This window comes from Takifugu rubripes, chromosome 19, assembly GCF_901000725.2.
Source record: "Takifugu rubripes chromosome 19, fTakRub1.2, whole genome shotgun sequence".
Taxonomy (NCBI): domain Eukaryota; kingdom Metazoa; phylum Chordata; class Actinopteri; order Tetraodontiformes; family Tetraodontidae; genus Takifugu; species Takifugu rubripes.
Window position 1 is genome coordinate 506,741 of NC_042303.1, and position 140,000 is coordinate 646,740.

The following is a 140,000-nucleotide window of genomic DNA, read 5'->3' on the forward strand; positions in this document are numbered from 1 at the left end:
CTGATCAGGTGTTCCACCCACTACCGATGGTGGATTACCGGTCCTTCTGATCAGGTGTTCCACCACCCACTACCGATGGTGGATTACGGTCCTTCTGATCAGGTGTTCCACCCACTACCGATGGTGGATACCGGTCCTTCTGATCAGGTGTTCCACCCACTACCGATGGTGGATTACCGGTCCTTCTGATCAGGTGTTCCACCCACTAGAGGTGGAGGGATTAGGTGATCAGGTGGAACTACCGATGGTGGATTACTGGTCCTTCTGATCAGGTGTTCCACCCACTACCGATGGGGATTACTGGTCCTTCTGATCAGGTGTTCCACCCACTACCGATGGTGGATTACTGGTCCTTCTGATCAGGTGTTCCACCCACTACCGATGGTGGATTACTGGTCCTTCTGATCAGGTGTTCCACCCACTACCGATGGTGGATTACTGGTCCTTCTGATCAGGTGTTCCACCCACTACCGATGGTGGATTACTGGTCCTTCTGATCAGGTGTTCCACCCACTACCGATGGTGGATTACTGGTCCTTCTGATCAGGTGTTCCACCCACTACCGATGGTGGATTACCGGTCCTTCTGATCAGGTGTTCCACCCACTACCGATGGTGGATTACCGGTCCTTCTGATCAGGTGTTCCACCCACTACCGATGGTGGATTACCGGTCCTTCTGATCAGGTGTTCCACCCACTACCGAGGTGGGGAGAAGGTGTTCCACCCACTACCGATGGTGGATTACCGGTCCTTCTGATCAGGTGTTCCACCCACTACCGATGGTGGATTACCGGTCCTTCTGATCAGGTGTTCCACCCACTACCGATGGTGGATTACCGGTCCTTCTGATCAGGTGTTCCACCCACTACCGATGGTGGATTACTGGTCCTTCAGGTGTTCTAGTTTGGGTACTACAGCAACAATGTCCCAAAAAGACACCGATCAAGGTTCTTCAGTGGCTTCATGCAAAAGAAACGATCAACTGAAGTCAATCACAGGTCAACAACAACTTCAGATCACTTTATCACTTCAGATGAGCTTCTCCCTTTATCATACAGCCAGCAACACACACACACACACACACACACACACACACACACACACACACACACACACACACACAGAGTAATGCTCATGTAGGCATCAGTTGTTGAGAACAATAGAAGCAGCACTGCTAATGTCCTTTGTTCCTGATCACATCCTCTCCAATCCATATGACACTTTGTGTGTGTGTGTGTGTGTATGTGTGTGTGAGTGTGTGTGTGTGTGTGAGTGTGTGTGTAGTGTGTGTGTGAGTGTGTGTGTGTTGAACTCTCTGTCACTGCAGAATAAACACAGAACGATACGGATGTTTTATTACACTGCGGCTCATGAGTCAGAAGGTCCTGGAAGAACAAGAGAGTAGTTGTTATGTCAAAGTTTAAGAGAATACATCATCATTTTTTAGAGCTGTTCCCAGTTATTTTTAATCTCCATTATCAGGAAAAGACCCTCTGGCCTGATATTATTGATTGCAGGGAGATCAGTGTTGAATTGGGATCATTGTTCTGGTTGGGATCTAAGAGCCCTTCTTCGGTCACCTGAGAGCTGAAGGCTGGAAGCACCAGGCTGACTCACATGAAGCAGCAGATCTGCAAACACACAAGATCTAATGGATCTAATGGATCTAATGATCCCTTGCAGACCCCAGCAGGGAAACGCAGCTCATACCATCCTCTAGAGGAACAATTTAAAGACAACCTTCTTTCAGAAAACATTAGAACACCATCCAAAAAAACCCGCAACAAGCGCAGGTGAAACCGGATCCTGTGGGCTGGGCTGGACTCTGGGTGTGTCCCTGTGAGATGGCAGCTGGTTTAGAGGATAATGTTGAAGGAAATCTTATTGTTATGCTCCTGAGTTTCTGTTCATTGTCCTGTGTGTTATTGTCAGGTTCCATGATCCCTGGATTATCTCATTTTCCCATGTTGCACCTGTACTCTGTGTTGTGTTGCACAATTTCCGCTGAACAGGCACGACCACGCGTCAGGACCCCTGGTCACCTCTACCTCCAGGCCATGTGCTTTTGGCCTTCATTTCTTTTCTTTTTTCCAAAGTCTATACAGGTGTTTCCTAAACTTCATCTATATCCCATCCGGGAGTCGTAGTATTTACAGGGACCCAGGTCTCCCCTGAGTCTTTGAACCTTTTCCTCTACGATCGTGTGGAGATTTGGTTGCTTCTCTTGGACCGGCGCCTTCGCCAGATCTCAATCCAATAGATCCCCTTCGAAATGTGGAGCTGGAGATTTGCAACATAGATGTGCAGCCAACAAATCAGCAGAAACTGTATTTCAAGCACCTCGATGAATCTATATAGTGAAGAATTAAGGCAGTTTCTGAAGGCAAAAAAGGGTCCAACCCTTTTGCTAGCGAGGCGGACCTAATAAAGTGGCACGTGTAGCATAACTCGCTTCGAAAAAGCAAATTAAATTACGGTATATCAAGGATGCAGGAGGAGGAGCTGAGCTGATATGAAGTAAAGAAATTTGAAGGTGCGGTGGATGGTCAGGCTGGAAACATGACTGTGCTGGAAATAATCTTCCAGAAACTTTGTCCTGTATGCAGAAGACTGTTCCTTATCGGAGCAGAAGGCAGCGGAGGCGGACGGGGTGCAAACAAAGGGATGTCGGTGAGTAAACACACCTACAGAGCCAGTGAACAAGTAGGCTCCCGGTCGGAACTCCACAGTTGTAGGTTTATTGCTTTAACCTGAAGCCTATCGGGTTTTCCCTCTGAGCGCACGCACTCATTCATGTGTTGGTGACTAACAGACACACCCTCGATGCTCGTTTGTATAACAGTTGGAACATTTGCCAAACCAAATACGCCAACATGCTGATTCCCATGAGTGGGATTCTCGCGTGTGTGCGTGTGTCTGTGTGTGAACTGTCAAAAATGCAATTAAAAAATCAAAGGTGGTGAAGAAAAGAATGTTGGCAGTTTCCGTCCTTGGTGGGAGAATCGTGTCAAACTGTAAAAAGTGACGACTAGGACTTGGTATAGGTGGAAGGTTGCTTTTTTCAGGACTCTGAGGGCTGCAATGTTCTGTGTGGGATGGGACGTGGTCCCATAGTGAGTGACTTCCCCTACGGTTCGAGGCGAGTGATACACTGACCAGGAAGAGCCATGGTCCACCTCCTCAGAGGTGACCTCTTTAGCGAGCAACCAGGATTGGACGTTGCGGTTGAAGGTTTTCCTTCCTACCTGTCAATGAAGAAAGAAAACGGTAAGGAAAGGATTGGTCCCGACCAGGCTAGGGTTGAGGAGTCCCCTAAAGTAAGTGCCAACTTTTGATTGCCAGGGGTCACTCACCCCCAGGATCATCTGCGTTCTGTTTCTGAGAGAGTGTTTCGAGCACTCTTGCATCAGCTGCATCCGCCTTCTTGAATGGCCCATTTGGATCCGTCTGAAGAACGGGTGGGGCGGAATGCCTGTAGGTGTCGAGATGCTGCCTCTGCATGAACACACACCGTGCCTTGGAGGAGGCTGGGGAGGAGGTACATTTCCTGTAACCCCTCTATAGAAATCACTAAAGCCTTCACATATTTGCACCCCCTCCTGGAGATGGGTGTGGACTAATCTCTCAGTGCCTAAATCCAGCTGTGGGCTGGCCTTTAATTCGGGCGTAAGTGCCAGTTTTGCTTATCAAAGGAGTTCACGTTTTACAAACAGTTGCAGATTGTTGCGGAAGCTGAGGTCCAATCGATTGTTGCCTCACCCACAGTTGCCGGGATTATTAGATGGCCACCACAGTTGTGAAGGGCTGGAGAGCTTTGAAGCCACAGCTTTGCCACAGAATGGTAGTTTAGCAATTAAGCCGTACCCCCCCCCCCCCCAACAAAATAAACTAACAAACATCATCTGGATAAATGACAGCCAGACAAAGGAACACAAAGCCTGGGAGTGCCTTCATTCCCTTACCACAGGAGTTGAACGGATGACTTTGTCAGCAAGGAGAAGTAGCTTAAGAGAAAAAATGTTGCTAAGGGGGTTTTGTCTAGTTAATCTTTATTTACCCAGGGTAGGTTGCTGAGGGGAGCACATTCTGTTCTGCTACTGTTCCTTCTGTTTTATTTTACATAAAACCGATGCATATACAGAGCACAAGTGTTGCCTACACAGCGTCAGAACGCATGTAGGGTCAGAGTAGAGGCCCCACCAGGGCCTTCCACCACCTGCAAGGGTCAACTTTAGAGGAAGAGACATGCATCCTCCACCTGGCCGGCGGACTGGCACACGGCTCAGTTAGCACGAAACAGTATTGTTGGGGATTTGTTGTTGCTGTATCTTGCCGTGGCGCTGCTGAACAGCGACCTCTGATGGGGCTGGGCTTCCTCTTCCTGAAGAGTCAAACCCATGTGGAACAAGTGGAGTTTTGAGTTGGTTCTTTGGAGGGGTCAACACTGGGGGTCACGTTCTCAGGTTTGGAAGAGAGAGAGAGCATCAATATAGAGCAACAGATACACGTCCTGCCAGACACAGGGCCACAAACAGACTGACAGGAATTTGGAGCAGAATAAGTGCATTCATGCGGTTTTAATACAAAGTTCTCTTCCAATGCCTGCCAAATGTCAGATTTATGTTTTTTAAAATCATGTTCTTCCTTGCGCCCTCAAAGAACTGTCGAGCTTTTCCTGCTGCAACCAGCCCCAAGTCCTCACTTAGGGTGCTTACAGCTGTAAACATCAGATGAACTTAATAGCAATCCGAGATTTACCGTTAGCTGTGAGCAACCCTGACAAACGCAATTCCTCAAGAACATGGACTCTTCCACTCGCTTGTTAATCAGCTCTTAATGACTCACCTTACGCTTCACTAAGATTGAAAACTCAAAATTGCATAAAAGATTAGAAAGACGATAGAAGGATGTGTGGTTTGGAGTGAGAATGCTCATGACAGGAGGCTTCTTCAAAAACAGGAAGTCTCTAAAGACTTTCATAAACCACATCATGTAGCAACAACTGTGAACACAACAGCGGGTGTGTGTGTGTGTGTGTGTATCATAACGTGTGTGTATATCATCTTAATACAGCTAATTGGGTCTCGTTAATGCGCGACAGGCTCTTCTGTGTGCTCACACACAGGGAACTATTGGAAAAGAGCTCCTGTATCAGGGCTCATTATTGGGAGACACACCCGAACCACCTGCTCACTCCTTCGCTCTCTCCTTCCCTGAGGGACGGACGCATGGACGGACGCATGGACGGATGCATGGACGGACGCATGGACGGAGGGACGCATGGACGGACCGACGGACGCATGGACGGAGGGACGCATGGACGGACGCATGGACGGACGGACGCATGGACGGACGCATGGACGCATGGACGCACGCATGGACGCACGCATGGACGGACGGACGCATGGACGGATGCATGGACGGACACATGGACGGACGCATGGACGCATGGACGCACGCATGGACGGACCGACGGACGCATGGACGGACACATGGACGGACGCATGGATGCATGGACGGACGCATGGACGGACGCATGGACGCACGCATGGACGGATGCATGGACGGACCGACGGACGCATGGACGCATGGACGGACGCACGCATGGACGGATGGACGCATGGACGGATGGTTGATCTTTGGCCATTTAGCTCAAGGACCCTTCAGTCTGTCTGTCTGTCTGCCGGTCCGGTAAAAGGTCAAACGTTGGTTCCATCCATCCCCATCCATCCATCCATCATCCATCCATCCATCCACCATCCATCCACCACCATCCATCCATCCATCCATCCATCCATCATCCATCCATCCATCCACCATCCATCCATCCATCCATCCCCATCCATCCATCCATCCATCCATCCATCCACCATCCATCCATCCATCCATCCACCATCCATCCATCCATCCATCCATCCATCCATCCATCCATCCACCATCATCCATCCACCCACCCACATCCATCCATCCACCATCCACCCATCATCCATCCATCCATCCACCATCCACCATCCATCCATCCATCCACCCATCATCCATCCATCCACCCATCATCCATCCATCCATCCATCCATCCATCCACTCACCCATCCATCCATCCATCCATCATCCATCCATCCAACCACCCACCCACCCATCCATCCACCCATCATCCACCCATCCACCCATCATCCATCCATCCATCCATCCACCCACCCATCATCCATCCATCCATCCATCCATCCATCCATCCACCCATCATCCATCATCCCCCATCATCCATCCATCCATCCATCCACCCCCCATCATCCATCCATCATCCACCATCCACCCACCCATCCATCCATCCATCCATCCACCCTCCATCCATCCATCCACCCACCCACCCATCCATCATCCATCCATCCCCCATCCATCCACCCACCCATCATCCATCCTCCACCCCCCCACCCATCCATCCATCCACCCATCCACCCACCCATCTCCATCCATCCATCCATCCACCTCCATCCCCCACCCACCCATCCATCCATCATCCATCCCCACCATCCACCCACCCATCCATCCATCCATCCATCCACCCATCCATCCACCCACCCACCCATCCATCCATCCATCCACCCACCCATCCACCCACCCATCCATCATCCATCCACCCACCCATCATCCATCCACCCACCCATCCATCCATCCATCCATCCACCCACCCATCCATCCCCCACCCATCATCCACCCACCCACCCATCCATCATCCATCCATCCACCCACCCATCCATCCATCCATCCATCCACCACCCATCCACCCACCCATCCATCATCCATCCACCCACCATCATCCATCCACCCACCCATCCATCCATCATCCATCCATCCACCCACCCATCCACCCACCCACCATCCATCCATCCATCCATCCATCCATCCATCCACCCACCCATCCATCCACCCACCCACCCATCCATCCACCCATCATCCACCCATCCACCCATCCATCCACCCACCCACCACCCATCATCCATCCATCCATCCATCCACCCACCCATCCACCCATCCACCCATCATCCACCCATCCATCCACCCATCCACCCACCCATCCATCCATCCACCCATCCACCCATCATCCACCCATCCACCCACCCACCCATCCATCATCCATCCATCCACCCACCCATCATCCATCCACCCACCATCATCCACCCACCCACCCATCCATCCATCCATCCATCCATCCACCCACCCATCCATCCACCTCCACCCATCCACCATCACCATCCATCCACCCACCCATCATCCATCCATCCATCCATCCACCCATCCATCCATCCACCCACCCACCCATCCATCCACCCACCCATCCACCCATCCATCCATCCATCCACCCACCCATCCACCCACCCACCCATTCATCCATCCACCCATCCATCCACCACCCATCCATCCATCACCTTCATTAGCAGCTCCAGTCCTCCTGTATCCTTTGTGTTAGCACAGATGTTATGATGAACACTCAGCAAACACTGTGAGTGTAAATATGAAGAAATATGACAGAAACAACTCAGCCTTTAATCCCTTTGATATCATGTAGCCTGTTAGCTACTGAGGAAGGTCAAGTCCTTATCTACCCAAGAGAGTGTTTATTGAATATAGGTATATAGGTACGCACACACACACACACACACACACACACACACACACACACACACACACACACACACACACACACAGCTACTGGCCCATGAGCTCATCAGATAATGAAGCTTGGTCAGGTGACTGAGGCTGTTTCTTTTAAAGAAACATACCGACGTGTTATGTACAGTTACACCCACACGCACGCGCGCGCGTGTGTGTGTTTGTGTGTGTGAGTGTGTGTGTGTGTGGGTGGGTGAGTCGTTCCTGGAAGTTTGTGCCGTTGCCTCTCAGTATTGACTTTAGCTGTGTTTGTTTTCTGTGTGTTAGCGTCACTCTCTCCTTCTTCTGTGTATGAATGAGCAGCTGCACTCTGGGAACCAGTGTCACGTCTGCAGGTGCACGGTTGACAAGTCGTGCTCGTGAACTCTCTTTTGCTCTTTCGCAACATGCAAATACTCCTATTTGCACAGAGCCTGATAATCCTGCACATGAAGCCTGGCACAGGTTCCTGTTCACAGGGCGGCATGATGAAATGGAACAACACGTCCCACCTCGGGTGTCACCTGTATGTATTGGCCAGGTTCTTCTCATGCTCCGCTAATCAACGCTAACCTCAAGTCCAGACCTGCACACCTGTGATCCGTGTTCCTAGGGGGGGTTGGGGGGTCGTAACATCACCCCCTCCTGCTGCTGTTACCCTCTGTTGCCCTGCCTGTCTCAACACACCCAGGAGGTTGCCTGGGTGACACTGGGAGGGTGGTGTAACCCTCATGAGGGCAGCTTAGCGGGGCTTCCAATATCTCTGGTAGTGCCACTTTAGGAGTTTCATCTACTCTAATCTACTTCACTCGTTAGCTCCTTCAGTTTGGGTGATGTTCTGGGTTCTAGAGGGACTCTGACCTTTGATCTTCCAAAGATCATAAAGACAACTTCTATAAGTGAGCTTTTATTGCCCCTAGAGATGCACAGAACATAGAGAGGGCAATAAAATGTCAGCATATCTCTGTGCAGCTCTCGCCAAAGACCCCCTTCAGCAGAGACACACACAGACCTTAGACTTCCTATAACTGCTATTGATCCGATATGTGTGGAATGAGCTGCTTGGTGGAGGCCTGCACCCCCCCAGTGTGGAGGAGAACCCAGCCATTAACCTCCCATGGAGCTGTTATTACACGCCATTAAAAAAGCTGTTCTTTGTTGTCTGAGAGGTGCTAATGAAATCCCGAGGGGTCTCAGATTTGCATCAACACTCAACACTCAGGTTCAGGCGTTACCCTACCCCAGCGAGGGCCCCCAGCCAGGGCCCTTAGAGAGGGCCCCCAGCCAGGTCCTGAGCAACCTGAGGCCCGTGGCTCTCACCACAACAGGACCGTTTCCCTACATTTCTTCCATATCCAACACCAGCAGCTCATCCTGGATGTCCATAAGCCAGCTTTCATGCCTTAACTTTGTTTTCTGTGTGACGCCCATATGTCTGATTCTCGTGAAGGCACCACAGGTGTGCTGATGCACCCTGGGAAGTGGAGTTTGTTTCATGCAGCCACCCAGGGCGGATCCCGTTCACCCATTGGTTTATAGTCACGTGTTAATGGCAGAAGGTGAGTTTGATGTTTAAGATAACTGCTAAAGTTGATCTTGTTTTTGTTAAAATGCTGCCAGAAGCTGATTCATGTGTTTATGATCATCCAAGTCATTTTGATTTAGAGATGAGTAGAGTGGATTTTCCTCTGGTTATTTGGTAACTTTTTTGACAGGATCTTTTTTTTTTTTGGCTTGCATTTTAGACTACAATTCAATTAATCACTTTCAACTGGGAATCTGTAGCTTATCCTGCTCTTTCATTGGAATCCTCCAGTCCCTGAAGGCAACACTCTTTCACTGTGGACTAATGAGTTTTCCCCACCAGTCACTCACAAATGGTGCCGTTTAACAGCGCAGATATCCTCAACGCGTCTGGTGAAGTTCGCTAACGTCTCCTTCTCTCTGCCACTCCGTCTCCAGGGTAACCCGGTGCCCGGGTTCCTCCGATGCTGAGGATCCTTCAGAAATGTCTCCTTTTTCACAGTTACCTGTTGGTGTAATTCCAACAACCTCCACAGTCGGGATCACCTCTGCACAAGGGTTGGTCATCCTGTCAGAGGTCCGTCTCTGTCAACCCTGCCTTCAGGACCCGTCCGAACCTGCCCCACAGTCCACATCATGAGTGTCAGCAATCCGGCACCTGAACTCTGACCCCTGCAGCATCTCCCCACAGCCTCCCCATGGCTGAGCGGCACCCTGCAGGCGCCACTTTAAATACGCAGACCTCAGACACAGTAATAATGCAGGTTACATAACAGGTTGCTTTATGATCGGAACCCTTTGGCTTTCATCTTTGGAAGATCAAAGTCCTTTTGGAATCTGGAACGCTACCCAAATTTAATCAGCTCTTCCTTGGCCCATTACCAATGTTTGCTAGAGCTGTCATTCAGATGTGTTCATGGTGTTTGGAGTTGTTTTGCAGAGGGACAGGCTAAAAACAGGAAATCCAAAGGACATTTCTTTGGTATTTTAAAGATTCTTTTCAAATTAAAATCCCAACTCAGGGGCTCTGCTGAAAGAAACGTCGGATCAGCGTGAAAAAGCAAACGGACCGTTGAGTCGAACGTTCCTCTTCAACTTGTTTTATGGCGTTTAATGCCAGAATTCCCCCGATGCTGAGGAATTTCACATTCTTGAGCGGAAGATTTGCATTCTATTTGCACCCTGCCTGGCCTGGCCTGTCCTGGAGGCAGCTTCCTGCAGAAGCTGAATGGAGCAGACCCAGTGGATAGGCTCTAGCGCCCAGGGGCTTGTTTGAGGTGACGAGTGGCCCCGACCCCACTCGTCTGAGAGCCAACCATGAGATCAATGGCCGACTGACGGGGCAGTCCTTAAACATGTGACAGCTTCGTGTTCTGTAGGACAGGAGGGTTGGTCCCATCTACGGATTTAAGAGGAATAAGGAGCGAAAAAAAAATCCAGAGAAGTTTATCAGTTTAACGGCCCCTTGAGCAAGAGCGAAAGCAGCCCAGTCAAAAACCTGATAGGGCCCAACTGTTGCAGGTGCCGCCTGAACATGTCCGGCGGTTAGCCAGATAGAAAGAACCCAAACTGGGGATTGCTCAAGAAGTTTGGTGTCGAAGCGTCTCCTCGCCAGAGGCGAAATATTTGAATGGCATTTGCATGGAGTCCACCTGAGGGCAGATGAATGGGTTTTGCATGTGAGCTATGTGGCAACAGAACGTTCCTGTCAGGGCAGAGCTTATCTCTGCTGCCGCTGCCGCTGCTTATCTAACTGTCACTGTTGACCGGAGGGGGCGAGTGGGAGTGGGTTTCTGTTTACACTGGCTTCTTTTCAGTTAAACCAGTTCACAATCAGATTAGAAATAGTGTTCATCCACTGAGCTCCGGGGATTCTTCAGCGCAGCGGAATAGCCCACGTGCTAACGCTCTACACACACACACACACACACACACATTTCGACATGAATGAAGTTAAAACCAAACAGCTTCCTGCTGCAACAAGCCGAATGTGTTTGCGAAAATTCTCAACAAAACCAAGATGTTTGTTTCTCTTAGCGCTCCGACTCGTGAAAGGGTCGCTCTGAAAACCGCCGCCGATGGCCTGGGACCCATACGCCGCGTGGCCTTTTGTTTTATTTGGCCTTTTGTTTGGCGCTTTCCGCTGAAAATGCCTTTATTACAGATAGCGGTGTGTCGCCCCGCACAGGCGCACGTGCTAGCCCCTAGCTCGCCCACACGGGCCTCACACATATATGTCCACCAGCACACTCAGGGGGAAACATCTGTGTTGCTGCCGCTTGTGTTGTGTCATTAGGGTGAGTTTTGTTGTGTTCTGTCACGGCCCCGGGTCTCCTCTCCACCCCCCCCCGGTCCAGTGGGAGGCCTGGCCTTTAAAAGGAGGAGTTCTGGCCCGGCCCAGGGAGTCAGCGAAGGGTTGTGGTGCAGATCCATCATGATCTTACTGAAGTTTTTTAGTAAATATACTGTTTTAGTGTTCTTCAACATCATTTTGGACTTTAAAAGTCAGAGTGTCTTTCAGAGAGTCAGACCCGTTTGCTGCTAGCGTGAATGAATGTGATGTTTTTGTTCCCCAAGTTTAAGTTGTGTGAAATCTGAAATGCTATACCATGAACAACAAACTGTATCTTCTGATTCTTTTAAGATTCATGCCTTCATGCCAGACCGGAAAGTAACGTGTAGCCGTGTGCACACCTCCCATAGCATGGTAGCTAATGTGTGAACAGCGCTCAAACACTTTCTACTCATGGTTAAGCTATTCCACCGGTGTTCTCAGCTCCTCCCCGTGTTTAGCTTGATATTTCTTCAGGTACTGGGGGTGTGATGTGGGGGTTTTGTTCTTGTTCAGTGTTGCGGCGTTCCAGTAAAACCAAACGGAAAGACTTCAAAATCAAGCAATTTCTGAGACAACTCTGAAACCAGAGGTGAATCAGAAAAAAATCCCCTGCTATGCTCTGTGGGTCCCGGGGAGGGGTTTCTCTCTCTGTGTGTGTGTGTGTGTGTGTGTGTGTGTGTGTGTGTGTGAAACTCAGCAAAGCTGCCCCAAACATCAACCCCAGAGGAATATGCAGATGAGGCTGTAGGTGTTCTGAATCACATTAGAACTACCAGAGGAATGAACCATCAACCTTCTTTTTTCTATTCCTTCCATTCCAAAATGGTGCGTTTTGTCGAGAAAGAGGAAGTAGACCACCCCAGCGTGTGTGTGTGTGTGTGTGTGTGTGTGTGTGTGTGTGCGTGTGTGTGTGTGTGTGTGTGTGTGTGTGTGTGTGTGTGTGTGTGTGTGTGTGCGTGTGTGTGTGTGTGTGTGTGTGTGCGTGTGTGCACAAGTGGCTGATTAGTCTGATGAAGTGGTGGGAATAAACCAGCTGTCCTCACTTCATGAAAATGTAAATGGCATCAAATCTTTTGTTTTGCGGCTGAGATAAAAGAATGAAAATGAAAGAACGACAGGAAGGATTTGTTTTAAGGGGATTTGGAGGATTACGTTTTATTTCTATACATTTCGCCTCCAACTGCTTCTGTGCGTCCAGGGAAAGGGCGGGAAGGGTTACACACACACCAGCAGGGCTACACACACACCAGCAGGGCTACACACACACCAGCAGGGTTACACACACACCAGCAGGGCTACACACACACCAGCAGGGCTACACACACACCAGCAGGGCTACACACACACCAGCAGGGCTACACACACACCAGCAGCGTTACACACACACCAGCAGGGCTACACACACACCAGCAGCGTTACACACACACCAGCAGGGCTACACACACACCAGCAGCGTTACACACACACCAGCAGGGCTACACACACACCAGCAGGGCTACACACACACCAGCAGGGCTACACACACACCAGCAGCGTTACACACACACCAGCAGGGCTACACACACACCAGCAGGGCTACACACACACCAGCAGGGCTACACACACACCAGCAGCGCTACACACACACCAGCAGGGCTACACACACACCAGCAGGTCTACACACACACCAGCAGGGCTACACACACACCAGCAGGGCTACACACACACCAGCAGGGCTACACACACACCAGCAGCGTTACACACACACCAGCAGGGCTACACACACACCAGCAGCGTTACACACACACCAGCAGGGCTACACACACACCAGCAGCGCTACACACACACCAGCAGGGCTACACACACACCAGCAGCGTTACACACACCAGCAGGGCTTAACACACACCAGCAGGGCTACACACACACCCAGCAGGGCTACACACACACCAGCAGGGCTACACACACACCAGCAGGGCTACACACACACCAGCAGGGCTACACACACACCAGCAGGGCTACACACACACCAGCAGCGTTACACACACACCAGCAGGGCTACACACACACCAGCAGCGCTACACACACACCAGCAGGGCTACACACACACCAGCAGGGCTACACACCAGCAGGGCTACACACACACCACCCAGCAGGGCTACACACCAGCAGGGGTTACACACACACCAGCAGGGTTACACACCAGCAGGGCTACACACACACCAGCAGGGCTACACACCAGCAGGGCTACACACACACCAGCAGGGCTACACACCAGCAGGGTTACACACACACCAGCAGGGTTACACACCAGCAGGGTTACACACACACCAGCAGGGTTACACACACACCAGCAGCGTTACACACACACCAGCAGGGCTACACACACACCAGCAGGGTTACACACACACCAGCAGCGTTACACACACACCAGCAGGGCTACACACACCCCGGCAGGGCTACACACACCCCGGCAGGGCTACACACACCCCGGCAGGGCTACACACACCCCGGCAGGGCTACACACACCCCGGCAGGGCTACACACACACCAGCAGGGCTACACACACACCAGCAGGGCTACACACACACCAGCAGCGTTACACACACCCCGGCAGGGCTACACACACCCCGGCAGGGCTACACACACCCCGGCAGGGCTACACACACACCAGCAGGGCTACACACACACCAGCAGGGTTACACACACACCAGCAGCGTTACACACACACCAGCAGGGCTACACACACACCAGCAGGGTTACACACACACCAGCAGGGTTACACACACACCAGCAGGGCTACACACACACCAGCAGGGCTACACACACACCAGCAGGGCTACACACACACCAGCAGGGTTACACACACACCAGCAGGGCTACACACACACCAGCAGGGCTACACACACACCAGCAGGGTTACACACACACCAGCAGGGTTACACACACACCAGCAGGGTTACACACACACCAGCAGGGTTACACACACACCAGCAGGGCTACACACACACCGGCAGCGTTACACACACACCAGCAGGGCTACACACACACCAGCAGGGTTACACACACACCGGCAGGGTTACACACACACCAGCAGGGTTACACACACACCAGCAGGGTTACACACACACCGGCAGCGTTACACACACACCAGCAGGGCTACACACACACCGGCAGGGCTACACACACACCAGCAGGGTTACACACCAGCAGGGCTACACACACACCGGCAGCGTTACACACACACCAGCAGGGTTACACACCAGCAGGGCTACACACACACCAGCAGGGCTACACACACACCAGCAGCGTTACACACACCCCGGCAGGGTTACACACACACCAGCAGGGTTACACACACACCAGCAGGGCTACACACACACCGGCAGGGCTACACACACACCAGCAGGGTTACACACACCCCGGCAGGGTTACACACACACCAGCAGGGCTACACACACCCCGGCAGGGTTACACACACACCAGCAGGGCTACACACACACCGGCAGGGCTACACACACACCGGCAGGGCTACACACACACCAGCAGGGTTACACACACCCCGGCAGGGCTACACACACACCAGCAGCGTTACACACACCCCGGCAGGGTTACACACACACCAGCAGGGCTACACACACACCAGCAGGGTTACACACACACCAGCAGCGTTACACACACACCAGCAGGGCTACACACACACCGGCAGCGTTACACACACCCCGGCAGGGTTACACACACCCCGGCAGGGTTACACACACACCGGCAGGGCTACACACACACCAGCAGCGTTACACACACACCAGCAGGGCTACACACACACCGGCAGGGCTACACACACACCGGCAGGGCTACACACACACCAGCAGGGCTACACACACACCAGCAGGGCTACACACACACCAGCAGGGTTACACACACCCCGGCAGCGTTACACACACACCGGCAGGGCTACACACACACCGGCAGCGTTACACACACACCAGCAGGGTTACACACACACCAGCAGGGTTACACACACACCAGCAGGGTTACACACACACCAGCAGGGCTACACACCGGCAGCGTTACACACCTGCAGAGTTACACACCAGCAGGGTTACACACCTGCAGCGTTACACACCAGCAGAGTTACACACCGGCAGGGTTACACACCGGCAGAGTTACACACCGGCAGAGTTACACACCTGCAGGGTTACACACCAGCAGGGTTACACACCGGCAGGGTTACACACCGGCAGGGTTACACACCTGCAGGGTTACACACCGGCAGGGTTACACACCAGCAGGGTTACACACCGGCAGGGTTACACACCAGCAGGGTTACACACCAGCAGAGTTACACACCAGCAGGGTTACACACCGGCAGGGTTACACACCGGCAGAGTTACACACCAGCAGGGTTACACACCGGCAGGGTTACACACCGGCAGGGTTACACACCTGCAGGGTTACACACCAGCAGGGTTACACACCAGCAGGGTTACACACCAGCAGAGTTACACACCAGCAGGGTTACACACCAGCAGGGTTACACACCAGCAGAGTTACACACCGGCAGGGTTACACACCGGCAGAGTTACACACCGGCAGAGTTACACACCTGCAGGGTTACACACCAGCAGGGTTACACACCTGCAGGGTTACACACCAGCAGGGTTACACACCGGCAGGGTTACACACCAGCAGGGTTACACACCAGCAGAGTTACACACCAGCAGGGTTACACACCAGCAGGGTTACACACCTGCAGGGTTACACACCGGCAGGGTTACACACCGGCAGGGTTACACACCGGCAGGGTTACACACCGGCAGGGTTACACACCCCGGCAGGGTTACACACACACCAGCAGGGCTACACACACCCCGGCAGGGTTACACACACACCAGCAGGGCTACACACACACCGGCAGGGCTACACACGCACCGGCAGGGCTACACACACACCAGCAGGGTTACACACACCCCGGCAGGGCTACACACACACCAGCAGCGTTACACACACCCCGGCAGGGTTACACACACACCAGCAGGGCTACACACACACCAGCAGGGTTACACACACACCAGCAGCGTTACACACACACCAGCAGGGCTACACACACACCGGCAGCGTTACACACACCCCGGCAGGGTTACACACACACCGGCAGGGCTACACACACACCAGCAGCGTTACACACACACCAGCAGGGCTACACACACACCGGCAGGGCTACACACACACCGGCAGGGCTACACACACACCAGCAGGGCTACACACACACCAGCAGGGCTACACACACACCAGCAGGGTTACACACACCCCGGCAGCGTTACACACACACCGGCAGGGCTACACACACACCGGCAGCGTTACACACACACCGGCAGGGTTACACACACACCAGCAGGGTTACACACCGGCAGCGTTACACACCTGCAGAGTTACACACCAGCAGAGTTACACACCGGCAGGGTTACACACCGGCAGAGTTACACACCGGCAGAGTTACACACCTGCAGGGTTACACACCTGCAGGGTTACACACCGGCAGGGTTACACACCAGCAGGGTTACACACCTGCAGGGTTACACACCAGCAGGGTTACACACCGGCAGGGTTACACACCAGCAGGGTTACACACCAGCAGAGTTACACGCCAGCAGGGTTACACACCGGCAGGGTTACACACCGGCAGAGTTACACACCGGCAGGGTTACACACCGGCAGGGTTACACACCGGCAGGGTTACACACCGGCAGGGTTACACACCGGCAGGGTTACACACCGGCAGCGTTACACACCGGCAGGGTTACACACCGGCAGGGTTACACACCGGCAGGGTTACACACCAGCAGGGTTACACACCAGCAGGGTTACACACCAGCAGGGTTACACACCAGCAGGGTTACACACCGGCAGGGTTACACACCGGCAGGGTTACACACCTGCAGGGTTACACACCGGCAGGGTTACACACCGGCAGGGTTACACACCGGCAGGGTTACACACCTGCAGGGTTACACACCAGCAGGGTTACACACCAGCAGGGTTACACACCAGCAGGGTTACACACCAGCAGGGTTACACACCAGCAGGGTTACACACCTCTGGGCAGCACGGACATTGGTGCTGATGGTTTGTGGGAATTTCAAACACTAGTGGAATAAAGACAGATTCTTAGTAGCAATAAGCTGTCAGAACTGAACTGAAACACACACACACACACACACACACACACACACACACACACACACCTCTTCCTGTCTTAAATGACTGAACCAGCACAGTTCCGTCACCGCAGGTTCGGTTGATTCATTCGTGTGGTGGAGGTTATTAGTAACCAATCAGCTCCTCCTGCTGAGCCCACACGCTCCTCCTGACCGCAGCAGCCGGTAAAAACAGTCACCAAGATGCTGCTCACATCACACACACCCAACAAGTGCAACACACTCATGAAGATCAGGAGTGGGGGTTTGATGCTGCTGCAGGCGGCGCTAGAGAGCACGCGGGCAGCGCCTCAAACCCTCTGCATTACAGAACAGGACGGCCCTCGTGCGTTCACTCCCCTGGTGAACACACGAGGGCCGAGCCAGCGCTGCAGTGACGGGGAGCCCAGCTCCAGGCCCAGGCCCAGGCCCAGGCCCAGCTCCAGGCCCAGGCCCAGCTCCAGGCCCAGGCCCAGCTCCAGGCCCAGGCCCAGCTCCAGGCCCAGCTCCAGCTCCAGCTCCAGGCCCAGGCCCAGCTCCAGGCCCAGCTCCAGGCCCAGGCCCAGGCCCCAGCTCCAGGCCCAGGCCCAGGCCCAGGCCCAGGCCCAGGCCCAGGCCCAGGCCCAGCTCCAGGTCCAGCTCCAGGCCCAGCTCCAGGCCCAGCTCCAGCTCCAGGCCCAGCTCCAGGTCCAGCTCCAGGCCCAGGCCCAGGCCCAGGCCCAGGCCCAGCTCCAGGCCCAGCTCCAGGCCCAGGCCCAGGCCCAGGCCCAGCTCCAGGCCCAGGCCCAGCTCCAGGCCCAGGCCCAGCTCCAGCTCCAGCTCCAGGCCCAGCTCCAGGCCCAGCTCCAGGCCCAGGCCCAGGCCCAGGCCCAGGCCCAGGCCCAGCTCCAGCTCCAGCTCCAGGCCCAGCTCCAGGCCCAGCTCCAGGCCCAGCTCCAGGCCCAGGCCCAGCTCCAGGCCCAGCTCCAGGCCCAGGCCCAGGCCCAGCTCCAGCTCCAGCTCCAGCTCCAGGCCCAGCTCCAGGCCCAGCTCCAGGCCCAGCTCCAGGCCCAGGCCCAGCTCCAGGCCCAGCTCCAGGCCCAGCTCCAGGCCCAGGCCCAGCTCCAGGCCCAGGCCCAGCTCCAGGTCCAGGTCCAGGCCCAGGCCCAGGCCCAGGCCCAGCTCCAGGCCCAGGCCCAGCTCCAGGCCCAGGCCCAGCTCCAGGTCGCCAGCAGCTGTGAGTCCAGCTGTGAGTCCAGCTAATGCAGCCACAGACAAGAGAGGCCTCACATTAGGTGTCAGGGCCCCTGAGTTATTGCCCACATCTGTCACCCATGGACGCAGTTGGTGGTTCCACAGCAAAGCCCCCAGACCAGAGCAGAGGAGAGCTGATTCATTAGGTTAGACCTAGGTTGGTCTCATTAGGGTCAGGGTCAGGGTCAGGGTTAGGGTCAGCGTTAGGGTCAGGGTTAGGGTTGGGTTAGGGTTAGGGTTCAGGGTCAGGGTCAGGGTTAGGGTCAGGGTTAGGGTCAGGGTTAGGGTTAGGGTTTGGGTTAGGGTTAGGGTTAGGGTTAGGGTCAGGGTTAGAGGGTTAGGGTCAGGGTCAGGGTTAGGGTCAGGGTCAGGGTTAGGGTTGGGTTAGGGTTAGGGTTAGGGTCAGGGTTAGAGGGTTCGGGTCAGGGTCAGGGTCAGGGTTAGGGTCAGGGTCAGGGTCAGGGTTAGGGTTAGAGGGTTAGGGTCAGGGGCAGGGTTAGGGTCAGGGTCAGGGTCAGGGTTAGGGTCAGGGTCAGGGTTAGGGTCAGGGTCAGGGTTAGGGTTAGAGGGTTAGGGTCAGGGTTAGGGTCAGGGTTAGAGGGTCAGGGTTAGGGTCAGGGTCAGGGTTAGGGTCAGGGTCAGGGTTAGGGTCAGGGTCAGGGTTAGAGGGTTAGGGTCAGGGTCAGGGTTAGGGTCAGGGTTAGGGTCAGGGTCAGGGTCAGGGTCAGGGTTAGAGGGTTAGGGTCAGGGTCAGGGTTAGGGTCAGGGTTAGGGTCAGGGTCAGGGTCAGGGTCAGGGTTAGGGTCAGGGTTAGGGTCAGGGTCAGGGTCAGGGTTAGAGGGTTAGGGTCATGGTCAGGGTTAGGGTCAGGGTCAGGGTCAGGGTCAGGGTTAGGGTCAGGGTCAGGGTCAGTGTCAGGGTTAGGGTCAGGGTCAGGGTCAGGGTTAGGGTTAGGGTCAGGGTCAGGGTCAGGGTTAGGGTCAGGGTCAGGGTCAGGGTCAGGGTCAGTGTCAGGGTTAGGGTCAGGGTCAGGGTCAGGGTCAGGGTTAGGGTTAGGGTCAGGGTTAGGGTCAGGGTCAGGGTCAGGGTCAGGGTCAGGGTCAGGGTCAGGGTTAGGGTCAGGGTCAGGGTCAGGGTCAGGGTCAGGGTTAGGGTCAGGGTCAGGGTCAGGGTTATGATCCGTCATGATCATGAGCAGCACGAGCTAGCGCTGATGAAACTATGACCACCGAGCTTCTGGCCTGACCAGAGGAGCTCCAGCAGAGCTCTGACGTCATGGCTGCTCTCTGAGAAGCCTTTCTCTCTTCCCATTTCCCAGGATCTGTTGTTTCCCTCTGAGGGAAACCAGTTGGCCTCCACGTGGCCCCGCTTGGGCTCCTCTGCAGCTGATTGGCTGAGGACAGAGAAGCCTCAGGAACCATTGGCTCAGGCTGCTGGGTGGTGGGTGTTCCCCCGTGTGTGTGTGTGTGTGTGTGTGTGTGACTGCTCAACAGGTGCTCTCCTCAACTTCATAACTGAAGGTCCACTCATCAGAACGTATGCTGAGATGTCCGGCGGCTCAATTCATCAGCAAGATAAATAAACATTTTAAATCTCCTTGTCCAGGTTGGAGTCCGCTGAAGGGTGTTTCCCTCTCTCCTTTCTTCACATGAAGTGAATGGCGACAGCAGAACATCGATGAGGAGATTCAAACCTGGAGAGTCGATCCCGGAGAGTTGCAGTGACGAGCGTGCACGGGTTTAAACGGGTGACGGGAGGTGGACTCCAGCCACGTGGGGACGTGAGGACAACAGGAACTCTCCTGTTGTCAGAGAGCAGCAGGAGGACTGGAACCAGGAGGAGGAGGAGCCCCCCCCCAGCTCTATTGTCCCCCCTCAGAATGGAGCGCATTTGATCATCTTCAAAACTACTGATTAACAGTCAGGACTATTTCAAGGTCTGACTTCAACCCCCCCACCCCCCCCACCCCCACACACACACACACCCCATACACACACACACACCCCATACACACACACACACCCCACACACACACACACCACCACTTTCTTGTTCTATACCAACTCCAGACAGATTAGAATGGGCAGGCAGCAGTATGTGGGGGGTGGGGGGGTGGGGGGGGGGGGGGAGCAGCTGGATACATACAGAGAAAATGTGGCTTCTTCTTGGAAAGAGAAGTAGAGCACATGTTGTGCACGTGTGTGCGTATGATGGATATGTAAAGAAATATACGCTCCCCATGGTAGGAAGACATTTAAACTACCCCCCCCCCCCCCCATAAATATATAAAGAAGCCACACTACCGAAACACGATGTTGAATAATGTGTAATCATTTTTCCAGTCATGGAAATGTCAAGTCACACCAGGACGGATTCCAGGAGTTTTCCAGGAAAAAGTCCTTGAGATCTGTTGGGGGATTTAGAGGAGACCAGAACCACGGCAGAGCTCCTCACTGACCCGCCTTCAGGATAATTAACACAAAAAAGACGTGATATTTGGTGAATGTTTATTCAAGATAGCAGAGATGCAGAGTGTGTGTGTGTGTGTGTGTGTGTGTGTGGCTCCTTCAGAACTTCTCCTTCAGAAATCTCGGAGTCACTTTGGACAGCGGGTTAAAACGTGATGAGCAGACCGGCTCTGTCTACCGGCCACAATCAGCCCCCCCTCCCAAGCCGGGAGGACCCTGAGGAGCAAATCCAGGCGTCTGGACCCCAACGCTGTTGGTCTTTTTAAGAAGAAGACGCAGCTGGCTCGTTCTGGTGCTCCGGCAAGGACCCGCAGGGTTCAGCCAGCTCTTTCATGGTCTAGGGTTAGTGTGTGACGACGCCATGAGCCTGGGAACCTTTAGGGGTCCGGAGCTATCTCGATTGCTAACTGATGGAGCGCTGGGGTGGATGGAAAGTGTTGGGGGGCTTTACAGTACAAGTCTGCTGCAGGTGGGAGGAGAACAAACACCCTTAAAGGCTCGCTTCAATGGCATTTAATTACCTCTGTTGCCTACAGACGCTTCTGGGTAATTGGACCTGGAACTAAGCTTCTCCTCAATCCTCTGCAAAGCCTTGTGATCAATACCCTCTTTGTTTGTCACCTCAATAAAATGATTAATGCAGATTTCCACGGTTTTCCACAGGAGACAGTGGGCAACTGCAACTGTTGCAGAGTACTTAACAGAAACGGGATCTCCACAGGGGGGGCTGGGGTCAAAGGTCGGGGCTGTGCAGCTGAATAGACTGTTGTAGAATGAACAGGAAGACCTTTGGTCTGTGGAGGACTTAAGATCATTAGCTGTGACCTCCTGCGTTCTCTACACTTAATTCACCCTTTCACCCTAAATCTCCCATCTCACCCTCTGACCTCTCAGACTGGATTAGGTCCAGAGACAGACTGGATTCAGGACTCTTCAGAGCCCGTGGAGGTACTTTACTAGAAGTTGTCATTCCAGCAGATGTGGAGAACATTGATTAGGGTCCAGCAGAAGCCTCTGTGGGCGGCTACATGGTGCCATCGGAACACCGTTGGTCCGTAACAGCAGTCTTCTTCTCTCCTGCTCCCGTGGAGGGAAACATCCAAAGTGCCGTGGGGACACGATCACCTGTAGCTTTGGGAGACCTCTGGTTGTCCAGCACAGCTTGTCTGGATGTTGAGGAGTAAACCTGTAAACACGAAGCAAAGTGGAACGTCTTTTTCCAGGATTTGCTCATTTATGGATATTGGTGATACATCTCCTCATTGGAGGCTCCCTTTGGGAACTGGATCCAAGCATGTGCAGGAATCCCTGGTGCTGATCAAAGGTCATTAGGAATGTTGACTCTTCTACAGAGGACTGCCCCAAACTTCTGTTATCTGTAGTCAGCAGCTGAAATAACACAGATATGCGCCTTTAAGGTGGCAGTAATCAGACCACGGCTAAACCATCACTTATTCCTGATACATTAGCAAATTAGCATCCCTTTATCTCAGAAATTCTTGAGAAGGTGATTGTGACTCTTCTACCTTCACAGACGTTCCCTCCTATGCTACAGTCAGTGGTGGCACTCCACAGGGTTATGTACTTGGACCAACACACTTTACATGGTTTGCTTAGCAAATCTCATTTCAGAACGCGCCACTGACTTTCATCGCTATGCCGATGACACCCAGTTGTACCTTTCTATGAACCAGAGCAAAGCAAGCAAGCAGTCATACCTCCAAACTAAAGGTATTGGTCCCAAGAGCTCAGGAACTACCCCACGACCTGGAGTAGCTATCGATTAATCACACTTATCTAGCAGTTGTCGAGCACTACTGTCTTAATTTGTGATGCATATTGAGTCAACATGATGCGGAAACAATAATCCATGATGCCTAATTCATTTCTTAGTCAGGTCTAGGCTTCAGCGTTGTCCGGATGTTGGAATAATTCTGGGAAGCTTCCATCTGATCCAAAGTTCTGCAGCCAAAGTGCTGGGAGGAATCAGCAGGAGAGATCAGACTCCCCCCATATTGGTTTCTCTTCCCTGGCTGCCCATAAAACCCAGACTTCCAATCACTTCTCTAACCCTCTTGACCTATGAGGACCTCAGAGTTGAAGTTTCCACAACGTAGCTTCTGTTTTAGCACACAGAAGCTACTTCCTGAAGCACACACTGCAAGAAGTCATATGTACATCTGTCAATTCCATTCATCTTCCTGTCAAACATAAAGATCTCGTGTGTGTGTGTGTGTGTGTGTGTGTGTGTGTGTGTGTGTGTGTGTGTTAGCGAGCGAGACAGAGGTAACATTGTAAGCCCACACCTGTTGCGCAGACGTTAGCCTGTAAAGCTGATATCTACTGTGTCGATCTGTCCTTCCGAGCAGCGATGTTTGTCAGAGCAGGTGTCATCAGGCGAACATGTTTAAAAATCTTTAAGGCGCTCTAAGAAACGGTTGACCGTTGACTTCAGTGCCAACACGTGTGCACATGCATGTTTCGCCCTCCACAATGTGTCGATCAAATGCGTCAAATCTGTCTGTGTGTGAGCTGCAGCTGAATGTTAAAACGGAGGCGAACCACAGGCCTTGATGCTAATCGTGCTAATAACAGGAAATGTTGCTAAAAATGTTAATAAATATGAGGCCAACCACACAGGAAACATTGTTCTTTACTGTTCTGACCTGAAACTGTGGATTTGCCTGCATGTTGAAAAGGTTCCTAAGATAAAATGAGATTACCAGTAGAATTGGTCACATTGAATCAGCCTTTTATGGATAATAAATAATACTACAGTTAGCTCTTGATTCGTTGGTGTCAGAAGCTGCTTTTGTCCATTACGTATGCAGACAGCGTGACCAAATGACTTGAAACCTGGCATGACTGGAAGTATTGCACTGTAAAAAGGGTGGCAGCAGGCACCTTGATGGCCTGGTATCAACAGGATCTGATCATTTGGGGTTTGTTGGTTCCAACCGGGCCTGATTCAACCCACTTCTGCTGCCCTTAGAACCGTCCCTTCTCCACACTGACACTCTTCCTAGACCTACGTTAGGGTTAGGGTCCACTTACCTCTCCTCTCAGGTGACCCTCCAGCAGCCAGACACCACCTGGGCTCTCCGTCCAAATGAGGCACACTACTGTACAACACTTGTGTCTTCATCTAAAGTTGACATTTGCAGCAGGGATTGAAAGGCAGTCTGAGCCTCGTGCCCAGCACCAGCACCAGGACCAGGACCAGGACCAGGACCAGCAGCAGCACCAGCAGCAGCACCAGCGTATCGATGCAGGCGGAGAGGCTTCAAGGAGAAGGGCGTCATTTAACGGCAAAGGAGGTCAGTGTTGAACTGTGAATCACAGACTTTATATAGCACCATGTTTAACAACTTGTCTGCCTCTTTGAGAAGAATATGGAAACTATAGGTGTGAACATGCGCACACACACACACACACACACACACACACACACACACACACACACACTCTCACACACTAGATGCACTTTATGTTACTGACCCAGTACACTGCCAACTTCTTTCCTTCCTTCTTCCTGCTTTATTTCTCAAACACACTTACACCTCCCCCAACACAAACTCACACACACACGCACACACAGCGCTTACACAGGATGCCCACTTTCAGTTCTGTATTAGAATAAAAGAGATTTAGGAAACGTCTTTGTGAAATGTGTGTGGGTGTGTTCTTTGAATTGAGTAAAAATAAAAGTAAACAGCATATGACACAAGCACCTGATGTCAAACATAACTTGACTTTTGCGGTGCTAACATGCACATGTACGTACTTTATGTTACCCTTTTAAGTCTATGTGCAAATGTCAAACATGTAGGAGTCGAGTCCCTCCACACGTTAAAGATTAAACGTATATTGAGCAAAGTTCAGCATGACTAAAGGAAGCTGCCGTTAGCTTAGGCTACTTGCTTAGCATTTGTCTAGATTCATTAAAAGGGCCATTAATCATGATGCTACAAGGAACTAACGTACGTTAACAACTCTCCGCCATCTAGAAAAACACTGCATTTAGTTTAGAAAATCCAAATATGATAATATGAGAGAAACGAATGACCAGCTTTAGTAAGTATTTTATTTCATTGTGTTAGTTTGAGTAAAGTTAAGGAGCTTAAAAAGCCAGAGGTGCAGCACAGCCTCGTGATGTCTACGATGAAATGAAGAAGTCATTGGGACATTTAACTATCGCTCATCCCCCTGGGGTCAGGGGGATTTTTGAGGGTGTTTGCATGTTCTTTCCATGCCCACGTGGGTTCTAGTCTGGCTTCCTCCTAGCGTCAGTAGTGAATGTGAGTGTGAATGGTTGTTTGGTTCTGATATCGCCCCCAGGTCTCACCCGAAGGCTCCAATATCGCCCCCGCATCTCACCCAAGGGCTCCAGCATGACCCCTCTGAGGGAAATGGACTTTCCTTTGAAATGCCATTATTTAATGTCCATTAATTGCAGAATCTAGTGAATGTCATAGGAAATTGTAATGGTGGAAATTACCACCATGTCGTATCCAGGTACCCGATATTTTAGAACCTAGACACGTGTTTTCTCCAGCTGTTCTAGAGGCGTGTCTATAATAACGCTGTACATACATGAGCCAATACACAAATGTTCACAGATAGTCATTATCCTTGTTTTGGTTTGAGTGCTCGTCACACCACCGGGGCCGCCCCAGGGTTTGAGTTCCTCGCTTTGAACCGTGGGTCTCCCCTCATTGGACCTGTGGTCACGGCTCCTGGGGTTAATCAAGCCACATCTGGTGTCATAGCAGCACTGTCCCGTGGTGTCTGGTTCACTTTGTGGTCAGAACCATCTTCACCAGAAAACCAACACCTGGTTTGGGGGAACTTTGTCGATTATTAAAATAATCATGAAAGTGCGCACTTTGTGAAATCCAGGTCAGATGTTTCCAGCTGTTATTATTTTAATATGAAACTAACAAAATTAGGATAGAGGGCCTCCCAGATAATTAATTTGATCAAATAATTGATTGTTTTTTCATATTGTTTTATTTTGAGGAGCTAAAGATGACAAGAAAGGTGCTATATAAATAGAGTCCATTTACAAGTGGGCAGGTTTTATTTGGTTTTAGATGTAGTTCTGTCCATGAACTTCTCCTTTGACTTTCACCTCCCTTCAATTAGTTTCCCAAACTTATTATCAATCAATCAATCAATCAATCAATCAAATCAAGGTAGGGGGAGAGGAGAGGAGAGGAGAGGAGAGGAGAGGAGAGGAGAGGAGAGGAGAGGAGAGGGAAGAGGGGGAGAGGAGAGGAGAGGAAGAGGAAGAGGAGAGGAGAGGAGGTAAAAAGAAAATCCTTTCCAAATCCAGCCTAACCCTAACCCTCTGAAATTTGGACGCAAACAGAAGCAAAAAAACATCAAAGACCTTCTACCTGTGAACTTTGAGTCCAGGTTTCCAAGGAAATAAAAGCAATTATCTTTGTCAAACAAGTTTAACAAAAACACACAGAAAACACACATTGTGACAGAAAAGCAAATGAGCTCTTGGCCTCACTCTGTCTTGGACTGCGTGCATGAGCCGTGCACACACGGCTCAATATCTTGTGTTTATGACTAAGATCTGATATAAGAATCCTGTTTTCATATGAAAGTCACAGACAGCGGTGCGCTAACAGGAAATGCATCGTCAGTGATGGCTGGCAGCCCTCGAGGGAGCGCTTGGCCCAGCACCAGAGCAAAGGGTTCTGGGTAATGTGTTGCAGATGACGGAAATGGAGGGCAGCTGCGTCAGGCTTGATGTGACTCAGCCAGCTGTTGAGTCACATGAGGCTTTCAGATCTCTTAGTGACCACACAGTGACAAGGTGATGACCAGAGGCAGCTGGCACTGTTGCTATTGGCCCACCTAACCCTAACCCCCTAACCCCCTAACCCTAATCCCAACCCTTGGCCCACCTTTTGGCAAGTCCAAGTAAGCTCAAGGTCTGGAGCAATTAGGAGGACCCATCCTGCCAGCTGCACGGAGCGACTTCACCCACCGAATCACATGTTGGTTGAGTGCCCCACGCGAGTGGGGGCATAGGAAGATCCCCATAGAAATCAGCTAATGGGTACTACCAGAGGGTCAAGGCAAAGGGGAACCAGGCACCATCACCCACAGCTACTACCTTCAAATGCAACGGGGGGAAAGTTCCTACTGCCAAAACGGCAGCCATGAATCTGCTTCCCATTAGGCTGGGAAACCTTAAACCCGAGTAGGCAAGTCGATTCTGCTCGCTGTGAAGCGTCTGTGGCGTTTAACACAGTGTGACACCAACGTTTTTTCGCTTTTTTTGGGCAGGTCTGGTTAAACTTTACACCAGAGGAGGGGGTCATGAGAACCTCAGCTGCTGCCCCATATACCTTTGTAGATCCGGACCACAGCAGATGAGGGAGAATTTCCTCAGACAGCTCCGGTGTCACAGGGAAGAAAGACAGAATTGTTCCTGCCACAGCTTCCCAACACATCTGCGCTGTGTGGCAGAAACTCGCTGCAAACTCTTTAAAACTCGAAAAACAACCGGGGGACAATAATTCCATCAAGGTCAGTTACTCCAAAGGTTAGACGGCCAGATGTTGGACTGTTGTTTTCTTACTGTGGCTCAGAGGAGTCATGTTGGGTTTGGGCTGATCGCTGGTAAAACCTTCGCTCTTGCATCATTTCCTGCATATTTAGACAACCCATCAGACTCTGGGATCATGGATCCTTTTCCCTTTCCAGGGCTACTCCAAACCTCCCGGTCGTCCCTCGGTCATCTGTTTCCACTCTCCTTTTCCAGCTCTTTATTTGTCATCGGCTCTTTCCACCGTGATGTGGCGGATCAGAATGAATGAGTCAGAATATCTGGGTCACCGAACCACATCAGACGCAGGCCGCCGGCTACTGTAGGACGGACACACACGCATTTATATACACAATGGGCTTGGCTACAGTTTGTCTTAACTCTGACACTCCACCCAGAATCTAAATGAATCAACAAACAGGCCTTGGGGCAAATAAAAAAAAAACTGTTTAGACTGGATTTATCGAGTATTGCCAACTTCAAAATTTTTAAATAAAAATAGAATGAATATAGATGAAAAGACAACGACCAAGAATGTAAAGGAACCCCTCCCCCTCTCACTCCTTTAACCCCTTTGTGTGTTCTTTTGGTTTTCACGAAGACAATTAAATGAAAACAGATCCTCACCCACGTTGGGCCAAACCTCACCTCTTCACCTGAGCAGCTAATAAACAGTGTTTGTGTTTATCCAGCAGAGCCACTCCCCTCACTCTTTCATAAAACCACAATCCTAATCTCTCTGTCGCTGATGAAAAGGATTTATGGCACCTGAGGTGATCCGATGGCTCTTAGACACGCCCGAGTCACTTCCGCTCGTTCTCCTTGACCTACAATCTAGCTGAGCAGCACACAACTTCTGTGAGTGTAACTCACCAACACACACGTGGTCAAATGATCAAAAACGCCTTTTAACTTTTTCAGAGGTCAACAGGAAGGTCAGGAGCCTCGTTTCAATGCGATTAGAGTTAGAGCAACATATTAAATTAGAAATGATCTGGTCTTCAAATCAAACAAGGCAGAGCCAGATATTTAAAAAAAAAAATCAAACGGGACAATTAACTACGAAGGAAAGGCTCGTAGATCTTTGGTTGTAGAGCACTCGGACACCTGACTGGCACACGGCCACTGGCTCCACATGGACACAAGCGCACATGTGCCGAGCGCAGCACTTTCACCTCCAACCTCACACTCCGAGCTAAAACAGCGTGTTTGGTCAGGAGGAGCCAGTGCCAGGGGGAAATGTCTGCACCGAACAAGAGGGTACAACCAGGAAGAGCTCACCCGGGTGGTTCTCAACATACCAGGAGGTCCCCAACTTCTCCACTGGAAACATTAAAAATGAAGACCGAGGCGTCATTGAGCACCTGTGGGAAACCAGCCTTTCAATTTTATGCTCCTTGAGATCCTCCAAGGTATCAGCAGGGAGATGGCTTTTAGGTTGTGATCTTTTATAGTTTAACAGTATGAAAGTACTTCGCATGAGTTAAGGGAAATATATGAAAATAAAAACAAGAGCATTAGGTTGTGCGATTGGCCTTTAGTCAACTCACGTGCGTCACTTGTCATCTTCACGGTTCTCTGCCGCCCTGAGGAAATGTGTAACTCGGTGGCTTTGTGAGTATGCGCGTAATGTCTGTAGAGTCTCAGTCATCCAGGTCATCGTTATCCAAGGTAGTTTTCTCTGTCAACTGGACTGGGTTTCTTCTCTTGAAGACGTTTCACCTTCTATCCAGAAGGCTTCTTCAGTTCTGAAATCGCTGGGGAGAGAGCTTGAAAATATAGCCCCTGTGGACCATTTGCATGCTAATGATCCGGGTGGTCACCTGAGAGTCGTTAGCAGGGTCGTTCACCTAGTTTTTGTCTGCTGGGTCACATGGTGGTGAGTCACTGGGTCTCCTGGAATGGTGTGAATGTTTGTTTTGCTGTTGGAAGGAGTGGAGGACTGCATTGTATGTGGGTGATAGGAAGTGCCTCAGGCCACCACCTCTGTTTAAGGATGGTTTCTCCAATTTGACATGGATAGCTTCCTTGACACCCCTCTCAAACCAGCGGTTTTTCCCCAGCGAGTTCAGAACTGAAGAAGCCTTCTGGATAGAAGGCGAAACGTCTTCACAGAAGAAACACGTCCACTTGACAAAGAAAGCTACCTTGGATATGCACATAATTGAACAAGAGGCTTCCTGAATCTTAATTCTTTTTTAATTAAACCAATATTTATTTTGAAAAAGTGCTGCTTGTAAAGAACAGTTGTTTAAAATCTCCAAATGAAAAAATAATTTATGATACAGTAACAAAAATATTAACATTTTCTTTAAAAAAAAACCTGTACAATATTTAAAAACCAGAAAAAATATTTTGATTAACCAAAAGTAAGAATGGTGAAGCGGTCAAGTTCAGGGAGGTAGGTTGTATCATGCCATGAAAAAGGTTTCTTGCTGACCTGTAAAAACCTCTTAAACTTTAGAAGCTTTATCGAACCAGGAAGCAGCAAGAATTTCCATAAAAAACCCACAAACCAAAATCTTTTCCTGAACAGAAAACATTTTGAGGCAAAATTGGTTTTACTGAAAAAGAAAAAAGTTAAAAAACCCACAAACACACGCCCATTAATTCTCCTACCACGGTCTGTTCAAGTATTCTCAGACTGGAGGCAGAAATGTTCATAATAAAAATAAGGATAAAATGCATTTAAGCAGACACTTAAAGACAATTAAAAAAGACAGGATAATTTAAAAAAAAAAAGAAAAAAAAAAAGCCAATTTTTACAGATTCACATTCAATTACAAACAGCACATTAATGATAAAATTGGCCATAAGAGTAAAATGACATTCCAATGAATAGATATTTCAAACTTCAGATCCAGCCCAAAGCACAAGTTCAGCAAAAGATGTGATTGAACCAACACCAAGGAAAAAAGGTGCAGAACACCTTCGTTCTTAACGAGAAAACAACCCCCACTGGCTTGAATTGTGGTCAGTAACCCTGATTGATCAGAGTATAAACCATTACAAATGGACTGATTTTACATGACCGATAACCTTGAATGCAGGTGAATTAGAAACGGGGCTGCAGTCGTAATCAGTGAGAGCAACTTGAATGGCATCCGAACAGAATGTACGCGCTAATAAAAACAGCAACCTGTTGTAGGAAGTCTTAAGTCGCTCCTCTATATACATACAAAAGACAATGGAGAAAACTGAAAACAAGAAGCAAGAACAGTCATTTAGATGACACCGTGATGATCGGGGACATGCAGCTCTTGCTGCCTTTTAGCTGGTCTGTTGCAGCAACATGCAGAGTTCAGCCACCTCAATAGCTCGAATGCTATTTGATTTGGCAGCCGTAGACCTTTAATCCATGTTTGTACAGTTATGATGGGTAATTTAACCAGTGACGTGGGTGGCCTGGTGAACCAAACTGGGGTTGAGGGTTCTAAACACCTCTGCTGCCCAAAGGGCACCATGGCACAGGCCGAGGTCAAACACGACTGGAACAACACAGGAAAACTCAATGCGAGAACTTCAAAAGGAACGTCGCGTGCCGACAACACCCTCTGCAATTTTTAACTACCAGGTTGAGGCTTTTGGTTATTTGATCCAACAGGTCGTTCGTTGTCATTTGGTTTGTAGGAATCGTGGTTTTCGATGGACATTCAGCCCAAAGACTCAGTTCTGAGGCAGTGTTTGTTTTGTGTCAGTCCAGGATAAGTCCAACAATCCAGAAAGTCATTGAAATGTCAAATTTTGCAGTTGTCCCACATGGCAACTCTTCGTATGCTCTCCCAACCTCGTTACACGCCGAGTCCTGCTTTATCCACCCTCTCGGAACCCATATTTTCTTTATAAGACCTAAAAGTTCCTTGCAAATGTCCCCTGGTCCATCAAGAGCGCAGCTGCTCTAGTCTGGCTTTCAGGTCCTGTTGTTTCACTCGGAGTTTGTTCCTTTTAGTTTCCAGTATGTGAGCCTTGTCCTCCAGGCCATAGATGTAGTCGCGCGCCTTCTTCAGTATCACCACTTTGGAAGCCTTGTCGTTGTGACACAGCTCTGGCACGATGTCGCGGAGACGGGTGAAGCAGTTCTTGAGTTCGTTGCGCCGTTGTCGCTCCATCACATTGTGCGTACGCCGACGTTCCTCCTCATCCTCGGTTTCCATAGAAGAGTGGTGATGGAATCGCGACGACAACGCGGCCGAGCTGCGCACAGAAGCGGAGAAGCGCGATGAGCTGTCGCCCCCCCTTGGCCGTTTGCTGCACACGTTTGACGGAGGGGGCGACGCCGGACGGGGCGCGGCATAGTTGTGCTGCAGCTGGATCTCAATGTTGTGACGCTCCAGAGCTCGCTGCTCCTCTTCCAGCTTTTGCCGATGGACGCGCAGGTCGGCCGCGGAGGGAAGCGGGCAGGGACTCGAGGGGCAGCGCACCACCGTCACCACATCAATTTCTTCCTCTGTAGGGGAGTAGGGGAGTTAGACAGCTTTTCTTTTTTAAACATAACAAAATATCCTCCCTGTCAATGTGCAAATGCTCTGGCCACGCCCTCTTCCTTCAAACCTGATCCTGCAGACCTGTCAGTCAAGTTAATATCCCACCCACAGTTCAAGAACGGTGAGAGGCCGCGGCACCTTGCAAGCATGCAGGCGGTGTACAGATAAGCCGAGTGCAAAGAACAATTTGGGCTAGGTGCCACTAAACATTAACAGTGGATTATCAATTAAAATGCCAGTGAAGCAGTTGTGAGAAAGGAGTGTTCCCACAAATATGTAACCACGATGGGACCAGCATGACAAAGAACCTGCAGATTTGAACATTATACAAGCAAAGACTGAGAATTAAACTTAAACTCACCAGAGTCACTGGATGAGTACGTGGACAGCTCGCCACCAGTTGATCCATAGTCCGACGTAGCCTCGCTGGGCTGCTCCTGGGTGTTCATCAGACTTTGACAGTCCAGCATGGAGTCAGCCATCCCCTCAAAGATGCCGGTGTTCATTTCAGGTAATAGTGGGCTGGAGCCAAGCACCAGCTTCTCTTCCAGAGTTCTGTCACCTGCCAGGCACTGCCACAGGCATTCCTCACTGCTGTCCTCCTCAGGGGAGCAGGGGTCACTGAGCTCATCCTTCTCTTTCCCCTCCGGCTGGAAGAAGTCACAGGTCCAGTTGAGCTGCATGTCTTGGTCTTCCAATAAAATGTTGGAGACGTAGCTCAGTTGGTCCTCTTTTGATAAAGGATTGCTGCCAGCAGCCCCAGCCTTCATTGGGGGGGACTGTGGGGGTGTTGGCAGTGACTGGAAGTCCATTAAACTCATAGACTCGTAGATCTCGTCATCAAAGAACAGTGGCTCAGAAAAAAGCCAATTTTGCGATTGACTAAAGTTTTGCAACATGTTGAAGAATCTAGAGAGAATTAAAAAAAAAAAAAACAGAACAAATTTAGTGAATGAAAAAAAGATGGTGCAGCTAAAGTGACAAAAGAAGTTAACACGTTCCAAAGTCTTTCCCGCAAGGGAGACACTTATATTCGCCAGGACAAGCAAAGTTTGCGAGTCTCTAGATGAGACCCCGACCAGAAGCTCGTCACCCCTGAACCGAGTCTGCGCCGCCTGGCTGCCTGTAAATCACCGTCCTTCCTACCCCCCGCTCTTCCTCCTGCCCCCTCATGACATCACAGAACAGCTGGGAAACATGGTGAGCAAGTCAGCACCTCTTCATGGCCTCAGCCTTCATCACCAAAAAGTGAATGGGGGTGCGGCGAGACCGCCTCGCCTGTCCCGCAAGCAGCGCTTAGAAGAACTTAAATCTTTTTACTCGCTTATTATTATTATTTTTATTATTTATTTTTTTTTACAATAACCAGCAACGAAATGTACAAAATAAGAAATATATTATTTGCTAACAACTAAAGAAGCACATGCATGAATGAGAGCTCTAGCGCGGGGCAACAATGGAGCACACAGGCTGATCAACTCCACTGCTGACTAGTCCTAAAGACTCAACCAGCCAAGACTAGTACCTGCGGAGACACTGTCCCCGCTCAACACAAGAGACACTAAAATAAAACACACTATAGTCACAAAGTGCATCCTTCACTCTTACGTAGAGGAAGGGGGGCATCGAAAACATGCCCTCACCACCGGGGGCTTTGAACCCGCTGGAGCTCAACTCCATTAAAGCCCTGCCGGGGTTGAGCAACACCAGAAGCACACGTGAAACCGGCATTCCTGGATGTCAACGAGGACAAGCCCACGCAGAAAGCACAATGACCACCAGAAGAACGGGGACAGACTTCCCCCTCAAAGAGAGTTACATTTACTCCAAGGTGTGAAAGTTAAACACGATTTTCCGTCATGCCTTACCTTAGATCCTCCCTCCAGAGGACGGGGGCTTCAAAATAAGGCAAAGCGCGGAAATATCAAGAAGAGGGGACGAAGGCTTCCGATGGATGGAAGAAAGTGTTGTTATCTGCTGTCATACAAGCGTCTATCTAAAAACGCCAAGCAAAGAATCATGATGTATAATCCAGCAGGGCTGCCTCCTCGCTGCTGCGCAATCCATGCACGAAGTAGGTGTGGCCGTCGCTCTTATATGGCTGCCGTCGGCGTGCGCGTCCGCGGCGGAGAAAACCGCGCCAAAACTACTGAACCGTCACCCGGCATCGGCGAACATCAGCCAAATGACTTTTAAACGCCGTCCATCGCCCCTTTGCCAAAACGAGCGGGCGGGAAATAACGAGTAACGGCGGGCATTGCTAATTTTGCTTCGCGATTGGGTCTATTTCTCGATCGGCGGAGTGATACCACAGTGGGCCGAGATTCCAGGAAAATTGTGGCGGGTAAAAGTTGGGACACAGCGCACGTGGACTCGCGAGGAGATGCCGGGTGTCTCACTGCCTGTCTGTCGCGTCGGTTAAAGCAAAACGACGTGGGAGGGATTTAAACATTTTTGGTTATGATGAAACGACTGTACTTCTATTTTATACACATTATGGACGAGTGTAATAGATAGATAGATAGATAGATAGATAGATAGATAGATAGATAGATAGATAGATAGATAGATAGATAGATAGATAGATAGATAGATGGATGGATGGATGGATGGATGGATAGACGGTGTGTTTGTGTGCATCGGGACTTTGTGTTTAATAATAGTAACTGTGGAGAGAATCCCCAAAGACTAATGTGAAAAGGTCCTCATGTACGCGCATTAGCAGCAGAAATCCTAGAAAGATGAATGAAGGCACTCCTTGATCCCCGCCGCACATTCCTCCGTCCGTCCGTCCGTCCGTCCCTTCCTTTCTCTTTCTGCATTGCACGTTACGTAACGGCCGGCGATTCGTCGAGACACGTGCAGGGGCGGGGGCCAATCGTAGCTCGCGGGGTCTTGGATTCACGTGAGTTCCCAGCAAGGCATCCTGTAACCGGAGCCCGGGGTCTCCATACCAAAGGGTTTGCGTCCACTTACATCATGCTGCTGCTTTCTTTAATATTTGACCATCGCAGTGTTCATTTGTTCAAAAATAAGGGAAGCAGCCGGTTGGTTGTTCTTCCTTATCTACAGATTACTTAATGTTAAGCAAGTTTAATAAAAGAATGAACTCCACCACCTTTGCAAAAGCTGCATTGAGACGGTTTTTTTTAAATAAATTAAAAAAGAAAAGAAAAAAAAACGTTTTAAAAGCATCATTCTTGTATTTTGGTCTACAGTTACAAACCAGTCCACAAAACACCAAAAAGATTAAAAAACAGAGAGCAGACTGGGCAACGCTGAGTTTTAGTCAGCATCCGGTCGGCGACACATGAGGACAGTGGGGTCTTTCAGCACTAGCTGTCTAACCACACAAAGAAAGAAGGAGAGCAGGGGAATTTGGAGCAGAATAACTGGGTTAATGTGCCACCTACAGGCCAACTGGCAGAGTGACTGCCTGGCCTGGTGTCGGTGCTGAATACTAAAGCTTCTGGCTGACTCACTGTTAAATCCTGACTCAATCATTCATTCTGTCGTCCCAAAGCTCTCTTCTTGGTCTCATTAAAGTGAAATACTAAGGTTGTAGTATTTGTCATAGGTATTTACAATTGAGGCCCAGGATTATGTTTCTAAGATAAAGAGATGCTCTGGTTTCCTCCCATTTCATGGAATCTTTGCCTCACCTAAGAACCCAGTGTCATTCATAGATTTATAAGTTCCAGAATATGTCATTTAATACTTTCCACATGTTACAGATTTAATGGTCACTGAAAAATATATTTACCGTCTTTCATAAGTTTTTAGTTGTAGATGAGCTGCTATTGATAGTAGTACAGTAAAAAATATTCACATCCTTAGGGTTAGGGTTAGGGTTAAATAAATAAATGTTCTTCCCAACCATAGCAAGGACTGAAGCTACAGTGCTTTCACTCTGGTTCTCCCAAAATAATAAATCTGTTATAAACACAAGAAACCCCAAACACAAAACAGCTGGAAGACCCAGCAGCTGGGTATTAAATGGTTTAAGTGGTTTCAGGGTGTGTTCTTCATGGTCTTTAATGGACACATCCATTTGTCTTACTTTACTTAACCAGCTGCTGCAAGAGGGAGGAAATGCCTGGAGCATTCTTCTAGGACCGGCCCTCATGTGGTGCATGTGTGTGTGTGTGTGTGTGTGTGTGTGTGGTGCCTGGTAGTAGTCATCAAAGGGAGTTACCACAGAGCTTTGCCAGGAACACATAATAGCACATCCTGTTGCACTTTCTCCTGCTGTGTGCCAGTGTGTGTGTGTGTGTGTATGTGTGTGTGTGTGCCAGCGTGTGTGTGTGGTGATTTGCCAGGTTATTGACATGACATCACTGATGTGTCAGAAAACTTAAACCTGCCATTTTTATAAGCCCACAACAGTGACGGTGTGTATTTCTGTATTCTACCGACTAAATAGTAAGGAGACACCCTGGTCTAACAAGGAGGTGCAGATGTTTCTGAGCTGTGTGGTAGACTAGATGGAGCTGCAGGTGAGAGCAGAAACAGGCTCACCGGGAGGTCTCTCATGGGCGTTCAGAGGAACCAGCAATCACCTAAGAACACTCAAGGAACAAAAAGGGACAAACTACAAGTTTTTATCCAAAGGACAAGTGTTTCAATCAAATTGATGCCCTTCCCGCTGTGGTAAACCATATATTGTAGCATGATTTCTAGCTCTTCTGTTAAGATTATGATGATAAAAGAGTCAACATTGCACCAGGCTTCGGACCGCCTCCTTATGAAGACCCTGCCTACTGGGCTGGCTACGGTTCCCAGGGAGAGAACTTGCATTGAGGAACTGGAGGTTATTGATCAGCCTCGTTTGCTGACCCTTTTTGTTGGCCACATCCTCCACTTCCGCTCTCAGAAGAGACTTGGCCCCCCACCGGAACAGGAAGCTGCTTACACTGAGCTTGTAGAGCCACAGGAAGTGGAATGTATTTGTATTTGAGACGTTAACAGTGCGGTTATACCAAAATTCACACATTTAATTATCGCTTCCTCAAAGACGTGACCTTAGGATGTAAGAGAAGGACGCGTAATCTAAAGGTTGATGGTCATCAGTTGAAACAAACACTGGACCCCTTCAGACCCCTCAAGACCCCTTCAGACCCCTTAAGACCTCTTTAGACCCCTCCAGACCCCTTCAGACCCCTCAAGACCCCTCAAGACCCCTCTAGACCCCTTCAGACCCCTTCAGACCCCTTAATACCTCTTCAGACCTCTTCAGACCCCTCCAGACCCCTTCAGACCCCTCAAGACCCCTTCAGACCCCTTCAGACCCCTCCAGACCCCTTCAAACCCCTCAAGACCCCTTCAGACCCCTTCAGACCCCTGCAGACCCCTCCACACCCCTCAAGACCCCTTCAGACCCCTGCAGACCCCTCCGCACCCCTTCAGACCCCTCCACACCCCTTCAGACCCCTCCAGACCCCTCCAAACCCCCCGAGACCCCTCAAGACCCCTCAAGACCCCTCCAGACCCCTCCAGACCCCTTCAGACCCCTTTAGACTCCTCCAGACCCCTCCAGACCCCCGAGACCCCTCCAGACCCCTTCAGACCCCTCCAGACCCCTTCAGACCCCTCCAGACCCCTCAAGACCCCTCCAGACCCCTCCAGACCCCCCCCCAGACCCCCCCAGACCCCTCCAGACCCCCCCCCCAGACCCCTTCAGACCCCCCCAGACCCCCCAGACCCCTCCAGACCCCCCCCAGAACCCTTCAGAACTCTTCAGGCTTGTTTGTTGTACAGCCTTGAGCTCTAAATGGAGCTGGTGCATTGTTGGACCATGACTGCAGCTGTAAACCAAGCCAACGTTATTCACAACAACCTCGAGTGACTTCATCTGTTAATAGATGGCGTGTGTGTGTGTGTGTGTGTGTGTGTGTGTGTGTGTGTGTTGTTGCAGATAACAGTGGAGATGAACAGCATCCTTCTGTTCTCCACTGATAGTTGGCCTTGATTCATTTATCAGTCGCGGGTCTCATGACAAACAAGGCACACACACACACACACACACACACACACACACACACACACACACAAACTGTGACAACGTGGTTAAAATGGAGGAAAGGACAGCAAGCGGACTGAACTCGTGCACGTGAGTCTCCAGCACATCTGCTCATTCATGTCTCTGGACCAGGACGGAGCAGGAAGAGGCCTCTCCACCGCCACATTCTCTCTTCCTCTTTCTGCTCGACCACAGAGCAGCTAGAACACTGACGCTTCACGTTTAAACACACACACACACACAACTCTACACTCTTTGTCCCCGCAGAGACGAGCAGGTCGGGTCAGAGGTCACGGGTCGGAGGTCACGGGTGCAGCGGCAGGTCTCTCGTCTTGGCGTCGTCAGCGACTAGCTTCACCTCGCGTCCCTTCTGTGTAACTCTTCCGTGTGTGTTGTGCGTTGAAGAACACACACCGTCTCTGTTAAACCCCCGCAGATTCCTCCACGCCACACATCACGTGTTGGCTCTTTCTGCTCCTTCGCCACGTTATTCTGGGTCAAAGCCGGCAGGAAATTCAAATTTCCCAGTTCCGGGAACCTTTAGTTCCAGTTTGAGTGTGTGTGTGTGTGTGTGTGTGTTTGCCTGAATGTGGCCAAAGAACCAAGAATTGTGTTACAGTCTGTCATTATTGTAGCAATGTGGAATCATAACTATCATTATTATGAAATCATTTATATTGTTCTGTTGTTCTGTTATATTGTGTGTGTGTGTGTGTGTGTGTGTGTGTGTGTGTGTGTGTGTGTGTTCCTCTCTCCCTCTGAGTAAACGCTGCTGCTACAGGCTGCTGCTTCCAGCCAATGAGCCGAGCGAGCAGCCGGCAGGGAACCAATCAGGCGGCCGGACGGACGGGAGCCCTCACATGTGAGCAACATGTGGACGGTGGGGGAGAACAGGGCGTCAGCTGAGGCCCCACCACAGTCTGGAGCTGGCAGGGTCCCGGCGTTCCTGAAGTTCCCTGAAACTGAAACTGTGGATGTTCTAGGAACATAAGGAATGAGGCCGAGGAGGGGGGAGTGGGATATCAAGGTTGTTGTGGTGGAGCGGTGCTTCCAGAGGACTTTATATTTAGGACAGGAAAAAAGAGCGGAGGGAAACGGCAGCGAGGAGCCGTCTGTGCTGACAGAGCCAGGTTGGGATCCAACCTGAGCCACGGACGCCACGTCTGTGCTGACAGAGCCAGGTTGGGATCCAACCTGAGCCACGGACGCCACGTCTGTGCTGACAGAGCCAGGTTGGGATCCAACCTGAGCCACCGACGCCACGTCTGTGCTGACAGAGCCAGGTTGGGATCCAACCTGAGCCACCGACGCCACGTCTGTGCTGACAGAGCCAGGTTGGGATCCAACCTGAGCCACCGACGCCACGTCTGTGCTGAAAGAGCCAGGTTGGGATCCAACCTGAGCCACGGACGCCACGTCTGTGCTGACAGAGCCAGGTTGGGATCCAACCTGAGCCACCGACGCCACGTCTGTGCTGAAAGAGCCAGGTTGGGATCCAGGATCGTGGGTTTGACACATGTGGTCTGGAATGTCCTTGTAAATGTAGCTATTTATCCAAAGACCGTTGATACCACCAATGCCCCTCTACTACTACGGTCACTGTCACACACACACACACACACACACACACACACACACACACACACACACACACACACACTCGATGGCACCCACCCCAAGAACCTGCTGACCCCTGTCTGAAGCCTGAGGAATCAATTCCAACATCTGTATCTCCTCAAGATTCCATTATGTCCAAGAGGGCCTGAGTAGAGCCGAGCAGTCGGAGGGATGAGGAGTTGCCACCTCCCTCACATTCCAGAGCCGCCAGCGTGCACGCTCAAGAATAAATGTGCTACTATGTCACTGCGAGGGTGCGATCCGTGCGATCCGGCTGAGTGTGTCAGCTCGGAGAAACCTGGCACCGGTCCTGCTCACAGAGGAAGGCCGGGGGGGGGGGGGCAGAACCCGGAGCGGTCCGGCTTCTGTCTGGACTTGGGTGAGCGTTGCCCAGAGGTTAACGTACAGGTGATCCCTTCCACCAGTCTGGTCACCTCTTCACGGACATGCACGGAAAACCGTGAGCAGGGAAGGGAAGCACCAGCTTCCTGCTCAGACCACATCAGTCCGGACTCTGACACGTGGCAGAAGCCTTCGCAGGGAGGCAGAACCCGCCTAGCCCCGAATCAGGCAGATTCCGATTCACCGGAAGCTTCTTCTGTGGTGCTACAGGTGCACCACAGCGGGAAGAGGCGTATCCCAATCCAGCCCCTTCCATGAAAAGAACATTTTGATGGAATTATTTGTGTTTTTCTCAGGAATCCTGGCTGGATTAAGGTAGCATTGTGGGGACGCGTTAGCGTGCGTTCCCACCCTGTCAGCTAACGCTACTGGACACTTTCCCGTATTTACTTCTCGGTGGAATGTTTTCAGGTGAGGGGGAGTTTCAGGAATGTGGCCAGCGGAGAGCCTCCCTTCCGGATCCTCGAGTCCAGATGAGCAGCGCCGCCCCCCGGCTGATCCCCCCCAGCACACGGCAGCCTGTCACAACTGACGTGGCATCCACGCGGCACGTGCGGAGCACGGAAAAAACAGGAGGAGGAATTCCAGGGGGTGGGTCGTATGGAAGGTTCCTCCTCTGACTCAACATTTGGAACACATCGACACCAGAACGTACACATACAGAAAGTTGACACTTGCTTTTCCGTTTACAAGCGTGCCGCTGTGAACCCTCGACTGGGGTCCGTTACTGGGATCTGGAGCTCCTCCGGGGCTCCTGCCGACAGCACTGGGAAGAGTTCTCATTCTCCACCTCTCTCACACCCAGCAAGGCAGCACAGGTGTGTCGGTGCTGCCCGTCCCTCTGTCAGGGTCATGGGTGAGGGGATGACCCCCGAGCCGGGGCGGGGGGGGGGTCATCTGAGACGCTCCTCGTGGTTGTGGACCGGAGGAGGAGGCTTGAGTTCCCAGGGAAAACCCAGTAAGAACCTTCTTACCAGGAGATAGCTGGGGTGGTTCCATCTGGACCCCGGTTCTGGAGGGTGCGGATCCATTGGTTTGATCCAGGCGGGAGTTGGTCCAATGTTGTACCAGTGTTCAGGAGTCAAAACAAACATGTTTAAGCCATGTGGAATTTGCCAGCGCACCGGCAAATTCCACATTTTTGTGATTCATTTGCTCTGAGGAAGTGGCTCAACCCCCCCTGAGTCAGGCTGATTCAACAGCAGACGGATGCCCAGAGATCTTTTTTGGTGCGCCTGGAATGTCCCGTTTTCCTAAATAAACTTGATTCAGACGGCCGGGTGACTCAAATTCAGCTGCTCCGACATAATCGTCCCCGTTTCCTGTCTGAATTCACTGCACGCTGGCGCTGATGGTGTTGGTATTAAAGGAAGGTTCTGTTGGTTGATCACACACAAAATCGGTCTTAACTCAGATCCCATGGAAGAGGAAAGTACGGGTCCGGGAACGTTGCCAGATTCCGTAGAGCATCAACTTTGCTGTGGAATTGTAACCTCTGGGTTGAAACGCACGACAAGACATTCACAAAGGTGGATCAGGTGACACTCACAACCCAGGTGACCGGGTCATTTTTAGGATTTATTGGCATCAGTTCGCCACAAGAGGGCAGAAGAGATCTTGGATTCACGTTAGGGGGCCTCGGATTTGGAGAATCAGCATCCTGCTCCGTGCTGAGGCCCCACTATGGAGATCAGGGTGGAAAACACACACTCACACACACACAGAGGCTCAAGTCCGGGCTCTTGAGGTGTAAAGGGTGGCAGCGCCCCCCAGTGGCGACACGTATTAAAGCAACGAGACAGATCAAACCAGTTTAATTGATGTTTATTTTTGTGTTTATGAACAATCAAAATATAAATACATCTCTCACACACAGACACAGGTGCATTCACACACAGACGCTTCTGACCGAGATGTTAAAAAGTCATTAAGAAACTCTCAGATTGGCTTGCAGCCACCAAAGTGTTTGGGTGCTACAGGACCTGTGAAGCATCGCAGCGGCACCGGCGTGGGTCCAGGAGACGCTGTAGGCGTCTGCTCCGAGGCAGCGTGGCCTCCCGGGCCCTGATGCTGAAGCTCACACCTCCAGGTAGAAACACACTGACAGAAGCTCCCAGCTGACACGGACAGAAGGAAAACCATCACATCCCATAAACACATTAGTTGAGGCGCCTCACGAGAGGTCGGCGACCTGCAAACAACCTTGTAAAAAGCCGGACTGAAAACCCAAAAGACCCTAAAGGGAATCTGTCAGCAAACATGGCCGTCCTGGAAAAGGACTTGTTATAATAACCATCGGATGAGTCTCCAGCTACTGTCAGGTAAAAGCCTGGTGCACAGCAACCAGCTCCAGGCTCATCTGGACCCCCAGGATTCAGCGTCGCCTCCATCTCCTCCTTCATTCAACCACCTGCTCCGGAGTCCACTGGCTCGGTAAAATCTGAGCTCCGGGTGCGACCAGAACAGAACTCAGCAGCCTGTGGGAGGCACACCGGCCACAGAGCTCCCTCCCTCCACACAAACTCCAGGGAGAGGAAGAGGAAAAAGAGGGAAAGACGAGTGTGTGACATCAGTCCAGAGGCCAGGCGGAGACCCCCGGAGGAAAAAACCCTGCATCCATTCATCCCCATCCCTCCATCATTAATCAACCCTCAGAAATGGCTTCAATAATCCCCCTCACCCAGAAATCCACTCGTTATTATTCAGGAGCAGCTGTAAACCCAATGCTATACTGGCGTGACCATGTGAGCGCCTCCCGATCCGCCCCAAAAGCCCCCTGGAGGCCTCCAGCCCGCTCCTTGTCGTGGGGAGTGCTTGGCTCTGGACTGTAAACGGTCTCCAGGAGCAGGAGCTTGGAAACAAAAAGTCTGTATTCGATTGAGATTCATTCCTTTTGGCAACATATATTCATCAAAAAGGGTCCAGAAGTTCCTCCCCAGTGTTTGTAGACAACAGAGAAGCAGAGGAAGCAACACCCTGATTAAAACCTGTCTGTCTCCCAGTGGGGCAGCAGACGGCCCTCCTCTGTGCGCCCGCGCTGTGGCCGCTCTTCCAGCATGGGACGCCCGGCCTCCTGGTGCCGGGCTCTGTTAGGAAGCCTTGCCCAGCTCGATCTTCTTCTGGATGACTCTGGCCGAGTGGTAGATGAGCGAGTCGATCAGGCCGGCCACTGCGCGACAACACCACGTTAGCGCCGCTGCGTGCAGTTTCACGGGGCCGCGGGCGACACTCACCTGTGAAAACACCTCCGATGATGGCACAGACCCCCGTTAAGAAGTGCGTGAATGACCTGGGCAAAGACAGACACAGGAATTCAGGCCTATTCTACGTAAAAGTCACTAATTTAGCCGTTCGGCTCTGCGATGTCGGGATTCTCTGTCTTTGTCTCTCACCTGTGTTTCTCTGTGAATTTAACCATCATAGGCGACAACTCATACAAGACAAACACCCCCGGCAGCCCCTGGTCCCCTATCAGACCGTTGGCCACTTTCTCGTGCCTGGTCACTGAAAACTGGTTTGTTTTTAACACCTGCAACAGAGACGATAAAGTTGTAGGCAGATTTGAGTTAAGCGGTCAGATCGGGGTGGATGAAGGGCATTTAGGCTCACCTCTCCGTCCGTCTTCACATAGATGGTGGGGACGATTTTCACGAAATACTGGTACATCATCGATGCTGTGGGAGAGAAATTCGTTAGCGTGCAGTTCCGACGCCGTCCGCTGGGGGCAGCGCTCCCGGGCGCCTGCAGTCCGTCTCCCCTCTTTCCTCCAGCTTCCTCTATTTCCGGTAACCGGCCATGAATGTTTGCTAGTCGCACGTAGATTTAAACGCAGCCGCACTAAAATACACGACAAGTGTTTCCACCGAGAGGATTTACCCGACATTTACCCGATCCCTGACACGGTAAGATCGCGAAGGCCTCGGTTTATGCTAATGTCTCCGACGAAAGCCTGCGGTTATCTGTCAAGGTCTCAAGTTTTGCTCTTTGCTTACGGAGGTCGCTTATTTAAATGCTTAAACTATCGATGCGTAATACACAGCGAAGGTTAAATGGTGGCCAAAGGTGGCGACAGAGGCGCTTCGTAGCTTTAGGCTAACTTAGCTTTGGACGTAATTAAGGCTCACGTGCGTACGGTCAGTGGTTAATGACGTCAGAGGTTGGTCAGGCGAATATAAAACCTGGTTAGTCCGTGATTGGGAGATAAACAGGGCAATGGAAAACCAGTCCGTGGATGCTCAGTACAAGTGTACACGTTAGGTGCACGGTCGCTAATAAAGCCACTTTTTAACCACAAATATCACGAGTATGGAGAAGATCCTAAAAACACTGGAGCTACCCCAGTACCTTTGTGGTAGAAGTGTAAAGAAAGAGGCTCATTGGCCACAAAACAAAGCAACCAGCACTTGAATGTGGAAAAGTGAAGAGATATCGACGGTCAACGCGTCCATCTTGTGTTAATCTTGAGGATTGCCATGGCAACGCGATACTGTATCAGCTATCTGACGTCCTTCCTGTGCTTTGATGCTTTGATCCCCAGATGCCTGTCGCTGTGGGTCCCTACGGACAGACCCAGCCCAGCTGTTTTGACCGGGTCAAGATGGGCTTCATGATGGGGTTTGCAGTGGGGATGGCTGCAGGAGCCATGTTCGGCACCTTCTCCTGTCTGAGGTACGGACCCGTCCAGCTGTCGCGTCCCAACACCATCCTAGTGGAATCGGATCATTTGATCCAACGCTGAAACCTTCTGCTTGCAGGATCGGCATGCGAGGCAGAGAACTGATGGGGGGAGTCGGGAAAACCATGATGCAGAGCGGGGGCACGTTCGGTACTTTCATGGCCATCGGCATGGGCATCCGCTGCTGAGAAACGAGCGCCCCTCATGGAGCTGCAGACACACGGGACTCTGGCCAGCGCTACAGCTAATGTGCTGTCGCACCATCTCCCAACAGGCTAGCTTTGGCAATAAAGTCACATTACCCCAGCATTTGCTTTCTGGTTTGTATGCTAGAAATAAGGAATGCACTGCTCATACCACCTGCACCAAATTGGGATAATAATGTGTGTGTGTGTGGGGGTGTGTGTGTGGGTGTGTGGCGCCACAGCCGACAGGACCCAGGCTGACCTTGTGGTGCTGTGATGTTGGTGTCATCCAGCGGGTTGATGAGTCCTGGGTAATCTTGGCCAAAGGACAGGTGTCTTATCAGATGGGTCATGTTGATCTGCAGAAGGAACAAGGGCAGCCGTCAGCTCCTCCGCTCACCTTCAATCACCACCGTCCATTTTTCCAGCGTAAAGAGGCGTCACTCACGTTGTCCAAGCCAAAGCTCTGCAGGTCGTGAACTGCAACCAAAACATGCCGCGTTAGCTTTGGACATCAGACGGTTTCTGCAGTTCTACTGTAAAACCTGCTACTTCCTCCCCGGTAACGACACAAACATGACGGGGACGTCGTTCACACCTCTGGGTCATCAGCCTGTTCAGTCCGGAAGCAACGGTGAGATCAGGACAGGCATCAGCTGGGGGGGGGCACAGACCCCTCATCTAACCTGGCTGTCTGGGTCCTTGAGCCTTTTCTCAGAGGCAGCTGGGGGAACTGCAGCTCCTCCAGCCAGTAGGGGGCAGTGTCGCCGAGCAAAGGGAGCAGCTCCCACCAGATGTGGAGGGGTCACAGAAGGGGAGCAGCTCCCACCAGATGTGGAGGGGGCACAGAAGGGGAGCAGCTCCCACCAGATGTGGAGGGGGCACAGAAGGGGAGCAGCTCCCACCAGATGTGGAGGGGGCACAGGAGGGGGCACAGGAGGGGAGCAGCTCCCACCAGATGTGGAGGGGGCACAGAAGGGAGCAGCTCCCACCAGATGTGGAGGGGCACAGGAGGGGGCAGCTCCCACCAGATGTGGAGGGGTCACAGAAGGAAGCAGCTCCCACCAGATGTGGAGGGGGCACAGGAGGGGAGCAGCTCCCACCAGATGTAGAGGGGGCACAGGAGGGGAGCAGCTCCCACCAGATGTGGAGGGGGCACAGAAGGGAGCAGCTCCCACCAGATGTGGAGGGGGCACAGAAAGGGAGCAGCTCCCACCAGATGTGGAGGGGTCAGAGCTTCACTCTGAGCAGAGTCTGCAGACCTGCTGCTGCTGCAACGTCCTCCTCCAGCATGTCAGTGAGAGGGAGGTACATCTAGATGATGAAGGGACAGCAACCAGGCCCCCCAGGAACCGGATGAACCTCTGCGGTCACGTCAGGCAGAGGATCCCCCAGACGAGATCCAGAGCTGGGATTTGGATCAGTAGCAGTTTATACTTGGCTAAAGTCCACTTGATCCAGCTCCATGAAGCCGTGGCTCCAACTTTTAACCCCCTTGTTCTTTTAGAAAACAAGAACCTTCCTGAAGTTGTGCCTAAACCAGGCAAACATACCATAATCTACTACTAGTTTATTATGAGCCTCAGGTTTTAATATCCAGCACAGGTAAACCATGCAGACTAACCCTGTTAATGAAAGGTGTAAATATAAGCTTGGCATAGTCCTAATCTGCCAGCTGAGCCAGAAAACCTTAAACAACTCGATTTGTTGGACGTCGACCCCTAAAACCCTCAATCACAAAGGACTGTGCGCTGACACCTAACAGATGTGTGAGGTCAGAGGTCAGGAGGCCTGTACAGATGAGGGTGAAGCATCAGCGCTGGTGTGTAACGTCATGCAGGGCCACAGTCACTGCTGTCAGCCACAGGTACGCTAGCAGGTAAAGCTGCAAATAAAGGTGCACTTACTTTCCACAGCGTGCACTGCAGAAAGAAGAGAGGCGAGCCACGGGGGTGATGCATGTGGTAGACAAGAAGAGACTGCACGTCAGCAACAGGCCCGCGCTACGCTACGCTACGCTATGCTACGCTACGCTACGCTACGCTCCGCTCCGTCAGCCGGGGCTCGCGCCTTCAAACCGTCACCTGACTGCTCAGAAGGTGCTGGTCACCCCGGAGCCCTGAACCCTCCACAGTGACGCTCGTCTCTGGTTTCTGCTGCTGGTGTGTGACATCAGCATAGAACACACCAGAGCAGAGGAGCAAAGCCACCGCTGCAGCGCCTGGCTGCAGTCCGCACCTTTCCCCTGTTGGACCCAAGGCTAATGTGGTCCTGGGTTTCAGGAAACCTCAGTAAACCTCAGGTGCTGTTAGCCAGGATTGGCTGGACTGAACTGAGCCAGCTGCTGCCGCCGCGGTTCCTTTGCTCCTCCGGGTCCACACCAAGACGAGACACAGGCGGGGAATCCATGCAACACAAAGGGAAGGCGGAGGAGGTCGAGCTCGTCTGGTGGTGTTGATGTTTGTAGGGGCAGAGAAGCGGGTAATGAACAATACCAGACAATACAGGACAAAACGGGGAATATTTGGAGGATTTCAGACACGTCCCGCTTATTTTCTGTAGCATTTTGGCTTCTAAAAACACTCTCAACATAAAAAAATTAAAGTAATCTTTTAAAAATATGATATATGCACACATTTGACCTGTTAATAGGGCAAAGAGGTGAATATAGTTGGCGTTTTCAGGCGTTTTCCATGGCGATGCAGCTAAATCCCTTCTGGGGATCCCATAAAGAGAGATGTGTTTCAACGAGGCAGGAAAAGTGGCTCTTACCGTGCACGTGAGACTGCTGGAAACTTTTCCCTGGAGCAAAGTGAAAATTTCCTGCCACCTAAGGAAGAGAAGGCAGATCCAGAAGATCAAACAACAGGAACCATTGAACAGAAACAGCTCAACGGATGATTTGGGGGGGTTTTCAGGACTCCAGACAATAAGACAAAGCGTCTGCCTCCACCTTGTTGACCTCCAGGACGCCGTAGACCTGGCAGCCTTCGTTCTTCTGCTCCTGCATCTTCTGGGTGAAGCCCTCCCTCTTACACTGCTCAATAGTGTCGGCGTTTTTGAAGGCCCAGCCTCGCCGCCGGTACGCCTCGCGCACGTCGTCGCAGGAGTTGCAGCACCTGCAGAGGAACAAACGGGTTATATCAGGGTTCCTTTCTAGTCCTGATGACGACTCACGAGTGGATTTAACCGCCCCAGCTGTGACACATGTCGGCCTTCGGCCTGGTTTAGACACGGAACCTTCTCCTTATTTGATCACCAGCTAAGTGCTGCCTGCTCATGCTGAGGTCTGCGTCTCTCATCACTACAGTGGGACCTCTACTTACGAATTTAATTCATACCAGAAGTTGTTTCCTAACCTGAAAATTACGTAAGTAGAGATGCGTTTCCATGTAAATGCCCTAATCCGTTCCAAGCCCCCAAAAATTCGGACACAATTTTTTTTATAAATCATTAAAATGCATCAAAACATGTAACAAATACATGTTACAATTAGATTAGCGCACAATAAATGTAGGAATTCAGTGCAGGGCTTCTCCAGGAACAAAATGAACTTTATTACAGGCTAATCTTACATTAGCCATCATTAGCAACGAACGTTAACACTTGTGGTAACACCGCCATCTAATGGACAAACATACAAACACCCACAATAAATAAAAGTGAAACGAAGGCGACGCTGGGATGCACACAAACTTGTACAGATTGACGTCCCTCCTAGCCAATGGGATGACAGGAAGATGCTAGGCGATAGCCAATGGCAGAGCAGCTACCAGCACGTTTGCGTTCGCTAAACTCCGCGAGCTGCGAGTAGCAGCGGTAGCGTATTTTTGACCTTCGTATCCTGAAATTTCCTTCGTAACAAGAGGAAATATTTTCCCGTTGAGACGCTTCGTAACCTGAAAAATTCGCATGTAGAGACATTTGTAAGTAGAGGTCCCAGTGTAGGTGCACCGGACCAGCTGGTGCCGGTCCTGCTGGTCAGGTCCATTCTCTCCTGACTTTTAGGGCAGACTTCTGACCTCTTAGAGGTTTCCATTATCTGGGGCCTACACACAAGATATGAGATGGGATGGCACAGTTGGTTCAGGTACCACGGCGACTTCTGTTCCAGTGGACCGGCTGACCGCCTGATTTCTTCTGACTGTACTTCTGATTCCTTTGAGCTGCAGTAAATACGAGGCGAACGTCTGGTTGACTCTGGTCAACACCTGCTACAATAGGAGCCGTGCAACCAGAGGTTTTCTGCTCAGCTTTTTTAACCCTAAACCCCAAAGTTGGCACCTTTGTGGGGGGGGGGGTTCCATTCCACTTGTTTTTAAATACTAGAATCTACGTCTCAAATCAATCAAACCAAAGCAAAAACTGCTGCCAAACAAGAGGAAGGAGGACAGAGGGACACGTTTCAAGCATCTTATGAGAAATCCTGAATGAAAATGAGAAGAAAAAACAGTAGAAAACGATGCTGACTTGTTGTTTGTGTTGCTATTAACCTCTTTAACGCCATTTCAGAGACTCGGTAACAGAATCAGAAAGAATCGGCACCTGCCGGCGCCCATGGCGCCGGGCCAGGGGAGCGCTGCTGTCTTACTTGAGGTCGTCCGTCTCTGCCCCGTAGCAGCTCTCACATCTCTCTGGGTCCAGCGTACTGGGATCAAATACGGGGACATCGTCCTCTCCACCCAGTTCTGCACCAGAAACACACATCAACCACAATTATGGGATGGCTAACCCAATAACCCAGCTCAGGACTTAACGTCCCATCAGCCTTGGTCCCCATGGCCACTAGTCTAAAGTTCTCTGCTCCTACTGTGGATCCATCTAACCTGAGGAACATCCACGCCTTCATCTTCTCCAGTTTAGACGATGGCGACTCTCATGACTTTTAAAGCGTCGGTGGCCGGCGGTGGCGAAACGCCACCATGTTCCTCGATCTTCTCAGAATTCTACCATCTGTGCCCGTTTTTTAGCAGCCGATCTTTCTTGAATATTTCCTGAGGTTTGGTTACCTGAAGCGTTCACAGCTAACAAGCTCTGGCCTTCAAAATAAAAGCATCGGAGCTGTGTGGCATCGCGCCTGAAGCAGATGTTCTTTAGGAGGTCGGTTTTACGCTACGCTCGGGATATTCACCGTGTTTCTCTGCTTCGGTGCTCACAGGTTGGAGGTTTTTATCCAGCCGCTGCTTGAAAAGGTTGTGCTCGACATCCAGCTGCTGCTCACCGGCCACGTCCATGGCGTCGATGCTCAGATCTGAAACGGCAGCGGAAAGAGTCACGACAGACGTTGCCGAGCGCGGGTGCTGGCTCTCAGCAACGGCGGCGCTACGCACAGACACACGGCATGTGTGGGAAGACAATGTTGATGTTGATCTTCAGTTTGTCTCCCCGGGACGTGTCGACGTACAGCTCAGGATGAACCTGCGAGCAGCAGACGCACATATTTAGTAGACATTATTAACGCCACAGTTAGAGCACTAAAAAATGTTCACAACTTCAAGAATCTGTCGATATCAGGCCTCATGGCCCTGAAGAAATGTGGGCCTAGGCAGGAGCTCACCTCCTTGGTGAGATAATACTGCAGCTCAGAAACAAACAGGATCAGCATGAGGACGCCGCTGATGATGGTCACTGCAGACACACACCACAAACAGTCACAAAAATCATCTTCTGGGAGAAAATACAGGACTTTTCCAGGATTGTTGTTCAATGGGCACGCTGGGAAAGCACCGAACATCTATGACACGCGTGCAACCAACACGATTTATATTATATTACATAAAAATCGCAGACAGCGACAGTTTCACATGAATGGATTTCATCTCTTCCACAACTAAACCACTTGCAAATATTCAAGATTTGATCCAATGGGAGGTTGGCTGTGGGCTCACGCCTTTATGCTACATCATGAATAGTCAATAATATGCATTTCTCCTCATTTTAAAGGGAAATGATCGTCACTGTCTTTGGAGTTTGTTCTCAACTTCATTCCTGTATCAGAAAATCACCAGCAAATATTTCCCTGATGGACCTTTCCAACCCCCCAAGTCAAAATAGCTGTAGCATTAACCCTTTAATTAACCCATTAATTATCGGGTTGGCATGTTTTTAGATTAGTTTCTGGAACAGAAATGCCTCCAAACCACTGCTTGTGCTGCACTAACAGGTTTAGCAACAGGTAACCCTGCTTTTGAAAATCAAATGGATCATTTTGGTGATGGTTCAGAGTTGTGTTTTACACCACAAGCCTGTAATTTGACCCATTTTGGCAGTTTGGAGACAGCATTGCCTCGGTTAGCCTGGTGGCTAGCCTGAGCGGCTAACGGGCTGTGGAATGAATAGCTGCGGCTCGCCGCCACATTTAAGTCTCTCACCGGTCGCACCGCCCCATGTCTTCACCCTAAAATCCTCCAGAGTTTTGGGATAAGCGTCAAACTGTTTCAGTTTGCTAAAAGTATCCATGTCGTGAGGCAGAAGCGAAATACACCGATACAAACCAAACCGAACTCCGGATTCCGGCACGACTGACACGCACCGATCGCTCACATTCACTTCCGGGTCACGCTCAGCCAATCAGCACCGGCCGCGTAATTTATCGTATTTCCCTTTTTATTTACTTTACGTTCCTTTTTATTCATGTTATATGGCTTCGAGCGGAGTAGGAGACCTGTTTTGAATTGATTGATCAATTATTTTCGCCCTTCTTCATTTATTTAAACTTTGTTCTGCCTCGGTGGTCGAGCACTCATGTCTGCATGTGTTGTTTTCACAAGAATCACATCTAAATCCTAATTTTTCTCTAATTTTGCCACGATGAGAGCATATTTACATTATATTCTTAGCATATACCCAAACCATGAGGAGGAAACGGGGTATAGTTCTGGAACAACATAGTAGAATCACGATATTAGTACGAAAATAGATTTAAATTTGGACTAAAATGATATAGTGACGCAAGAAAATGGGCATTCAATTTATTATTGCCTCAGAAATGATTTCAGCTTATTTAACCTGGCGAGCTGGGGCACAGAAAACAATCTGCTGCTCAACACAGTGAACACAGAGAATTGTGTTTGCTTTTTTCTATACGTTTCTGATTTCTGTTACAGTTAGTTTAGAAGCTAGCGATAGCATAATTTTTAGTAAGAGTAAAAACGATAAGTAGTCAGTTATACTTGCTAGTCTCCTAGCAAGTGTAGTAACGATAAGTAGTCAGTTATACTTGCTAGTCTCCTAGCAAGTGTAGTAACGATAAGTAGTCAGTTGACCCTCCCTTGACATGATTGTTCTTTAATTAAATTCAATCTGCTCCGTCATTGCTCCGTCCACACCTGCATCATGGAGTCCATCCTGACCTCCAGCACCATCTGGTACGCTGGTGATTGAGTCCATCCTCACCTCCATCTGGTACGCTGGTGATGGAGTCCATCCTCACCTCCATCAGGTACGCTGGTGATGGAGTCCATCCTGACCTCCAGCACCATCTGGTACGCTGGTGATGGAGTCCATCCTCACCTCCATCTGGTACGCTGGTGATGGAGTCCATCCTCACCTCCATCACCATCAGGTACGCTGGTGATGGAGTCCATCCTCACCTCCATCACCATCTGGTACGCTGGTGATGGAGTCCATCCTCACCTCCAGCACCATCTGGTACGCTGGTGATGGAGTCCATCCTCACCTCCATCAGGTACGCTGGTGATGGAGTCCATCCTCACCTCCATCAGGTACGCTGGTGATGGAGTCCATCCTCACCTCCATCAGGTACGCTGGTGATGGAGTCCATCCTCACCTCCATCACCATCTGGTACGCTGGTGATGGAGTCCATCCTCACCTCCAGCACCATCTGGTACGCTGGTGATGGAGTCCATCCTCACCTCCATCAGGTACGCTGGTGATGGAGTCCATCCTCACCTCCATCTGGTACGCTGGTGATTGAGTCCATCCTCACCTCCATCTGGTACGCTGGTGATTGAGTCCATCCTCACCTCCATCTGGTACGCTGGTGATGGAGTCCATCCTCACCTCCATCAGGTACGCTGGTGATGGAGTCCATCCTCACCTCCAGCACCATCAGGTACGCTGGTGATTGAGTCCATCCTCACCTCCAGCACCATCAGGTACGCTGGTGATGGAGTCCATCCTCACCTCCATCAGGTACGCTGGTGATGGAGTCCATCCTCACCTCCAGCACCATCAGGTACGCTGGTGATTGAGTCCATCCTCACCTCCAGCACCATCAGGTACGCTGGTGATGGAGTCCATCCTCACCTCCATCAGGTACGCTGGTGATGGAGTCCATCCTCACCTCCAGCACCATCAGGTACGCTGGTGATTGAGTCCATCCTCACCTCCAGCACCATCAGGTACGCTGGTGATGGAGTCCATCCTCACCTCCATCAGGTACGCTGGTGATGGAGTCCATCCTCACCTCCAGCACCATCTGGTACGCTGGTGATGGAGTCCATCCTCACCTCCAGCACCATCAGGTACGCTGGTGATTGAGTCCATCCTCACCTCCATCAGGTACGCTGGTGATGGAGTCCATCCTCACCTCCATCAGGTACGCTGGTGATGGAGTCCATCCTCACCTCCATCAGGTACGCTGGTGATGGAGTCCATCCTCACCTCCAGCACCATCAGGTACGCTGGTGATGGAGTCCATCCTCACCTCCATCAGGTACGCTGGTGATGGAGTCCATCCTCACCTCCATCTGGTACGCTGGTGATGGAGTCCATCCTCACCTCCATCAGGTACGCTGGTGATGGAGTCCATCCTCACCTCCAGCACCATCAGGTACGCTGGTGATGGAGTCCATCCTCACCTCCATCAGGTACGCTGGTGATGGAGTCCATCCTCACCTCCATCAGGTACGCTGGTGATGGAGTCCATCCTCACCTCCAGCACCATCAGGTACGCTGGTGATGGAGTCCATCCTCACCTCCATCTGGTACGCTGGTGATGGAGTCCATCCTCACCTCCATCTGGTACGCTGGTGATGGAGTCCATCCTCACCTGCCCCCGCCCCTCCCTGAGTAAGAGACTCTATGGGCCGCTGCAGTATAGCAGCCCTCTCCTCCACCGCACCACCATCACCCTACACAAGACACTTTCCCTTCCTTAAATATGCTTAGTGCTTATTGTATTGTAAATATGCTTATTTTTTCCTTATCTTTATTCTTATTTTACTGTATTACTGTCATTTTGTCAGCGCTGCACACAACAAACACCGAGTCAAATTTCTTGTATGTGTAAAAACATACTTGGCAATAAAGTTCTTCCTTATCCTGATTTAGGATCATTTTATTCGAATTATTCAGATTTCCAATTCAGGCAAAACTTGCAATTTTACAGCTCTGCATTAATAAAAACATGCTGGTTACCATAGAGATGGTTTTTTGTAGACTTTTTCTCCCCTCCAACCACTTATTGTAGACATTTTCTTTATATTTTTAAAACATTGAAGTCAGACCACTGTATTTAGAGACCAAAAGAATCAGAAAAATCCAGACATGTTTACAACAATATTGGACGTAAGACTGTTAGTTTAGTGGAACACGTGATCTATCTTTAACAGTGACAGGCTTGGCTTGATGTGACCTCAACTCGATGAGCAAAGCAACAGAAGAGGAAAAGCTTCCTTGCTTGTGCAGAGTAAAGAAGAATGGAGACTCCAGGACACAGACGTATCTCACTGGGCTGGCAGATGCTCCACGTCCTCCTGCCTGACCACAGGTGTATCTCACCGGGCTGTCAGACGCTCCACGTCCTCCTGCCTGACCACAGGCGTATCTCACTGGGCTGTCAGACGCTCCACGTCCTCATGCCTGACCACAGGCGTATCTCACTGGGCTGTCAGACGCTCCACGTCCTCCTGCCTGACCACAGGTGTATCTCACTGGGCTGTCAGACGCTCCACGTCCTCCTGCCTGAGCACAGACGTATCTCATTGGGCTGTCAGACGCTCCACGTCCTCCTGCCTGACCACAGGCGTATCTCACTGGGCTGTCAGACGCTCCACGTCCTCCTGCCTGACCACAGGCGTATCTCACTGGGCTGTCAGACGCTCCACGTCCTCCTGCCTGACCACAGGCGTATCTCACCGGGCTGTCAGACGCTCCACGTCCTCCTGCCTGACCACAGGTGTATCTCACCGGGCTGTCAGACGCTCCACGTCCTCATGCCTGACCACAGGTGTATCTCACCGGGCTGTCAGACGCTCCACGTCCTCATGCCTGACCACAGGCGTATCTCACCGGGCTGTCAGACGCTCCACGTCCTCCTGCCTGACCGCAGGCGTATCTCACCGGGCTGTCAGACGCTCCACGTCCTCCTGCCTGACCGCAGACGTATCTCACTGGGCTGTCAGACGCTCCACGTCCTCATGCCTGACCACAGGCGTATCTCACCGGGCTGTCAGACGCTCCACGTCCTCCTGCCTGACCGCAGACGTATCTCACTGGGCTGTCAGACGCTCCACGTCCTCCTGCCTGACCGCAGGTGTATCTCACTGGGCTGTCAGACGCTCCACGTCCTCCTGCCTGTCCGCAGGCGTATCTCTCTGGGCTGTCAGACGCTCCACGTCCTCATGCCTGACCACAGGCGTATCTCACTGGGCTGTCAGATGCTCCACGTCCTCCTGCCTGTCCGCAGGTGTATCTCACTGGGCTGTCAGACGCTCCACGTCCTCCTGCCTGACCACAGGCGTATCTCTCTGGGCTGTCAGACGCTCCACGTCCTCCTGCCTGACCGCAGGTGTATCTCACTGGGCTGTCAGACGCTCCACGTCCTCCTGCCTGACCGCAGGTGTATCTCACTGGGCTGTCAGACGCTCCACGTCCTCCTGCCTGTCCGCAGGCGTATCTCTCTGGGCTGTCAGACGCTCCACGTCCTCATGCCTGACCACAGGCGTATCTCACTGGGCTGTCAGACGCTCCACGTCCTCCTGCCTGTCCGCAGGTGTATCTCACTGGGCTGTCAGACGCTCCACGTCCTCCTGCCTGACCACAGGCGTATCTCTCTGGGCTGTCAGACGCTCCACGTCCTCCTGCCTGTCCGCAGGTGTATCTCTCTGGGCTGTCAGACGCTCCACGTCCTCCTGCCTGACCACAGGCGTATCTCACTGGGCTGTCAGACGCTCCACGTCCTCCTGCCTGACCACAGGTGTATCTCACTGGGCTGTCAGACGCTCCACGTCCTCCTGCCTGAGCACAGACGTATCTCATTGGGCTGTCAGACGCTCCACGTCCTCCTGCCTGACCACAGGCGTATCTCACTGGGCTGTCAGACGCTCCACGTCCTCCTGCCTGACCACAGGCGTATCTCACTGGGCTGTCAGACGCTCCACGTCCTCCTGCCTGACCACAGGCGTATCTCTCTGGGCTGTCAGACGCTCCACGTCCTCCTGCCTGACCACAGGCGTATCTCACTGGGCTGTCAGACGCTCCACGTCCTCCTGCCTGACCACAGGTGTATCTCACTGGGCTGTCAGACGCTTCACGTCCTCCTGCCTGACCACAGGTGTATCTCACTGGGCTGTCAGACGCTTCACGTCCTCCTGCCTGACCACAGGTGTATCTCTCTGGGCTGTCAGACGCTCCACGTCCTCATGCCTGACCACAGGCGTATCTCACTGGGCTGTCAGACGCTCCACGTCCTCATGCCTGACCACAGCTGTATCTCACTGGGCTGTCAGACGCTCCACGTCCTCCTGCCTGACCACAGGTGTATCTCTCTGGGCTGTCAGACGCTCCACGTCCTCCTGCCTGACCACAGGTGTATCTCACTGGGCTGTCAGACGCTCCACGTCCTCATGCCTGACCACAGGTGTATCTCTCTGGGCTGTCAGACGCTCCACGTCCTCCTGCCTGACCACAGGTGTATCTCACTGGGCTGTCAGACGCTTCACGTCCTCCTGCCTGACCACAGGTGTATCTCACTGGGCTGTCAGACGCTCCACGTCCTCCTGCCTGACCACAGGTGTATCTCTCTGGGCTGTCAGACGCTCCACGTCCTCCTGCCTGACCACAGGTGTATCTCTCTGGGCTGTCAGACGCTTCACGTCCTCCTGCCTGACCACAGGTGTATCTCACTTGGCTGTCAGACGCTCCACGTCCTCCTGCCTGACCACAGGTGTATCTCTCTGGGCTGTCAGACGCTTCACGTCCTCCTGCCTGACCACAGGTGTATCTCACTTGGCTGTCAGACGCTTCACGTCCTCCGGCCTGACCACAGGTGTATCTCTCTGGGCTGTCAGACGCTTCACGTCCTCCTGCCTGACCACCGCAGACTGAATTAGCTGCAAACTGCTTTCTCTGAACGATCGGCGAAACTTGGCCCGTCGATTCTGAAACCAGATCTGCCAGAGCAGAAACCCAGAGTTTATGTGTGATTAGGAAGGGTTCCGGCTCTATGCTCAGATGGGTTATGTGGGACCCAGGAGTGTGTGTGTGTGTGTGTGTGTGTGTGTGTGTGTGTGTTACCTGTATCCTGTCCTCTTCCAGGTCCAGCTTTTTTGCCAGGTGTTCCCTCAGCCTGATCCCAGGATAACTGTTTACTTGGAATACTGACTCCAGCAGATTCACCTGAAGAAGAAGAAGAGGAGGAGGAGGGGGGAGGGTTGGGAGGAGGAGTAGCAGGAGAAGCAGGAGGGGAGGATGAAGAGGAGGAGGGGGAGGAGGAGGGGGACGACGAAGAGGAGGAGGAGAGGCAGGGGGAGGAGGAGGGGGAGGAGGAGGGGGACGACGAAGAGGAGGAGGAGAGGCAGGGGGAGGAGGAGGAGGAGGAGGAGGAGAGGCAGGGGGAGGAGGAGGGGGAGGAGGGGGAGAGGCAGGGGGAGGAGGAGGACGAGAGGCAGGGGGAGGGGAGGAGGAGGAGGAGGAGGGGGAGAGGCAGGGGGAGGAGGAGGAGGAGGGGGAGGGTTGGCTGTGAGGTCTGGCTGATTGATGGGTCCCCGTAGGTTAACCTGCTTGATGGACTGGTCACCTGGCACCTGGTGAAGGCGGTCCGTGGTCTCCGTCCCAGGCACCATGGTAAACGTGGCGCCGGTTCCCTCTGTGGAGAGCACGAGCTGTTGCCGCTCTGCTTCTCTGCGGCCATCGCTGCATTCAGAGGAAATACGCAGCAATTTCACAAATTCTGACACCCTAAAATCTGCCCTGTCCACCCTCGACCTGGGCCGCAGCGTCCCCCAAACTGAAACATGGAATATGGAAACATTTCCCATTTTCCAGTGACTCCCCCCCCCTCTATAAAGGACTATAAAATAACTGTAGAAACAAGACAACATAACAACAGAAACAAATCGCCTCGATAAAAGTACCTTTCGTCTGGCCCGTCCAAGGTCGGTGGAACTGGCTGTGGTCTCCGGGTCCCTCCAGGGGCCCGCGGACAGGGCCGGGTCCCATCCTAGCCTCAACACACCAGTCCAGAGGTGGGATTCTGCTGCCAGCTAACGCTACGCAGAGCTGCTGTAAAGCTAAATTGATAGTTTGCCCTGATGAGAAGCCACTGGGGTGCAGCCTCCTGGCTGCTGGTTTAAATGGGAGCAGAGGATTTAGTCTGCCAGCCAATTAGAATTAGGAGGCGTCTCTTCCATGGGAATGAGATCCCCTGAGGCTTCATGAGGGACGCATCTGCATTGAGTTCAGAAAAGAAAAGAAAAACAAGGTTTTTCTTTGTTTGTTTGTTTCCCAGTCTTGACGTTTTGTCCCGACTGGCTGAGCTTCAGGTGAAGCATCGTGAAACCAGCAGGAAGATCCTCTTAGAACTTCCACAAAAGTGGCGCAACCACAAAACATAACGGCCCATTTTCTCCGTGGCCGACGGAGAATCTGACCCAAACAGATTCTCTGATTTCCAAATCCCACGACTAATAATACAGTATTATTAATACTACGATGGGAACCATTAACGGCATTAGCCTAATGATTATGCTAATGCCCTAATCTGTGTGTTGTGATGCTGATGAATCTGAATGCAGGCTGGGGAGGAAAAGGCCTTTCAGAACCGGATTAAGTCCTAATGAAGCAGCTTTAAACCCACAGCACCCTTATTTATTTAACACACACACACACACACGCACACACACACACTCACACCTTAGTCCATGTCCATGGAGGTCCCCTCTTCTTAACCGCTTCACCCCTCTCGGGGTCACGGGGCCGGTCCCCCCTTGGATGGGTCCACCAGTTCATGGCAGGGCCCTAAATATGCATGTTTGGGCTTTGGTACCTTGCTCAAGGGTACCTTGGCGGTGCCGTGACACCTTCGGTGTTATTGTCTGCCCTGGGGCTGGAACCAGGAACCCTGCACTTCCCAGCCTAGTTACCAAAATGAGACGTCCCAAGGCCTCATAGAGGCTCCATGAAATCAAAAATAATACAATTTGCGTAACCCAAACCCAGCTGTCTTCACAGGTTTATCGAAAAGTGTCTCAAATAAGGTGGGACAAGAGGTGGTCGTCTGGAAGGTCTCATGGTTAATCCTGATTTCTTTCTGTGGGTGTTTTCTGAAAGAAGCAGCTTGTCACACGCTTGGTTTTCAATAATTTATTTTGTATAGTACAACACACTCGAGAGTGGAAGGGGAGGATGGACCGATACACGTGGACGTACGAATCTCCGAGGAGGAGCCATGTCCTGGTACTGGCGTGGTTGAGCTGCTGCCAGAAGGTGAGTGCTCTGCCAGAAAATGGCCCCGCCTTGATCCCGACACCCCCGTAACTAAAAGCTCTCCGTGCGTGTAAAGCAGAAAGATGCGTCGGTTGGTAAAAGTTTGTATTGTGATTTGACAGCAGTGTGGGGTCGCTGGGTCAGACCCTCTCTGGCCGGCCTTTAACTCTGGCTGTGTTGTGTTGCGTTCTCTTTACTTTGGAGGCCTGTAGGCAATTTTCCTGCTCTTCAGCACCGACCACCGGTGCCTCTTCATGTAGTAGATCAGCGGGGTGAGGACGGCGGTGCCGATCAACAACTGCCAACACAAGAAGACAGACCATCAGCTCAACGTCTCCCACTTTACACCCCAACAGCCGGCGGCCTGGGGATCCTGCTCATGTACCTTCAGTCCCATGCGCTTGCGTTGGTCATGCTCTGGCTCAGCGGCCCATCTCAGGAAGGTGCACACATCCTTGGCTACTTGACTCATAGTAGCAGGAGTTCCTGTAGCAACAAGGTCACAAAATCCATTAGTGCAAGACATCCGAGCTCAACACACAACCCGGGTTCAGGTGGGTAGAGGTGGGTTCAGGTGGGTAGAGGTGGGTTCAGGGGTTACAGGTGGGTAGAGGTGGGTTCAGGGGGTTACAGGTGGGTAGAGGTGGGTTCAGGTGGGTTCAGGGTTACAGGTGGGTAGAGGGGGGTTACAGGTGGGTAGAGGTGGGTTCAGGTGGGTAGAGGGGGGTTCAGGGGTTACAGGTGGGTAGAGGTGGGTTCAGGGGGTTACAGGTGGGTAGAGGTAGGTACAGGTGGGTAGAGGTGGGTACAAGTGGATTCAGGTGGGTACAGGTGGGTTCAGGGGGTTACAGGTGGGTAGAGGTAGGTAAAGGTGGGTAGAGGGGGGTTCAGGGGGTTACAGGTGGGTAGAGGGGGGTTCAGGGGTTACAGGTGGGTAGAGGTGGGTTCAGGGGGTTACAGGTGGGTAGAGGTAGGTAAAGGTGGGTAGAGGGGGGTTCAGGGGGTTACAGGTGGGTAGAGGGGGGTTCAGGGGGTTACAGGTGGGTAGAGGGGGGTTCAGGGGTTACAGGTGGGTAGAGGGGGGGTTCAGGTGGTTACAGGTGGGTAGAGGTGGGTTCAGGTGGGTAGAGGTGGGTTCAGGGGGTTACAGGTGGGTAGAGGTGGGTTCAGGTGGGTAGAGGGGGGTTCAGGGGTTACAGGTGGGTAGAGGGGGGTTACAGGTGGGTAGAGGTGGGTTCAGGGGGTTACAGGTGGGTAGAGGTAGGTACAGGTGGGTAGAGGTGGGTACAAGTGGATTCAGGTGGGTACAGGTGGGTTCAGGGGGTTACAGGTGGGTAGAGGTAGGTAAAGGTGGGTAGAGGGGGGTTCAGGGGGTTACAGGTGGGTAGAGGGGGGTTCAGGGGGTTACAGGTGGGTAGAGGTGGGTTCAGGTGGATAGAGGTGGGTTCAGGGGTTACAGGTGGGTAGAGGTAGGTACAGGTGGGTAGAGGTGGGTACAAGTGGATTCAGGTGGGTACAAGTGGGTACAGGTGGGTTCAGGGGGTTACAGGTGGGTAGAGGTAGGTACAGGTGGGTAGAGGTGGGGACAGGTGGGTAGAGGTGGGTTCAGGTGGGTAGAGGTGGTTACAGGTGGGTAGAGGTGGGGACAGGTGGGTTCAAGTGGGTAGAGGTGGGTTCAGGTGGGTAGAGGGGGGTTCAGGGGTTACAGGTGGGTAGAGGTAGGTACAGGTGGGTAGAGGTGGGGACAGGTGGGTAGAGGTGGGTTCAGGTGGGTAGAGGTGGTTACAGGTGGGTACAGGTGGGTAGAGGTGGGGACAGGTGGGTTCAAGTGGGTAGAGGTGGGTTCAGGTGGGTAGAGGGGGGTTCAGGGGTTACAGGTGGGTAGAGGTGGGTTCAGGGGGTTACAGGTGGGTAGAGGTAGGTACAGGTGGGTAGAGGTGGGTTCAGGGGGTTACAGGTGGGTAGAGGTAGGTAAAGGTGGGTAGAGGGGGGTTCAGGGGGTTACAGGTGGGTAGAGGGGGGTTCAGGGGGTTACAGGTGGGTAGAGGTGGGTTCAGGTGGATAGAGGTGGGTTCAGGGGTTACAGGTGGATAGAGGTGGGTTCAGGGGTTACAGGTGGGTAGAGGTAGGTACAGGTGGGTACAAGTGGGTACAGGTGGGTTCAGGGGGTTACAGGTGGGTAGAGGTAGGTACAGGTGGGTAGAGGTGGGGACAGGTGGGTAGAGGTGGGTTCAGGGGGTTACAGGTGGGTAGAGGTGGGTAGAGGTGGGTTCAAGTGGGTAGAGGTGGGTTCAGGTGGATAGAGGTGGGTACAAGTGGGTAGAGGTGGGTTCAGGTGGGTGGGTTCAGGTGGGTAGCGGTGGGTACAGGTGGGTAGAGGAGGGTTCAGGTGGGTAGAGGGGGGTTACAGGTGGGTAGAGGTGGGTTCAGGGGTTACGGGTGGGTAGAGGTGGGTTCAGGTGGGTGGGTTCAGGTGGGTAGCGGTGGGTACAGGTGGGTAGAGGAGGGTTCAGGTGGGTAGAGGTGGGTTCAGGTGGGTGGGTTCAGGTGGGTAGCGGTGGGTACAGGTGGGTAGAGGAGGGTTCAGGTGGGTAGAGGTGGGTTCAGGTGGGTAGAGGAGGGTTCAGGTGGGTGGGTTCAGGTGGGTAGAGGAGGGTTCAGGTGGGTAGCGGTGGGTACAGGTGGGCAGAGGGGCATCCAGGGGTTTGTCAACATCCTTCAATTCTGCACCCCACCCACAAATGTAGCCTACCTTATTGACCGCAGCCCAATCGTTCTTTAAAATGCATTTGCATGTAAAGAACATTAGGATTCTTGCCCCCAGTGTACAGAGAACCCTGTGGAACAGGGTCAGCAAATCCAGGTCTCCAGTTCTGGGTTTTAGGTCCTACCAGGTAGGCAACGCTTTCACCGAGGGGAGTGGGACCAGGGAGAACGCTTTGTCGGCCTAGTAGGACACAAATCCCGGCTCGGTGCCTGAGGACTGGATTTGCTCGCCCCTGCTGGAGGTCTGGAGTCGCTGCACCGATTGATATTATGGATGTAGACGACAACGCTGTTCTTAAAGCCTCGGACCTTTGACTCCTGAGCCCAGATTCGCTCGATCACTACAAACACTTTGTAGTTTGTTAACGGCGCTAACGTAAGCTAACCAAGACGAGCTAACAGCTAAGACAAATTCTCACCTAACTGTCATAACCTGATATAAAACGTCCTCAACAGCCCTGATCTGGCTGAGCTGTTATTTAGATCAGATTTCAGGTGTGACGGTACAATTAAAACCATTTGATAAACGACGTCATGTCTAAAATACTGGCGGAGTAAACTTCATCCCTTGGTTGTCATTTTGGAGGATCAAATTTGTCCTGCTCCTCACCGTCATCGAACTCCAGCACTTCATTGTAGATGGGGGGAGCCATGGCGACGGACTGTCCGGGGAAGTAGGGGTTGTAATAGAGCCCCTCTCTCACGGTCACGCCTGCTGGAGGGTCGCAGTATCCCGTCAGAAGGCTGAACACGTAATCCTCCCCTCCGTGTCTGAGGGGGCAGCACAAGCAGGGTGTCACAGGAGGCTCCAAGCACTGGGGTGCTAGGGCTAGGGCTAGGGCTAGGGCTAGGTACCTGGCGTTGACGATGTAACTCAGGTCTGGAGGCAGAGCGCCATTGTTGGCATCCCGGGCAGCTTCTGGGTTGGGGTACGGCTTTGGGAAATAGTCCGACAGCTTTCCCGGCCGAGTGAACATTTCTCCTTTCTCATCTGGACCGTCGACCACCTCGATCTGCACGCACGTGTAACACACATCATCAGAACCCCACAAGAAACCTGCAAATCACTGTGCAGAGAGGATTCGGCAGCAGGACGCTCGGGGGCAAAAGAACGCGTGTCCAACTCGTTCCTACAAGCTTCAGTTCCGCTTCGTGTTTTTGCAGTTAATTGAATAATCACTCACTTTCTTTCTCTAGGATTTTAAAAAAGTCACATATTTGGCGGGATCTGAAATCCTTCTCAGAGCTGATAAAGCACCCGTCTGCCCGGCCTGTAACGGACCCCGCCGAGGCCCCTCTGGGGCCATTGTTGAGGCGGACTGCACGGGAACGGTTGGCTGGAGGTTGGGAACCAGTTCCTAAACATCACCATCTTATTTGCAACCCGATTCCTAATCCCCAGTCTCCTGAACGACCTCACCTCCTCAGCCAGAGTCTTGGCTTCAGCCTCCGTGTGAGACACCCCCACCAGGTTTCTGAAGGCCAGGTAGTCCATACTGTGACAGGATGCGCACACCTGCTTGTACACCTGGTAACCGCGGCGAACACTGCAACAGGTGGGACACATCGTTATTATAAGCACACGTATATACATGGGCACATACACAGAGTTGGCAAATCAAACCTGGCGTGGTCCAGGGAGGACAGAGGTCCAGCGTGGCTCCAGGGGAAACTAGGGGGGTGAAGCTCCAGGTCAGATGCCTTTACAGACTGGTGCACCATCAGTGCCAGGCCTGCCCCACCAGCAGTGACGACACCCAGCGTTGACAGGGCAATCTTCTTGCTCCGAGGCAGGGTGGCAAAGGACATCTTGGCCTGCCCAAGAAGGGAACGAGACAATCATTTCAGCAGGTTTAATTAATTTAAATGATTCAAATTAGCACGGTGATGTCCAAGCAGGTGCCTAAAAATCCCCCCAAAAAAGAGGACATTGGGTGAAGGGACAGTGTCAACCGGTCTATCAGGAGCCGGTCCACCTGAGCGTTTATGGGTCCAGGAAGTCCAGTTGATGGAGGCTTCCTTCGCAGTCAGATGTCCTCCCAGTCCTTGACACAACTTTAGCATGCTACCTACCGAGTTTAAGACCCATATCCTGCACATTTAGGAGGCATTGATGCAAAACGAGCGTTGCCGGATGTCACCATAGTGCATTTGTCCGCTTGGTACCGGCGCTTGTCTGCCAAATGTCCAAGATGTTGCCTTTTTTCTGTCACGACTTTTACACATCATGTGTTAGCCTAGCCGGCTAGCCAGCGAGACACTGAGGTTGCCAGCGAGATTTAGGAATCAAATGTATCCGATAATTTGTTGGAGCTATTCTCCAGAGACAGATTATTCCCAAAATCAAGGTCGCTTTTGTTGGCAACATGCAAAGAAAATTCGGAAGCCGGTTGACCTTGTGTCGCCCCATTCAAAACAACCAGGCTAACGTTAGCACGCTGTCCACACACCCGCACAGCAAAGCAAGCGGCTGCCACGACAGGTCTTTAAGGCTGTAAGAACGGAGACTCAAACGGCGACATACCGTCAGGGTCTTGGTAGTTTTAGATGTGCTCAGAAGAGCTCTGCCGTTTCCCGACAGCACCACGACTCGTAACGCCGCCATCTTGTCGCCAACTCTGAAGGTGCTTCCTTGGACCAGCGAAAAGCGCGCGACTCCGGTACACTCGACTTCCGGTGACACCTTCAAAATAAGACAAGCATTAGCTTAGCTCTCAGTTCAGGTGCCAAAAAAACAAACGTGATAAAGTAAACTACAGTACTTGATATCCGGTCTAAATTTCTAATAAAAAACGCTTTTCTATGTCTCCTTTTAGAATGATAACGCAGAAAACTCGTCTAACTACACATTTTTCTGAAAAACAATTAGAATAGAGAAACGACTCTATTGGTGAATTTGTGAAAATATTTTAAAGTGTTCCAATTGCCGCTTGTCTTTTACCTTTATGTTGAAGTTTACCTTTATATCCGATCTGAAGTCGGATTGTTTTGCAACTTTACACAGCCTTGATTTACGCAACTTTTTTGTCTCTTGTTTTGTAACATATTACAAAAGTTCTTGGAATGTAATTATATATATAACACACTATAATAAATATATATAGCATATTAAATAAATAATAAAATAAATAAATATATATATAATACACACATATACAGAGAGCGAGAGAGAGAGAAATGCTGATCAAACCTGCCCAAGTAACGGCACTGAGACTATTTCAATTCTTATACTTCTGTCCTCCACAAGATGGAAGTAGAACTCCAAAAACGTAAGCACAAAGGCTGTCTTATTGCATATACACGTGTAGCACTCTAAGGCTCTTGGCTGTGGAAGATCTCAGACGGAGACTTCTGTCAGTTTATTCTGCAGATGATCATGGAAATTCCCACACTGACCCTCCCCAACACGCTACACACATATGTCTATACATGTGTGGTAAATCGGTAATGAATCACAGAAAAATGTCATTAAAAAAGAAAATAGGATTTGGGGACATTTCCAAACAGGCACCTGTTTTGCATTCACTAGTAGACTATCGTAGTAGACCATCAACCTCCAGATCAACGCTGGCAAAACCAAGGAGCTGGTGGTGGATCTCCGCAGGCGTAACAACCCCCCGCCTGCACCAGTGAACATCCTGGGAACGGATGTTGACGTGGTGGAGTCCTACAAGTACCTGGGTGTTCACCTGAACAATAACCTGGACTGGACACACAACACAGACGCCCTGGTCAAGAAGGGCAACAGCAGACTGTTCCTGCTCAGGAGGCTGAGGTCTTTTGGAGTGCAGGGACCACTCCTGAGGACTTTCTATGACTCTGTGGTGGGATCAGCCATCTTCTACGGGATAGTCTGCTGGTCCAGTAGCATCACGGACAGGGACAGGAAGAGGATGGACAGACTGGGGAGGAGGGCCAGCTCTGTCCTGGGATGTCCCCTGGACAGGGACAGGAGGAGGATGGACAGACTGGTGAGGAGGGCCAGCTCTGTCCTGGGATGTCCCCTGGACAGGGACAGGAGGAGGATGGACAGACTGGTGAGGAGGGCCAGCTCTGTCCTGGGATGTCCCCTGGACAGGGACAGGAAGAGGATGGACAGACTGGTGAGGAGGGCCAGCTCTGTCCTGGGATGTCCCCTGGACAGGGACAGGGAGAGGATGGACAGACTGGTAAGGAGGGCCAGCTCTGTCCTGGGATGTCCCCTGGACAGGGACAGGAAGAGGATGGACAGACTGGTGAGAAGGGCCAGCTCTGTCCTGGGATGTCCCCTGGACAGGGACAGGAAGAGGATGGACAGACTGGTGAGGAGGGCCAGCTCTGTCCTGGGATGTCCCCTGGACAGGGACAGGGAGAGGATGGACAGACTGGTGAGGAGGGCCAGCTCTGTCCTGGGATGTCCCCTGGACAGGGACAGGAAGAGGATGGACAGACTGGTGAAGAGGGCCAGCTCTGTCCTGGGATGTCCCCTGGACAGGGACAGGGAGAGGATGGACAGACTGGTGAGGAGGGCCAGCTCTGTCCTGGGATGTCCCCTGGACAGGGACAGGAGGAGGATGGACAGACTGGTGAGGAGGGCCAGCTCTGTCCTGGGATGTCCCCTGGACAGGGACAGGAAGAGGATGGACAGACTGGTGAGGAGGGCCAGCTCTGTCCTGGGATGTCCCCTGGACAGGGACAGGAGGAGGATGGACAGACTGGTAAGGAGGGCCAGCTCTGTCCTGGGATGTCCCCTGGACTCAGTGGAGGTGGTGGGAAACGGGAGGATGATGGCTAAGCTGTCCTCCATGTTGGACAACACGTCCCACCCCCTACAGGACACCCTGGCAGCACTGGGCAGCTCCTTCAGTGAGCGGCTGCTCCACCCTCGCTGTGTGAAGGAGAGGTATCGTAGATCTTTCCTGCCGGCTGCTGTCAGACTGCACAATAAACAGAACACCCGCTAACACAATCTGAATATTATATATTCTGATATGTATATTGTATTCACCCTCTGTACCTGTACAGGTACGCAGAGGCCGAGTATCCATTTATCTGGATTATTGTAAATATACATCCTCTTTGTATATTCCATATTCTATTTGATTTTATCTTATTTTTCTCTGCGTGCTGTTGCTGTTGTTGCACTGTAAATTTCCCCATGTGGGACAATAAAGGATCTGAATCTGAATCTGAATCCAGACAGAGTCCAATGGGAGGTGCTGATCTGTGTGTGGGTGTTCTGTGGACCTCGATGCTGAGCTTTGTGTCCATCTTAACTGCACCGTCCAGGAAGGCCAGATGAATGTGACGTAATCATCTGTGGTTGAGAACGCCTTCAGTTCTTTGTTAGAATCTTGACCCAGGTGTCGTCCACATATCTGAACCAGGGGCTTGGACCGGTTCCTGTGAAGGATGTCGGGCTCGGGTTTCAACCTTCTCCCAGTATACTGTAGACTGGCAACTATGGGAGATACTGGTGAGCCCGTTGCACCACCATGGTTCTGCCTGTAGAGGCCTTCTCTGTACTGGAGGTAGTGGGTGTTCAAACACAGGTTCCAGTATGGTGCAGATTTGGGCCGGTGCTAAGTGTTCTGTCTGGAAGGTTCTGTCTGGTGGTTGTGGTCTCTGTTGTCTCGGTGGTGCACGTGACGCGTCCAGTGGACGCAGAGCCCTTTTTTGGATAACTATGACCTGGATGATTGAGACTGGTCTCAGAAAACTGGGGGGATATTCTGACATCCTGCCAAGAAATTGATCAAACTGTCCAGAAACAGAAGTTTATTGGATACGAGCATTGTGAAGCTGCTATCAAAGAATGGCTCCAATGTTGGACTGTTGGACTGACAGGTTATGTACCCCGGTCCTACAAGGTGGCAGTGATTAAGCCGTTGCTTAAAAAACCATCACTGGATCCTGATGTCTTAGCAAATTATAGGCCAATATCCAACCTTCCTTTTATCTCTAAAGTTCTAGAGAAGGTGGTGGTGACTCAGTTACTGGAACACCTGCAGAGGAACAGCCTGTTTGAGATGTTTCAGTCAGGCTTTAGAGCTCATCACAGCACAGAAACAGCACTTCTTAAAGTCACTAATGATCTTCTCATAGCTTCCGATCATGGGCTGGTCTCTATGCTGGTTCTGCTGGACCTCAGTGCTGCTTTTGATCCAGTTGATCACAGCATCCTGTTACAGAGACTGGAACATGTGATTGGGATTAAAGGGACAGCACTAGACTGGTTTAGATCATACTTATCTGATAGATAGCAGTTTGCCCATGTCCATGGAGTTCCCTCCTCATACAGTAGGGTTAGCCATGGAGTTCCTCAAGGTTCTGTACTTGGACCAGTCCTCTTCACCTTGTACATGCTTCCCTTAGGGAACATTATTCGGCAGCATGGGATAAATTTTCATTGTTATGCTGATGACACTCAGCTCTATTTATCCATGAAACCCGAGGAGACAGAGAAGTTAGTGAAGCTCCAGACCTGTCTTAAAGACATAAAGTCCTGGATGTCTTCAAATTTCCTCCTCCTTAACTCAGGAAAAACTGAGGTCATGGTGTTTGGTCCTGAACCTCTCAGAGATAGATTAGATCACATGATCACTCTAGATGGGATCTCATTATCATCTAGTCTCTCTGTGAGGAATCTAGGAGTAACTTTTGAGCAAAATCTCTCCTTCAACTCTCACATTAAATTAGTCTCTAGAAGTGCCTTTTTTCACCTGAGGAACATCACAAAGATCAGGAAGCTACTGACCCACCGTGATGCTGAAAGGTTAGTCCAGCATTTGTTACTTCCAGGCTGGACTATTGTGATTCTTTATTATCAGGGTGTCCAAACAACTCTTTAAGAAGCCTCCAGCTGATCCAAAATGCTGCAGCGAGAGTTCTGACAGGTATTGACCACAGAGGTCACATGATTCCTGTAATGGCGTCTCTTCTTTGGCTGCCCATTACATTTAGAATCATTTTTAAAAGCCTTCTTTTGACCTACAAGGTCCTCAGAGGCCTAGCTCCATCCTACCTGGAGGAGCTAGTGATACCTTACCAGCCCAATAGACAGCGTAGACCTCTGCGTTGAGAGGAGCCAGATGAGGTGGCTTGGGCATCTCGTTAGGATGCCCCCTGGACGCCTCCCTGGTGAGGTGTTCAGGGCATGTCCCTCCAGTAGGAGGCCCCCAGGAAGACCCAGGACACGTTGGAGAGACTATGTCTCTCGACTGGTCTGGGAACGCCTGGGGATCCCCCTGGATGAGCTGGAAGAAGTAGCTGGGGAGAGGGAAGTCTGGGCTTCTCTTCTTAGGCTGCTGCTCCCGCGACCCGACCCCGGAGTAGAGGATGGATGGAAAATCAAGTCAGTTCCTCAACAGGAAGACAGGTTGGAAAGCACCTGTACCAGTCATCTTCTCCATTGTTTTTTGACCCCCCCAAGAAACACTTTGTACAGTCAATACAGCAGCAGTACAACAGGTGATACGTGTCAGAGTTCGGATAAATAACAAGGGGGAAAGCAAACATGAGTTTGGATGAAGAATGAGTGAATATTCTTTATTTCCATTAGCATGACACCCCTCAGGTGGACATTATCTCTGTCAAACACTTTAGATGATTTTGGATCAGTGATCATGTTTATTCTAGGGGGACTGTGCTTGACTAAGACACACACACACACACACACACACACACACACACATACACACAGAGCTAACTGAGTGTATAAAAGGCAGGTGGAGACAGGTGAGCTGTGTTGGATCGCAATAGCTCTCGTGTGTCACTGCCAATCCGCGTGTTCTTTAAATGAAGACTTCAAGTAAACAAATGTCAATTTCAAAATGTATTTAGCAAACAAATGTATTTAGCAAACAAATGTATTTAGCAAACAGATGTATTTAGCAAACAGATGTATTTAGCAAACAGAATCAATTCAAGATACAAATATTACAGAGCTCTGGGCCAGTTCATAACCCTAGCAACAACAGAGTCAATTGTCAGGGCATGAAGTCTGACCACCTAACTATCCCTTGGCCCAGTCTTTTATAGAAAGACGTATGTAATTATTGATGCTAATTCAGTCCAATCCAGTCCTTCTTCTTGGATGACGTCATCTTCTTCTTCCCGCCTCATTTGGTGTTGGTGCAGTCCATCTTCTCCATTATCTTCCCAGATAGCCAGGTCAGAGGTCATTCCTGCCGAGGAACTTTTCAATCACCAGTAAATTCTGCTGTCATGTTTTACGATGGGGGTCTACCACTTTCCTTCTGACTGTCTCCTCCTGGCTCCAACTGTCTAAACAACATTCATGTCAAGGAAGGGTCAACTGACTGCTTATCTTTATTCCACTGATTAAACATTCTACTATTCCTAACTTCTAGAGTGCTTATAACAGAAAACAGAAACATATGGTACAACACATGCTAATAAAATAAAGACAATTCTCTTCAGCTGTGAGAGCAGAGAGCAGCTACTGAAGGTGAGTTCACACACTGGACATCAGTGATGCTGTTTCCCTCTGTGGAGTCAGTCAGTCAGTCAGCCAGTCAGCCAGCCAGCCAGCCAGCCAGCCAGCCAGCCAGTCAGACCTCCAGTCAGCCAGCCAGCCAGCCAGCCAGCCAGCCAGCCAGTCAGACCTCCAGTCAGCCAGCCAGCCAGCCAGCCAGCCAGCCAGCCAGTCAGCCAGCCAGCCAGCCAGCCAGTCAGCCAGCCAGCCAGCCAGCCAGTCAGACCTCCAGTCAGCCAGCCAGCCAGCCAGCCAGCCAGCCAGTCAGCCAGCCAGCCAGCCAGCCACCTGATTCAGCTGTCTGTCAGACCTCCAGTCAGCCACTGGGTAAAGAAAGCTGCCTTTAATCTGCAGTCTAGAAGAATTCAGAGGGATTCAAATGTGCCAGGATGAAGAAAATCTCCCCTCTGAATGTGTTGTGCAGATGAAGCTGAAGGCAGCGATCTTCATCATGTGGAGGGGACAAATGATCATCCAGTTGATGAATCTGGAGAGGCCAGCGGTAAGTCAGAAGCCTCAGAGAGAAAAGTGTCTCTCAGCTCTATTTGCTGCTCGTCAGCAGGGGCAGTAGAAGAGGACCAGGTCAGACAGTTTCCAGGGGACGCACATTTACTTTCTTTTCTCTTTTCATCTGGAGAATGTCCATATATTTGACACAGACAGTCTTTAAATCAGATGATCTCCTGAGACAAAGACAGGAACACAACAACATGATTAAAGGTTTAATCAGAAGCATTTAGAAGCACCTGACTGATGGGTGATACCCTTTTCTTCAGAACTCTGCCCGCCAGTATGTGGATGAAGGTTTTCTCTCCATGACAGCTGTCAAAGGTTTGACTTTACTTCTGTCTTTCAGTTTATTAAGTTCATCTGTTTTGTTCACTCTAACGTGAATATTTGATCCTCTTCCAAACTTCATGTTATCCAGCAGCTGTGTTGTCATGACAACAGAGGACAACACAGCTGAAACAAGTCTTCTATCATCATCATCATCACCAGCAGCAGTTTGATGCCTTCTACCAGTGAATCTATCAAGCTTTGAGACCATAAGGAGATCATTGGATAAAGACCAATGAGGATTCAGGAAAGGAAGGTCAATGAATAACATTTGTCTCATTCTTGATTAACTGATTATAGTTATTACGCAGTGATTCAATTTTTCAATTCAATTCAATCTTTATTTATATGGCACTTTTCATACACTGGGTAGCACAAAGTGCCTCACAAAGGATAAAAACAACAAAGAGAAACAAGAGAATCAAGAAAAAGGACACACACACACACATGCATACACAAAATCAAACACACACACAAACAAGCTGAGACATGGCTGGGCACCGAGACCTGAGGCGAAGGAGGCGCCACCTTTGGAGGCCCACCAGGCCGAGGGAGGTCACGGTCTATGACCACAGGTGGTACCGCCACAAAGACCAGCCCGACCCGGACAGACCGGAGGCTCCACACCAAAGCACAGAGCCCCCTAACCACCCAGGCCAGAGCTGTCCACGGGACAGCACCCCTAGTGGTAGACCGGAAACATCTCCCAGCCTGGCAGGCCCCCATGAGGAAACACCATGAGGAAACACTGGAGCTAAAAACTGAAGGACTGAAACAGTAAATGGGATAAAAGGTATAAAAGCTAAAAACTGAGAATAAGAACTGAGGGAGTAAAACAGTAAAAGTATCAAGTCAAACAAGGATAAGACATAAAAAAGCATGAGAACATAAAAGAAATTAAAAATAATCAGAAAATCAGTTAAAGGCCTGATTAAAAAGGTGTGTCTTGAGCCTCTTTTTAAAAACCTCAGCAGTCTGCAGATGGTTAAAAGGCCGGTGCCGGAGGACCTCAGAGTCCGCGAGGGTTGATAGAATAGAAGCAGGTCTGATAAATAAGTCGGGCCGAGACCATTAAGACATTTAAAAACTAATAAAAGAATTTAAAATCGATCCTGAAACGCACGGGTAGCCAATGCAGCGATTCTAAAACCGGTCCCGAAGAGGAAGCATGTAAAGATTAAAAAGGGTTGGACCTAAAATTGACCCTTGGGGAACGACCACAACCTCCTATCTTTAGTATTGCTGCGCCAACTGCTGGTCTTTTGGGCTGAGGATAACGGTGATCTATATGTAGCTATATGTAGCTATAGCGTCATTGGCCTCCACTCCAGCCACTCCTGGTAGTTCCTCAAAAACACTGAGTTTCTAGTGGAGGCACAATCTGTGGAAGCCAACATAGAAACTTCTGAAGAGCCAAAGTTCTTGCAACAAAAATATAGTCCCCAATTAGCTTGTTTTGTTATCACACGACCCCGTCCCCATTATCTTAAGAGAATATAAAAGAATGAGTGGAGACAGAAGAGAGAATGAGACGTTTTTGGGGCGTGTTGCTCTTGATTTAGTGTTTATTTTTGCAGTAAACTTAAAGGAGGCCTTTACACTTTATGTTTGATTAAATTTAAGCTGATATTCCATTCTTGACATCTTTAAATTTACTGTATTCATGGGAGATTTCTTTGGTCATTTTGCTTCTTTTTATTTCCTATTTCCCACATTTATTCATAGTTTTAATTAGATTGCAATAAATCCTATAACATTGAACAGACTGACTAAAGTCAAATGACCTGTGGTTCCCACCGATAGCCGTCATTCTGATGGGTTTTTGCTGGCTGCAGCTGAAATATTCCAATGCTCCATGTCACAGAGACAGTAAATACTAAACCCTAAAGATTCTGAAGGCATGATGTAAAATAGTAACGTATAATACAGACATTTGAAGAGACAATTAAGAGAATGTTTCCATGCTTCGAGTGGCCGAGGAGCCATTTAGAACTTTATAAAGATGCATTGTGTGATACCAGGAAGTAATTTAACTTCAAGGCAAAGCTGCTTCTGCTTTGTCGACCATCAACTGATCTCCTGAAAGTCCACCAGCGCTTTTTAAAAACTGAATTTCTCATCTATGGAGGGAGTAGACGGCAGATGTTTCCACAGATGCTCTTCACCAGTGGTCAGTGAGTGATGCAGCAGATGAGCGGGAGTTGACTGGCTACAACCAGCCATGACTCAATGTCTCCAGCCCATAGTGTGGATTCTCTACGAGATCAGACAGCAGCTTCACTCCTGAATCCTGCAGCTGGTTCTGTCTCAGGTCCAGAACCCTGAGATGGGAGGGATTGGACCTCAGCGCCGAGGCCAGAGAGTCACAGCTGATCTCTGATAACCTGCAGAGCCTTAATCTAAATAAAGAAGGGAAACTTTTATGAGGTTATAAGTGAAACCAGTATTAATCTGAAAGGTTAATCAAAGGCATGATCTGTAAATATTTAATTTAGTTACAGGTTAAAAAATGATAGTAATATGTAATTACCACAATTCCAACCTCTCAGGTTTGCACTGTTCCAGAGGAGAATCTATATTGTTCTGGCGCTCACTCTTCCCAGGTTCTCCCACCTCTTTCCCTCCCATCTCATCATGGAGATCCATCTCACCTGTGGCTCATCTTTAAAGGCACAACCTGTCTTAGATGACTTCCTGTCTCCCTCACCATCTCCCTCCTCGTTGGCTGGTGTCTACCAGGCACCCTCACCTAGTTTTGTCTAATTTTGGTTACCATCTGTCGGCTTTTTCATTGTCCTTAAATCAATTTATCATGAATAAGTGGTCCGCGTGTGGCCCTCCCTCCTGAAGGAACTGGGCACAACACACACACTCAGAAAGTGTGAGGACCCTCGGATGGAATAATGGACATTTTTGAGAATGGTGTTTACCTCAGAGTTTCCAGTCGGCAGTTTGGAAAGTGGAGAAAACCACAGAGCAGCTTCACCCCTGAATCCTGCAGCTGGTTCCGACTCAGGTCCAGTTCTCTGAGATGGGAGGGATTGGACCTCAGCGCCGAGGCCAGAGAGCCACAGCTGATCTCTGATAAACTGCAGTAGTCTAATCTGAAAAATGCAGGATGACGTTAAACGGTGCAGGTCTGCATGTTATCTGCGTCAGTACTAAACCTACGTTAGTTCTTAGTTGGGTCAGACCTGAATTCACGATATTACAAGGAATTTTTTTAATGTGGTGCATCACAGCAGTGTTGAGAACAGCCTCACTTCACCATCTTAGCAGCTGGTATATAGGTAGAAAAATGAAGACTGACCTGAGCCTCTCCAGTTTACAGTTTGGACTCTCCAGTCCAGAACAGAGCCGCTTCACTCCTGAATCCTGCAACGTGTTGTTGCTCAGGTCCAGAACCCTCAGATGGGAGCGGTTGGACTTCAGAGCTGAGGCCACAGAATCACAGCTGGTCTCTGATAAACTGCAGCCACTTAGTCTAAAATAACAATTATTTTGAGAGAAGACAAATAAAAATCAACATGTACCAGAGCAAAACACAGCTTACAAGCAACAAACCTCTGGTCCTGCACTGGCTTATCTGCCGTATGTTCCTATTTTGGGTTCTTTCAGGGCGGGTGGACAAGATCTCCACCGTATGTAAAGTGTGTGTGGGTCAAAATACCTTCCAGGTTTGTGAGACCACATTTCTCAATAGCTCAACTCTTGTCAGGAGTTGGGCCAAAGCGACCCACTCCTGATAGCTTGTGGGCGATGCTGCAGCGACCCTGCAATCCCTACACTCTCTGGTGAAACCAAATCAAAGGTTTTAGACACTGCTGGATGCTGGAAGGGTGGCTATAGTCTGGACGCATCGTTCCCCTGACTGCACATTTCTCCAACAATGATTGGCAGCTGGTGTCACTTGTTCTCCAGATGAGAGAAGGAAAGAGAGCCACCCCACAGTGTGTTTGATTGCCCCACTGCAAGCTCAATGCTGCCAGAAAACATTGCAGGAGCATCAATTCCCCTCAGGGCATCAACAAGGACCTCAGGAAAAGGTGCAGCTGCCACCTACTAGAGACAAGCACACTGAGCTGAGATTCAAAGCCCTCTCCTCCCAAGAGAAGAGCTTGTTTGTTGGAGGCTCTTCTGGGCGATACCTGGTGCCACAGCTCCAGCTCAGCCCGTCTCTGGAGCTGAGGTGGAGCTGAGCAAGTTTCATGGTTCTCCACCACTTCCTCTCGCTGAGGACCTTCTCAGCTGGTGGTTTCTGCTCCACCTTCCAAGTTGAGCAGGTGATACTTCTGCATTCCTGCCACCAGTGTCTCTGCAGAAAGAGTCTTCTCTACTGTTTTATATTAGACTGTAGAAAATTAGGATTTTTGGTCGATGTCTTAGATGTTGTTGACTAAGAGCAGGTTTTTCTTTAATAACATAGAAAGATTCGATGAGAAGAGCAAATGTATTATTTTATGAGCTACTTCCACTACTATTATATACACATACTTCCATATTGTCTTAGATTGCAAGCTGCATTTATTGCATCGTTCATAGAAAGCCATATTTGTGAGGAGAAAAACTCCAATAAGGTCATTTTCTTTAATGATCATTACAAAAGAAGGAGGCGATGAACAAACAGATTTATCTAAATATTCGTGAAAACTTATGGATGGAAACCTTTTTAAAATGGTTGCATTGTGTAGAATCGGTGTAGAATCAACTTGTTGACTTCTGATTTGGACTCCAATGGAAGTGAGGTGCAACAATTGTGGATGCTGAAAGCTTCAGATCTTCATGAAGGTTTCTGTGGTTGGACTGACCTGCTGCCCCTTTAAGAGGGAGGCAGGTTTGGGCTTCTGGCTGGAATGAAGCCACCTCAGATGAGAATGACTGCAGGCTTTCGGTACCGAGGTTTAACAGGGTGCTCACTTCACACTTGGGCTTTTCTCTTTTTTGGGATGGCTTTTCTCAGGAGAGAAGGGGCATGGCACACTGCAGCAGCTTTCTTTTTGGGGTTTCTAGTTTTCCTTCTGATCTTTAAAAGACAGGAAGAACCATTTTTGATTGGTCTGAATGTTTGGGCGGTTTTGTGGCCAGCCTAAAATAAAACAAGACAAATCTACAACTGATACTTCCTTTCTAGTCATTGATGACCATCCTCACATGGGACAGATTTCCACAACCAATTTAATACTGCAAATCTGTCCTGTGTGGTCTTTTTTCTGAGAACTGTAACACTACGTTTATAACAAAGATCAAACATGTAAACATTTATTGTCTAACTAGTTACACCTGGGAAAGTACTGGATCATCTCTGACTCACCTGAGAGTCTCCAGCTCACAGAGAGGATCCTGGAGAAAACCACAGAGCCGCTTAACTCCTGGATCCTTCAGCTGGTTGTAGCTCAGGTCCAGAACCCTCAGATGGGAGGGATTGGACCTCAGCGCCGAGGCCAGAGAGCCACAGCTGGTCTCTGATAACCTGCAGTCCCACAGCCTGGAAAAGGAATAAATGGGGCAAATAAAAACACATTTCTAAATCTGAAAATGAAGAGAAAAGCAGAAAATGTAAAGAAATTTAGAAAAGACCAACAGAGGCCTCCTGACCTGAGCGTCTCCAGTCTGCAGTTTGGATGCATCATTGCAGAAGACAGGAACTTTACGTCGGCAACTGTCAGGTTTGGGTTTGTGCTTAAGCTCAGCTCCCGTAGATGAGAAGGGTTTGACGTCATTGCTGAGGCCACAACTTCACAATGACTCTTTGAAAGAAAACTACCAGCCAGTCTGTTGTGTATGAAACAAAAATAGTGAGTCAAACTTTGGGATTTCTCATCAACTTATCTGAGAATCTACCTCAACACAAATGTAGCTCATTTCCTGGAAAAGCTAAATTCAACACCGTAGAGCAACAGTTTGAACGACCATCAGATCTGAAATGCAACTGAATTATTCTCAACATTTGTCTTATTTTAGAACAGCTCATAATTACTCAATATTTAAAATGATTGTAGCAAATGGTTTAAAGAAACGTGCATCTTTTTATCTGTCTATCGGCTCTTTGGATATTTTGCATTTCATCCAATTTGTACGATGGTGCGTCAAGTCTTAATTCAGCGATCCGATCGATGACATCAGAGTCTCTGGTTGCATCGATTGCCCTCAGCTTCTGTTCTATCTGCCTGTTTCCCTTCAAATCATTTTCACTGCACCTTTTGTTGCTAGTGATGAAGTTGCCACCTAACGGGTGTGGAAAGGCTCAAACAACTTTGTGGGTCACATAAAGGCTCCAAACGGAACCGCCACAAAGACCTAAAACACCCATTTAAACCAACGAGGCCGGCTGTTTTTACGTTGAACAAATGAAGCAAAATAGTCACGTGTCATTAGTTAAAATGTGTTTTTCTGTCGTTTGAATACGATGTATACAAACAAACAAAAGTGATTTAATGACATGACAGTAATTTCATGATAGTCAGTTAACTTGTGGCTCCTATTATTCCTGCCTTATGTTGGTTTGTCTGGATTGACCTTTGAACTTATATCCAGCCAGTGTTGAACATTTCTGGATGAATTGTTGTTGTTTTTAATTTATGGACGCTGCAATGGAGATAAAGAATTGAAGGAATGACCACTGGAGGGGGTATTGCTGCCTGACATGATCCACTTGCTTGATTTAAACGCTGATGTCCGGCCCTAAAAATCTTTACTTACACGGCCTTCCTGCAGTTCCTCACAGCTGGAATCAGGCGACGTCGTCCCTCATCTGAGGTGTTGTACTGCTGCAGGTTCAGCTCATCCAGAACCTCCTCTGACATCTGCAGCAGGTAGGCCAGAGCTGAACAGTGGATCTCTGACAGTCTCCTCTCTGATTTCTTCCCTGACTTCAGGAACTCTTGGATCTCCTTATGGACTGACTGATCCTTCATCTCCATCAGACAGTGGAAGATGTTGATGCTTCTGTCTGGGGAGATTTCATCACTGTTCACCTTCTTCAGGTTGTTGAGGACCTTCTGGATGGTTTCTGGGTGGCTGTTCCTCTGATCCAACAGTCCACCCAAGATCCTCTGATTGGACTCCAGAGAGAGACCATGAAGGAAGCGAACAAACAAGTCCAGGTGGCCATTTTCACTTTTGAGAGATTTCATTAGTGCTCTCCTGAGGAAGTCATCAAGAGATCTGGCTGGATCGTTATTTGTAAACAACCATGAAAACCAGGAAAAGCGGTTTGGTTTCGAATATTCTAGGAACTGATTTATAACCACTGTGTCTTTCCTGGTGTAACGGTGGAACATGTAGACGGCAGCCAGAAACTCCTGAATGCTCAGATGAACAAAGCAGTAGACTGATTTCTGGAAGATCACACTCTCTCTCTTGAAGATCTCTGTACAAACTCCTGAGTACACCGACACCTCGGAGACGTCCAGTCCACATTGCTTCAGGTCTTCTGAGTAGAACATGATGTTTCCTTTCTCCAGATGTTCAAACGCCAGCCGACCCAACTTCAGAAGGAGTTCTTTGTCAGCCTCAGTCAGTTCCTCTGGTCTCTGCTTTCCTCCATACTTCTGCTTCTTCCTCTTTATCTGAACCATCAGGAAGTGTGAGTAGAGGTCAGTCAGGGTTTGGGGCAGCTCTCCTCTCTGGTCTCTGGTCATCATGTCCTCCAGAACTATAGCAGTGATCCAGCAGAAAACTGGGATCAGACACATGATGTGGAGGCTCCTGGAGGCCTTGATGTGTGAGATGATTCTCTGGGACAGATCTTCATCACTGAACCTCCTCCTGAAGTACTCCTCCTTCTGGGAGTCAGTGAAGCCTCGTACTTCTGTGATCCTGTCGACACACGAGGGAGGAATCTGATGGGCTGCTGCAGGTCTGGAGGTGATCCAGATGAGAGCTGAGGGAAGCAGGTTCCCCTGGATGAGGTTCACCAGGAGCACGCCAACGGACGATACTTGTGTGACATCAGAGATGACCTGATGGTTGTTGAAATCCAGTGAAAATCTGCTTTCATCCAGGCCATCAAAGATGAACAGAAGTTTCCAGACAGTCAGATCTTCTGCTCTGATCTTCTGTAATGTTGGATGGAAAACATGAAGCAGTGAGAGAAGACTGTGCTGCTCATCTCTGATCAAGTTCAGCTCCCTCCATGAGAGCGGAAGCACCAGACTGATGTCTTGGTTCTCCAAACCTTCTGCCCAGTCCAGACTGAACTTCTGCACTGAGAAGGTTTTTCCAACGCCGGCGACACCGTTGGTCAGAACCACTCTGATGTGTCTCTGTTGCTCAGATAAGACTTTGAAGATGTCCTGGCACTTGATTGGAGTGTCCTGGATGTTCTTCTTGGAGGTTCTCTCAAGCTGTCTCACCTCATGTTGTGTGTCCACCTCCTCACTTTGTCCCTCAGTGATGTAGAGCTCAGTGTAGATCTTGTTCAGCAGGGTTCCACTTCCTGCTTCATGAGTTCCTTCAGTCACATGTTCACATCTTCTCTTCAGACTCATCTTATGACCTTCTATCACCTCCTGCAGTTCATCACCCTCTAAAACAAACAATCTTTTAAATCCTTTGACAATTGTCATCTACAGCAGTAACACAGATGTCCTCAACTGGAAAATATTCTGTCATGTTTGAATGATAGAAGCAACAGTCGGGTAATGACCCATCTCACTGTCAGTTTGAAATGTTATGTCTTCTTATGTACACCTATTCTTTTATTTCATTGGGTTTCAATCTAATTTAGTCTATAACAACCATTTCCATGTCTTCCAAGAGTTTGCTTGGACTAAACAGCTGGTAAAAGCTGGATGATATTTAGAAAAACACATCAAACCTTCTCCAAACACATCATACTCAGCAGACCCATTGTCCTGTAAAGGTCACCTGCCTTCAGCTCTTTAACACTTTCCAGAACTAAATGACTAAATGTTGCTAAATACTGTCTAAGCATTTAGGAAGGTCTGAAGAGGGTCCAGGGGTTCCAGTGGAACCAAACAAGAGCTCTCTGGATCTTCTCTTGCACATTGTAAATACACAAGTTGTTCCTTTATTCCGACCCAAAAGTATCTTATAAATACAAATGTACGAGCTTACGTGAGACGCTGTTGTTCAGGTCGGCGGTCTGCAGTTCAGTTCTCCGTTTCTTTTCACCCTCGGGACAGGAGGAATCTCCAATGGAAGCAGACCGTTTCTGACACCTGTCAAAAATGGGAATAGTGGTTATACATGTCTACTGGGCGTTAGCAACGCCTAAGAAAGGCTGCGTTCACTTCTACTTTCAGTTTGCTCTGACAGTTGAAGATTGAATGAACACTGAGCAAAAAATATAAAGTTATTTACGTTCTAACAAGCTCGTTTAGTTGGAGAAAAGTGTATTTGATCTAAGTGTTTAGTGGCTTTTCTTCATTGTGAATTTATGTTAAAAATAAAAGTGCCAAATCAGGAATATAAACTCATAGAATAGAACAAAAGTTCTCCATTTATGCTCCAAATACAGTCGTCTGGTCTCTGAAACTGATCATTAAATAGCACAGAGGTCACGCGTATTCAAAAGCTTATTTCAACCATTTAGAAATGACTGATATTGTTGTCTATGGGTTTATTAGAACCAGGAGCCTTATAAATAGACTTTTTAATGAATTTTCATGACATGTGGTGGAACAGTGTGGCAGAACAAGCTGCACAGACCTGCCATGTCTTACCCATCCGTATCTAAATGGAGAGCTGGAGCACTCTGCAATGATGGATATTGTTGGGAAACTTTAAAATATATGCCTAGGAATTTTTGTGAGATGATGTTAACCCATGTAGGAGAAATGACCAGTTAAAAACAGAAGCAACTTTCAGTTTTAAAAGATTTACCACACTAAAATTAACATGGGAGTTAATGGGAGCGAACACCTGACATGTTGGTGCACCGTTTCATTTTAAGGACCTGATGAATTTCATTTTCCACGATAGTGGAGGCGAATACCCACAAAATGATGTTTTGTATGGTTGTGAAATGTTCTAAGGCAGAGTTATGTGGTTCAGAAAACCTTACTTTAAAGGTGAGCCTCGAGGTCCGATACCGAAGTTGAAAGGTTGGTCTTTGGACATGTAGCTCTTCATGGACACACAGCTGGGCACTGTGGACTCTGCTCTGTCCTCGTCCATCCTGAGGAAACATCAGAAATAGTGATGAGACTGTGATGAAGGTAAATAATCTGTAGAGGTTGGAGTTAAATAATCCCAATTCACTGCATTTTTATCAAACAGGAACATTTCTAATCCATTCTGGATAACAACTGAATCAATAAATCAATGATGTCTCTGTATCATTTTCATGTTTTCAGAGTTTAAGCTGCTTTTTTTAACTGTTCCCTGCAGTGAGAAAAGAACTGGCACCTTTTCCAGCCCCTCATCCTGCAGCACTGAATGTGCTCTAAAGTTCTTTCCAGAGCAAACGTCTCTGCACTTGCAGCAACATGTTGTAGTCATGGATCCGTGAGGAGAACCGGATACAGGAAACGCCCCCACTTTGATCCCAAAACCCAACTGGTGGCCAACGGTGGTCCGGCAACGATGGGGACGCTGGTCCATCGGGCCGACAACACTGGTTTTCCACAGGCCAACATGGTGAAAGGACTGTGCACCGTTTCATTTTAAAGAGCTGATGAATTTCATTTTTCACGATAGTGGAGGCTAATACCCACAAAATGATGTTTTGTATGGTTGTGAAATGTTCTAAGGCAGAGTTCTGTGGTTCAGAAAACCTTACTTTAAAGGTGAGCCTTGAGGTCCAATACCGAAGTTTAAAGGTTGGTCTTTGGACCTGTCGCTCTTCATGGACACACAGCTGGGCACTACGGACTCTGCTCTCTCTTCCTCTTCCATCACACATTCGCTCATTTTTAAATGTGAGTCTAAACGGTGAAGCAGGAACAGTCTGCTGACACAGAAAAGAAGATTAAAGAACATGATTCTCAGCATGAAGACAAGCAGAGGTCTGTCCAATGACGTATTGTCGGCTCATTCACATCAAAATCTATTATATGATGTCACCCTGTACATCATACAGGCCACATATATATTGGAAAAAAGTTTTGGGACATCTTAAAAGTTTACACCATGTTAAATATAAAATAGTTGTGGAAAAAATGTTTCTCCTGGGTGTTTCAAAAGGTGCGGTGGCATTAGACGGACGCACACAAATACAAATTAAATCATTTTTTATCTGGTTATGGTTTACAAGAAAACCTAAATTCTTTCAAGATGTCAGTTCTCAACATTAAATTCAACAAATAAGATGAGAATGCATTCAAAACTAAACAGAAATACGTCATCACATCATCAAAGTGGGTCAAATGCAGCATCATCTTCTGTCATCTCAGACAGGATTCCAAGAAGAGGATCTTCATTTTCAACAACGCACCTTGACATCTCATCATGGCTCGTCTGTCAGATTACAAACAGCTTTTTTTGATCAGGCGCATCATGTTTCTCACCAACACATGATGGTGCTGGAAAAAACATCTGTAGCCTGACCTAGAGGTCAAAACTCTGCATGGCGTGCACAGCTACTAGTTGCAGCTGGTGGTTGTGGCGGAGGAGATCCCAAACATATCTAGCAAGCTTGTTTTGGAGCAGAGCTTGTCCACCACCTCTGACCCCACTCATCACAGAAGTCCCACCATATCCATGGCCAGGTGTGTTGGCAGCATTGGAGCCAGCCTCAGGAAAAAGGTGTGTCAATATCTCAGAAGTGATGATCAAGTTGCCATGACCCAACAGAAGTCAAGCAACCCAACATGCTGAATAGAATAGATGACACACAGCAAAGGGCAAAAAACACCCAATTCTGCTCAGACTGATCTGATCTGACCACATGTACAGGACCAAAAATATCAAAACACCATGGGTTTAGGTTTCCTTTCGTTTTCTTGACTGCTTCATTCAAAACAGAACACATTTCATAAATCCATAATAACAAATTCATATTCCACAAAGAACCAGTTGTTAAAACAATAAAATGGAATGCCTTGATCTCTCCCTCTTTCCATACTCTCCTTTTTTAAATAAAGGATTGATTGTCCCCCTGGTGGAGGGACAAAGAGAGGAGGCTAAAACTGTCGCGTTTGTGTCCCTCTTTCCGTGGATTTTTCCACTAACTGCAAATAATATTGTCGACTTATTGTGAGTATTAAAATGTGCTTCCTCAACCTCTAAAATGTCGGCTCAGGGTTAGCGGAAAACGCAGTTAGAGGAAACACGGTACAAAGTTTGATCATCCGTCACAACATTCCCGTCGACCAGCCGCAATGTGCGTCCGAAACACGCGCACGCTCATTGCGAACACGCAGGTTATTAAGCCGCATCTCGCAGCGGAACATTGATTCGAGACGACAGCAGTGAAAGAACCAAATGCTACCTGAATATTAGAGGTTTTCCATCAGGGCTCGGTCACTCAAGATGGAGCCCGAAGTTGTAAACTTTCCTTTCACTTTCGCTTCTTCTTCCTCTACACGTCACGTGTTTGTGGTTGGATCGCGTCATATTCAGCACAAGCGCCTCTCTTCAGAACAATTTGGTCCACGTTTTAACTGAAATACTGGGAAACAACTGGAGTTCGTCTGACAGATGTTCGTTTTTGGGTGCGGAATCAAACTGGGTCAACTTTTTGATCTATAGGATCCCCTCTGGTCCAAAGTGTCCCTATAGGATATTGACAGTACTGACCTTTTGGGGGCTGCACACACCTCTTAATGGTGACGGCACCAACGGAGCTGATCCAGTTGTCATCAGCTGGCCAGTCTGACTCCAGCTCATTAGGGGAAATTTGCTGATCTGGAGGAGAAGCTTTCAAAACTTGACGGGCTGGGGGGGAATGACTGTAATTTTGGAATCAGCGTGCCAATTTTATTTTTAATCAGAATAATTTAGAATAATTTCAACAGGATATTTTCAAATTGTTCCCCAGTGTAACTTCACCTGAAATTGTGGACTCCAGAATATCACCATTAAATCCATTTAATCACTTAATAGCTGTGGAATTTGAGCCGTGAGAAAAATATCTCTCCATCATGATTTCCAGAATTTTTCATCAATATCTGAGATTCTTCGAAAGCTTCGCTGGTGTTGGGTTTTTATTGCTTCTGCTTTATTTTCAGGCGCAGTTCTTTTATTTTTAAATCAAATCAAATCATCTTTATTTGTAATGTCTGTTGTAGTCAAACTTGGTGCTATGCAGAATCCCAGGGCCTGATCCCTAACAATCAACAGGAAAATCTCCCCTTTAACAGGAAGAAACCTTGAGCAGGACCAGGCTCATATGGGGGGGGGGGGACCCTCCTGCTGATGGGGGGGTGGGTAGGGAGAGAGGAGGAGAAGGGGGAGGACAGGTAGAGGAGAGACAAGGCAGACATCATTCAGTTCATTTTAAAACCCACTACATTATATATTCTGAATAGCTGGTGCTGGTAATCAGAAGGATAAAACTATTCTGTAAAAATGTATATTTAGCTTTGTGAAATTGTGTCGTACAGGTCAAATAAGAAAACAAGATCAACTGCTGAACCAGTGCAATTTATTTTTAACGTGTTAATCTCCACAAAGAAAGAAAAACCACAAACAACAAGTTTATAGTGGTCCAGTAATGCGCTCTAGTCATACACCAGTACAGTTAACAATAACTCATGTTTTCCACCTGCTTTTCCATCTTCAGTGGGAATAATCCAGGGCGTTCTGGGCTTGAACAAAGGTATTAAAAGCTGGCTGAATGTCTGAGGTGACTGAAGGACACACTTGGGCTTTTCTCAATAGAGAAGGGGCACGGCACAGTGCAGCAGGTTCTCATCTTTAAATTTACTGTATTCATGGGAGATTTATTTGGTCATTTTGCTTCTTTTTATTTCCTATTTCCCACATTTATTTATAGTTTTTATTAGATTGCAATAAATCCTATAACATTTAACAGACTGACTAAAGTCAAATGACCTGCGGTTCCCATGTGTCATTCTGATGGGTTTTTGCTGGCTGCAGCTGAAATATTCCAATGCTCCATGTCACAGAGACAGAGAATTAGTTTATCTTGTTAGCATCTTTTATCTTATTAGCATGTGTTATACTATATGTTTTTGTTTTATGTTACAGTTAGTTCAGAAGTTAGGGATAGTATATAATCTTTAGTAGGAATACACATAAGCAAGTCAGTTGACCCTTCCTTGACATGAATACTGCTTAGACAGTTGGAGCCAGGCAGACAGGAAATGGTAGACCCCCATCGTAAAACATGACAGCATAATTTACTGGTGATTGATAAGTTCCTGGACAGGAATAAGACCTCTGATCTGGCCATCTGAGAAGACAATGGAGAAGAAGGACTGCACCAACACCAAGGAGGCAGGAAGAAGAAGATGAAGTCACCCAAGAAGAAGGACTGGATTGGACTGAATTAGCATCAATAATTTACATCTGTGTTTCTATAAAAGACTGGGCCAAGGGATAGTTAGGTGGTCAGACTTCATGCCCTGACAATTGATTCTGTTGTTGCTAGGGTTATGAACTTGCCCAGAGCTCTGTAATATTTGTATCTTGAATTGATTCTATTTGCTAAATACATTTTGAAATTGGCATTTGTTTACTTGAAGTCTTCATTTAAAGAACACGCGGATTGGCAGTGACACACGAGAGGTATTGCGATCCAACAATTTGGTGACCCCGACGTGATGAAGACAGAGAAGTCATCTGAGGCAAAGAATTCAACAACGGTCACTTCGGAGGACAACTGACGACAAAGGGATCCCTAATAAAAGGTAAGCAGACACCTGTTTAATCAAAAGTTCTGCACATTGGCAATTTCCAAATTTGTTGTCACTGTCAATTGAAGTGTCCTAGTTATAAATTCCAGATACAAATATAGAAAATATTGAAACGACTGCAGGAATTACGGTTAGAGTCCGGAAAATAGACGGTTAGAGGCCGGAAGTACTGTTGAAAAAACAGGGAATAGCCGGTTAGAGGCCGGAAGTACTGTTGAAAACACAGGGAATAGACGGTTAGAGTAAACCGGAACTAGTACAGTGCTGTATTGCTGTATGCACAGCACTGTATATGAAAAAGATTTGGGTTGGGACTCGGAGCGCAGTTGACGGGACGGACACTCCCGACGCTCGAGATTTGTGTTTTTGTGTGGGTTGGAAAAGTGCCAGAGTGAATGTGAATTAAAAGGCTCTTTGTCCTTGGGAATTAACCCCCAGAGTGGAACCGGATCAAAGACGTTTGATCTAGAAGCTTGTTTCACTGAGGCATTGAGTTGACCGTTGGAGTCATTCACATTCAATCTCACTTGGGAGCATAGTTAAAGATGGAACTGGAATGTGGTAAAGCGTGTTGGGATCAGGGAGAATGTTCTCCCTATCCTCGGTCTGTGGAAGAACAGTGGAAGTGGACTCTTGATCAGGTGGTGAGTGGCATGAAAGAACAGGACAGGAAAAGAGAATTGGATGCAATAAAAAAGTTGTGGAAAGAAGCTCAGAAGCAAAAGATACTTCCCCCTCCAGAGGTGAAGGTTAATTTAGCTGAAGCATTGTGTAAGTGGGAGTCAGAAATTCACACTAGATTACAGGATCATTTGGATAATCCAAAATCCAAAGGTTTTATAGCAGGAAAATCATGGCAAAAACAGGGTAAGGAGTTAGAAGATGAGCGTCGAAGGATACATGTTGTGGCTGTGACATGTGCAGCGGTGCACTATTGCAGATCTATGGGGGTTACACGAGTGCCCAATGTAGAGAAGCCTCCATTAGAAGATCCAAACCAGACACTGACATTTAACACCACTCTTTATCCAGCATTACCTACTACCACTTCCCCACCCCCATATCAATTGCCAGTTTTGACTACTAACAGTGGTCAGTTAGATGTGGACAGAGATGAAGAAATACAGGATTTACGTGAGACAGTGGGTGAACTTCGGAGACAGGTTAGAAGGATCAAACAGGGACAGGAAGATGTTGAAGATAACTTAGGAAAAAATGAATTTAGAGAGGAAGCTCAGGTGGTTCGCCCTAAAATCTCCCAACAGACTATATTTTAAAAAACAAGATAGTCAAAAATCTGCATTAAACGTCTTCAAAACAATTAGCAATCAAACAAAACAAGTAAAAAGAGCTGATCTCTCAGGAGGATTTGCCAGGGCTGAGCGCAGGGAGGAGAAGGCAAGACTGATTTATGGCAGTGATAAAGAGGAGAGCGAGAATAAGACAGATACCTTCAAAATTCCGGCTACATTTATTGGAGAATTGGAGCTTCAGGAGTCTGTTGAATCTCAGACAAAATTATATGAAAAAGACCCAGGTTTATTTTTGGAAAATTATGAATCAGAATCAAGGGAAGAGAGTGAGTGTGAGTATAGAGGTGTACCGTTGACAGGGGCCATAAATAATGAGGAGGCGGGTCAAACAGCAATACACACAAGGAGTAAGGGGCCCGTTTCAGGAATGCCGCAGTTCCAGGCCCCTCTGATGCAGAAAAGAGGAGGACAGGAACCAGTATATGTTCCGTTTGCTATCACAGACATTAATTGTTTGGTGGATAAGATGCCCCCACCCGCAGAGGGAGGCGGCAAGTGGATGTCCAGCCTTTTTAGTTTAACACAGAGCATGCAGCTGGCGATGGGAGACTTTAGAGGAATTTTAGGTAGACAAGTGTCTCTCTGGGATTTGGATAAAGTTGAGGTAGCAGCAGGCATTAAAGCCAGACCTAATGCTGCACGTTTTGGCCCATGGGCAACCAGGGTTGGTGAAGCTATGAGACAGATATTTCCAGTATCTCCAGGAGCAATGCAGAACTTAAGATTTAAGTGGGAGGAAAGTGGGTCGGCACATGGATTCCTTACGAGGTGTAAAAAGGAATGGATGTGTGCCACAGGGTGCCATCCTGGCTCAGATAATTTACACACCACTTTGTTCCGTCAGGCCATAATTTTAGGACTTCCACAGTACACATAATTAATTTCATTGTTGTGATTAATTATCTTTGTATTTAATCACTGATTCCAATGGCAGGCCAATCCAACAAATGACAAAAATGAAATGAAGGAGCGCAGGGCTCTTTATTATCTCCTGAAGAAGTTATTCCACTTTGATGAGCGTCAGAGAATCTCTCCTGAGAAAGCCCTGCAGCATGACTTTATAACAATGGGGCACCTGAGAACAGTGGAGAGCAAAGACTAGTGAGTGACATTATTTCTATTTGATATCAGTGAGGTTATAGGTTTTTGAAACATTTAGAGACATATCAAGCCACACAGCACAGCTAACTCCCACTACATAGCTGATTCTACTGAGTACTGTGTATCATTAATTAGATGTAATATTTGTACCAGTTAAAGCCTTCCGGTCATTAGCATTAAAATTAAGTTTGAAACTTGTAAAAATTAATTGGGCCAATAACGTGCAAATGTTTGTACAAAAATCAAGGAGCCTATTTTGTTATTGTACATTTTTTAATTTACACAATGTGTTTTTTGCAGCTTGAAAATGTGTGAAAAAATGAACAGTTTAGCGTTCACAGAGGTTTCAGCTGATAACTCAAATGAGAAGAGAAACAAAAAGAACTCATTTGAGTCAGAAATAAGAAGCTCTTCTCAGAAAGAGGCAAAGACTTTGGAGACGGAAAAGAAGCCCACCAAAGAAGGAGACATCAAATCCTTTAAGGGAAAAGTGTTCAAGGCAGAAACCAGCGAGTCCTCTGAGGCAGAAGCCAGTGAGACCTCTGAGGCAGAAACCAGCGAGTCCTCCGGGTAGAAACCATCATGTCTTGAAGGGAAAATTCACTCAATCTCTGGAGGAAATAGACTGTGAGCCCTCACAAAAAGAAATCATCAGGACCTTACCAGAAAAAGACAGTAATTTCTCAGAGGAGCTTCTCTGCCTTGCTATTAACAGGAAGTCCACTGAAGGAGAGGCCAATAAGGCCAAACATACGGAGTCCCTAGTGGAAGAAGAGAGTGAGTCCTCCCAGAAGGAAATCAGTGATACTAAATCCACGGAGAGCCCAGTGGAATACATAGAGTCCTCGCAACAAGAGTCCTCTGAAGATTCTACTCGTGATACTTCTTGTGTAGATACCTCAGTAGACAATGCTACCTCACTATGTGAGGAAGAAACAGTCTCCAGTAATGGAACTTCTGATGGTGCATCCTCTGAAGCTGACAGCTATTCATCAGAGGGTGTCTCCAGTAGTGACTACTCTGATGCCACCACTTCTGAAAACAGCAGCAAATCACCTTCTAAAAAGAAAGGCGTGTTTAGGGTTAAAGTCTCTAAATGGTTTGCCAAAGTCTGCAGGCATATAAAGAGTGTATTCTGTAGCTGCATGGAAGTCAACTGTGTTGAATAGTGTGTGAGTGTAAGGACTTGTGGGTGTGCTGTCTGTGCTTGAATTATGGTTTGTATTATTAAAGAAGATATGGATTGTGATAGTGTGTTGATTCACTGGGTGGAAAGGTGGAATCCAGCACAAAAAAGCTCATAGATTGATTAAAAACAAACAAAAACATCATTTTGTAAATCTAATCCGTTATCGTCGGTGTGAGGACGTTAAATTAACCAGCGCCCCGTAAAACGAGCTAAAGCGCCGACTGGTCCGCTCAAATCTCCGATTAACTCAATGCAGAACAGAGCGGGAAAACGGCTCAGAACCGACAAAAGCTTCGTGTTTAACTCGTTGTTTCTCCGTCACCGGGTAAGCTAAAGTTATGAAGCTCGACATGGTTATATTTCAAAGTCTTGTGGTTCTAACGTGCCCAGATTCCATAGAATTGGACGGCGTTAAGCGGTCCAAAACAGGTGGTTCTGATCGCGAATCTGTGTGGGGGGAGGGGTGGAGCAGCTCCCAGCCAGTGGGTGTGGGAGGGGCTGTCTGTGTGCGTCACATTCAGCGGGAAAATAACCCGATTTCAAATGGCAGCTTTCGAATTTCCCATTGTACGTGAACCCACCGCCATTTCAATTGATCTAGTCCCAGCCTCGCGCTTCACTCCATTTGGCGCTTCACGTAAGTACAAATCTTCTACATCGCTCTACTACGGTGGCGGAGAGGTGCAAAACACTTTTACAAGCGGCTGAAACAAATTTACAAATGACGAAACACTTTTACAAGTGGCTGAATCAAATTTACAAATGACGAAACACTTTTACAAGCGGCTGAAACAAATTTACAAATAACGTTTTCTACTGGAAAGGGAATTACTGAGTGTGTGTACTTGTGAGTGTGTTGGATTGTGGAACAGTCACAGGATCCGGCCCTCCAGAACAGCATCATGTCCAGGAGGAGTGCCCAATGAGCTCTACTACTTACCACACCGGTAATATTTGATGGTAGATTGTCTGCATTTATTTGGTTTTTCAAATGTAATAATATCTTCTGTGTAACATAGGTTGACTCCAGAGACTGTGGATTTCAAATTGAACAGACTCAACTGGATGCTTTTCCTGAGGCTCCCCTGACAAGAGCTCCATGTGGGGATGCAAACATGCAGGAGTACCTGGACTTGGCCATGCAGAGCAATCATTTACAGAAGGCAGAGTACTGGCAGTCTGCAACTGAGCTGTATCTGAAACTAAAGGAAATTACTCAGCTATGAGTTGAAAAGACATTTATTAGAAAGGTGTAACTTGTACACAAAGTGTCTTCATTTGTCACCCGCAGCATCATTATTTTAAAGTGGGAAATATGAATAAACATAATGCGTAGTAATGAGCATGAATTTCCTTTTTTTAATAGATACAATCCTGAACTACTAGTGTTTCATGAACAGAACAGTTTCAGAATGATGGATCTAAAACTGCCCCCCCCCCCCCTCCAAAAAAACAAAACAGCCTCTTACTTTAACATCATAGGAAAAACACTTGCAACTGCACCTTTAGGTGCACCAACGGCATAACAAACATTTTTAGAGTCCAAGCTCCAGGGGTCATCCAATATGGCTTATAAACAGCCAAATCCTGGACTATTTTGAATTGCAAAGTCCATTTGTGCCTTAAACACACTGTATGACCCCAGGAGTGGTCATTTCAACACGTTTGAACATGTATTTGCCATTGGGAATGGAGAGTCATCCAGGAACTCTATTCGTGGCAACGGTTCCAACCCAGAAGGAGGAAGTGATGTCAGCCCTGTTGTAAACATCAAAATGTCTTCCACAGACACAGCAGCCTCGCCTTCTGGATGTGGTCTGGATACAAAAGGACATAAGTTCCTTCTGGAGTGTCCCGGTTAAATGTCCTCATCTTCTGGACGGCTTGTTTCAGGATATCAGGTGCTTCTATTTCTGGGTCTACAAATAACGGGAGTGTTCTCCCTCTTAGAGGTTTTAGAGCAGTCCCATTTGGCACCATCATTCCAATGTTTATCTAAAAAATGAAAAAGGTACGGTTAATTTCATGTACTATACAAAGTAACACAAAAGATTATACATACACCAGTGTTTCCCATTAATTATGGAGAACATGGAGGGAACATGTTCTAATTTATGTCAACAGTTCCATAGTTAGCCGAACATGACTGGAAACTACCCTCCAGATACAGTAGTTGCACTGTCGTGCCCAGTTGCTTCAGCAAAGCGTCTCATCTTGCACGAGTGCTACATGCTTTAAAATCTATGCACAGATTCCTGTGTCAAATATATAAGTTCTCTTACATAGATCTATTTTTGAGTTACCCCGAGTCAGACAGTCGAGTGATAAGCTAATACAGCCAGTACAACAGACCTGGACGTGTTTTCGCTCTTTAGCCCGAAGTCTTCCTTTTGGCCCGTAGTTATAAGACTGACGCTCCTTGGATTTGGAATTTCTGTACTCCAGGAACTTCTTGTATGCTGGGAAATGTTTTTCTGCTGAAATTAAAGCTTACAGAAAGTTGCAGCTGCTAACCAATGGTACAGCTGATTCAAGTTGTACGTACTTCAGATAGCGACGGCTATGCTACACTTACTTTGCTTAGCATTATCCGGCTGTTGAGATGTCCCCTGTGCGGCTGGTCCTTCCGCCTTCCGCCTGCCGTCCATCCCGCGTCACCATGAACTTCTTATCCGCTTCCGGTTCAACTGTTGATACAGTTGGTAATTCCCTTTCCGGCTGAAAAGGTAACTTGTAAATTTGTTTTGGCCGCTTGTATAAATGTTTTGCACCTCCCGGCTGGCTCCTTTTTCAACCAGAAAGGGAATTACCAACTGCACCGACGGAACGCATCCATTGGCCCAACAAAGGGTCGGTGATTCCCTTTCCGGTAGAAAAAGTTATTTGTAAATTGGTTTCAGCCGCTTGTAAAAGTGTTTTGCACCTCTCGGCCACCGTATGATGGGGTAGCTGGCTAATGTATTATGTCTATCAACTCCTACACATAGGAACTTGTGTGTGTGCTTCATGAATATCTTTTCTCAAATTTAGGACAATAGCTGACAATCATATTTTATTTTTTATTCACCACAGTAGAAACACAATGAGACATATACACATCGACGTATTTCAGAAGAAGCAATGGAAGATGTTCCTCAACAGTCTGACCAGTCGGCCAAAAAGGCCACACTTCTCTGAGCGGAGGTCAGGCTGGTTGTTGTCAGTGCTCCCCTCTGATTCCACATCCAAACAAACTGAAATTGAGTTCATGTTTCCCTCACAGTCGCCGTAACCACTTTGGGTGGAGCTAGTTTCCAACTGGACATCGATAGCTAAGTCACTGGGAAATTCAATTACACAGGCGTCCCCCTCCTGTGCTCCTGGCTGCCTTGAAGAAGACTCCAAACTTACATCCCTCCAGTGCTCATCAGGGCCTGGGAGGCTGACAGCATTGTTCTCCGGTGGACCCTGAGGGGAGCTCTCATTGAGAAAAGGATGCTGCAGGACCTCCAGCGGTGTGATGCCTTCATCCTGGTCAAGCTGCATCATCCTTTTAAGCAGGTCCGCAAACAGGTTTTTGTCCTCCGGGTCTCCATGAGCCACGATCACTGGTACATCATCCAGTCTGATGCTGGTGAATGTCTGGGCCTGGAGACCTGCTTCTTCCTCATATTCGCTTGGTGTCTTGAACCTCCAGCGATGTTCACCGTCGACTTGCTCGCAGAAGTAAGATGCAGTGTCCTTCCCCCGGTCCAGAATCTCATCTGACGGCTGGCCGTGACACTGGATGATTTGGCTCAGCTCATCGGATTCCTCTTCCTTTAATAAAATGGTGGACGCTGTAGCGACTTCCACAGGTGTTGCACCAGTAGACCATATATCTATTGCTTCTGTGGGGGGGTGGATGCCCAGCCTGGAGCTCTGTATCCTGTAGCTTGAAAACAAGGACCGTCTCCACTTTGAAATGCCAGGCCAAAGTTAAGGAGACGAACTCTGATTGGCTGTTGTCTCCGGTCCACAATCATGATATTTTCAGGCCTGATGTCAGCATGAACAATCTTGAAGGAGCGCAGATGCTGCAGGGCCGTTGCCACCTGCCGAATGACTGATTTCAACTCCAGAATGAGGAGGCCTTCTCCTCTGGCCTTGACATAGTTGTGCAGGTCCTGATCCAGAAGCTCAGAACTCATGTACATGTGATCCTGCTATGTGAAGCTCTCCTTCCACTTTAGGATATTGGAGGTGTCCGGATCCAAACTCTGCAGCTCTTCAAGGATGACCAGCTCATTTTTCTCTACAGGAAGACCAGGAAACTTCTTAATAATCTTCACAGCCTCCATCTCACAAGTTTTAGTACTGAAGCATTTGCTCACATGACCAGATGCACCCTCCCCCAGCAAGTCCATCACCTGGAGGGACTCTGAAAGGAAAGTTCCTATCCTGAGGTCGGGCTCCTCTACAAATGCAGAGGGGTCATCCATATTGTTTGACATCCTGTTTATGGCCATTTTAATGTTTCAGTTTGCTCAGCTGTTGAATCGTTTGCTGCAACCTCTGCTACGATACTCTCCTCTCCTCCGCTACGATAATACTCCCCTCCGCTACAATAATACTCCCGTCCGCTACAATAATACTCCCCTCTGCTACAATAATACTCCCCTCCGCTACAATAATACTCCCCTCTGCTACAATAATACTCCCCTCCGCTACAATAATACTCCCCTCTGCTAATTTCTGCTCTCATGTATGTTTCTACCTTGTTGCTATAGCAACCCTGCACCTGGGCTAATTTTGGAGTGCATTAGTCCTTACAGGGGCTGCTCACCTTTTTAAATATTTTCTCCTCATTCAGTCAGTAGAATCCTGCAACAGCTTTTACAGATCAAATGTTTTAGTGAACCTCTGTTGTTCAAACCGGATCTTTTGCAGGATTAGAATGTTAAGTGACACAAAGATTTCAGCACCCATCAACCCCCCCCCCCCCCCCCCCCCCCCACTGGTGGAGGGGGAATTCAACACTCACATGAGTCCACCACATTTGAGAGTGTAATCCAACTAACAGACTGGTTGGAACATATCTGCTAGTTATAAACTGAAAAATAAGAAAAGGTGAATCTTGCTGGTTTTTGTGACTTCACATTGACCTTCATGCAAAAATCATGAAATTGACCTTTTAGCATGTTTCCTTGTTGCATCACCAACATCTGTTTTTCTGCCTGTCTGTTAAAGTATAAATAACTCAAAAAGAACAAAGATGGTATTAAATGAAATTGAACCTGAAAAGTCACCAGAAAAGCAACAGTGCTCAGATGATCATGTGATAAACTGGCGACGCAATCTTATTACCTGATGTGATTATATTCTCCATAAGTTCTGGACCCTCCTGAGCCAGTCACACGGTGGTACCAGGAAATGTGATTAAATGCCTACGCACATCTTTAGCACATGCATAAGTCAGTTCCAGTGATACAAGGTTAAGTGAGAAGCTTGTGATACACATTAAATTTACAGTAAATTTCCACAGGTCTCACTGGATTCTGCCTTGAACACTTTCCCCTTAAAGGATTTGATGTCTCAAATATTAGAATCAGAATCAGAAGAAGGTTTATTGCCATTGTTCATGTGATACACAGTATTACACAAACTAGGAATTTGTCATGGTGTGCCGCTGCGACATTCAACATAACACTAGACATCAACACCACACTAGAATAAGATAAATAAAATAAAATAAGACTTATATACAGTATATACATAAATAGTGAATGGTAAGAAATAGTGCAGGTCCATGAGGAGTAATGTATTGTTTATGAGTCCGGCTGGCTGCTGTACATGGTGCTTAAGTGACAAGTCACTTGGTGTTCAGCAGCCTGATGGCAGAGGGGAAGAAGCTGTTAGTGTAGCGGGAGGTTCTGGTCCGAATGGACCGTAGTCTCCTGCCTGAGGGGAGGGGGGAAAACAGTCCGTGACCAGGGTGGGAAGGGTCGGCCGTGATCCGACCTGCACACCTCCGGGTCCTGGAGATATACAGGTCCTGGATGGATGGAAGCCTGCAGCCCATCACCTTCTCGGCAGCGAGCACGACGCGCTGCAGCCTCAGTCTGTCCCTGGGGGTGGAACCAGCATAGCACACGGTGATGGAGGAGGTGAGGATGGAGGAGGGGAGGATGGACTCGATGATGGCCGTATAAAACTGCGCCAACATCCTGGGAGGCAGTTTGAGCTTCCTCAGCTTCCGTAAGAAGAACATCCTTTGCTGGGCCTTCTTGATGAGGGAGCTGATGGTTGGCTCCCACTTAAGGTCCCGGGTGATGGTGGTGCCCAGGAAGCGGAAGGAGTCCGTGATGGTGATGGGGGAGTCCATGAGGGCAAGGGGGGGCAAAGGGGCTGTGACTTTCCTGAAGTCCACAATCATCTCCACTGTCTTCTGAGCGTTCAGCTGCAGGTGGTTGTGTCCGCACCAGGACACCAGTCGAGCCACCTCCCTCCTGTAGGCAGTCTCGTCGCCATTGGAGATGAGACCGATGAGGGTGGTGTCATCCGCAAACTTGATCAGTTTGACAGACTGGTGGCTTGAGGTGCAGCAGTTAGTATACAGGGAGAAGAGGAGGGGGGAAAGTACACAGCCCTGGGGTGATCCGGTGCTGATGGTGACGGAGTCGGAGACAGTCTTCCCCAGCCGCACGTACTGCCTCCGATCCGTCAGGAAGTGAGTGATCCACCTGCAGAGGGAGTCAGGCACACTAAGCTGGGACAGCTTGTCCTGTAGCAGAGCGGGGCGGATGGTATTGAATGCAGAGCTGAAGTCCACGAACAGGATCCTCGCGTAGGTTCCCGGGGAGTCCAGATGCTGCAGGGTGGAGTGAAGGGCCAGGTTGACCGCGTCGTCCACAGATCTGTTGGCTCTGTAGGCGAACTGCAGTGGATCCAGGAGGGGGGTGGTGATGGACTTGAGGTGTGGCAGGATCAGGCGCTCTAAGGACTTCATGACTACAGAGGTGAGCGCCACAGGTCTGTAGTCGTTAAGCCCAGTGATCCGTGGCTTCTTGGGGACAGGGACGATGGTTGAGGTTTTGAGGCAGGCTGGCACCTGGCACGACTCCAGGGAGGAGTTGAAGATGTCTGTGAAGACAGGAGTCAGCTCCTCTGCGCAGTGCCTCAGGGTGGAGGGAGACACGCCGTCCGGGCCAGGGGCGAGGAGGGGGGGGGACTGGTGGTAAGTGATGGGGGGGGGCTGGTGGTGAGTGGAGGGGGGGAGGAGGGGAACTGGTGGTAAGTGATGGGGGGGACTGATGGTGAATGGAGGGGGGGGGAGGAGGGGGGAACTGGTGGTAAGGGATGGGGGGGGGACTGATGGTGAATGGAGGGGGGGGGAGGAGGGGGGAACTGGTGGTAAGTGATGGGGGGGGGGACTGATGGTGAGTGGAGGGGGGGAGGAGGAGGGGACTGCCTTTGATGGAGTGAGGTCCATGGGGGCAGTGACACTGGGGGGAGGGGAGGTGTTGGGCATGGCTGACGAGGTATCAAAGCGGGCATAGTGGAGGGACAGACTCTGACAAAGGGCTTTGTCGTCCTGACCCTTTGAAGCCTGAGGCCTGTAGTCGGTGATCTGCCTCAGGCCTCCACACAGAAGCAGAGTCGTTAGCAGTAAACTGCTGCTGAAGTTTCTCCGAATACACAGATTTAGCTCTCCTCAGTTCCTTGCTAAACCGGTATTTGGCCTCTCTGTAGCAGTCTCTGTCTCCACTTTTCAGCGCTGCTTCCTTTTCTTTCCTGATCTGTCTGAGTCTCGGTGTGAACCAGGGCTTGTCATTGGAGTAACTCACCCTAGTGCGCGTTGGTAGAATGCGCTCCTCACAAAAGTGGATATATGAGGTCACAGTGTCCGTGTACTCATCCAGATCATGTGTGGCCCCTTTAAACATGTCCCAGTCAGTTGTGTCCAAGCACGTGCGCAGCTCCTCCACAGCCTCACTGGTCCATCTCTTCGTGGTGCTCACGGATGGCTTTGTTAGTTTGAGTTTCTGTCTGTATGTGGGGATCAGGTGGACCATCACGTGATCAGACAGTCCTAGCGCAGCACGGGGGACGGCCCGGTACGCGTCCTTCACTGTGGTGTAGCAGTGATCCAGCGTGTTCTCTGCTCTGGTGGGGCATTTGATAAACTGATTGTATCTGGGGAGCTCGTATCTCAGGTTGCTCTGATTAAAGTCACCAAGCACGATAACCAGAGCGTCGGGATAGGTCCGCTCCACTTGTTGAATACAGTCCGCGAGCGTGCGCTGAGCCTCGCGCACGTCCGCATCTGGCGAGATGTAAACAGAGGCCAGAATGAATGAAGCGAACTCACGCGGAGAATAGAAGGGTCTGCAGTTGATGAAAAGGTGTTCCACAGCAGGAGAACAGTGCTGGGAGATCACAGTCACATCAGTGCACCAGTCGCTGCTGATGTAGAAGCAGACTCCACCGCCTGCTCTCTCCCCAGAGAGCGCCAGGTCGCGGTCGGCACGGAACAGCTGGAATCCCTCGAGGAGGAGCGCGCTGTCCGGTGTCTCTTTCCTGAACCAGGTTTCAGTGAAGCAGAGAACACACGAGGTGGAGAAATCTTTAATCCGCATCAGCAACTTCAGCTCGTCCATTTTGTTACAAAGTGAGTTGGCGTTGGACAGAAAGATCCCAGGCAGCGCCGTGCGCGAGCCTCTCCTGCGTAGTCTCACCAGGGCACCGGCCCGTCTTCCTCTCCTCCGCCGTCTCACCTTTTGGGCCAAAAAGTGAACCAGGTCGGCTGCAGGAGCCAGAAAAACTGGAAGTAAGTCCGTGGGGGTGAGAGTCCTGATGTTTAATAGCTCTTCACGGGTGTAAGAGCAGGCAGACACACAATTAACAAACAAAAATAGACAAACAAGAACGCAGCAAGACACCAAGGCGACCGCTCTGGGCGCCATCTTGTTGCATCTAATAAACGATACACAGTTCTCAGTAGAATCAGCTATGTACCGTATTTTCACAACCATAAGGCGCGCCGTATTATAGGGCGCACCTTCAATTAACAGCCTATTTTAGAAATATTTTCATACACAGGGCGCACCGTGTTATAAGGCGCATAGCATAGAAACTGCGTAGTGCCTGTGGTTTCATGACGCGTTCACTAGATCGAGCTGCGCTAAAAGGAATGTCAATAAAACAGCCAGATAAGTCAGTCAAACTTTATTAATAGAATACAAACCGTCGTTCTCACAACTCTATTCACTCCCAAAACGAATAAACAGCTGTTTTATTATTTTTCCCGAGTGACGTAGTGTTTTCGCGTAACACAGTTCGTTTAATAACAGCGAGTTATAACAGGCAGTGCAACATTTTTATCACGTAGTACCGTTGCGGTAAATCAAACGTTAGTGCAAACAATATACGGTAACTCGAACTCTCGAAGTAATGCAAAGCGATAGCAATAGCAATATAACAATAGCAATATAACAACGTTGTTCAAACGGTAATTTCCATATTCACAGTATGACCAGCCTTGTTAAGTTGTAAACACACAAAAGAAACACGTAAAGATCACTTTATCACTTCATTCCTCATCCAGGAATCCCTCGAATTCTTCTTCTTCGGTGTCCGAATTGAACAGTTGTGCGAATACGGCGTCCAACATGGCCGGCTCCGTCTCGTCAAAGTCGTCATCAGGGTCGGTGTCGCTGGTGTTGTCTGGCATTTCAGTGACAATCCCTGCCTTCCTGAAAGCTCGGACCACGGTCGATGCCCAGGCATTTACGATCCACTGGCAGATAGTGACGTATGACGCTCGGCGCCGTCTCCCCGTCTTGGTGAACGTGTGTTCGCCGTTCGTCATCCACCGCTCCCACGCAGTTCGCAGTCTAGTTTTGAATGCCCCGTTGACACCAATATCTAGCGGCTGGAGTTCCTTTGTTAATCCACTTCTTGCTTTGTTTCCTCGGAAGCTCCGTTGAGTCTATACCTGGCGCAGGTCGTCTTGTTGCTTCCTCCACTTCCGCACCATTGATTCGTTCACGTTAAATTCTCTTGCCGCTGCTCTATTTCCGTGTTCAACTGCGTGACTGATAGCCTTCAGTTTGAACTCTGCGTCGTAAGCGCGTCTCTTGCAAGGAGCCATTTTGGGGTCTTTACAGACAGAAATGGTTTGGGACTGAATTTACTGCTGTTACCTCGGCCACGCCTACTGACTACGGTAGCCGCGATTAACCAATATTACCGTAATCCATACAAAAGGCGCTCCGGGTTAAAAGACGCACCGTAGATTTTTTAGAAAATTCTAGGCTTTTAGGTGCGCCTTATAGTCGTGAAAATACGGTAGTGGGAGGTAGCTGTGCTGTGTGGCTTGATATGTCTCTTTAAATGTTTCAAAAACCTATAACCTCACTGATATCCAATAGAAATAATGTCACTCACTAGTCTTTGCTCTCCACTGTTCTCAGGTGCCCCATTGTTATAAAGTCATGCTGCAGGGCTTTCTCAGGAGAGATTCTCTGACGCTCATCAAAGTGGAATAACTTCTTCAGGAGATCAGAAAGAGCCCTGCGCTCCTTCATTTCATTTTGTCATTTGTTGGATTGGCCTGTCATTGGAATCAGTGATTTAATACAAAGATAATCAATCAGGAACAATGACATTAATTATAACTGGTTAAAAAAAAAAAAAAGTGCTTACCGAAAACAATTGGTAACTTTTAAAACACTGGAGAACATCATATGATTTTATGAAGACAACATCTTGATATTCCATTGGTGACTGAAAGAAAAAAACAATCCATATACAGACATTATAACATAACAGTTTAAGACTCAAGATTTACCTTATTCATTCCCGAAGGGAAATTGAATTGTAATAGCAGCATAGACATGAAGGTATAGAACTATAGAATATAGACACAAATAGCAGCAGGTGTATTTACAAAGTATAGAAATAGAATAAAAATAAAATACAAATAAGATTAGAATGTAGGCATAGAGATAAAAAGAATATATATGTTTTATTATATATATGAAAATATAGAATAATCTAGAAATAAGATTAGAACATAAACATTCAACAATGATTGTAATTGAATGGGTTTGGAGGGCACCTGAACTAATGCATCTCATCCACCAGACAGAGCCGACTGTTGTGGTGAAAATGGTCCAAGAGCTTCACAAAGTGTGCATGATTCACACGGAGACTGGAATGGATGCGTTCCAATATCACCTTCTGTGAAGGATCAACATGACTGATAAGAGACCAAAATATGGGCTACTTCACCAAATGCTCCTTCACCTATAATCTCCTGCACAACAAACCCAGACTTCCTGCTGTGTAGAACATCACCAGCACTTACTGTAAAGAGACAATCACCATGGAGGGAAACCATTTAGTCAACATGAAAACCTCAAACACACAATTGAAGCATTATCCGTGTCCTTGTAATAATGGCAAGATGGAGCCGTCCAATCCTGGGATCTATATACTGATAGCTTATTTACAAATAGCATACAAGTGCTGGAATTGGGACCTGATCTACGATGCCAATCAAACCTACAAACCTGGCACCTGGTTGCAGCAATCGACAGCAGGTGTGTCAGGATCGGAACTTTTGATACATACGTCTCTGGCCCAAATTTCTCGGGGGTGCAGAGGAAAGTGCTCCACAACAGAGAAGTAGGGGATCCCTGAAATTACAAAAGGTCAAAGATCAGAAAGATGCAATAGAATTGTGTGTATGAAGACAAAAGACAAGAAGTGCTTTAAAACAGCAATGTAAAATCTTCTCACCCATCCGTGCTGAGACACGATGGTCGTCCTGTTGGAGCAGGTTCTGCAGGGTGGCATCAGCACTCAGGCCCGGAGAGAAGCCGATGACAAACCCCTGGACACCACCACCAATCAATGATTGGAGACAGCTGGACCTCGGACAATGTGTTGAACCATGAATAAAGCTACAGAGATACCAACCCTGCTCCAGCCGCTGACCAGCCACGTCAACAGGAGCTGCAAATCTGCACAAAGCAAATGTGTCAGCATAGAATGAATGTTCAAACAGTAACAGGTCCCAGATTTTACTGGCCTTTATTCCAGTTTACTTACCAACAAGAGCTGCAAAATCTCTGAAATCATTTTGTATCTGCAGAGAAGCGCATTTTAACGGCATTCACAAACCTGTCAGCACTCAAAGTGTGCATAAACCAATCACATATATGGAAGCATATGCAGAGATATCGACAGATGAATTACAGAAATGGGATCGATTTTCGAATGAGCCAATATTAGCCGCCACATGCCAGTACCGATTATTAGCATTAGCCATTTGGAGTCCCATGCAGATCTTAATGCTGACAATGGTTTAGGTTACTTTGCCTCCGCAATTAACTTAACCAGCACAATGGTAAAAACGTTAAAATAAAACGCTATTGATGTCAGACGGCGTTAATATCAATCACGGTAGAATGACCAGATATTAGCAACGTGGACCACGAGAGCGATGTAATGGAAACAACACAGAAGCGGTCAATTCTTGACAATGAGACACGGAATGATGTGATTGTGAAGCTTTAGCTTGAATTAGTTCATTTAGCAGCTGTGAAAGTCATTGAAACGAGCAGAGCGATGTAGATTTGTATTTACGTGAAGCGCCAAATGGAGTGAAGCGCGAGGCTGGGACTAGATCAATTGAAATGGCGGTGGGTTCACGTACAATGGGAAATTCGAAAGCTGCCATTTGAAATCGTGTTATTTTCCCGCTGAATGTGACGCACACAGGCAGCCCCTCCCACACCCACTGGCTGGGAGCTGCTCCACCCCTCCCCCCACACAGATTCGCGATCAGAACCACCCGTTTTGGACCGCTTAACGCCGTCCAATTCTATGGAATCTGGGCACGTTAGAACCACAAGACTTTGAAATATAACCATGTCGAGCTTCATAACTTTAGCTTACCCGGTGACGGAGAAACAACGAGTTAAACACGAAGCTTTTGTCGGTTCGGAGCCGTTTTCCCGCTCTGTTCTGCATTGAGTTAATCGGAGATTTGAGCGGACCAGTCGGCGCTTTAGCTCGTTTTACGGGCGCTGGTTAATTTAACGTCCTCACACCGACGATAGCGAATTAGTTGAGGATTAGATTTACAAAATGATGTTTTTGTTTGTTTTTAATCAATCTATGAGCTTTTTTGTGCTGGATTCCACCTTTCCACCCAGTGAATCAACACACTATCACAATCCATATCTTCTTTAATAATACAAACCATAATTCAAGCACAGACAGCACACCCACAAGTCCTTAGACTCACACACTATTCAACACAGTTGACTTCCATGCAGCTACAGAATACACTCTTTATATGCCTGCAGACTTTGGCAAACCATTTAGAGACTTTAACCCTAAACACACCTTTCTTTTTAGAAGGTGATTTGCTGCTGTTTTCAGAAGTGGTGGCATCAGAGTAGTCACTACTGGAGACACCCTCTGATGAATAGCTGTCAGCTTCAGAGGATGCACCATCAGAAGTTCCATTACTGGAGACTGTTTCTTCCTCACATAGTGAGGTAGCATTGTCTACTTGGGTATCTACACAAGAAGTATCACTAGTAGAATCTTCAGAGGACTCTTGTTGCGAGGACTCTATGTATTCCACTGGGCTCTCCGTAGATTTAGTATCGCTGATTTCCTTCTGTGAGGACTCACCCTCTTCTTCCACTTGGGACTCCGTATGTTTGGCCTTATTGGCCTCCCCTTCAGTGGACTTCCTGTTACTAGCAAGGCAGAGAAGCTCCTCTGAGAAATTAATGTCTTTTTCTGGTAAGGTCCCAATGATTTCTTTTTGTGAGGGCTCACAGTCTATTTCCTCCAGAGATTGAGTGAATTTTCCCTTCAAGGACATGATGGTTTCTACCTCGGAGGACTCGCTGGTTTCTGCCTCAGAGGACTCGCTGGATTCTGCCTTTAACACTTTTCCCTTAAATGATTTGATGGCTCCTTCTTTGGTGGGCTTCTTTTCCTTCTCCAAAGTCTTTGCCTCTTTCTGAGAAGAGCTTATTTCAGATTTTTTGTTTCTCTTCTCATTTGAGTTATCAGCTGAAACCTCTGTGAACGCCAAACTGTTCATTTTTTCACACATTTTCAAGCTGCAAAAAACACATTGTGTAAATTAAAAAATGTACAATAACAAAATATGCTTAATTTTAATGCTAATGACCGGAAGGCTTTAACTGGTACAAATATAACATCTAATTAATGATACACAGTACTCAGTAGAATCAGCTATGTAGTGGGAGTTAGCTGTGCTGTGTGGCTTGATATGTCTCTTTAAATGTTTCAAAAACCTATAACCTCACTGATATTAAATAGAAAAAATGTCACTCACTAGTCTTTGCTCTCCACTGTTCTCAGGTGCCCCATTGTTATAAAGTCATGCTGCAGGGCTTTCTCAGGAGAGATTCTCTGACGCTCATCAAAGTGGAATAACTTCTTCAGGAGGTCATAAAGAGCCCTGCGCTCCTTCATTTCATTTTTGTCATTTGTTGGATTGGCCTGCCATTGGAATCAGTGATTTAATACAAAGATAATCAATCAGGAACAATGAAATTAATTATAACTGGTTAAAAAAAAAGAGTGCTTACCGAAAACAATTGTGTTAGAGAATATCTAAAAGACCGAGGAACGTCATTGAAGTTCTTTAAGTTAGCTGGACCATACTCAACTGGTGTCTGAAAGAACAAAGCCAACAGTTAGTGAACATCCACTTTTCCTGCCCTCCCAGCATTTCAGCAGATAGGAAAAGGATTTGAGATGTTACACCCAAATTCAAATATCCTTGGACCCTTGGAAATAGTATGAGTGATTAACATATTTATGTTAGCAGTGGTGGATAAGATCAGGATCAAAGTGCAGAGAACATGTGCTCACCTTTAATCTCCATGAATAACCAGAATGGTTTGCCACCTTTACAAAATATCTGCTGGTGTATCTCCCAGCATTTAATATGTAGTTTGGGGGCATACCCAGTAGATCTATCATGTGTCTCATCTGTAAACCAAACATTCACAGTTGTTAAGAGGACATGCTCTCATTGCCTATAGATATTTTTGTCAAGTATACTTGCATTTTGATATGATGAGCAATTGCGGATGGTTTGAGGGTTGAATAAAAACAAAAGGATTTGGCCGACTCCCCAAATATCAAGTGGATACGAGAAGGGGAGACCGAGCATAATTTCTGGAGCCCTAAAAACACAAGTCAAAATAAAAAAAAATGTTATATGTAAAAAATAAAAGAAAAAAAGATAACTTAATAATAATATTATTACTGCAGGACAAATAACCTCAGTCCAGTTGCCTGCATGATGGTCCCTGTCTTGGCCTCATGGGTCCGAAGTGCCAGTCCAAAGTCTATTAGTTTAATTTTTAATCCTCTTTGGTCCACTAACATGATGTTGTCTGGTTTTAAGTCGGTGGGCAGGATTCCAAGTTTCTTGAGGTCTGATAGAGCCAGAAACAGCTGGAAGAAAATTAAAACTTTTTCAAATTAAAAGTAGGATGCTCTGTGATCCATTTATGCAAGTTGTAGAATATTATCACAGAAAGGTTTGCTAAATAATAGTTTACCTGCTTTGCAATTGGTCGAATTTTAGACACACACAGTGGTTTGCCTTCTCTTAATTGAAGAACATTAAAGAAGTCCATGCTCAGCATCTCATACACCAGACAGAGCCGACTGTTGTGGTGAAAATGCTCCAAGAGCTTCACAAAGTGTGCATGATTCACACGGAGACTGGAATGGATGCGTTCCAATATCATTTTCTGTGAAGGATCAACATGACTGATAAGAGACCAAAATATGGGCTAGAGAGCAATTGTTTTCAAGGAAGTGGTTATTGCCATTTTCAGAAAGAACGATTTCCAGGGGTAAATTATTTTTCCTTACTTCTCTTTGGCCACTTTTGAAGTCCTTGATGAACTTGATCGCCACAGTCGCTTTTGTATTTGTGTTTTGGCACCTGGCTACTTCCCCAAATGCTCCTTCACCTATAATCTCCTGCACAACAAACCCAGACTTCCTGCTGTGTAGAACATCACCAGCACTTACTGTAAAGAGACAATCACCATGGAGAGAAACCATTTAGTCAACATGAAAACCTCAAACACACAATTGAAGCATTATCCGTGTCCTTGTAATAACGGCAAGATGGAGCCGTCCAATCCTGGGATCTATATACTGATAGCTTATTTACAAATAGCATACAAGTGCTGGAATTGGGACCTGATCTACGATGCCAATCAAACCTCCAAAACTTAACGTGTATGGTACAGTACAATATTCCTGTTGGGAAAATCAGCAGTGACTCTGCTGCTGTGCCAACTGTGTCATGTGACCTCCTAAAGACAGGTTTTACATTATAAATACAGCTTGAAGTCTTACCTTTATTTATTGTTGATGGCATTATTTCTGAAATGAAAATTCAATTTGGTGAATATGTTGGTAATTGTAACAATTTATTAGTAATGTTGTAATCTCGTCAAGAAGATGCCGTCACAATGGGGCAGCTGAAGTACTGCCGTGGCTGGGGTACCACCAAAAAGGGAAGGAGGCAGGACCAAATCTACCACTAGACAATAACTACCACATCAAATTGCCATGCCATCAAAATGTCAGGTTGTTGCATTTACGATCATTTGAACAGGTCAAACTTTGTTAAGGAAAGTTTTTTAAATTACGTAAACATCGAGAGCAGTCATGCTAAGATAGCTTCTCAAGCCTCCACTAGCCACCATACTTTTATTGCCTCACTGTACATGCAAGTTCTTGCTACAGTATTGGGTGTTACCTCAGTCAGATCCAATCTAATATTCTTAAAAAGGTCTGTTATTGTTGCATTAGTAGATTTTAGTTCACTTACTTTATTCAGCAGATCCATATACATTTGTGTAGATATATATAAAATTATACTGTTTACAGTGACTGTCTGAGTTTGATGTGAAGGGTTGCCTTTTATCTTCAAAGTATAAGTGATATTACAGTAATGGGGTATCCCCATCCTAAACAGCTAGTCAAGAAACTACCATCACAACCAAAGCTGAGGCTTGTCCTCTGTCAATGGACTTAATTACACCAGTAAAAAAAATTAGGAATGCCAAGGCTAAGGGCTCATGGACGAACTTTTTGGTGGGTAACAGACTGAATGAATTTTAATACTCTTCAAGAGTATACTTTCATTTATTTTACTTTTATTATTTTATTAGGTTGCTTGATAGGACTAGATGTTACAAGCTCTAAAAAAATTGACTGAGCACTTGCCTTGAGTGAGTTGTGGTAGATGAGGACCACATAGCAATGTTTTTGCCCATGCAGCACATCTTCAGTTGTACACCCAAGCTTCAGTGGCTGCTTTGGCCATTTATCACAAGACAGACTTACCTGGGGCAGGTTTACCACAGGCTGAGCTCATTTGGGTGTGAATAAGTGGTCAGTTGCTCCCCATGCCTTCACAGGCCCGGCCAGAGACTGTACTTATTTTGTCACTGCCTGCTCTTCTGCTCTCGTGCTGAGGTGGAAAATTCCACTCACTCTGCCACGCCCCTCCTCCACACCCATTTGATCAGCTTTCATCATTTTCACCTGTTGCTCCCTCTTAGGCCTATTTAAGGCACTGCTCGACATCCATGCCTTGCCAGATTGTTATTGCTCCATGTCTGACTTTCCAGCAGTTTGATTGGCCTTATTGGTTTTGACCCTGCCTGCCTTGGAATTTTCTTCTCTATCGATGCCCTGGTAAACCTGGCAACCTTCTCTCCCTGTTCAAGAGTTTTTTGCCTTGTGTTTGTTTGGACTTGCCCTCTTGTGGTGTGGTGTTTTTTGCATGCAACAGAGGTGTGATATTCCTTCAGTGCTGTTACCTGCAAGTTTTTAATAAAGCCTTTCTTAAAACTGTCCAGAACTGCTTTGTTGTGAGTGGATCCCACCACACCCGTGTCAGATCATGTGTGCTTTTTCATTTTTGTTGGAGGACAAAGCTTGTCTCTCATTGTTGGAGGTTTGTCTTAAGAGTGAGCATAAGTTCATAGAGCTGGTGATGGTCCTGTCCTCTCCCTCCAACAGCACCACAAGATCATAGAAGATCTGCAGTGCATTAGTGAGGAAGGATAGGAAGACCTGTAGCTCAAGGGGATTCTGTTCACCATCCTGATCAATGCCAACAACAGGTCCATCAGAGGGGCAACAATGAGATGTGAATAAGTGGTCAGTTGCTCCCCATGCCTTCACAGGACCAGCCAGAGACTGTAGTTTTTTGTCACTGTCTGCTCTTCTGCTTCTTCTTCTGCCCCTCCTCCACACCCATCTGATCAGCTTTCATCATTTTCACCTGTTGCTCCCTCTTAGGACTATTTAAGCCAGTGCTGGACATTCATGCCTTGCCAGATTGTTATTGCTCCATGCCTGACTTTCAAGCACATAGTTTGATTGGTGTAGTATCTGAAGCCTGTGTATTGATCCCCAGTAGGCCCTGTTTCCTAATTTCTGAAGATCTTAACTCTTTTTCAACCATCCTGACACCATTTCCATCAGGTTCCACATGAGTCCTGTCACCAGTGCTCTCATATGCTTGTGATACAACGCTTTGTTATTCCCCAAGGGGGAATTGCTGTCTCCCGGGTTCTCGCTTTACAGTTGGAATCTATACCATGTGGTTGATCATATTGTGTCATGAGATCCTCAGAAGGGAATATGTTTACTTAACCATATAAAAGGGGCTACTGAAGTAAACACTTGGGAGATCTTCACCATCGGGACCACGAAACCTCCCTCGGACAATCTGCAGTGTTTTCAATTGATGCCTGACTGTTCTCTCCAATAAACATCTCTCATAACCAAGTCGGTGTCTACGAAGATTCCTTTTTCATCAGCACATCTGAACTATCACCAGAAGAAATTTACCACATTGGCCTTCTTGGTTTTGACCCTGCCTGTCTTGGACTTTTCCTCTGCGTCTCTGCCCTGGTAAATCTGACAACCTTCTGGTCCCGACTAAGAGTTTTGTTGTGTGTTTGTTCGGACCGTTGCCCGCCAGGGATTGTGGTTGTGAGAGTGAAGTTTTGTCACCCGTGCTGTTCTTCACTCTTATGTTAAGACTCAGACAAACCACGCAAACAACTGGAGTCCTTGCAAGGGAGAGTCGAGCAGCAGTTCAAGCTTCCTCTGTCAACTCTGCTCGTCTGCTGCTCGCTCGCCTCTTTTATTGGTGCAAACAGGGTATGTGTGAAACAGGATCTCATGACTCCTTATCTTTTAACTACTTCTCCCATCTTTACAACTTCTCTCATCTTAATGAACAGGATAACTTCCCCCATCTTTACAACTTTTCTTATCTTAACAAACAGGATACATCTGAGAGCTGGTTTTGGTTGTAAGCAGCTTCAGCACTTTTGTTAAACATTCACAGCATTCCTCAAACACTTAAAATCTACACATCATAGCATTTAGATGATAATAGTAATGATAATAATTCTTCTCAAATGGTGTGTTTTCTCCATTCCTGGGAGGCCCGTGATTACTTGTGTGCTGTTAACTTCAAGTAGTCACTAAAGCCGTTCATTAAAACTGTCCGGAACTGCTGTGTTGCAAGTGGATCCCACCACATCCGTGTCACTTTTTACCTACTGTAGAGAGATCTTTGATGGTCTTACTCTGGGTTTGAAATTGGGTGTCTTGCTCCATAGGAAGCCTAGTTGTGGAGCAAACGATGAAGCCCACTGTAGCCCACCACCACTGGGCACACCTTCCTCATCCGACCTGGTTCCTCTGCTTTAGCAGCCAGGTGGTTAGCGTATGGCAGCTTTTTCTTTTCATATGCCTCATCAGCGGCATCTTCCCAAGGGGCTGTCAACTGAGTGATATACACATAGCGACAAGAATTGGTCCAGAGAACCAAATCTGGGTATAGGTTGGTCCCTGCGATTTCTATGGGGAAAGTGAATGTCTCGCTTAGGTCCACATGCCTTTCCCAATCTTTCACTACATTTAGTCAACTGGAGTCAAGCAGTGGAACCTTAGTTAGTCTTCCCTTCCTGCTCAAAGGGTGTCAGGGAGAGGGAAGTTTTTATAGTGTTAACTTTTACTCTGCTGAACTCAGTTGCAGCCCCTATGTATTTGAATATTTGTTTGTGACTCCAGGTCAGTGGTTCTTAACCTGGGTTCGATCGAACCCTAGGGGTTCGGTGAGTTGGTCTCAGGGTTTCGGTGGAGCCTCTGCCGCGGAGGTCAAGACACAGCGACTCATCATGTCTATATGCGATGACATGCCCCGCTTGGCAATCACTGGCTGCAGATGATCACGTGACATCGCTTGGCCAATCAGTGCTGCGAGGTATTTAGTGCACTCAGGAGTGACCCAACGTGTGAATGTCATCGTAGTACCTCGTGTAATTACTTTCTTCATATTTTAATCCATATTAACTATGTCGAGCAAAAAAAGAAAGTGGTCGGACGAATATGTACAATATGGATTCTCATGTATCACGGAACGGGATGGGAGTCAGCATCCTATCTGCATGATTTGCAATGCCAAGTTGAGCAACTCTAGCCTCGCACCGGCAAAACTAAAGGAACACTTGGAGAAGCCTCATGGAGATGGGGAATATAAGAACACAACGCTTGCTGAATTCAAGGTAGAGAGAGCCAGATTCGATGATAAGGCCACTTTGCCTCTTGGATTTGTACCCATTAACAAACCGATCCTCACAGCATCATATGAAGTTGCGTACCTGATCGCAAAGCAGGGCAAGCCACACACCATTGGTGAAACACTTGTAAAACCAGCTGCGTTAAAGATGGCGAATCTGATACTCGGAACCAAAAATCTGAGTTTATTCTCATTTTAGCGTACATGGCTGATATATTTGCAGCTCTCAATCACCTTAATCAGCAGGGGTGGAGTCAAATCAAATCAAATCAATCTTTATTTATATAGTGTCTTATACAATCAAAATTGTTTCAAGGCGCTTTCCGGAATCCCAGGGCCTAACCCCAGACAAGCAACAGTTGCAAGGAAAAACTCCCCTTTAACAGGAAGAAACCTTGAGCAGGACCAGGCTCATGTAGGGGGACCCTCCTGCTGATGGACAGCTGGGTATAGAGAGAGGAGAGGAGAGGAGAGGAGAGGAGAGGAGAGGAGAGGAGAGGAGAGGAGAGGAGAGGAGAGGAGAGGGAGAGGACACACACAAAATACACTATACAATGGGTCAGCGGGGCCGGAGGTCATCATGCAGCTCCGAAGGCAGCGATACCTGTAAATGAATGGGGGGGGGGAAGCAGAAAAACTACACAGCAATCAGCGTAACTAATCTGCTTGATGAGGAGAGGAGAGCAGAGGAGAGGAGAGGAAAGGAAACCATGACCCAGTGGGCTGACAGAGGCCTGTCAGGTGATCATGTTTCCGGATCCTGGCAGCCTCAGCCTATAACAGCACAGCTAAGATGTGACCTAACGATTAGACGACCCCCTAAGTATGATAATTTGTCTGTCTATGATAGTAACTGGAACTACAGAATTAGTAACAATAAGCTTTTTCAAGGAGGTAGGTTTTAAGTCTGATCTTAAAAGTTGCGATGGAGTCAGCCTCCCATACCTGATCAGGGAGCTGGTCCCATAGCAGGGGGGCCTGGTAGCTAAATGCTCGGCCCCCCATTCCACTCCTAGAAACTCTGGGAACCACAAGTAGACCAGCATTCTGAGAGCGGAGCGGTCTATTGGGCTGATAAGGTATCACTAGCTCCTCCAGGTAGGATGGAGCTAGGCCTCTGAGGACCTGGTAGGTCAAAAGAAGGGTTTTAAAAATTATTCTAAATTTAATGGGCAGCCAATGAAGCGACGCCATTACAGGAGTCATGTGACCTCTGTGGTCAATACCTGTCAGAACTCTGGCTGCAGCATTTTAGATCAACTGGAGGCTTCTTAAAGAGTTGTTTGGACACCCTGATAATAAAGAATTACAATAGTCCAGCCCAGAAGTAACTAAAGCATGAATTAACTTTTCAGCATCATGCCGCGTCAGCAGCTTCCTGATCTTTGTGATGTTCCTCAGGTGAAAAAAGGCACTTCTAGAGACAAATTTAATGTGTGAGTTGAAGGAGAGATTTTGATCAAAAGTTACTCCTAGATTCCTCACAGAGAGACTAGATGTTAATGAGATACCATCTAGAGTGATCATGTGATCTAATCTATCTCTGAGAGGTTCAGGACCAAACACCATGACCTCAGTTTTTCCTGGGTTAAGGAGGAGGAAATTTGAAGACATCCAGGACTTTATGTCTTTAAGACAGGTCTGGAGCTTCACTAACTTCTGTCTCCTCTGGTTTCATGGATAAATAGAGCTGAGTGTCATCAGCATAACAATGAAAATCTATCCATGCTGCCGAATAATGTTCCCTAAGGGAAGCATGGACAAGGTGAAGAGGATTGGTCCAAGTCCAGAACCTTGAGGAACCCCATGGCTAACCCTACTGTATGAGGAGGGAACACCATGGACATGAGCACACTGGTATCTATCAGATAAATATGATCTAAACCAGTCTAGTGCTGTCCCTTTAATCCCAATCACATGTTCCAGTCTCTGTAACAGGATGCTGTGATCAACTGGATCAAAAGCAGCACTGAGGTCCAGCAGAACCAGCATAGAGACCAGTCCATGATCTGAAGCTATAAGAAGATCATTATTAACTTTAATAAGTGCTGTTTCTGTGCTGTGGTGAGCTCTAAAGCCTGACTGAAACATCTCAAACAGGCTGTTCCTCTGCAGGTGCTCCAGTAACTGAGTCACCACCACCTTCTCAAGAACTTTAGAGATAAAAGGAAGGTTGGATATTGGCCTATAATTTGCTAAGACATCAGGATCCAGTGATGGTTTTTTAAGCAACGGCTTAATCACTGCCACCTTGTAGGACCGGGGTACATAACCTGTCAGTCCAACAGTCCAACATTGGAGCCCTTCTTTGAGAGCAGCTTCACAACGCTCGTATCCAATAAACTGGCGTTTCTGGACAGTTTGATGAATTTCTTGGCAGGATGTCAGAATATCCTCCCAGTTTTCTGAGACCAGTCTCAATCATCCAGGTCAGAGTTATCCTAATAAGAGCTCTGCGTCCACTGGACGCGTCACATGCACCACCAAGACAACAGAGACCACAACCACCAGACAGAACCTTCCAGACAGAACACTTAGCACCGGCCCAAATCTGCAACATAGTGGAACCTGTGTTTGAACACCCACTACCTCCAGTACAGAGAAGGCCTCTACAGGCAGAACCATGGTGGTGCAACGGGCTCACCAGTATCTCCCATAGTTGCCAGTCTACAGTATACTGGGAGAAGGTTGAAACCCGAGCCCGACATCCTTCACAGGAACCGGCCCAAGCCCCTGGTTCAGATATGTGGACGACACCTGGGTCAAGATTCTAACAAAGAACTGAAGGCGTTCTCAACCACAGATGATTACGTCACATTCATCTGGCCTTCCTGGACTGTGCAGTGAAGATGGACACAAAGCTCAGCATCGAGGTCCACAGAACACCCACACACAGATCAGCACCTCCCACTGGACTCTCACCACCCACTGGAACACAAGTTGGGTGGAATCAGAACCCTATAACAGGGCTAAAGAAGTAGCCACCACAACCCCAGGCAGGAAGAAGGAACAGGATCATCTCAAAACATGTGGTTACCCAGACTGGGCCTTCAGAGACCTGCAAACAGGAGGATACAAGCACCACCGCGTCTCTATTTAAAAAAAGGATATAAAAAAGTTTATTGCGAGTTTTGTTCAGTAACATTCAACTGCTGTTGTTTGTATCAACTATTTAGATAAAAGAATGTAATTTGCGTAGTAGCTTGGAAAGCAGTGTATTAGCTTTAGCCTTAAAGTTAATACACCGATGACACGCCACAAAGACGTGAAAGCCCCCAAAACACATTTAAAGGTGGATGGAATGTGAAACAGCACAGAAAATTATCATTATTTTTATAATTGACCACTGACTGTAGTGCACCTCACTGTCCACTAGAGGGAGACAGTAACGCATACATTTCTATTAATCTAATTTAAGTCGAACTCTGCTGCTATAATCGCTGCTGACCTTCCCCCTCTTCATCTTCCTCATCTCCCCCAGGATGGTGCAGTTGTTTACACAATATATATCTCCATTTTCCACACCTGTACTTCATCCATTTCAGCCATTTGGTAGCATGAGCGGCAGAAATTGCATTCTCCATGTGGTGTATTGATTAACAACCACAGAGATAGTATAGAAACTGTTTATTTGGACTGTTGGATATGTGTTATCCATTTCTATGTGAGCTCTGTGAGAGTTGATATAGCGCACATGCGCATTGCACTTCGCACCCGGTGCAACCAAAAAGCTAACCTGCTAACTTGTGTTTGGGGTGATCGCTGTTTTTATGTAAATTTAGCTAAGTTTTTTATTTGGCCCTCCGTCCATTCGACTTTGACACCCCTGATCTACAGGTATCGCCGCCTTCATCGCTGTATGCTGACCTACTGACCTCCGACCCCGCTGACCCACTCAACTCGACTCTACTGGCAGCTTATTTTAATTAATATAATGTATTTCTATGTTCTACCTATTCTCTCCTCTACCTGCCCCCCTTCTCCTCTCTCTCTACCCAGCCGGCCATCAGCAGGAGGGTCCCCCTACATGAGCCTGGTCCTGCTCAAGGTTTCTTCCTGTTAAAGGGGAGTTTTTCCTTGCCACTGTTGCTTGTTTGGGGTCAGGCCCTGGGATTCTGGAAAGCACCTAGAAACAATTGTGATTGTAACAGATGCTGTATAAATAAAGATTGATTGATTGATTGATTGACTGATTGATTGATTGTAAACATATTTGTTTTATATGTCTTCATTGTACGCACCTGGACCACACTGAGGCCCATCAACTCAGACTGATTTGCTGTGGGAGACCCTAACAGCACCATAATGACCCAAGACAACTTAGCTTCTCCGATCGATTAGGCACACAGAGGCCTCCACCACAGTAAGGTGTGGTTGAAGGGGGATAAAAATGATTTTCACTATTAATTATTGTATATAAAGGTGAGTGAAGCACCTCTGATGGGCTCTGGCTTACTGAAATATCAACGCTTCAAATGACAAACACTGAGAGCAGATATTAAAATCAGCCAAAGTACACACACCTGAAGTCAAACAGAAAATACACCAAAATGGTCCTATTGCCTGAGAGTATTTGCTGATCAAACACTCTTACTGCCATAATTAAACAAAGCTGGAGGCTCCTGATAAATATCAGGGCATCTTCATCATTTCCGATCATATTCAATAAATCTGCAGCGGCTACAGCAACAGTTCATCAGCAAACAAATCCAAGATACAATGCCCATAAAAACTGTTCCCGCCTTTTATAAATGACACAATGCTCCACAAAATCTGCTGATTTTCACAAGAATTTGCAAAACCAAGATTGATTGATTGATTGATTGATTGATTGATTGATTGATTGATTGATTTATTGTTTGATTGATTGATTGTTTGATTGATTGAGGAAGGTGAAGCAGGGCACTGTCAACACTGTGTATAGTGGTGATGGTGTGCTGCTGACCTCAACTCGGGATGTTGTGGCTCAGTGGAAGGAATACTTCGAGGACCTCCTCAATCCCACCAACGCACCTTCCAGTAAGGAAGCAGGGCCTGGGGACCTGGGGACAGGCTCTCATATCTCTGGGGCTGAAGTTGTCGAGGTAGCCAAAAAACTCCTCGGTGGCAAGGCCCCGGAGGTGGATGAGAGCCGCCTGGAGTTCCTTAAGGCTCTGGATGTTGTAGGGCTGTCGTGGTTTACTCGACTTTGCAACATCGCGTGGACATCGGGGACGGTGCCGCTGGATTGGCAGACCGGAGTGGTAGTCCCTCTTTTTAAGAAGGGGGACCCGAGGGTGTGTTCCAACTATAGGGGGATCACACTCCTCAGCCTCCCTGGTAAGGTCTATTCAGGGGTACTGGAGAGGAGGGTCTGCCGGAGAGTCGAATCTTGGATTCAGGAGGAACAATGTGGTTTTGGTCCTGGGTGTGGAACGGTGGACCAGCTCTACACTGTGGGCTTGGAGAAGGCATTCGACCGTGTCCCTTGGGGGGTCCTGTGGGGTTCCTCCGAGAGTATGGGGTGCCGGGCCCTCTGATACGGGCCGTCCGCTCCCTGTACGATCGATGTCAGAGTTCGATCCACATTGCTGGCAGTAAGTCGAACTCGTTTCCAGTGAGGGTTGGCCTCCGCCAGGGCTGCCCTGTGTCACCGATTCTGTTCAGAATTTTTATGGACAGAATATCTAGGTGCAGTCATGGTGTTGAGGGGGTCCGGTTTGGTGACCTCAGGATCGGGTCTCTGCTTTTTGCGGATGATGTGGTCCTGTTGGCGTCATCGGCCCGTGACCTCCAACTACCACTGGATCGGTTTGCTGCCGCCTGTGAAGCGGCTGGGATGAAAATCAACACCTCCAAATCCGAGGCCATGGTTCTCAAATGGAAAAAGGCGGAGTGCCTTCTCCGGGTCAAGGAGGAGATCCTGCCCCAAGTGGAGGGGTTCAAGTACCTTGGGGTCTTGTTCACGAGTGAGGGAAGAATGGAGCAGGAGATCGACAGGCGGACCGGTGCAGCAGTCATGGGGACTCTGCACCGGTCCGTAGTGGTGAAGAGAGAGCTGAGCCAAAAGGCAAAGCTCTCGATTTACCGGTCGATCTTCGTTCCTACCCTCACCTATGGTCATGAGCTTTGGGTAATGACCGAAAGAACAAGATCACGGGTACAAGCGGCTGAAATGGGCTTCCTCCGTAGGGTGGGTGGGCTCTCCCTTAGAGATAGGGTGAGAAGCTCTGCCATCCGGGAGGAGCTCCGAGTGGAGCTGCTGCTCCTCTGCGTTGAGAGGAGCCAGATGACGTGCCGTAGTTAGGATGCCCCCTGGACGCTTCCCTGGTGAGGTGTTCAGGGCACGTCCCTCCGGTAGGAGGCCCCCAGGAAGACCCAGAACACGTTGAAGAGACTATGTCTCTCGACTGGTCTGGGAACGCCTGGGGATCCCCCCTGACGAGCTGGAAGAAGTAGCTGGGGAGAGGGAAGTCTGGGCTTCTCTTCTTAGGCTGCTGCCCCCGCGACCCGACCCCGGATAAGTGGTAGAGGATGGATGGAAAATCAAGTCAGTTCCTCAACAGGAAGACAGGTTGGAAAGCACCTGTACCAGCAATCTTCTCCATTGTGTTTTGACCCCCCCAAGAAACACTTTGTACAGTCAATACAGCAGCAGTACAACAGGTGATACGTGTCAGAGTTAGGATAAATAGCAAGGGGGAAAGCAAACATGAGTTTGGATGAAGAATGAGTGAATATTCTTTATTTCCATTAGCGTGACACCCCTCAGGTGGACATTATCTCTGCCAAACACTTTAGATGATTTTGGATCAGTGATCATGTTTATTCTAGGGGGACTGTGCTTGACTAAGACACACACACACACACACACACACACACACACACACACACACACTCTCTCTCTCTCTTTCACACACACACACACACACACACACACACACACACACAGAGCTAACTGAGTGTATAAAAGGCAGGTGGAGACAGGTGAGCTGTGAGAGCAGAGAGCAGCTACTGAAGGTGAGTTCACACACTGGACATCAGTGATGCTGTTTCCCTCTGTGGAGTCAGTCAGTCAGTCAGTCAGCCAGTCAGCCAGCCAGCCAGTCAGTCAGTCAGTCAGCCAGCCAGCCAGCCACCTGATTCAGCTGTCTGTCAGACCTCCAGTCAGCCACTGGGTAAAGAAAGCTGCCTTTAATCTGCAGTCTAGAAGAATTCAGAGGGATTCAAATGTGCCAGGATGAAGAAAATCTCCCCTCTGAATGTGTTGTGCAGATGAAGCTGAAGGCAGCGATCTTCATCATGTGGAGGGGACAAATGATCATCCAGTTGATGAATCTGGAGAGGCCAGCGGTAAGTCAGAAGCCTCAGAGAGAAAAGTGTCTCTCAGCTCTATTTGCTGCTCGTCAGCAGGGGCAGTAGAAGAGGACCAGGTCAGACAGTTTCCAGGGGACGCACATTTACTTTCTTTTCTCTTTTCATCTGGAGAATGTCCATATATTTGACACAGACAGTCTTTAAATCAGATGATCTCCTGAGACAAAGACAGGAACACAACAACATGATTAAAGGTTTAATCAGAAGCATTTAGAAGCACCTGACTGACGTGTGATACCCTTTTCTTCAGAACTCTGCCCGCCAGTATGTGGATGAAGGTTTTCTCTCCATGACAGCTGTCAAAGGTTTGACTTTACTTCTGTCTTTCAGTTTATTAAGTTCATCTGTTTTGTTCACTCTAACATGAATATTTGATGCTCTTCCAAACTTCATGTTATCCAGCATCTGAGTTGTCATGACAACAGAGGACAACACAGCTGAAACAAGTCTTCGATCATCATCATCATCACCAGCAGCAGTTTGATGCCTTCTACCAGTGAATCTATCAAGCTTTACTTCTGTTGTTGCCATGGTGATTTTGAAGCTGATGATTTGTTTGATTGACAGCTATAAATAAACAGTTGCATCATCTTCTGGTCTTCATTTGATCATTTACTAGCAGATTCAAAAATAAAGAACAAATGCTGAATCCTGATGGTCAACGCATGGACCCAGGCTCATTTAGAGGACTCAGACAGGAGCTGAATGTGACCTGGCAAAAGGGTTAGCAAAAGTGGCTATTGTGTCCTTCAGTCCAGATGGGTGATGCAGTGAGTCAGTCTTTCAAATGAACCCAAGCCCATGTTTTGGTTGAAGGTTAGTTAATAAATTGGAGTGATATATTGTTGCCACGAGGAATATGATCATTAATATGGGCAGGAGGGTTAGGACGCAATACGTTAGCCAACGGAAGCTCCACTCTCCCAACTAAATGCTGGTTCACCTGTCTTTGTATTGATCCAGGAACCATAAGGAGATCATTGGATAAAGACCAATGAGAATTCAGGAAAGGAAGGTCAATGAATAACATTTGTCTCATTCTTGATTAACTGATTATAGTTATTACACATAAGTGATTCAAATTTTCAATTCAATTCAATCTTTATTTATATGGCACTTTTCATACACTGGGTAGCACAAAGTGCCTCACAGAGGATAAAAACAACAAAGAGAAACAAGAGAATCAAGAAAAAGGACACACACACAGATACACACACACACACACATGCATACACAAAATCAAACACACACACAAACAAGCTGAGACATGGCTGGGCACCGAGACCTGAGGCGAAGGAGATGCCACCTTTGGAGGCCCACCAGGCCGAGGGAGGTCACGGTCCGTGACCACAGGCGGTACCGCCACAAAGACCACCCCGACCCGGACAGACCGGAGGCTCCACACCAAAGCACAGAGCCCCCTAACCACCCAGGCCAGAGCTGTCCACGGGACAGCACCCCTAGTGGTAGACCGGAAACATCTCCCAGCCTGGCAGGCCCCCATGAGGAAACCCCATGAGGAAACACTGGAGCTAAAAACTGAAGGACTGAAACAGTAAATGGGATAAAAGGCGTAAAAGCTAAAAACTGAGAAACTAAGAACTGAGGGAGTAAAACAGTAAAGGTATCAAGTAAAATAAGGATAAGACATAAAAAAGCATGAGAACATAAAAGAAAAATAATCAAAAAATCAGTTAAAGGCCTGATTAAAAAGGTGTGTCTTGAGCCTCTTTTTAAAAATCTCAGCAGCCTCTGGGGCCCTGAGGTTCTCCGGCTGTTCCACAGTCGGGGACCAGAATAACTGAAGGCCGCTTTCCCGTGCGTTTTAGAGCTTACATGTGGAATGGTTAAAAGGCCGGTGCCGGAGGACCTCAGAGTCCACGAGGGTTGATAGAATAGAAGCATGTCTGATAAATAAGTCGGGCCAAGACCATTAAGACATTTAAAAACTAATAAAAGAACCTTAAAATCGATCCTGAAACGCACGGGTAGCCAATGCAGCGATTCTAAAACCGGTGTGATGTGCTCCCGCCCTCTGGTCCTCGTCAGCACCCGTGCAGCTGAGTTTTGTAATAATTGTAGGTTAGAGATGCTCTTTTTGGGAAGACCAGAGAGCAGGGCATTACAATAATCTAGACCACAAGAGATAAAAGCGTGCATCAGCACCTCCGTGCTGGCCTGAGAGAGAAACGGGCGGACTCTGGCTATATTCTTCAGGTGGTAAAAACCTACCTTTGTTATGTTTTTGATGTGTGGGATAAAACTAAGCTCAGAGTCAAAGATCACACCCAGATTTCTGACAGATTGAGATGGTTTAAAATCCTTTAATTTTGGTACAAGTTTCTCTCTCTGACCTTCAGGACCAATGACTAAGACTTCTGTTTGGTCCTGGTTGAGCTGTAGGAAGTTTTCTGCCATCCATGACTGGATATCTAGAATACAGTTAAAAAGGGCATCAACTGGCCCTGCGTCACCAGGAGCCACGGCGATGTACAGCTGCGTATCGTCAGCATAGCTGTGGAAGCTGATGCCGTGGCTCCTGATGACGTCCCCAAGAGGAAGCATGGAAAGATTAAAAAGGGTTGGACCTAAGATTGACCCTTGGGGAACGACCACAACCTCCTATCTTTAGTATTGCTGCGCCAACTGCTGGTCTTTTGGGTTGAGGATAATGGTGATCTATATGTAGCTACATGTAGCTATAGCGTCATTGGCCTCCACTCCAGCCGCTCCTGGTAGTTCCTCAAAAACACTGAGTTTCTAGTGGATGCACAATCTGTGGAAGCCAACATAGAAACTTCTGAAGAGCCAAAGTTCTTGCAACAAAAATATAGTCCCCAATTAGGTTGTTTTGTTATCACACGACCCCGTCCCCATTATCTTAAGAGAATATAAGAGAATGAGTGGAGACAGAAGAGAGAATGAGACGTTTTTGGTGCGTGTCGCTCTTGATTTAGTGTTTATTTTTGCAGTAAACTTAAAGGAGGCCTTTACACTTTATGTTTGATTAAATTTAAGCTGATATTCCATTCTTGACATCTTTAAATTTACTGTATTCATGGGAGATTTATTTGGTCATTTTGCTTCTTTTTATTTCCTATTTCCCACATTTATTCATAGTTTTTATTAAATTGCAATAAATCCTATAACATTGAACAGACTGACTAAAGTCAAATGAGCTGCGGTTCCCACCGATAGCCGTCATTCTGATGGGTTTTTGCTGGCTGCAGCTGAAATATTCCAATGCTCCATGTCACAGAGACAGTAAATACTAAACCCTAAAGATTCTGAAGGCATGATGTAAAATAGTAACGTATAATACAGACATTTGAAGAGACAATTAAGAGAATGTTTCCATGCTTATAAGAGTGGCCGAGGAGCCATTTAGAACTTTATAAAGAAACATTGTGTGATACCAGGAACTAATTTAACTTCAAGGCGAAGCTGCTTCTGCTTTGTCGACCATCGACTGATCTCCTGAAAGTCCACCAGCGCTTTGTAAAAACTGAATTTTTCATCTATGGAGGGAGTAGACGGCAGATGTTTCCACAGATGCTCTTCACCAGTGGTCAGTGAGTGATGCAGCAGATGAGCGGGAGTTGACTGGCTACAACCAGCCATGACTCAATGTCTCCAGCCCATAGTGTGGATTCTCTACGAGATCAGACAGCAGCTTCACTCCTGAATCCTGCAGCTGGTTCCCACTCAGGTCCAGTTCTCTGAGACGGGAGGGATTGGACCTCAGCGCCGAGGCCAGAGAGCCACAGCTGATCTCTGATAAACTGCAGCTCATTAATCTAAATAAAGAAGGGAAACTTTTATAAGGTTATAAGTGAAACCAGTATTCATCTGAAAGGTTAATCAGAGGCATGATCTGTAAATATTTAATTTAGTTAAGGTTAAAAAATGATAGTAATATGTAATTACCACAATTCCAACCTCTCAGGTTTGCACTGTTCCAAAGGAGAATATATATTGTTCTGGCCCTCACTCTTCCCAGGTTCTCCCACCTCTTTCCCTCCCATCTCATCATGGAGATCCATCTCACCTGTGGCTCATCTTTAAAGGCACAACCTGTCTTAGATGACTTCCTGTCTCCCTCACCATCTCCCTCCTCGTTGGCTGGTGTCTACCAGGCACCCTCACCTAGTTTTGTGTAATTTTGGTTACCATCTGTCGGCTTTTTCATTGTCCTTAAATCAATTTATCATGAATAAGTGGTCCCCGTGTGGCCCTCCCTCCTGAAGGAACTGGGCACAACACACACACTCAGAAAGTGTGAGGACCCTCGGATGGAATAATGGACCTTTTTGAGAATGGTGTTTACCTCAGAGTTTCCAGTCGGCAGTTTGGAAAGTGGAGAAAACCACAGAGCAGCTTCACCCCTGAATCCTGCAGCTGGTTCTCACTCAGGTTCAGTTCTCTGAGATGGGAGGGATTGGACCTCAGCGCCGAGGCCAGAGAGTCACAGCTGATCTCTGATAAGCTGCAGTATTCTAATCTGAAAAATGCAGGATGAGGTTAAACGGTGCAGGTCTGCATGTTATCTGCGTCAGTACTAAACCTACGTTAGTTCTTAGTTGGGTCAGACCTGAATTCACGATATTACAATGAATTTTTTTAATGTGGTGCATCACAGCAGTGTTGAGAACAGCCTCACTTCACCATCTTAGCAGCTGGTATATAGGTAGAAAAATGAAGACTGACCTGAGCCTCTCCAGTTTACAGTTTGGACTCTCCAGTCCAGAACAGAGCCGCTTCACTCCTGAATCCTGCAACGTGTTGAAGCTCAGGTCCAGAACCCTCAGATGGGAGTGGTTGGACTTCAGAGCTGAGGCCACAGAATCACAGCTGGTCTCTGATAAACTGCAGCCACTTAGTCTAAAATAACAATTATTTTGAGAGAAGACAAATAAAAATCAACATGTACCAGAGCAAAACACAGCTTACAAGCAACAAACCTCTGGTCCTGCACCGGCTTATCTGCCGTATGTTCCTATTTTGGGTTCTTTCAGGGCGGTTGGACAAGATCTACAGCGTATGTAAAGTGTGTGTGGGTCAAAATCCCTTCCAAGTTTGTGAGACCACATTTCTCAATAGCTCAACTCTTGTCAGGAGTTGGGACAAAGCGACCCACTCCTGACAGCTTGTGGGCGATGCTGCAGCGACCCTGCAATCCCTACACTCTCTGGTGAAACCAAATCAAAGGTTTTAGACACTGCTGGATGCTGGAAGGGTGGCTATAGTCTGGACGCATCGTTCCCCTGACTGCACATTTCTCCAACAATGATTGGCAGCTGGTGTCACTTGTTCTCCAGATGAGAGAAGGAAAGAGAGCCCCCCCACAGTGTGTTTGATTGCCCCACTGCAAGCTCAATGCTGCCAGAGAACATTGCAGGAGCATCAATTCCCCTCAGGGCATCAACAAGGAGCTCAGGAAAAGGTGCAGCTGCCACCTACTAGAGACAAGCACACTGAGCTGAGATTCAAAGCCCTCTCCTCCCAAGAGAAGAGCTTGTTTGTCGGAGGCTCTTCTGGGCGATACCTGGTGCCACAGCTCCAGCTCAGCCCGTCTCTGGAGCTGAGGTGGAGCTTAGCAAGTTTCATGGTTCTCCACCACTTCCTCTCGCTGAGGACCTTCTCAGCTGGTGGTTTCTGCTCCACCTTCCAAGTTGAGCAGGTGATACTTCTGCATTCCTGCCACCAGGGTCTCTGCAGAAAGAGTCTTCTCTACTGTTTTATATTATATTATAGAAAATTAGGATTTTTGGCTGATGTCTTAGATGTTGTTGACTAAGAGCAGGTTTTTCTTTAATAACATAGAAAGATTCGATGAGAAGAACAAATGTATTATTTTATGAGCTCCTTCCACTACTATTATATACACATACTTCCATATTGTCTTAGATTGCAAGCTGCATTTATTGCATGGTTCATAGAAAGTCATATTTGTGAGGAGAAAAACTCAAATAAGGTCATTTTCTTTAATGACCATTACAAAAGAAGGAGGCGATGAACAAACAGATTTATCTAAAAATGTGTGAAAACTTATGGATGGAAACCTTTTTAAAATGGTTGCATTGTGTAGAATCGGTGTAGAATCAACTTGTTGACTTCTGATTTGGACTCCAATGGAAGTGAGGTGCAACAATTGTGGATGCTGAAAGCTTCAGATCTTCATGAAGGTTTCTGTGGTTGGACTGACCTGCTGCCCCTTTAAGAGGGAGGCAGGTTTGGGCTTCTGGCTGGAATGAAGCCACCTCAGATGAGAATGACTGCAGGCTTTCGGTACCAAGGTTTAACAGGGTGCTCACTTCACACTTGGGCTTTTCTCTTTTTTGGGATGGCTTTTCTCAGGAGAGAAGGGGCATGGCACACTGCAGCAGCTTTCTTTTTGGGGTTTCTAGTTTTCCTTCTGATCTTTAAAAGACAGGAAGAACCATTTTTGATTGGTCTGAATGTTTGGGCGGTTTTGTGGCCAGCCTAAAATAAAACAAGACAAATCTACAACTGATACTTCCTTTCTAGTCATTGATGACCATCCTCACATGGGACAGATTTCCACAACCAATTTAATACTGCAAATCTGTCCTGTGTGGTCTTTTTTCTGAGAACTGTAACACTACGTTTATAACAAAGATCAAACATGGAAACAGTTATTGTCTAACTAGTTACACCTGGGAAAATACTGGATCATCTCTGACTGACCTGAGAGTCTCCAGCTCACAGAGAGGATCCTGGAGAAAACCACAGAGCAGCTGCACTGCTGGATCCTTCAGCTGGTTCCCACGCAGCTCCAGAACCCTCAGATGGGAGGGATTGGACCTCAGCGCCGAGGCCAGAGAGTCACAGCTGATCTCTGATAAACTGCAGAACCCCAGCCTGGAAAAGGAATAAATGGGTCAAATAAAAACACATTTCTAAATCTGAAAATGAAGAGAAAAGCAGAAAATGTAAAGAAATTTAGAAAAGACCAACAGAGGCCTCCTGACCTGAGCGTCTCCAGTCTGCAGTTTGGATGCATCATTGCACAAGACAGTAACTTTAAGTCGGCATCTGTCAGGATTTGGTTCCAGCTTAAGCTCAGCTCCCGTAGATGAGAAGGGTTTGACGTCATTGCTGAGGCCACAACTTCACAATCACTCTTTGAAAGAAAACTACCAGACAGTCTGTTGTGTATGAAACAAAAATAGTGAGTCAAACTTTGGGATTTCTCATCAACTCATCTGAGAATCTACCTCAACACAAATGTAGCTCATTTCCTGGAAAAGCTAAATTCAACACCGTAGAGCAACAGTTTGAACGACCATCAGATCTGAAATGCAACTGAATTATTCTCAACATTTGTCTTATTTTAGAACAGCTCATAATTACTCAATATTTAAAATGATTACAGCAAATGGTTTAAAGAAGCGTGCATCTTTTTATCTGTCTATCGGCTCTTTGGATATTTTGCATTTCATCCAATTTGTACGATGGTGCGTCAAGTCTTAATTCAGCGATCCGATCGATGACATCAGAGTCTCTGGTTGCATCGATTGCCCTCAGCTTCTGTTCTATCTGCCTGTTTCCCTTCAAATCATTTTCACTGCACCTTTTGGTGCTAGTGATGAAGTTGCCACCTAACGGGTGTGGAAAGGCTCAAACAACTTTGTGGGTCACATAAAGGCTCCAAACGGAACCGCCACAAAGACCTAAAACACCCATTTAAACCAACGAGGCCGGCTGTTTTTACGTTGAACAAATGAAGCAAAATAGTCACGTGTCATTAGTTAAAATGTGTTTTTCTGTTGTTTGAATACGATGTATACAAACAAACAAAAGTTATTTAATGACATGACAGTCATTTCATGATAGTCAGTTAACTTGTGGCTCCTATTATTCCTGCCTTATGTTGGTTTGTCTGGATTGACCTTTGAACTTATATCCAGCCAGTGTTGAACATTTCTGGATGAATTGTTGTTGTTTTTAATTTATGGACGCTGCAATGGAGATAAAGAATTGAAGGAATGACCACTGGAGGGGGTATTGCTACCTGACATGATCCACTCGCTTGATTTAAACGCCGATGTCTGGCCCCAAAAATCTTTACTTACACGGCCTTCCTGCAGTTCCTCACAGCTGGAATCAGGCGACATCGTCCCTCCTCTGAGGTGTTGTACTGCTGCAGGTTCAGCTCATCCAGAACCTCCTCTGACATCTGCAGCAGGTAGGCCAGAGCTGAACAGTGGATCTCTGACAGTTCCCTCTCTGATTTCTTCTCTGACTTCAGGAACTCTTGGATCTCCTGATGGACTGACTGATCCTTCATCTCCATCAGACAGAGGAAGATGTTGATGCTTCTGTCTGGGGAGATTTCATCACTGTTCACCTTCTTCAGGTTGTTGAGGACCTTCTGGATGGTTTCTGGGTGGTTCTCCATCTGATCCAACAGTCCACCCAAGATCCTCTGATTGGACTCCAGAGAGAGACCATGAAGGAAGCGAACAAACAAGTCCAGGTGGCCATTTTCACTTTTGAGAGATTTCATTAGTGCTCTCCTGAGGAAGTCATCAAGAGATGTGATTGGTTTAGAATATTTTAGGAACTGATTTATAACCACTGTGTCTTTCCTGGTGTAACGGTGGAACATGTAGACGGCAGCCAGAAACTCCTGAACGCTCAGATGAACAAAGCAGTAGACTGATTTCTGGAAGATCACACTCTCTCTCTTGAAGATCTCTGTACAAACTCCTGAGTACACCGACACCTCGGAGACGTCCAGTCCACATCGCTCCAGGTCTTCTGAGTAGAACATGATGTTTCCTTTCTCCAGATGTTCAAACGCCAGCCGACCCAACTTCAGAAGGAGTTCTTTATCAGCCTCAGTCAGTTCCTCTGGTCTCTGCTTTCCTCCATACTTCTGCTTCTTCCTCTTTATCTGAACCCTCAGGAAGTGTGAGTAGAGGTCAGTCAGGGTTTGGGGCAGCTCTCCTCTCTGGTCTCTGGTCATCATGTCCTCCAGAACTATAGCAGTGATCCAGCAGAAAACTGGGATCAGACACATGATGTGGAGGCTCCTGGAGGCCTTGATGTGTGAGATGATTCTCTTGGACAGATCTTCATCACTGAACCTCCTCCTGAAGTACTCCTCCTTCTGGGAGTCAGTGAAGCCTCGTACTTCTGTGATCCTGTCGACACACCAGGGAGGAATCTGATAGGCTGCTGCAGGTCTGGAGGTGATCCAGATGAGAGCTGAGGGAAGCAGGTTCCCCTGGATGAGGTTCACCAGGAGCACGCCAACGGACGATACTTGTGTGACATCAGAGATGAGCTGATGCTTGTTGAAACCCAGTGAAAATCTGCTTTCATCCAGGCCATCAAAGATGAACAGAAGTTTCCAGACAGTCAGATCTTCTGCTCTGATCTTCTGTAATGTTGGATGGAAAACATGAAGCAGTGAGAGAAGACTGTGCTGCTCATCTCTGATCAAGTTCAGCTCCCTGCAAGAGAGCGGAAGCACCAGACTGATGTCTTGGTTCTCCAAACCTTCTGCCCAGTCCAGACTGAACTTCTGCACTGAGAAGGTTTTTCCAACGCCGGCGACACCGATGGTCAGAACCACTCTGATGTGTCTCTGTTGCTCAGATAAGACTTTGAAGATGTCCTGGCACTTGATTGGAGTGTCCTGGATGTTCTTCTTGGAGGTTCTCTCAAGCTGTCTCACCTCATGTTGTGTGTCCACCTCCTCACTTTGTCCCTCAGTGATGTAGAGCTCAGTGTAGATCGTGTTCAGCAGGGTTCCACTTCCTGCTTCATTAGTTCCTTCAGTCACATGTTCACATCTTCTCTTCAGACTCATCTTATGACCTTCTATCACCTCCTGCAGATCACTTCCTGAACATAAGTAAACCAATGATTTCCATCTATAATAAATCATCAACACAATTACAAATTCATGACATCACAAATTAAATCTCATATTGAACAGTTTTACTTTGTTTGGGCTTCATTTCAGCATCTCCAGATCTGCTTCCAGATTGTGAACAAGAGGACTCTCCTGGTGGAGCTGACTGGTCCCAGTTTGATAGGATGTGCTCCCCCCTCTCACTATGAAACACATCTCTATTAGTCCTTTGATTTATAGGATGAAAGAACCTGATCAAGACTCAATATTGTTCCAGCATTTATGTCTGAATTCATCTTTCAGTTTAAACCTGATTCTTGTTTCTAATCAACAATATTCACATTAAGTCTGTAACTATATGACTGTCTGAGGTTTAAGTGTTAAACATCTCCAATAATAAACTCACAACCTGCTGCTGTTAATGTGACTAACAGCTGCCACACAAACACATCATCACGCTTTAGTTTTCTTACATTTCCTCTGAACTTCTGAAGTTTACGATAACACCTTTGGACCGGTCACTCTTCAGGGACACACAGCTGGGCACTGTGGACTCTGCTCTGTCCTCGTCCATCCTGAGGAAACATCAGAAATAGTGATGAGACTGTGATGAAGGTAAATAATCTGGAGAGGTTGGAGTTCAATAATCCCAATTCACTGCATTTTTATCAAACAGGAACATTTCTAATCCATTCTGGATAACAACTGAATCAATAAATCAATGATGTCTCTGTATCATTTTCATGTTTTCAGAGTTTAAGCTGCTTTTTTTAACTGTTCCCTGCAGTGAGAAAAGAACTGGCACCTTTTCCAGCCCCTCATCCTGCAGCACTGAATGTGCTCTAAAGTTCTTTCCAGAGCAAACGTCTCTGCACTTGCAGCAACATGTTGTAGTCATGGATCCGTGAGGAGAACCGGATACAGGAAACGCCCCCACTTTGATCCCAAAACCCAACTGGTGGCCAACGGTGGTCCGGTAATGACGGGGACGCTGGTCCATCGGGCCGACAACACTGGTTTTCCACAGGCCAACATGGTGAAAGGACTGTGCACCGTTTCATTTTAAGGACCTGATGAATTTCATTTTTCACGATAGTGGAGGCTAATACCTACAAAATGATGTTTTGTATGGTTGTGAAATGTTCTAAGGCAGAGTTATGTGGTTCAGAAAACCTTACTTTAAAGGTGAGCCTTGAGGTCCAATACCGAAGTTTTCAGGGTGCCCTTTGGACATGTCGCTCTTCATGGACACACAGCTGGGCACTGTGGACTCTGCTCTCTCTTCCTCTTCCATCACACATTCGCTCATTTTTAAATGTGAGTCTAAACGGTGAAGCAGGAACAGTCTGCTGACACAGAAAAGAAGATTAAAGAACATGATTCTCAGCATGAAGACAAGCAGAGGTCTGTCCAATGACGTATTGTCGGCTCATTCACATCAAAATCTATTATATGATGTCACCCTGTACATCATACAGGCCACATATATATTGGAAAAAAGTTTTGGGACATCTTAAAAGTTTACACCATGTTAAACATAAAATAGTGGTGGAAAAAATGTTTCTCCTGGGTGTTTCAGAAGGTGCGGTGGCATCAGACGGACGCGCACAAATACAAATTAAATCATTTTTTATCTGGTTATGGTTTACAAGAAAACCTAAATTCTTTCAAGATGTCAGTTCTCAACATTAAATTCAACAAATAAGATGAGAATGCATTCAAAACTAAACAGAAATACGTCATCACATCATCAAAGTGGGTCAAATGCAGCATCATCTTCTGTCATCTCAGACAGGATTCCAAGAAGAGGATCTTCATTTTCAACAACGCACCTTGACATCTCATCATGGCTCGTCTGTCAGATTACAAGCAGCTTTTTTTGATCAGGCGCATCATGTTTCTCACCAACACATGATGGTGCTGGAAAAAACATTTGTAGCCTGACCTAGAGGTCAAAACTCTGCATGGCGTGCACAGCTACTAGTTGCAGCTGGTGGTTGTGGCGGAGGAGATCCCAAACATATCTAGCAAGCTTGTTTTGGAGCAGAGCTTGTCCACCACCTCTGACCCCACTCATCACAGAAGTCCCACCATATCCATGGCCAGGTGTGTTGGCAGCATTGGAGCCAGCCTCAGGAAAAAGGTGTGTCAATATCTCAGAAGTGATGCATCAAGTTGCCACGACCCAACAGAAGTCAAGCAACCCAACATGCTGAATAGAATAGATGACACACAGCAAAGGGCAAAAAACACCCAATTCTGCTCAGACTAATCTTATCTGACCACATGTACAGGACCAAAAATATCAAAACACCATGGGTTTAGGTTTCCTTTCGTTTTCTTGACTGCTTCATTCAAAACAGAACACATTTCATAAATCCATAATAACAAATTCATATTCCACAAAGACCCAGTTGTTAAAACAATAAAATGGAATGCCTTGATCTCTCCCTCTTTACATACTCTCCTTTTTTAAATAAAGGATTGATTGTCCCCCTGGTGGAGGGACAAAGAGAGGAGGCTAAAACTTCCGCGTTTGTGTCCCTCTTTCCGTGGATTTTTCCACTAACTGCAAATAATATTGTCGACTTATTGTGAGTATTAAAATGTGCTTCCTCAACCTCTAAAATGTTGGCTCAGGGTTAGCGGAAAACGCAGTTAGAGGAAACACGGTACAAAGTTTGATCATCCGTCACAACATTCCCGTCGACCAGCCGCAATGTGCGTCCGAAACACGCGCACGCTCATTGCGCACACGCAGGTTATTAAGCCGCATCTCGCAGCGGAACATTGATTCGAGACGACAGCAGTGAAAGAACCAAATGCTACCTGAATATTAGAGGTTTTCCATCAGGGCTCGGTCACTCAAGATGGAGCCCGAAGTTGAGAACTTTCACTTTCGCTTCTTCTTCCTCTACACGTCACGTGTTCGTGGTTGGATCGCGTCATATCCAGCACAAGCGCCTCTCTTCAGAACAATTTGGTCCACGTTTTAACTGAAATACTGGGAAACAACTGGAGTTCGTCTGACAGATGTTCGTTTTTGGGTGCGGAATCAAACTGGGTCAACTTTTTGATCTATAGGATCCCCTCTGGTTCAAAGTGCCCCCTAGAGGATATTGACAGTACTGACCTTTTGGGGGCTGCACACACCTCTTAATGGTGACGGCACCAACGGAGCTGATCCAGTTGTCATCAGCTGGCCAGTCTGACTCCAGCTCATTAGGGGAACTTTGCTGATCTGGAGGAGAAGCTTTCAAAACTTGACGGGCTGGGGGGAAAATGACTGTAATTTTGGAATCAGCGTGCCAATTTTATTTTTAATCAGAATAATTTAGAATAATTTCAACAGGATATTTTCAAATTGTTCCCCAGTGTAACTTCACCTGAAATTGTGGACTCCAGAATATCACCATTAAATCCATTTAATCACTTAATAGCTGTGGAATTTGAGCCGTGAGAAAAATATCTCTCCATCATGATTTCCAGAATTTTTCATCAATATCTGAGATTCTTCAAAAGCTTCGCTGGTGTTGGGTTTTTATTGCTTCTGCTTCATTTTCAGGCGCAGTTCTTTTATTTTCAAATCAAATCAAATCATCTTTATTTGTAATGTCTGTTGTAGTCAAACTTGGTGCTATGCAGAATCCCAGGGCCTGATCCCTAACAATCAACAGGAAAATCTCCCCTTTAACAGGAAGAAACCTTGAGCAGGACCAGGCTCATATGGGGGGGGACCCTCCTGCTGATGGGGGGGGGGGGGGGGGGGGGGTGGGTAGGGAGAGAGGAGGAGAAGGGGGAGGACAGGTAGAGGAGAGAATAGTCAGACATCATTCAATTCATTTTAAAACGCACTACATTATATATTTTGAATAGCTGGTGCTGGTAATCGGAAGGATAAAACTATTCTGTAAAAATGTATATTTAGCTTTGTGAAATGGTATCGTATAGGTCAAATAAGAAAACAAGATCAACTGCTGAACCAGTGCAATTTATTTTTAACGTGTTAATCTCCACAAAGAAAGAAAAATCACAAACAACAAGTTTATAGTGGTCCAGTAATGCGCTATAGTCATACACCAGTACAGTTAACAATAACTCATGTTTTCCACCTGCTTTTCCATCTTCAGTGGGAATAATCCAGGGCGTTCTGGGCTTGAACAAAGGTATTAAAAGCTGGCTGAATGTCTGAGGTGACTGAAGGACACACTTGGGCTTTTCTCAATAGGGAAGGGGCACGGCACAGTGCAGCAGGTTCTCATCTTTAAATTTACTGTATTCATGGGAGATTTATTTGGTCATTTTGCTTCTTTTTATTTCCTATTTCCCACATTTATTCATAGTTTTTATTAGATTGCAATAAATCCTATAACATTTAACAGACTGACTAAAGTCAAATGAGCTGCGGTTCCCACCGATAGCCGTCATTCTGATGGGTTTTTGCTGGCTGCAGCTGAAATATTCCAATGCTCCATGTCACAGAGACAGTAAATACTGAAGAGAATTAGTTTATCTTGTTAGCATCTTTTATCTTATTAGCATGTGTTATACTATATGTTTTTGTTTTATGTTACAGTTAGTTCAGAAGTTAGGGATAGTATATAATCTTTAGTAGGAATACACATAAGCAAGTCAGTTGACCCTTCTTTGACATGAATACTGCTTAGACATAGAGTCCTCGCAACAAGAGTCCTCTGAAGATTCTACTAGTGATACTCCTTGTGTAGATACCCAAGTAGACAATGCTACCTCACTATGTGAGGAAGAAACAGTCTCCAGTAATGGAACTTCTGATGGTGCATCCTCTGAAGCTGACAGCTATTCATCAGAGGGTGTCTCCAGTAGTGACTACTCTGATGCCACCACTTCTGAAAACAGCAGCAAATCACCTTCTAAAAAGAAAGGCGTGTTTAGGGTTAAAGTCTCTAAATGGTTTGCCAAAGTCTGCAGGCATATAAAGAGTGTATTCTGTAGCTGCATGGAAGTCAACTGTGTTGAATAGTGTGTGAGTCTAAGGACTTGTGGGTGTGCTGTCTGTGCTTGAATTATGGTTTGTATTATTAAAGAAGATATGGATTGTGATAGTGTGTTGATTCACTGGGTGGAAAGGTGGAATCCAGCACAAAAAAGCTCATAGATTGATTAAAAACAAACAAAAACATCATTTTGTAAATCTAATCCTCAACTAATTCGCTATCGTCGGTGTGAGGACGTTAAATTAACCAGCGCCCCGTAAAACGAGCTAAAGCGCCGACTGGTCCGCTCAAATCTCCGATTAACTCAATGCAGAACAGAGCGGGAAAACGGCTCCGAACTGACAAAAGCTTCGTGTTTAACTCGTTGTTTCTCCGTCACCGGGTAAGCTAAAGTTATGAAGCTCGACACGGTTATATTTCAAAGTCTTGTGGTTCTAACGTGCCCAGATTCCATAGAATTGGACGGCGTTAAGCGGTCCAAAACGGGTGGTTCTGATCGCGAATCTGTGTGGGGGGAGGGGTGGGGCAGCTCCAGCCAGTGGGTGTGGGAGGGGCTGCCTGTGTGCGTCACATTCAGCGGGAAAATAACACGATTTCAAATGGCAGCTTTCGAATTTCCCATTGTACGTGAACCCACCGCCATTTCAATTGATCCAGTCTCAGCCTCGCGCTTCACTCCATTTGGCGCTTCACGTAAGCACAAATCTTCTACATCGCTCTGCTCGTTTCAATGACTTTCACAGCTGCTAAATGAACTAATTCAAGCTAAAGCTTCACAATCACATCATTCCGTGTCTCAGTGTAAAGAATTGACCGCTTCTGTGTTGTTTCCATTACATCGCTCTCGTGGTCCACGTTGCTAATATCTGGTCATTCTGCCGTGATTGATATTAACGCCGTCTGACATCAATAGCGTTTTATTTTAACGTTTTTACCATTGTGCTGGTTAAGTTGTTAATTGCGGAGGCAAAGTAACCTAAACCATTGTCGGCATTAAGATCTGCATGGGACTCCAAATGGCTAATGCTAATAATCGGTATTGGCATGTGGCGGCTAATATTGGCTCATTCGAAAATCGATCCCATTTCTGTAATTCATCTGTCGATATCTCTGCATATGCTTCCATTTATGTGATTGGTTTATGCACACTTTGAGTGCTGACAAGTTTGTGAATGCCGTTAAAATGCGCTTCTCTGCAGATACAAAACGATTTCAGAGATTTTGCAGCTCTTGTTGGTAAGTAAACTGGAATAAAGGCCAGTAAAGTCTGGGACCTGTTACTGTTTGAACATTCATTCTATGCTGACACATTTGCTTTGTGCAGATTTGCAGCTCCTGTTGACGTGGCTGGTCAGCGGCTGGAGCAGGGTTGGTATCTCTGTAGCTTTATTCATGGTTCAACACATTGTCCGAGGTCCAGCTGTCTCCAATCATTGATTGGTGGTGGTGTCCAGGGGTTTGTCATCGGCTTCTCTCCGGGCCTGAGTGCTGACGCCACCCTGCAGAACCTGCTCCAACAGGACGACCATCGTGTCTCAGCACGGATGGGTGAGAATATTTTACATTGCTGTTTTAAAGCACTTCTTGTCTTTTGTCTTCATACACACAATTCTATTGCACCTTTCTGATCTTTGACCTTTTGTAATTTCAGGGATCCCCTACTTCTCTGTTGCGGAGCACTTTCCTCTGCACCCCCGAGAAATTTGGGCCAGAGACGTATGTATCAAAAGTTCCGATCCTGACACACCTGCTGTCGATTGCTGCAACCAGGTGCCAGGTTTGTAGGTTTGATTGGCATCGTAGATCAGGTCCCAATTCCAGCACTTGTATGCTATTTGTAAATAAGCTATCAGTATATAGATCCCAGGATTGGACGGCTCCATCTTGCCGTTATTACAAGGACACGGATAATGCTTCAGTTGTGTGTTTGAGGTTTTCATGTTGACTAAATGGTTTCCCTCCATGGTGATTGTCTCTTTACAGTAAGTGCTGGTGATGTTCTACACAGCAGGAAGTCTGGGTTTGTTGTGCAGGAGATTATAGGTGAAGGAGCATTTGGGGAAGTAGCCAGGTGCCAAAACACAAATACAAAAGCGACTGTGGCGATCAAGTTCATCAAGGAATTCAAAAGTGGCCAAAGAGAAGTAAGGAAAAATAATTTACCCCTGGAAATCGTTCTTTCTGAAAATGGCAATAACCACTTCCTTGAAAACAATTGCTCTCTAGCCCAGTATTATGCAGAGGTGTACTTATAACAATTAAATAGACAAATGATACTAATTATAGTCACGCAAAACGTTTTCTTCTTCCTCGGGGGGGGCAGAAAATAAGTAACAGAAAATAATTGAGAAGCACTGTTACTTTCCAGTAATGTATAAAGCTAACTTGACAGCTGGTGTGACACTGTCTAATGTCCTTAATTAGTGTAAGTTAGCTGTTACAAATTAAAGTTGTGCTTCATGCTCTGTTATACGTTTGCTACATTTTCAGAGCTTTTTACATAATGGGGAAGGAGACAGAATATTTGAGGAATAATTGTGTGTTGTTGATGTCACATTACAGATAGTGTTAATTTTTTCATAGTTATTGCTCTGGTCGATGAAATGAAGAGGAAACAAAAGAACGTGACAGTCATCCAGCAGAAGATGGCGCTGACCTTTTCCCTCAGGCGGAGAGAGGTGGTGGAGTGTCAACCTATGGTGTCTGAGGTCCAGGAGAGGTGGCCTGCACTGTTTTCCTCTGAGGAGGTGAGGCTGTCCTAGGCACAAGTTATTATACTAGATTGACTATCATTGAAGAAGTGCAGTATTTGCTGTATTGGCAAACTTTATTCTACCTTGCACTACCACTCCACTCAAGGCCCCTCCAACACACTGCACCCCCCACACCCACTCCAGAAATGTGCAATGCCAGTGTTTTTGTTATGTTCTGTCCTCCCAAGGAGTGCATCACTTACTGCAACTGTAATGGGTGTCAAAATGGTAGTAGTTTCACCTGGAGAAAAACGACCAAATTTGGACTTTCTCATAATTTTGACTTAGGGCTTCTGTAGACTGAGATGGTTAGGGAAAGATACTAAGGCAGGTCACAGAATCTGATTGGTCACAGATTTGGGTGCAACACTGGAACATGATAACATGCTTTTGCATATTGATTCTGCTTTTTGTGGAGGGTATTTCCATTCCTGTGCAAAAGACGGATTCACAAGAGCTTTTTGAAGTAGGTTTTGCTGTTGATCACATGGTCAGGCGTTGAACATGGGGCAGACTGCACAAGATGGCTACCCAGGAATGTTCTGTGCTGAATAAATGGCAATATCTTGTTGATGGTCTTGTTTAGATATCTGAAGAATTCCATCGGATCACGAGCAAAGACCTCCTGGGGACTTTTAATGCATCCCCTGACAAATTAGTGCCTGGCCTGCTGAAACTGTAGCGGTCTAAGAAGGGAGCTCTTGGTGAGAAGATGGGAGACCTCCTGGATAATGAACAGGTGAGTGAAGGGCTCCTGCCTGACGTTGGTAGAAGAGTATGAATATACTTCTCATAAGAGAAACAGAAAAAGATGTTGGCTTCAGCCAAATCACATAAGTGGATGTGTGTCAGTAAAAAGGAATGGCAGCAGTCATTGCTTTATGTTCTTATTTGTGTTTATGTTGGCATTTGATTTAACAGAATTTTAATTTGTAAAAGTGAAGTAAAATTGTTAACATGGTTGCAGTGTTGTATTTTTTAAGTTTGGTGTGTGGAGTGTTGGGCACCGAGGTGCCTGATGTTGCTCTGCAGCAGCAGCAGCAACAACCGTCTCTTAGCTTGAGCATTGGGGGCCTGATTGATCCCTTCAGTGAGACAGGAAATGCAAACAATCCCTTTCTCCACTGTTTGAGGATAACCAGCAGTTCAACAAGGTTCCTAGACAGGAACGATGGTCCTGCCAGGTGGTCTATGTGGACCTAAAGCTTCATAGCTTCCACCCAGCTGCTCCTGGTTCCTCCTCAGAAACACGGACAGTTTTAGTGGACGCACAATCCACAGAGGCCAACATTAATGTCAACAAAATAGCCAATGTTCTTGCAACCACAATATAGGTCCTCAAAAATCTAAAATATATAAAAATGATTTTCTTATTACAAAATGTTCTTATCAATCAATTTTTAGTGTATTTAAACTTTATACACATCATTTCCACCAACTGACTCTCATTCAACAGTGAATTTCCACTGACATGACAAACAGTGGAAATGTAGCCCTCCACACATAAAACAAAGCAAAAGGGATCGTTATGAGGTCTCTATTGTCTCGGTGGTGCACGTGACGCGTCCAGTGGACACAGAGCTCTTATTAGGATAACTCTGACCTGGATGATTGAGACTGGTCTCAAAACTGGGAGGATATTCTGACATCCTGCCAAGAAATTGATCAAACTGTCCAGAAACACCAGTTTATTGGATCCGAGCATTGTGAAGCTGCTCTCAAAGAAGGGCTCCAATGTTGGACTGGAATGAGCTGTCAAGATGTTTAACATTCAGTTTAATGCTTAACGGTTGCATCACCATCGTGGAAGAATCATAGCAAAATATTTGGGTAATAATTTGGGACACGATGGGGTAAAATTGCATTATTAAATTATTTTCAGAACAAATGTTACAGTACGTCATATATGCAGCGATTTAACCCACTCACACATTTACGTTTGTGGCTTTGATGCACAGCAGCTTTAAATACTTCGCATGAGATTATTTTTGTGAGGTCATCACAGATCAAAGGCCATTTTGGGTTGTAAGCTTTGATTCAAAGTAAAAAATCTTCATATTAAAGTGTTGCTGCTGCACCTACAGACATTACCCGTTAAAGGTTGAGCTGAAACCACCATCAGATCTGCCGCCTCATTCTTCGATCCTTCCACCGAGCATCACCCTCCAAGAGAGACAATCTCCATACTGACGTGCACACGCGTTAAAGGTCCAAAGGTCAGTAACTGGGAGTTGATGGTTGGGATCAAGTTGAGCTCTGCTGGCAGCTCTACCAAAGTCTAAATGTTTTCAATATGAATCCAATTCTGCTAATGTGGTGGCGCTTCTTCGTGTCAGTGCAGACTCGTGCGCGGGGCTCGTGCACATGAGGGTGAGGCTGGTTTGATGCAAGTCACAGCGAAGCAGGTGGGGGCGGGGCTTGTGTAGCATGTGCCGGCCCCTCTCAAACTGTCGCCTAACTGGGCCTTGCTCACGCCCTGATGACTGGCGGGGGCGTGAGCCCCTCACCTGTGCTAGTCTGGGCTGGGGAGGGGGCGAGGCAGAACTTTCCTCTTTCTCCATGAGGCTGGAGCAGTGAACGGATCTGTTCATGACTGTTAGAGTGTGTGTGGTCATGGCAGCGGCTTTTTGTTGTTTCTGCTTCAGGCTGCAGAAGATGGGCTGTTCCTGTAGCACTTCTTCTGACGAGTGGAGCGACAGCGACAGCAGTCTGTCAGAACTCCCACCCTACGTTAGACGGAGCAGGAAGACGGTGGAGCTGAGGCAGCACACCTCCGCAGGAACCCAGCATGCATGCTTGGATGAGGAGGTTAAAGGAGACGGCAGTGGCACATGTGAGGAACCCCTGGAATCACATCCCCGTGTGGCGCTGCCCAGACTGAGCACAGGTGGAGAGGAAAACACTCTCGATGGGTCAAAGCCGTCCAAACCGGTCCAGTGTGCAACAGATGAGCCTGGTCCATCCACGGTTCTGAAAAACAGTTTATTACCACCTCCTCCTGAACCAGAAACTGGTTTATTAACACCTCCTCCTGAACCAGAAACTGGTTTATTAACACCTCCTCCTGAACCAGAAACTGGTTTATTACCACCACCTCCTGAACCAGAAACCAGTTTATTACCACCACCTCCTGAAACAGAAACCAGTTTATTACCACCACCTCTTGAACCAGACACTGGTTTATTACCACCACTTCCTGAACCAGAAACTGGTATATTACCACCACCTCCTGAACCAGACACTGGTTTATTACCACCACCTCTTGAACCAGACACTGGTTTATTACCACCACTTCCTGAACCAGAAACTGGTATATTACCACCACCTCTTGAACCAGACACTGGTTTATTACCACCACTTCCTGAACCAGAAACTGGTATATTACCACCACCTCCTGAACCAGACACTGGTTTATTACCACCACCTCTTGAACCAGACACTGGTTTATTACCACCACTTCCTGAACCAGAAACTGGTATATTACCACCACCTCCTGAACTGTCTCTATTGAGCGAGGTCAACGTGCGTCTGACCACGGGATCCTCGCCACACATCGGTCAACAAACTCACCATGGATTCACCAAATCCCAGTTTGACTGGCAGGACAATGCGGAGCTCCAGTGTCCGTGGCTTCCTGTGAATTCCCGCGTAAGGAAAATCCCAAGCCGTGATGAGGGCGATGGTCCCTCTGTCCCAATTTGTTTCTATAACGCACCTGAAGACCTGGGCCCCCCGAGACCTGAGCGTCACCATGTTGGCACTCAAACTTTGCCCCCTGGTGCTGGTGGAGATGCTCCTACTCCATCTTCCAAGATTGACTCCGTCTGTCCTGAGCGGCGGGTGATGGCTGAAGGGGGCAACAGCGGGGACAAGCCGAAGGCAACGGTGTGGTCCCAGGGCACA

The 140,000-nt window shown here is 48.0% G+C and overlaps 7 protein-coding genes and 3 long non-coding RNA genes across 26 annotated transcripts in view; 3 read left to right on the top strand and 7 right to left on the bottom strand.

Annotated features, from left to right (window-relative positions):
• Positions 1-30,140: 30,140 nt before the first annotated feature.
• LOC101072742 (myc proto-oncogene protein-like) lies at positions 30,141-34,539 on the bottom strand. Its single transcript, XM_029827071.1, has 3 exons — positions 34,299-34,539; positions 32,792-33,339; positions 30,141-32,393 (listed from the first exon to the last, which is right to left on the bottom strand). The coding sequence occupies exons 2-3, from the start codon at positions 33,327-33,329 to the stop codon at positions 31,828-31,830; spliced, it is 1,104 nt and encodes a 367-aa protein (XP_029682931.1). The 5' UTR covers positions 33,330-33,339; positions 34,299-34,539; the 3' UTR covers positions 30,141-31,827.
• Positions 34,540-42,276: 7,737 nt separating this feature from the next.
• Positions 42,277-51,897, bottom strand: LOC101078429 (endoplasmic reticulum-Golgi intermediate compartment protein 3). Of its 2 annotated transcripts, XM_029827040.1 has the most exons (14): positions 51,700-51,787; positions 50,886-50,956; positions 50,659-50,746; positions 50,460-50,579; positions 49,920-50,016; positions 48,282-48,447; positions 48,101-48,158; positions 47,236-47,250; positions 45,777-45,808; positions 45,591-45,687; positions 44,078-44,142; positions 43,861-43,997; positions 43,702-43,757; positions 42,277-43,637 (listed from the first exon to the last, which is right to left on the bottom strand). In XM_029827040.1, the coding sequence occupies exons 1-14, from the start codon at positions 51,785-51,787 to the stop codon at positions 43,558-43,560; spliced, it is 1,170 nt and encodes a 389-aa protein (XP_029682900.1). In that variant the 3' UTR covers positions 42,277-43,557. The 2 variants fall into 2 exon arrangements, with proteins under 2 accessions (XP_029682900.1, XP_003976749.1); XM_003976700.3 differs by lacking the exon at positions 47,236-47,250 and having other exon boundaries at positions 43,552-43,637; positions 51,700-51,897.
• Positions 44,219-45,452, top strand: LOC115246960 (reactive oxygen species modulator 1). Its single transcript, XM_029827042.1, has 3 exons — positions 44,219-44,370; positions 45,006-45,136; positions 45,223-45,452. The coding sequence occupies exons 2-3, from the start codon at positions 45,006-45,008 to the stop codon at positions 45,329-45,331; spliced, it is 240 nt and encodes a 79-aa protein (XP_029682902.1). The 5' UTR covers positions 44,219-44,370; the 3' UTR covers positions 45,332-45,452.
• Positions 51,898-57,434: 5,537 nt separating the features above from the next.
• Positions 57,435-58,733, bottom strand: LOC115246748 (homeobox expressed in ES cells 1-like). Its single transcript, XM_029826013.1, has 4 exons — positions 58,649-58,733; positions 58,312-58,427; positions 57,810-57,911; positions 57,435-57,685 (listed from the first exon to the last, which is right to left on the bottom strand). Exons 1-4 carry the CDS (start codon positions 58,731-58,733, stop codon positions 57,518-57,520), a joined length of 471 nt encoding a protein of 156 aa, XP_029681873.1. The 3' UTR covers positions 57,435-57,517.
• Positions 58,734-59,861: 1,128 nt separating this feature from the next.
• On the bottom strand, positions 59,862-66,353 carry LOC101079024 (cytochrome c1, heme protein, mitochondrial). The gene is made up of 8 exons (XM_029826852.1): positions 66,277-66,353; positions 65,290-65,448; positions 64,390-64,580; positions 64,186-64,312; positions 63,621-63,778; positions 63,376-63,536; positions 60,385-60,485; positions 59,862-60,297 (listed from the first exon to the last, which is right to left on the bottom strand). Exons 1-8 carry the CDS (start codon positions 66,313-66,315, stop codon positions 60,193-60,195), a joined length of 1,041 nt encoding a protein of 346 aa, XP_029682712.1. The 5' UTR covers positions 66,316-66,353; the 3' UTR covers positions 59,862-60,192.
• Positions 66,354-71,511: 5,158 nt separating this feature from the next.
• Positions 71,512-72,125, top strand: LOC115246892 (uncharacterized). The gene is made up of 3 exons (XR_003885986.1): positions 71,512-71,568; positions 71,666-71,743; positions 72,018-72,125. It is a non-coding gene; the product is annotated as an uncharacterized lncRNA (long non-coding RNA).
• Positions 72,126-77,503: 5,378 nt separating this feature from the next.
• Positions 77,504-78,815, bottom strand: LOC115246907 (uncharacterized). Its single transcript, XR_003886011.1, has 3 exons — positions 78,778-78,815; positions 77,674-77,850; positions 77,504-77,563 (listed from the first exon to the last, which is right to left on the bottom strand). It is a non-coding gene; the product is annotated as an uncharacterized lncRNA (long non-coding RNA).
• Positions 78,816-89,033: 10,218 nt separating this feature from the next.
• LOC105418562 (WW domain-binding protein 11-like) overlaps positions 89,034-140,000 on the top strand; it is a 1,118,483-nt gene continuing 1,067,516 nt past the window's right edge. The window contains exons 1-9 of one of the 13 annotated variants that reach the window (XR_003885979.1): positions 133,109-133,726; positions 134,544-134,580; positions 134,669-134,712; positions 134,799-134,892; positions 134,996-135,121; positions 135,928-136,091; positions 136,684-136,836; positions 138,182-138,313; positions 138,743-139,060. Coding sequence is in view for 1 of the 13 variants with exons in the window: in XM_029826841.1 (XP_029682701.1) it covers positions 133,652-133,726; positions 134,544-134,580; positions 134,669-134,712; positions 134,799-134,892; positions 134,996-135,121; positions 135,928-136,091; positions 136,386-136,442 (597 nt within the window). In the remaining 12 variants the exon portion in view is untranslated. Of the gene's footprint in view, positions 89,276-89,575; positions 91,102-133,108; positions 133,727-133,928; positions 134,581-134,668; positions 134,713-134,798; positions 134,893-134,995; positions 135,489-135,927; positions 136,092-136,385; positions 136,662-136,683; positions 136,837-138,181; positions 138,314-138,742; positions 139,061-140,000 lie in introns of those variants that run through there. The other 12 variants (XR_003885980.1, XR_003885982.1, XR_003885983.1 and 9 more) reach the window with 12 other exon arrangements.
• On the bottom strand, positions 91,894-108,411 carry LOC105418316 (homeodomain-interacting protein kinase 1-like). Of its 4 annotated transcripts, XM_029826813.1 has the most exons (10): positions 107,865-108,411; positions 106,869-106,895; positions 106,374-106,534; positions 106,055-106,249; positions 105,772-105,947; positions 105,553-105,673; positions 105,357-105,476; positions 105,071-105,157; positions 104,815-104,981; positions 103,529-104,575 (listed from the first exon to the last, which is right to left on the bottom strand). In XM_029826813.1, exons 1-10 carry the CDS (start codon positions 107,893-107,895, stop codon positions 103,744-103,746), a joined length of 1,917 nt encoding a protein of 638 aa, XP_029682673.1. In that variant the 5' UTR covers positions 107,896-108,411; the 3' UTR covers positions 103,529-103,743. The 4 variants fall into 4 exon arrangements, 2 of the variants coding, with proteins under 2 accessions (XP_029682673.1, XP_029682675.1); XM_029826815.1 differs by lacking the exons at positions 106,869-106,895; positions 107,865-108,411 and having other exon boundaries at positions 106,475-106,534; XR_003885970.1 differs by lacking the exons at positions 103,529-104,575; positions 104,815-104,981; positions 105,071-105,157; ... (5 more) ...; positions 106,869-106,895; positions 107,865-108,411 and adding exons at positions 91,894-92,459; positions 92,817-94,899; positions 95,269-95,315; positions 95,467-95,535; positions 95,614-96,042.
• On the bottom strand, positions 128,885-131,218 carry LOC115246898 (uncharacterized). Its single transcript, XR_003886001.1, has 3 exons — positions 131,198-131,218; positions 129,547-129,714; positions 128,885-128,943 (listed from the first exon to the last, which is right to left on the bottom strand). It is a non-coding gene; the product is annotated as an uncharacterized lncRNA (long non-coding RNA).

Bases quoted from the DNA above. Each gene is read 5' to 3' on its own strand.
- LOC101072742 (XM_029827071.1), bottom strand. From the start codon at position 33,329: ATGTTGCAAAACTTTAGTCAATCGCAAAATTGGCTTTTTTCTGAGCCA. The intron at 32,394-32,791 runs GTGAGTTTAAGT...ACTCCCCTACAG, and splicing joins GTACTCATCCAGTGACTCTG to AGGAAGAAATTGATGTGGTG.
- LOC115246960 (XM_029827042.1), top strand. From the start codon at position 45,006: ATGCCTGTCGCTGTGGGTCCCTACGGACAGACCCAGCCCAGCTGTTTT. The intron at 45,137-45,222 runs GTACGGACCCGT...TTCTGCTTGCAG, and splicing joins GGCACCTTCTCCTGTCTGAG to GATCGGCATGCGAGGCAGAG.
- LOC101078429 (XM_029827040.1), bottom strand. From the start codon at position 51,787: ATGGATACTTTTAGCAAACTGAAACAGTTTGACGCTTATCCCAAAACT. The intron at 48,159-48,281 runs GTGGAGGCAGAC...TCTCTTCCTTAG, and splicing joins GCGTCCTGGAGGTCAACAAG to GTGGCAGGAAATTTTCACTT. The intron at 43,758-43,860 runs GTGAGAGACAAA...GTCTTTGCCCAG, and splicing joins AAATTCACAGAGAAACACAG to GTCATTCACGCACTTCTTAA.
- LOC115246748 (XM_029826013.1), bottom strand. From the start codon at position 58,733: ATGGGACCCGGCCCTGTCCGCGGGCCCCTGGAGGGACCCGGAGACCAC. The intron at 58,428-58,648 runs GTACTTTTATCG...CTCTGAATGCAG, and splicing joins TTGGACGGGCCAGACGAAAG to CGATGGCCGCAGAGAAGCAG. The intron at 57,686-57,809 runs GTAACACACACA...CTGCTCTGGCAG, and splicing joins TGGAAGAGGACAGGATACAG to ATCTGGTTTCAGAATCGACG.
- LOC101079024 (XM_029826852.1), bottom strand. From the start codon at position 66,315: ATGGTCTACTACGATAGTCTACTAGTGAATGCAAAACAG. The intron at 64,313-64,389 runs GTTTGATTTGCC...CACCTGTTGCAG, and splicing joins TCCTCCCTGGACCACGCCAG to TGTTCGCCGCGGTTACCAGG. The intron at 60,298-60,384 runs GTACATGAGCAG...TTGTGTTGGCAG, and splicing joins GCAAGCGCATGGGACTGAAG to TTGTTGATCGGCACCGCCGT.
- LOC105418316 (XM_029826813.1), bottom strand. From the start codon at position 107,895: ATGAGCTCAGCCTGTGGTAAACCTGCCCCAG. The intron at 105,477-105,552 runs GCAAGTATACTT...TTTGGTTTACAG, and splicing joins ATTGCTCATCATATCAAAAT to ATGAGACACATGATAGATCT. The intron at 104,576-104,814 runs GTGAGTGACATT...TGTTTTTTGCAG, and splicing joins ACAGTGGAGAGCAAAGACTA to CTTGAAAATGTGTGAAAAAA.